The sequence below is a fragment of the Trichosurus vulpecula genome, chromosome 1, assembly GCF_011100635.1.
Source record: "Trichosurus vulpecula isolate mTriVul1 chromosome 1, mTriVul1.pri, whole genome shotgun sequence".
NCBI classification, from domain to species: Eukaryota; Metazoa; Chordata; class Mammalia; order Diprotodontia; family Phalangeridae; genus Trichosurus; species Trichosurus vulpecula.
In genome coordinates this window covers 78,638,504-78,758,828 of record NC_050573.1, presented here as the reverse complement: position 1 = coordinate 78,758,828, position 120,325 = coordinate 78,638,504, and the positions used below count along the sequence as shown (strand labels likewise).

Below are 120,325 nucleotides of genomic sequence, written 5' to 3'. Positions count from 1 at the left end.
GACTCAGAATCGACATATTATCTATTTTCAAATATCTGAAGGGCTGTCCTATAGGCTAATGGTAAGACCTGTTCTGCTTGGCACCAGAGGGAAGAACCAAGTGTGATGGGTAGAATTTGCAAAAGGGCAAATTTAGGTGTGAACATCCCAATGATGATCTGTCCAAAAGTGGAAAGGGCTGCCTCAAGTGGTGGGTTTCCCACTCCTGAGAGGTCTTCAAGCTAAGGCTAAGTAATCAACCCATCAAACAAAAATCATTTATTAAGCATTAACTATGTGCCAGTGTGTCAGTGCTAAGTGGATCAGAGACCAAGAAAGGTTAAAAAAAGTTACCCTCAAGGAGCTTACATTCTAATGAGAGACACATTTACATGTACCATGTAAATTGTCACATATACAATGTTAACAGTATAGATAGAATGTAATCTTAGGAAGATGTTAGCAACAACAGGACAGCCATCCTGTAGATGGGATTTGAGTTGAAACTTAAAAGGAGCCAGAACTTTTAAGGGGGAGAAATAAGGAAGGAGAGCATTCTAGACATAGAAGAGTGCAAAGACATTGAATGACCACTTCTCAGGGTATTATAGTGAGATTCTTTTTGATTATGGAATGGATTAGGCAGCCATTGACATCCTTTCCAGCTTTCAAATTATGTGATTCTCTGATCCTGACTAATTCTATAGTGTCCACTATTTCCACTGCACCACACTGCCTCTGAACAGTATGACAGCAGCTGTAAAAGCTAATACTGCCCTGGTTTGCATTAAGAGAAGCCTAATGTGCTAATAAAATGATTAAAATGTTCATAGTCAGTGACCCAGAGTTCTTGCTCCTAAACATATACCCCTAAAGATGTCAAAGACAGAAACAGAGGTTCCATATACAGCAAAATATTTGTAGTAGCACTTTTTGTTGTAGCAAAGAATGAGAAATGAGGAAGGTATGCATTAGTTAAGGCATGATTTAAAAAACTGTGGACCATAAATGTAATGAAATGATACTAGGGCATAAGAAGCAAAGAATATGAAGAATTAGAGAAGCTTGGGAAAATATGTATGAACTGATACAAAATGAGTTAAGCAAAACTAGGAAAACAGTATGCACAATGACTCCAACAGTGTAAAAAGAATAAGAAATAATGAAACTGAATACTGTAAGTCTGACTCTAAATAAGAGAAGAGTAAATGTGCCTTCCTCCCTTCTTTGCAGAGGTAGGAAACTGGCTTGGAACATTGCATATACTGTCAGACTTAGTTGATGTGTTGGTTAGTTTTACTGAACTGCCCCCCCTTTTAAAAAATTCTTTTCCTTGTGTTTGGGGAAGGGAAGGGGGTACACACACACACACACACACACACACACACACACACACACACTCATATACATATACACATTTGTGTGTATACATATATAAATTAAGGTGATATAAAAACAAAATATACCAATAATTTAAATGCAAATGGGAAGAACAAAATAAAAGATACTGAACACTGTGTAATTCCTTGGTCTGAGAAGAGTTGAAAAAAAAATGCACTTTCTCTCTTTATACCAAATTCAAAACAGCTTGGAACACAGGCTTATGCTGGCAGTGAGCACATTTCTCCACAGGTATGAGTAATAATGACTATATTAAGTGTTGTTTTAGTAACTGTTGGATTTCTGATTTCTGCCTTTTTTCCTTTCTATGACAGACAGAGAACTTTGTTTGGACTTTGCAACAATCAACTTTGTCTTATCACATCTTGCCAACTTAGGTCAGTTCTATATCTTCTTACATTTTTATAGGCTATTGGAACCCTAAAGACCATCAATTCAGCAAGATGAGAGGTTTTGGATGTGACATATTGCATATACTATCTAACACGGTTGATGTGCTGATTAGTTTTGCTAAACATTTTTCCCCCTCTTTAAATTTTGTCAAAAGGGTCAGCTTACTAGGTCAGAAGAGAGGGTAAGGATATATTTGGAAATGAATATGATATAAAAACAAATAGTGTCAATAAGAATGGGATAAGACTTTTTTTAAAAGAAGCATGGGTTTCAGAATGAGTAAGGTAGTAGTTTCACTCTACTCTTCCATAGAGTTGGGCAACATATGGAGTCCTGTATGAAGTTCTCAGTGCCATGTTTTAGGAAGGACGTTGACAAATTGGAGCATGTCCAGAAGAAAGTGACCAAGATGGTGAGAATACTGGAGATACAGGAAGTTTACCCTGAAGAAGAGAAGACTTAGGGGACTAAATGATAACTATTTCAAGTATCTGAAGTATTTGTCCCAGTTGACCTCATCATCCTCCTGAATACTCTCTCTTTCCTTTGGCTTTCATATCATTATGTCATTCTCCTATCTGTTGGACCTCTCCATTAAGATTAGGACTGTCCCAAGATTCCATCCTGGGCCCCTCTCTCTCTCTCCTCCCCCCCCGTGCTCCCCCCCTGTCTGTCTCTCTCTGTCTTCCCCTCTTTCCCTCTCCCCCTCTCCCCATCATCTCATCTCATCATCTCCTCTCATCACCCCCCCATGAGTTCAACTATCATCCCTATGCAGATGACAACTCCCAAATCTATATATCTATTGTTAAACACTCCCAGTTTCCAATCCCATATCTTCAACTGCTTGCTAGACATCTGCACCTGGATCAATGTCTCCAATTCAACATATCCAAAATAGAACTCTTATCATGCTTCCTATCTAAGCCTATCTTTCCTCCAAGCTTTCCTGTTTCTTTTGAGGGCATTGTCATGGATTCAGTCCCCCAGTTCACAACCTGATAGACATCTGTAATTTGTCTCTTCTCCTTTGTCCCCCAATCTACAATTCTACCTCCACAACATCTCTGTCTTGTGTCTCCTTTCACTTCACCTGGCCATTCTTACAGGCTATGCCCTTAGAACCTCTTGGCCTATTGCAATAATTTCCTAGTTAGGCTCCTCTCTTCCAGTTTCTCCCCTATTCAATCCATCCTCCATATAGGTGCCAAGGCACAGGTCTGACCATATCACATCCCTGGTCAAAAATCTTCATCGACTTCTCATTGCCTCTAGGATCAAATACAAATTCCCTAGTTTGGCATTTAATGTCTTCCACGATTTGGCTCCTGCCTTTCCAGACTTACTTTGTATTAATTCCCTTTCATATACTCTACATTCCTGCCAAATTGGCCAGCTAACTTATCCTGAACTTCACATTCCATCTCCCGCCTTTGCACAGGCTGTCCCTCATGCCTGGAATGTACTCCCTCGCCTGCTAAGGGAAATCTTTCCTTATCCTCCCTAGTTATTAGTGTTCCTTCCTTCTCCCAGATTTTCTTGCATATACTTGTAGCTGGTGTCTCCCTTAAAGCTGCCTCAGGTTCAAGGCATACTTTGGGTCAGCATTCACTAAAACATTCAGGAAGATGGAGCGGTCAACTGGGACGAAAACCACAATTTCTCCGCCAGAGATATTTCTCTTGCGTATTTCAAGACAGCTCAAATCTCAGCTTCTGAAGGAGGTTTTTCTTGGTCCCCACCTACCCGCCCACCCCCCACTGCCAATGCCTCCCCTCTGAGAGTGCCTTCCATTTACATGGTATATGTCTTGTACGTATGTGGTTGTTTGCATATTGTCTCCCTCATTAAAATATGAACACTTTAAAGGCAGGTACTATGTTTTTGCTTTGCTTTCTTTCCCCACATAGTAAATGTTTGACCGGCCAGCCAGAGAACACGTTAACTCAAAGCAAAAGGCATTATTTGAAATGAAAAGCAAGAGGAACAACAAAGGTCTATGGTCCTCGTGCCCAGTTCCAAACTGGCTCTCTCCTTCCTATATTCAAGTACAGGGGGAGGGGATTGGTGCTAGTCTGAACTGCTACCTCCACGTTATAGAAGGAAGGGATACAAGTCACTCCAGGCAGGTATGTTAGGTAAGTGTTTACAGCTGCAGCCATAGGTACACTGGGTCTGAGCTCCATTTTGGGCAATCTCATTTTGGTTTTTGTGTTTTGCTGCCCTTCCTCCTTTGATACAGGGAAATGGAAAACTAACTAATAAACTGCTGCTTATACAGCTCTGCCTAGTCTAGTCCTCTTCCACTCTTGACCTGACAGGGTGCAGCACTGATTCACTGGGTCTGAGTGTCCAAAATGCTTTCTTCTCTGCTGGCCCCACACCCCTGCCTCTTGTGTCAGGGTTCAGTTCACTTCCCAGTATTGCAGGCCAGGGCATGGTGGGCATACTTCCCTTGGCGTCCATGACTCTGTTTCTTTTTCTGTTGTCTTCTGTTGACTTGCAAAGTCTTAGGTTCTTTTTCATTGGAGGTCTTCAAGCAGAGGCTGGATGACCATTTTTTGAGCCCTTCCTGGGACCCAGCTGTCTTGACTGAGTGCAGATTAGCCTACTTAGCCCCCAGTATCTTGGTTACATCTTATCCAGGCCTTCTACTGTGCCATCTCACCATCTGCCTTCCAGTCCTCTGCTCATGCCATCTCACTATCAGCTTTCACTCCCCTACTTATCCCCTCCTGGGTGAGCACTGTCCCTCACGCAGGTCTCTGCAGTACTTAGCACAATTCAGGCACATAGTAAGTGCTTAACAAATGCTTTTTCATCCATTCATTAATGTTGTAAAAGTTATTCTTCAGATATAGATTTGACTAATTGGTCTCTGAGGTCCCTTCTAACTCTTAGAATCTGATTCTGTAACTCTTAGCCCAGCATTTAAGGGCTTTCACAGTAAGATTCCACCCTAACTTTCCAATCATATCTCACGATACCCCTTTGCAAGCTCTTTGGCTCAGCCCAACTGGACATCCATCCCCTTGCTAGCATATTATTACACACTTTGGCCTCCTTCTTTTGGTCATGACATTCCTCATGCCTAGAATACCCTTCATCTATATCAGATAAATTACAGATGCTGGTTTGAAATTAGGAGACCCAATTCAAATCATACTACTTATTACCAGTCTGATCATGTGCAAAGCCACTTAAACTCTGAGCTAGTTTCTTCCTCTGCATATCTCAGTTTGTTATTGCTATTATCCTTAAAAACCAACTGAATTTCCCAGATTTATTATACATGTAATGGGGGCTTATTTGGCTCCACTGGTCAGACCCCACTTTATATACATAACTTCCCTTCATACAATCTTTGGTCAAGCCAAACTGGCCTTTTGGTGTACCTCTCACACAAGATAAGACATCTCCTGCACTTGTGCCTCTACGCAGGCTGTCTTCTGAGCCTAGAGTGCACTTCTTTTTCCTCTCTTTGAATCCCTACTTTCCATCAGATCTCAGCTCACCGGCCACCCTCTACCTGAGGTCTTGCCCAATTCCCCCAGCTGCTAGTGCCTCCCCACCAAAATCATTCTGGATTTAGTTTGTGTATATTTTGTATATACTTATATATGTATATATTATCTCACCTGCTGGGTCAGCCAGTCATTAAACAAGCATTAAGCACCTACTATATGATAGGCACTAGGCTAAACTCTAGGAATACAAATTAAAGCAAAAAAAAAAAAAAACCCTGCCGTCAAGGAGCTTATGGTCTAATGGAGACAAATAACTAGGTACATACAAGATAACTCCCAAAGATGAATACTTTGAGAATGAAGGATAAAAACATCTGAAATAGGAGGTCATGGTAATATAAGCTCCTTAAGAACAGACTTTCATTTCCTTATGTCCCTAGCTCAGGGCACAGTGCCTGGCACAAACTGACTAAACCAGCTTATTAAGTGCCTATGGATTGATTAAAACGTGTCCTCCTGGAAGCCTTCTGGTTCCATTGCCCTTCTGACTTCACAAATTGATCATCCTGAACCGTCTCCTTCAAGAAACACTCAGGTTCTCTTCTCCTTCTGATCGTATCACTCTCTTATTCAATCAACTCCAGTGGCTCCTATCACCTTCAGGGTCAAAAATAAAACCTTCTGTTTGGCTTTCAATGCCCTTCATGACGTGTCTCTTCCGGCCTTTCCAGCCTTCTTACATTTTGCAGCACCTCAACACCTCCCGCGCCCCCCCCCAGCCCCCCCGCAGTCGATTCGGTGACACGAGCCAGGCTGCTCCTAAAGTGTCTTCACTGGCTCTCCCCCAAGCCTGGAATGCTTTCTCCCTCATCACCCGGGCTACCTGGCTTCCCTGGCCAAGAAGCCTTGCCCAGTCCTTAATCTTAGTATTTTCCCTCTGAAATTCCCGCTGCCGCCTCTCCTCCCTCCCCGCCCCCACGCTGTATTTTGTACAGTTGTTTCCATGTTCCCCCCCCCCCCATTAGATTGTGAGCTTAAGGAAAAGAATTTTGTATCTCCAGAGCTTAGCACAGTGCCTGGCACAAGGTAGGGGCACGCTTAATGAATGCTCGTTGGCTAACATAACTCAGCGGGGCATCTATCATGCAATACTGGGCATGATGGCACTCTAGAGTGATCATCTATGAGCTCTTGCAAGGCCGACCATGGCCCGTCTCCTAGTGCTCAGCGAAGAGCTCTGCACACACTAGGCACTTTAATGTTTCCCGGGTGAATAAACAATATTACCGAGGCTTTTAACTGTGGTCGCCAGAGCCCCTGGCCTCGGGCCCGCAGCTCAGGACCTGCCCCTCCTGTGGAGACGGCTCCAGATCCCGCTCGTCACGCTAGGTGTCGCTACGACCCTCTCCCGAGAAGGCGTTAAAAGCGCATAACTGCACTCACACCCCCACCTCTCCCCCACTCCCCACATAGCCACGTGTCGAAGCAAGGGCCCGCCCACCTCGCTCTGCGCAGGCCCGGCCAAGGACGGGCGGACGGACCACCGAGACTTGGAGTCCTCCCTACAGCCTATTGCGGCCCCAGGCGCATTCCGATCTAGGATTGGGCAGCTCCCCCAAGGGGGGCGGGAATCTGGGGCGACACTTCCGGTCCGGGAGCTCAGGCTCTCTCCGTGGGGGCGGTTCGGGGTCCAGTGGGGCCGGTCTGTGTCCACCGCCCCGGTCCCCGGCGCGGCCCCGGAGCGGAGGGTGAGTCCTGGCCGGCCCCAGACGTGGAGGGGTAAGGGGGAGAGTCGGGGAGGGCCTAGGGTCCCCTCCCCTGCATGCGCCGTCCCCCCTAGTCCTCATTTTTCCTCCTCCCCACTCTGGTGTCCCCGCTGCTCCCGGTCCCCCTCTCTCCCCTCTCTCCTCCCCGGGAACCCCACCTTGCCCCCGCCGGCCCCCTCCCCGGGGTCCCCCCTTTTCGCTCCCGCCGGCCTCCTCCCCTGCCTGCCGTCCCCCCTTCTCACCCCCAGAGGTCCCCCCCCTCACTGCTTCTATCCTGGTTCTCCTATTGCCCCCACCGGCTCCCTCTCTTCTCCCCCCTGCCTGCGGCCTCTCCTCGCCCCCATCGGCCCCCTCCACCGCCTGCAGTCCCCGCTTCTCACCCCTGCTAGCCCCCTCCCCTGCCCAGAACCTCCCTTCCTCTCTCCAGTCCGGGCTCTTCTTTCCTCCCGCCCGGCCCTCTCCCTTATCCGCGGCTGCTCTTCGCTCCCACTGGTCCTCTCCCCTGTTTAGGGTCCTCCCTTTTCTCCCCTGCCCAGGGTCCCCCCTCTCTCGTCCTCGGAGACTCCTCTCCTCCGCGTTGACCCCCTCCCCTGCTCCCTCCACCTGCGTGGGGGGGTCTCCCTTCTCGCCCCCTCCAGCCCCTCCCTACCCGCAACGCCCCCCGACCCGAGGCTCTGTTTCCTTCGCTGCTGGGGTTCCCCCCTTCTCGCTCCCGCTAGCCCCCTCCTTTGCCTAGGCTCCTCCCTTCTGGCCCCCACTGACTCTCCTGCTTTCCACTCCTCTTCTTACTCCCGACCCCTTCCTCTGCCTATAGGTCCCGCATCTTTTCCCCATCGGCTTCCTCTGCTCCCTTACCTGCCCAAGGTCCCCTCCAGCCTCTTCTCCCCGCCGGCCCCCTTCCCCTACTCGGGGTCCCCTCTTCTCGGCCCCTTCCCTGCAGGGCTCCCCTCCAGTCTCTCATTCACCCCTTTCTCCTCCTTTCCAGGCCCCCCTTCCCTCCGATGCCCCATAAGTTCCCTCCCCTTCAGAGGGTCTCCTCCCTTCCAGTCCTCTTCTCTACCTCACCCCTTCGTGGATACTCTCCCCTCCTAACTTCCTCTTCTCCTCCTTCACACACCTCCCTTCTGCATTGATCTCCCCTCTTGCCGTTGCCAGGCATCCCCTTTCTTCCCTATCCCCTTCACTAGTCTCCTTTTTACAGGGTTCCCTTCCAACCCCTTTTCTACCCCCTTGGCCCGCTAGTCCTCTCCTTTGCACAGGATCCTCTCCTCTCACTTCTCCAAACCCCCTCCCCGGAACTGGGTCCTCTTAATCTTCCCCTCTTTGCCCCACCCCTTCATGAATTCCCTCCTTTCCTTTCTAGCTTCCTTTTCCTTTCACAGGCTCACCTCCTCTCCTGCACCAAGGTTCCCCCTCCTTGCCCCTCCAGGTATCCCCTCTCTCTGAGGCACGACCAGTGCAGGGGATCCCCTCCTCAACCGTCCCCTTTTCTCCTCTCCTTCCTTCCCCCCAATTCCAGTTCTCCTCCCCATCACTGCACCAAGCATCCTCTCTCCCTAAACCCCCAAACCTCCACAGATCCACTCCCTTCTAGTCCTTTTCTTTCCTCTTCTTTTACCAGGCCAGGCATCTGCTCTGAGATCTGTCAGTTCCCTTCCCTGCACAGTCTTCTCCCAATTAGCCCCCTCCCCTGCATGAGGTCCCCTTGCCTCCCACACTCTTACAGCCCTTTCTTCCCCTGCCCTGAACTGGGTCTCCTATCCAGTCCCCTTTTCTTCCATGTGCCCCTGCTAGCATTCTCTGCTTCTCAGTTTTCTCCCTCTACCCCTGCCAGTTCTCTTCTTTGCATGGGATCCTCTCCCCTACAGTCCTCAGTCTTTTCCCAGCTTCCATAGCTTCTCCGTCTACCATGTCCCTTCCTTCCCCACTCTTCCTCTCCTAGACTCTACCTAACCCTCTTTTGCACTGCTTTGTTTTCCCTCCCCTCTTCAGGTGTCCTCAGCCTTTCCCTGTATAGGCTCCTCTCTCCTTCGATGAAGTTTCATCCCTCCGTGTCATCCCTCTTCCGTTCTTTCATCTCTCCTTCCCTAAGTGTTTCTACAAGACAGAATCCTTAGAAGGGTGGGTTGAGGCTTGAGGGTTTGGGGTGTTTTGGGCCCTGCTAAAAGGAGTTCCCAGACAAGATAGAAACTCTTGCATGGATAGATAGAGGATTGATTCATGGATATGTAGTTGTGTAGAGATACACATTTTGGGGCAGACCCAACTGCGTTCACATAGGCACTTACATTGCCACACTTACACAAACCCAGAGACAGAATCACTACACTAGGCACTTTCAAACCTGTCCAGTCACAGCTGCATACCCTCCATATACAGTTGCTCTATTTCCTAGTGTGTAGGTCAAATAAGTTTCTTGAGTTCTTAGCTATTTTTTAAGCATATGTTTTTGGGGTCAAACCTTTGTAGTGGTACTGTGTATATCTGCCTTGTGTTCACTGTGTGAAAGTTAGCCTATATTAGCTGACCTGTGGTTTAGCAAATGCTGCTTTTAGAGGTACAGGGATGTTACTCGATGTTTGCTTAGCTGGATCTGTTTCCTCATGTAAACTGAAGGGTTTATGCCAAATGATCTTCTTCCAATTTCAACCCTTAACATTTTGTTTGCTGTGTGTGTAGGGAGGGAGGGCCCTGTGCTAGGTACTTGGCCAGAAGAAGGGATCTGGACATTTCTGCCTTCTTGGCAGAACCCTACGATTTAGTTCCCTTCTCCCAGTCTTGAGCTTCAAGTGCCTTTATGTGTGAGAAATATGATTGTGCATATGTGAGAGTCATCCAAGCTTCATGTGAAATGATGGTGCAACAACTAAAGTAATTAGCCAGAACTAAAAATACAGGTTTTTCCATTAATGATAACATCTCATGTGTGTAAACTGCACTTTGTGACTTTCCATCCATTTTCTGTTGAGCTTTACAAAAGGTCTTTGAGGGAAGGGATGATTGGCTCCATTTAACAGATGAAGAAACTGAGGCTTAGAGAAAGTGTTGTGGCCACAGTCTCATAGAGAATTAGTGGAAGTCAGGAGTAGAGCCCAGGGTTCCTGATTCTTGGTGACGGGCTCTTTCCACTTCCCTCTCTTGTCTCTGTGGAAGGATTACTGTAAGAGCTTAAGGCCATCAAGTTTAGACTGAGGAGATAGAATTATAATTAAGTTCTCCCTTGGGTCCCATGTCATTTTTTTAAAAAACATTTCTCATCCTTCAGAACTTGGAAGTGCTACTTTTTGGATTGTTACAGTAGTGATCTGATTATGCAAAGTTCTGCAGAGGTGAATATTCCTTTTTCAGCTTAGATTCAGCCAGTTAAAATCTGAAAAGGGGAATTTGAAGACAAACTTTAATTGACAATTAACTTGTAAACTTGTGTCTCTGTTCTATTTGTCATCCATGTCCATGCATTTATGTTTTGTGTGTGTGCTAGGTCTCCATATGTTAGATTCCCATTGATACGATTTCTGTTCTCTGAGGAATTTAGATAATCTGTATCAGAAGTCCAGTGATGTGACTGATTTTCCCCACTCAATTTCGATACAGATTTTAAAACAGATATTCATGTTCCAAGGAATTTAGAAAACACATGAACTTTCTTCTCCCTGTGCCTCATAAAGTTGCTCTGAAAATGCAGATCCATTTTTGCCTGCCTTGCTAAACAAGTCTGCAGTTCACTTTTCTTTGGTGATTTTAATCCTTGATTTACAGACGTAAAGTTGAATAGATACTAAAGATTCATTGGGTATAAATTGGATGAGATGACCTCGGAGATCTCTCCCAACTCCATGAATTGCTCTTATTGCCTAGAATCAAAGTTGGAGCTAAAAGCCCCCTCCTACAGATGTTGACTGAGTTTTCTCTGTGTCCAGCTAGTACTTGGGCTTTATGGGAGGGCACAGAGGAAGTACATGTGGGCCATTCTTTCCAGGCATTGGAAGAATGGATTAGCGAGCAGGCTGTATGTGTGTGCGTGGGGGGGGGGGGGGCAGGGTTGTGTGGCCTGTGTATTTCAGTGGCTCCATGGTCTGCAGGTATTCCTTTTATTGGTTCAGATCCCAGCCTGTCCTGTGGCATGACTAAAGTCCTCCCTAGAACCAGTCAAGTGTGCTGAAGGCCTTCCTTGATGTTTTTAAATACTCTGTGGGTTTAAGCACAGTCCTCAGGCTGTTTTGTATAACTGCCCTCCCCCTTTTTGATCATGCATTTTATGGACAATGCCCTTTTTGCCACTTCTCACCAGGATATCACCCTTGGTAATATGCTACAGCCCACCTTATGTTCACCATTGTCCTTTGGGTCACCCACAATTTTGATTCCTCAGACTGTTAATGCATGGTGTGCAGCCTTACAGTGTCACTGAAAGATTTTAAATTGGCTCTGTGACATATAAATTGGCAGCTGCTCTGCAGTTGACAGGCTTAGAGAATTGCCCAGGGACACCAAGAGGTTAATTAACATATCCAGGGTCATACAGGATTCACAGAGGCAAGACCCAGGTCTTCTTGACTCTCTTTGGTCACTATGCCTGCCTTCAAAAGAATATTTTTTTAAAAAAAGGGGTTTTGTGCCACAAAACATCTTGAGATCATTGTGTGCTGCACAGTCTCCTAAGCATGTTGTCCTTCTGAAGTACCTGCCCTAGATGTATGTACTACTAGACCGTTTCAATAGCCTGTCCTTTTATCTGCATATCATAATCTGACCAATGTAGATTTTTCATCCATTTAGTTTTTCCTTTCTAGATTGTTCAGCTGATCTTTTCTCACTGCTGTGGATCTCACTGAGGAGGTCCAATAACCAACTAGGGCTTAGGTAATTAGTGTAATGTCATTTGCAAACAGAAACATTTGGAAGACCTTACCATGTACAAAGATTTCCCATTCTAAATGAATCATAGCTTATAATATACAACTTAACAGTGGTGAACACCAGAGCATAAATGTATCCCTGTTTGTTTCCTCAGTTGATAATGCTGATCAGAAAATCTTTGAGCAAGTTATCTTTTGTTACATCTAACAAGTAATCATGTAATTGTAACACAGTTGTTGGAGGAGTGGGCCTGAGCTTTGTTAGAACCAAACAATAAACATGTATCCCAAAGTGCATGCACAGTACTCAGGGAGCTGTCACTATGTGCCAGGTTGAGCCAGGGGAGTCTTCTTGAAGAAGCCAAGCCTCGAAAAGAGACAGGGACTGGAGTTACTGTTATGAACAATTAAGAAGGGATAAAGCTTGAAAGGTTAAAGGAGAAAGGGTTGGTTTGTCTCAAGTCTTTCAGAAGGGACATGTAAACCTTTTATATCTCTGTGATTAAGAGGTTGCTGAATATACTTAACCGTTAGAGCAGGGTTTGCTGGAAGGGATGAGACTTGAGTGGGGTTTCTGGTACCTTATGTACCTTATGTAACAGCAGCTAACAGCCCTTGATGGACGCATTCAGTGCTCATCATGATGACGGGGATAGGATCCAGGGGCTATTCTTGTGAGAACTGGGGAATCCCAGAGTGACATCGAGGGGGAACCACAAGCCAGGACTGGTCTTCCACATATGCCTTTCTCTTTTCCCAGCTCTGGCTACTCACCAGGTTCCTCCCTGACTTCCAGAGGGGAACCCAGGAGACCAGGCGATGGCAGCAGAGCTCCTACCAGTTGGGCCCCAGGTGAGCTATTTTTCCTGAGACCCCATCTCCAGAACTTCATTCTTTTTTTTTTAATCTACCCCTTTCCCCTAGCATGTAAAAAAGGGGGTCATTGTAAAGTATTAAGGGCAGTTAGATGGCACAGTAGATAAAATACTGGTCTTAGAGTCAAGAAGATGTGAGTTTGAATCCTGACTCAGTCACTTACTAGCTGGGTGATCCTGGGGAAATCACTTAACCACTGTCTGCTTCAGTTTCCCCAAATGTAAAATGGGGATAATAATAGCACCTACCTCTGAGGGCTATTGTCAGGGTCAAATGAGATGTTTGTAAAGCGCTTTGCAGACCTTAAAAGCCCTATGTAAACACTAGCTGTTATTAGTACTATTATTCTCTCTGCTTTTAAGTTCATGGTGTGTTTTCCCCACAACTATTTTGTGAACTGATGGCGGAAGTCTTACCCACATTTTTAACAGTGAGCAACCTGAGGCACACAGAAGTACACTGACTTGCCACAGTCGCATAGCTTGTAGATTTCATAGTTGGGATTTGTTCTCCCAATTCCCACAAAGACGCCTGGAAAGGCCCATAACTTCTCCGCTGCAGTCGCTAAATAAAAAGGTATGTTTGGAGAATTAAAAACCATCCATTGACTTCCTAATTGGCCTAGAGTTACCCTGCGTTCAGCAGGAATTAATTAATTTTGTCCAGATTACCTGGCTATCCCAAACCCATATTGGGAGGGAAATGGGGAGAAGAGCTTCTGGGAGGAAAGATACAATATCTTTTGGACCACTATGGTCCAAATTATAGGGATTATAGGGAATAATAGGGAAATGTTAACTAGTTAGGATAGTTTAATAATTTTTTGAGTCTTCTTGACTGAACTGAATAGAAATCTTTTTGATTAACTTGATTTTATTATTATTTTCTGTATGCTTCTCTTTCTGTGTAAATAAATGCCTAGGAAAAGCACATTCATGGTGTACAGTGAATTGCTTCCCATCCTTTAAAGCCCAGCTGAAATGTCATCTCTTCTAGGAAACTTTCCTTGATTTCCCGTAGTTGATAATAATCATCCCTTACAAACTTCATATAATATTTACTATGTAATATTATGTATTATAGTTACCTGCGTATATAGCTTATCTCCAGACTAGATTATAAGCCCATAAGAGGGCAAGGCCTTATCTCATCAGTGCCTAGCACAATTGTCTCTATGTAGGTGCTTAATAAATGTTTATTATATGAATGAATGAATGAATGAATGAATGAATGAAGTGGGGGTGGGGGGAGTGGTGGGAGTGGCAGAGAAGGTTAGAGACCACAGCATAAACAGTAGATGTGATAGTAATAGAAACCCTTTTGTAGGTGTAGCACCAAACTCATGCATAGTGCAGAATACTGAGCTTTATTAGACTCAACTGTGTTGAGTCAGCTCCTAACAAGGAAGACCTGGGTCATAGGTTTCCTAAGCAGGTGAATAAACAAGCAGTATGAACATGATGAGCTAGAAATCCCAGTAGAAGGAGAAAGATTGACCTCATAGGTATTACTAAGACTTGGCTGGATGAGACCCATGACTAGAATGTGAAGGGTATATCTCATTCAAATGAAACAGGACAAGTAAAAGGGAGGGTGAGTCAGTTTTGTATATTAAAATACCCCATTCAAGCATATTTAACCAACAAGCTGTTATTAGGTATCTACTCTTTGCTAGGCTTTGGGAGACATAAAAAAATGAGACAGTCAGGAGCCAGAATGGGGCAGCATAGAGGAGGGTATTTACATAAAGAAGCATGGAAACAGAAACAGGTGTCAGATTGTTTTTTTATTATATTACAAACCACCTGGACAGAAGGATGAAATAGATGAGTTCAGGAAATATCACAAACCTAGCCTATCATGACATAGTAGAGGTGGGGGAACTTCACTGATCAGGACGTCTGATGAAGCTCTCTGTGGAAAGCGCAGGTCATAAGTTTTTGACTTCCTTACTGATGGTACTCGTAAAACACAGGTATGGTCAGGTCATTAATCTACCAAAAATTTGTCAGTAGCTCCATATTTTCTATAGGATAAAATGTAAAATCCTTAAGCTAGTCCCCACCCACCTTTCCAGAATTATTTCATACTGCTTTGCTGTGTTACCTTAACTAGGTCCTCACAGGAAGAAAATCTTTTTACAATGCCCTAATTTAGTCTTTATCCTACTCCCCACAAAAATTTCCATACCACACCTACTCTCAGCTTATAAGGTCCTTACCTTATAATAAGGTAAAAATCTCACCTTATTCTTACTGAGAAGATAGAGACCATTTGTCCCTCTTTTCCCTTCATATATCTCAAAACCTCTTACCAATCTTCCCTCACTCTCTCCTTTAGTCTCTGATGAAGAGGTGACCCTTCTCCTCACCAATGCAAACCTCTCTACTTCTATTCTTGATCCTTTCCTCTCCTGTCTTCTACAGCGGATTATTCCCACCATCATCCCCTCTCTTCCAGGTTCTCCCTCTAATCTTTAGCCTCTTTCTTCTGGTTCCTTCCTTGCTGCCTACAAACATTCCCCATTCTCCCTGAAAAACCCTCATTACACCTATCCATCACCTCCCTCCGTCATTCCCTTTTCACAACCAAACTCCTAGAAAAAGTTGTCTCCATCCATTGTTTCCTCTCCTCTCATTCATTTCTCACCCCCTTTGCAATCTGGCTACTTACCTCAATCAAAGTTACCAAGACAAATCTGATGGGGTTTTTTTTCTCAGTTCTCTGCTTGACTTCACTGTTGCATTTCACATGGTTGACCACCCTCTCCTCTAAGATGCTCTCTCCTCTGAGTTTTCATGCTACTGTTCTCCTGGTTTTCCTCCTACCTATCTGACTCATCCTCATTCTACTTTGCTGGTTCATCCCTTTCATACCCCTTTACCAAGAGTAGAATGTTCCCCAGGGCTACGTCCTAGGCCCCTCTTCTGTTCTCTCTCTGTGCCTCCCCACTCAGTGACCTCTTTAGTTCCCTTGGGTTTAACTACCATCTCTATGCAGATGACTGTCAAGGCTATCCCATCCTAGTCTCTCCTGTGTACTGGTTTTGCATTTCTCACTGCCTATTGTATATTTCTAACTAGGTGGCCCTTGGTATCTCAACCATCATTCTCTTTCCTCTTCCAAGTTTCCTGTTTCTGTTGAGCGGCACCACCATCCTTCCCTTGCCTAGTTTCACAGCTTTGGCATTACTCTTGATTCCTTCTCTTCCTTTACATATTCAATCAAATGTCCAAACTTGCATTTCTACTTCCACTCCACCACATCTCTTACATCTGTTCTGTTCTCTCTGTTTATGGCCACCATCCAAGTTGAGGTGTTCAGCACCTCTCACCAGGACTATTGCTATAACATCCCAATTGATGTACTTGCCTTAAGCATCTCCTCTCTCCAATCCATCATCTACACAGCCATCAAAGTGATTATCATCAAATGCAAGTCTGACCGTGTCATTGTTCAGAAAAATCCACTTCAGAAAAATCCAATGTGAAGGGCTTCCAAGTCCTTCATAACCTGGCCCTAACCTACCATTCCAGTCTTATATATTGCTTCCCTTCTCACATTTAATTCAAATTGACAAGTATTTAGTAACATGCCACGTACTGTACTAAGTGATGGGAGTACCAATACAAGGAGAAAAAAAGTGATAGTCCCTGCCCTCAAGGAAGTGGGGAAGACAAGGGTCCATTGCAGAGAAAATCTGAAGATTTGGGATTGGAGCCTGAAGATGGCTGGCCTGGGCATTCTTCATAAAGTGGAGGTTCTGAGAGGAACCAGCCAGTAAGAGGGAGGTGCTTCTGATGGGAGAAATCCAGGGTTTGGAGTGAAGAAGTTTCTGGGGCACCATAGAGAAAGTCCAAGGAGTAAGGATGCAGCCTGGAGAGGAATGAAGATGTGGTTGGCTTGAGTGTCCTCCTTAAAATGGATATTCGGACAGTCTAGCAGATGACCTCATAGTTCCTTACAAATGGGACTCGATGTCCGGTCTCTGCCTTTAGGCTGGGCTGTCCCATCCTTGGAATTCACTCTCTTCACTTCTGCAACTTAGGCAGTTCTTTCAAAACTGCTTAGGTGCCACCTTCAACATGAACCCTTCCTGATTCCTGCAACTTCAATCATACCATATTGACCTTGTGTTAGTTTGTATATAGTTACATTGTCTCACCCCACAGAATGTAAACTCCTCATAGTAGTAACAGTTTTCACTTCTGTCATTGTATCCTCAGCACTTAATGCATACTTCCTAATTGGTTCATGCATGCTCACCTCCAGTCACACTGGCCTCCCAGTCTTTGTCCAAGTGTTTTCCTAGATTCATAACAAGCTCTCTCCTTGCCCCCTGCCACCTCTTAAAGAGTCCCCTCACAAGCACAAAGCACAGTTCAAGTGTCACCTCCAAACAAAACCTGATTCTCTCTTGGTTCCTCCATAGTCATTAGGGCTTTCTTCTTTTAAATTACTTTACAAATATGTTATATTTTCTTATCCATGTATCAACCATACCATGTATCAACCCCCAGTAGAATGAAGACTCCTTGTGGACAGGAATGATATCTTCCTCTCACATCCCTATTGCTCAACAAATGTTTATTGAAGTTTATCTAACTCAAAAGTTGGAAAAACTTAAGGGGAATTTTTACTATGAAACTGATTTTTATCCCCATAGAAAAATTGGCCACTGAGGTAGGAATGATGGGAAGTTCCAGGGGAAGTGACTCTTCTATCTTAGACTCTGTGGTAGAGCGAAGCTGGAAATGGGTTGACACATACCCTAGATTTGGAGAGAACAGATTTCAAAGTGTTCAGAGGAAGGATAAGGAGGATCCAAGTAGACTAAAGTTCTATAGAGGGTCCTAGAGGGACAGGAAGCACTCAAGCATAAAATCCTGAAAACACCCAAAGAAACAGTGCTGAAGAAGAGAAGACAGGAATTGACTGAAGTGGATACACAGAGAACTTTCCCATCCAACTTCCCTTTTTAAAAGATAGGGACAGAAGATCTCTTTCCCTTGACACTGCCCAGGTAGGAGGGCTATCCTGTCATTGTAACATGCCTGCTCTCAGATCCTCTGTGAATCCTAAAGTAGTCAAAAAGAGAAACAAAAAGTTAATCTGACACCAACTGAATTGATATGTCCAGCAAGACCAGGCGAAACTTCCATAAACCAAGAGGAGGTCAGAAAAGAGGCCAGCTCTTGGTGCCTTGTCTTGGTTAGGGAAGCAGTAAGAAGGCACAACACATGCTGGCCAGTTAATTCAGGAATTTTTGGTACAGGAGCAAGAAATGCTCCTGACGTGTAACAAATCTTTCTCTGTGTAATGATTGTTCACAGTGTTTCCTCTAAGAATCATAGAGTCACTGTGGAGAGAGAAGCTTGCCTAGACATCAGTCACTCACCCAAATGCTAGCCTGAGGAGGCAAGAAAAGGAGTATACTGCTTTGTGTGGTTTTTATTTATTAAATAAAATATCAAACCACACCACATACAAAAGATGGAAGCAGGAACAGGTTAGAGATGATGGGGGTGGAGGGTGGGGAAGACCGGGCAGCACAGAATCACAGGATTTTAAGGGTCAGAAGGGACTTCATTAGCCTTTAGTACAACCTGAATGCATCACCTTCCAAAAGTGCTCATCAGGCCTCTGCTTGAATGCTTGCCAGGAAAGGAAACTTGCCACCACCACTTCTCCAGGACACCAATTCTCCTTTTGGATGGTTCTAATTGTGAGGAAGTTTTTCCCGATATTGTGTCCAAATTGGCCTCTTTGCAACTTCTACTGTCACTTCTGGCTTGACCATCCATGAATCATGAACAACTAGCTATACTTTAGTCTGGTTGTCCAATAAGTCCTGAATCCAACTAATTGTATTCTAATTTAATCTACTCCCCAATAATAATATGAGATATATTGACCTCTGGGACTAAATAGAACAAGTCCAAACCCTCCTCTGTGTGATAGCCTTTCAGATACTTGAAGGCAGCTTTCATGTTCTTCCTGTATCTTCTCTTCTTTATGTTAAATATCCCCAGTTCTTTTTAAATCACAGCCCCCAGAAATAAACCCAATACTCCAGATAAGGTTTTATCCCCCTTAATTCTAGTACCTTCCCTTTGATGATCATATCAAACTTATCCTTTACATATTTTATTTGTACAAAGCTCTTTGCATATCATCTCCCTCTTTAAACTGGGAACTGCTTAAGAGCAGGAACTGTCTTTTACCTTTCTTTGTGTCCCTGATGCTTAGCACAGAGTCTAGCAAATGGTAGGAGCTTAATAAATGTTTATTGACTGACTAAATATACCTTCTCATACTTGTGAAGTTCATTTTTTTGCCCAAATATAGGACTTTACATTGATTTTTATTGAATTTCATCTTATTAGATTCAGCCCATTGCCCTAGCCTGACTGCCATCTTTTGTGGTAGTTATCCCTCCCATCTTTGTGTCATCTGCAAATTTGTTGATCATACAGTCTGTGCCTTAATCCAAGTCATTGATAAAACTCAGCTAAACCCAGATCACTGGGGTATTCCACTAGAGACCTCCTGCTATGTTGGCATTTAAACCTTAACAACTAGCTACACTTTGAGTCTGGTCATCCAGTCACTTCTAAATCCATCTAATTGTATCTACTTCTAATCCACTTTTCTCCATCTACTCCACAAAAAATAATATGAAATACTACACTTTTATAAAAAGGTTTGGGGAAATCTAGGTATACTATATCAATAGCAGGCCCTTCATCTCCTAGTTCAGTGATCTTGTCCAAAAAAAAAACCCCAAAAGGCAGGTTAGTCTGTTATGATCTGTTCTGTTGAAGCCATTATTGGCTCTTCGTAATCACTGCTTCCCTTTCCAAACGTTCCCCAAGATCTCTTTATAATCATCCATTCTGGAATTTTCCCATGAATGAGAGACAAGCTCACTGGCCTGTAGTTTACAGTTAGTCTCTTCTCTCTTATTTGGGAAGTGAAACAACATGTCTTCTTCATTCTTGTGTACATCTCCTACTTTCCATGATCTTTCAATAACACAATGGCTCACTAATCACATCTACCACAGGACCTGAAAATGTAATTCATCTGATCTCAGTAACTTGAATTCATTAAGAAAAAGCAGGAACTCTTGCTATAAGCTTTACCTATCTTGAGCACCAACTCCCTATGAGTCATTTTTGTTTTGTTGTTGGTAGTGCAAAGGTCATTCATTCTCCTTGGCAGAGAAAACAGAAGCAAATTAAGCATTGGACAGCTCTGCTTTCTCTCAGTTGTCAGTTATTATTGTCCCATCTACCCTGAGCAAAGGTTCTGTCCCTCCTTGGTCCCTCCTCAGCTGTGAATCTGAAAAAGATATAGGAGTTTTAGTCAGCTGTGATCTCAGTGGAATGGAATAGAAGGGCATTTATTAAGCACTTACATGCCATACACCATGCTAAGTGCTGGAGACACAAACTTGTGTTCTAATTTAAATTCACAATGTATAAAGGAGGGTTTGTGTTTCTGTTCACTTCATGGCATATGGAAATGCCAGGTACTCCTTAGGCTCTAGCAGAGAAAGTAGCAGGACACATGGCAAGACATAGAGGATCTTCGGGATCAGTGGCAGCCAAAGTCAACAAGCATTTATTCATGACCTTCTATGTGCCTGGCACTGTGCTAAGCACCATGGATACAAAGATAGACAAAAAAATAGTCTCTGATCACAAGAAGCTCTCAGTCTGATGGGGGAGACAACATGCAAACAACTGTGTAAAACCATATGAAAGATAAGTTGGAGATAATCATCAGAAGGAAGGCACTAGCAGAAATAGAGGATTGGGAAAGGCTTCTCGGAGATGGTGAGATTGTAGCTGGAACTTGCAGGAAGCCTGGAGGCAGATGGGGGAGAGCATTTCAGGAATGGAGGTAAGCCAGTGAAAATGCCTGAAAAAGAGTGTTTTGTTTAATGAATAGCAAGGGGACCAGTGTCACTGGATCAGATCATGGAGTGCAAGGATGGGAGGAGAAAACAGTAAGGTTAAGAAGACTGGAAAGGTAGGAAGGGCTTTGAATGTCAAGCCAAGAATTTTGCATTTGCTCCTGGAGATGATAATCACTAAGCTTTGTTGAACAGGGAGTAAATGCTCAGACGTGCATTTTAGGAAGATCACTTTGACAGGTGAGTGGTGGTTGACCTGGAATTGGGGAGACTTGCCTATTAGAATTGTCCAGGCACAAGGTGGTGAGGGCCTGCACCGTATATAAGAGATGTTACAAAGGTAGAATCAACAGGACTTGGCAACAAATCGGACATAGGGGATGACTGAGCAAGGAGTTGAGGATGATACTTAAGTTCTGAGGATGGTGGTGCTCTTGCTGTTGTTTGTTCTTCATTCTTGAATAAGACCATGACATCAGGGAGGTGGTGCCATGACTTACAAGTGGATTGGATTTAAGTGAAGGAGGGCTGTGCAGTCACCAGCCTCACTCTCTCCTCTGGAGCCATCTGGGTCCAATGGCAAGATATCTGTCAGGATGACTGGACATGGCCATCGGTGCTTTTGACGTTAATATGGAAGTTAGGAAGAGAGGAGAGCTTGGGGGGAAAGATAATGAGTCCAGTTTAGGACGTGTTGAATTTAATGTTTCTATGGGGCATCCAGTTGGAGATATCCAATGGACAGTTGAAGATGTGAGACTGGAGGTCAGAAGAAAGATGAGGGCTAGATAAATAGATCTGAGAATCATCAACTTAGAATTGATAGTTGAATCCATGGAGCTAATGAGATCATCAAGAGAAATAGTATAGAGGAAGAAGAGGGCCCAGGAAAGAGCCTGATGGGAATAACCACAGTGAGGATGCAGGATCAGGGTAAAAAGTTAATAAGATATTAGGTTGTATTGGGAAGAGTAGCTTTCAGAAATAAAGTGGTAATAATCCCACCGTACACGGACAACCTCTGAAATGTGAGGTGTAGACTTCACGGAACATCTCAGTTGTGTTTCAAAGGATGGGTAGGAATTCAGCAGATGCAGAAGGGGAAAGAGTGTACTCCAGCATGGCAAACAATGTGAGCAATGACTAAAGATGGGCACAGGGCAAGTCCATTCAGTCTTCTGGTTTGCCAGGGGTATAATGCATATGGAGAAGAGTAGTAGGTGATAAGCTTGGAAAGCAACCATAGTGCCAGATTGTAGCGCCCAAGTGACCAGGAAACTGGTTCTAATTCAGATCTCAATACTGATTGGCCCAGGGACTAGGCACTTTACTTCTCAATATCAGTTTCTTCATCTGTAAAATGGGAATAACGGACCCTGACTCACCTTGTGTTTATGAGAATCCAGTTAAATAGTAGAATTCGAAAACTTTGAAAACTGTGGATTTGTGCTCTTATTGTTGTTAAACAGTGATCAGCAATCTCCTTGGGGTGATATAGTGAGGTTCATGATGGAGGTGTGCAGCAGGATTGGCTTTCCTTATTTCAAGAATAAGGAATAGGGAGACCTGCCCTAAAGCCTACAGACTCTGAGCAGGATTCCAGGCCCAAGAAATATTAAAAGGCCCAGGCTCAAGTTTTAGCTCTGACACATAGTGGCTCTACCAGAAATCCCTTCTGTGAGAACATTTCCTTTTCTGTTTTTAGAGTAAATCAGTAAGGAAACATTAAGGGCCTGGAAGATTGTAGAAATATCTGCAGGCCCTGACCCTGCTTGCTCATCCCCCTTTTGGAATGACTGAAGGGCCGTGTAGAACAAGTATGGAGGTATGGTCAGGAGTTCTCCCCTTTAAATCCCAGCTCTGGCACTCAGCAGCTGTGCAGTTTTACCTCCTAGCCTCGCCTTCTTCATCCTTGTACATTATGGAGATGATGATAAGGAAAGCACTTTTTAAGCCTGTCCTTTAGAAATGTGAATGGTTATCTTTATTATTATCACCACCATCACAACTTTGCCATCCTCAGGAAGGCCTCTGGCTCTAAAAACATTGTTCTTGTTACCTGTACAAAAGCATGAAGGAACCCATCACAAAACGTGCCTTGGCCCGCCCAGACATACCTGCTGGATCAGCTGGCGGGTGTGTTGTGGGGCCTGTATCCAATAGGGGCTCCATTCATTCATCCTTCCTCCCCAGCCAGGACACTGTGAGAAATCTAAGGTGTCAGTGGTTCCTTCCAGCCTCAATTCCCAGGCCACCTCTTGGCGGGGTGCGGAAGGGGAGTTCTGATCTTTTAGTTGTCAGTGTTTTTCCCTCTTCTCCAAAAGGAAATGTATTTTGTATTTACTTATGTGTCCATGCTACTTTCCCCTCGCCTTCCCTTCCCCATTGCCTACTAGGAAAATATAAGGTCCTTGAGGCAGGGGCAGTTTTAATTTTCTCTTTGTGTCCTCAGTGTCTGACATGTAGTAGCTGCTTAAGAAATGTTTGACACCTGAGATAGACCTTGCTAGATCAAAAAGCTTCCCACCCACCCAGGTTGGGGGAGGGCAAGCAAAGCCTGAAGGCTTGCAGGTCGGAAAGGGTGGGGATAAGTTTGGGGAATGATAAGTGGTCCTGTTTGACTGGAATGCTGAGTCTAAAGGGAGGACTGTGAGATAAGGCCTGCTTGCCAGGCAGGTTGAAGCCAGATTGTTGAGGCCCTGGAATGCTGAGGAATTTGGGGCTTTACTGTTTTTAACCTGAGAGAGATGAGATCAGAGTTGTGACTTAGGAAGACATATCTGGCAGCTGTGTGTAGGATGGGTTGGATAGGGCAGCAGGATTCATTTGGCAGCAGTCTTCCTGGTGAGGGGTAATGAAGGTCTAAACTAGAGTAGTAGCAAAGTAATGAATGGATGGATGTGGAAGGGGCAAAATTGACCAGACTTGGCAAGGAATTGGATGTGGAGGGAGGTGATACAATTGGCAAGTCAGGACCTAGAGGCAAAGTATAAAAGGAAGAAGATGAGTCCCATTTGGAGAAAGTGTTGGGCCCAAAGTGCTGGTGGGATATGTAGGTTGATGCCAGATTTAGGATGATATGATTTAGAGCCAGAAGAGACCTTATGTATCCTCTAAGACAACCCTTCTCCCAGCCATTTTATAATTAGGAGACCTGAGGTCCATAGAGATTAGGATTTTTACCCACAGTCACTCAGATAGTGATTGGCATTTGAATTTATACCTAGGCCCCAACTCCAGGTCCAGGTTGTTTCCAGTATGCAGTGATCCCTTTAAAAGGGTTGGAGGTAGATAGCTCAGAAAAGACCAGGGTGTGATATACAGATTTAGGAATCACCTGCATAGAGGTGATAGTTGAAATCATAGTAATGAAAGAGATCACAAAGGAAGAGAGTATAGAGAGAGCAAAGGGCTGAAAACAGAGTCAGCATTTGATTTCTTTTGAAGCTGAATCATTCTTTAGAATGATTCAGTTTCCTAATCACGAAAGATTTTATTTGATTTCTTGTGGGAGCCTGCAGCACTGGCATAGACATAAAATGGTCAGCGTTCACCAGCATGTGGGCTAGTTACAGCTTCTGTGCCTCCCTGCCCCCACCCTATCTCAGCCCACAAGAAGCACTGCTTGTTCTTTCCAGAGCTGGCAGCCCACATCCAGTCGCCTCCCTGCTCAGGAGAGGCAGGAGCAGGCGTAGGCATACCTCCTCCCCTACTCCCTGAGGGAGAGATGGCAGTGAGTGCTCTTGTCCTTTCCTAGCCATCATCCTCCCCCAGGGTACCAGGAGGAAAAGGATCTCAGTTGCATTATGTCACTTTTGCCTCTTCCAAAGGTTTGCTCATCCCAAATTCCCTGGAGGGAGCGAATAATTTTTTTAATTTATTATTTTAAATATGCTTTTATTTTTAAATTTCGAGTTCCAAATTCATTCTCTCCCTCCCCCCCCACTGAGAAGGTAAGCACAATTATACCAGTTATGCCTGTGAAATCATGTAAAACATATTTCAGTATTAGCCATATCATCAAAAAACCCCACCAACAAAGCAAGAAATTGAAACTTCAGTTTACACTTAGAGTTTATCAGTTCTCTCTCTCTGGAGATGATAGCATTTTTTCCTCACAAGTTCTTTGGAGTTGTTTTGGATCATTGTATTGATTGAAATAGCCAAGTCTTACAGCGTTGTTCAGCATTACAGCATATGCACAGTGATCTCCTGGTTCGTCTCACTTCACTTTGCATCAGTTCATATGGATCTTGCCCTTCTTTTTTTTTTAAACCACTCCCCTTATCATTTCTTATAGCACAGTAGTACTCCATCATAATCACATGCCACAATTTGTTTGGCCATTCCCCAGCTGATGAGCATGAGGGGTAATATTTTATACCTTCACCCCCGGGGACAAGCGTATGCTATCCTTAAGGTTGAGTTGTTGTTGTCACCCAAAGGTGTTTCTCTGCAAAGGGGTTTAACCTACCCACCCCCACCCCCCACCCCCAAATTCATCTGAGCTCCAATTCTAGGCTTCTTATGGACCTCTTCCCATAGTTTTGGACAGGCTCCCTTCTGATCATTGTTCCCCTAACTGAGCAGAGAAGCATGTGTTCTCTTTAGGGTCTGGATTGAGGCAGAGCCTTCAGTAAGTCACATCTTAGTTGTCAGCAGCAAGTTATACCATATCAAGAGTAAAAAGGGCTTAACTACCTAGGAACCCAGGATAGCCCTTACTCTTGGAGAGGAAACAGATTTCTCCATCTTTAGAGTTGATGCCAGGACTCCATGAGCCCTGGACCTTGCTTGGCTAGGTTCCTTAGTAAAAAAACCATCTCAGTTTTTGACCCAGAAGTTTTAAGACTAACCTCAAAAATGCCGGAGCTTTATTTTGTCAGCATTTCTTAAAGACTACCAGAACTGTTTGACATTACAGGGTCACTCAACTTTATGCCTTGCAACATGTTGCCATTAACAAGATCTTAACTTGTCTTAATAAATTATGCAGATTGGTGGTTCCTTGGCAAGTTACATAAGTGAACTGTTCTACAGACCTCTACGTAAAACGATTTTTACATAATGCAAATTTGCCTGTGGACATGGGGAAAGAAGGGAGGGAGGTAGACAAGAAGGGGGCTGAGCACCTGCAGAGGGAGGGGCCTGGTACACAGTTCAAGGACATGTGGGAGGCTGAGGACAGAGAGGCAAGAACAGGAGGAGTATGTGAAGGCCAGGGCCAGCCATGTGGAGGCCTGGCTGGAACTGAGAGGAAGAACATGCAGGGGGTGGACATGTAGGGTCCCAACACAGATGGGAGAGAACAGGAGACACACGGGGTCAGGAACAGGTATGTGGTACTGGAGCAGGAGTGGACAGAAGACAGATACGGGGAGGGGCGGGGGTGGACATGTGGGCAGGAGGGAGGAACAAGGTGAAGGTTCCCTCTCTGGCAGTGGTGGTGGTCTCTCCAAGAATCTATTCTTCTGTTTTAACTGGGATGAGTTTTGGGTTTTGGGGTTTTTTTTTGGAGGGTGGGGGGAGGCTGTGGAGCACTGAGCCAAGGGGCAGGTTTGGAAAAAGAGTCGAGAGAGAGTGCAGTACTGTACAATAAAGTTAACATGGGTTTGGGGGGGGGGTGGAATATGGATTTCTTTCAGAATTCTTTATGAATTCATGTAAAGGTAGAACTGTCTGTGTTTACAAATAAAAACTGTGAATGACATCTACTTTGGTAAGGTTTTCCACTTGTAGCTAAGCCTGTATACTGTGTGTAAAGACAGTGGCATCTACCTTTCCTTGAAAGCCTTGTCCCACTAGGCTTGGGCTGCCCTGGGGGTGGGGTGGGGGTCATAATTTACTTTCTCTAGATTCCCTTACTTGGATACTTTTTAAAAAATCCACAACTTGGGTACTTTCTCTGGTGAGGAGTCTCAGAACTTAGCTAGGGTGTTCCTTGGATGATGGACATGTGGCATGTTGCCAGGTCTATATATTCAAGGCTTTCCAGTTCTATAAGATCTACCAGTGCTGGTGCACCATTGGCATGGCCCTCTAGAGATCAGAGTCAGCTCCATGGCACAGTGTTCTTTAGTGGAAACAGATCCCCTCCCCTTTGTATAAAACCTTGGTGGCAAATCTGTGGCCTCTGAAGGGGGTTGGGAATCATGCTGTGGAAGTTGAGCTAAGCCATTTGTCTATGTCCCCAGTCCTCCCTTTGTGCACAGATACACTTCCCAAGTATGGCATCCCATCTTCTCTATCAGTTCAAGTGCCACTCTCCTAGGAATTTTTCTCTTCCAGGGAGTTAGACCAGTAGTCTTCTCCTGTCCCTACCCTGCCAACTCCTGCAGCCCCCTCCCTTCCTTCTACTTCTCTCCTGGAACTGCCCAACCTTCTTACCTTCAGAGATGGACAGTGTCACCTGCACCCCTTCAGCCTGCCAACTTATCAGTAACACTCAGAGGGCAGCACATTTCCACTTGTTTCATTCTTTCATGGCCTTTCTGTAGAGCTTGTTTCTCCTTTGGGGCATGCAATGCAGGTTGATTTCTGAAGAGGAGTTGCAGAGAAACTGAAATCATAGTTAGAGAATCTTGGAATTTGAAAGGTCAGATGTCAGAGGTGAGTGAGTCCAACTTGTGATGGACAGGAACCCTTTCTACAGAATCCTCCATAGGAGTGATTTGATCTCTGCCTGAAGACCTCCAAAGATGGAGATCCCACATCCTCTGAGGGCTGCCAATTTTACTTTTGGATGACTTGAATCATTAAGAGAGTTTTTTCCCTATATCAGGCTCAATTCTCCCTCTATGCTGCCATTTTTTCCTTATTTTTTATTGATATCTTTTCCCCAATTACACATAAAAACAATTTTTAACTTTCATTTTTTAATTTAATTTAATTTTTTTTATTTTCAGTTTACAACACTTGGTTCTACATAATTTTGAGTTCCAGATTTTCTTCCCTCCCTCCCCCCCTCCCTCCCCAAGATGGCATGGAATCCCATATAACTTCCACGTATAACTTCGCATTGAATTAATTTACACACTAGTCGAAGTTATGGAGAAGAATTATGACCAATGGAATGAATCATGAGAAAGAAGAAACAGAACCAAAAAAAAAAAACCAACCCAAAAACAAAAACAAAAGAGAGAAAAAGAAGAAAAAAGGGGGAAAAATGGCTAGCATGAAGTGTGCCTCAATCTGCATTCATACTTCATAATTCTTTCTCTGGATGTAGATAGCATTCTCCATCGTGAGTCCTTTGGAGTTGTCTTTGTACCTTGTGTTGCTGAGACGAGAAAAGTCTGTCAGGGTTAGTCCTCACAGAATCCATATATCTATGGTTGTGTATAATGTTCTGGCTCTGCTCCACTCACTCAGCATTATGTCGTGTAGGTTTTTCCAGGTTGATATGAAGTCCGTATCATCCCCATTTCTTATAGCACAGTAGTATTCCATTACCTTCATATACCACAGCTTGTTCAGCCATTCCCCAATTGATGGGCATCCCTTTGATTTCCAATTCTTAGCTACCACAAAAAGAGCTTCTATAAATATTTTTGTACATATGGGTCCTTTTCCCACTTGTGTGATCTCTTTGGGATACAACCCTAGAAGTGATATTGCTGAGTCAAAGGGTATAAACATTTTTATAGCCTTTTGGGCATAGTTCCAAATTACTCTCCAAAATGGCTGGATCAGTTCACAACTCCACCAGCAATGTAACAATGTTCCGATTTTCCCACATCCTCTCCAGCATTTATCATTTTTCTGTTTTGTTATTTTAGCCAATCTGACAGGAGAGATGTGGTATCTAAGAGTTGTTTTGATTTGCATTTCTCTAATCAGTAGTGATTTCGAGCATTTTTTCATATGCCTATAGATATCTTTAATTTCTTCCTCTGAAAACTGCCTGTTCATATCCTTTGACCATTTCTCAATTGGGGAATGACTTGTATTCCTATATATTTGGCTCAGTTCCCTGTATATTTTAGAAATGAGGCCTTTATCAGTGACTTAAAGTTCATTTTTTAAAATTTTTAGAGTTCCAAATTTTCTCCTTCCCTCTCTCCCCTCCCCCTTATTAAGAAGGCAAATAATTTGATGCAGATTGTACATGTGCAGTCATTATGCTGCCATCTTTACATTATCCTAGTTCTGCCCAATCGGACCAACCAGAAGGCTAACCCCTCATCTCCCACCTCCAGGTGTTTGAAGACAGCAATGATGCTCTCCCTGAGACTTTTCTTCTTCAGGTTCTAACCCCAGTTCACCAAAATCTCCGTAGTTGAAAGGGATCTCAGAGGTCATTTGGCATCCCTGCACAAGAGGTCTTCTTTTAGCATTTCTGCCCAGTGCTCACCCAGCTTCTGCTCCAAGACTGCTAGCTCCCAAAGCAACCCAGTCCACTCTTTTCAATGCACTGTGCATTTTCCTGTTGAGGACTGACAGTATTAATGGTCATCCTACATCCTTGGAGCCAGGCTTGATTGGCCCTGACATCCCTATTACCAAAGCTCAGTCTGTCTGTACCTTATTGCCAGAGGAATCCCATTCAAGCTGAAAGTGCTTTGTAAATCCTATAGAAATGTGCAGCAGCATTATTGATAGTCTGTCCTGGGCAGTGCCATTGCTTCTTGCCTTGAAGTGACAAGGAATTTACAATATTACCATTCCCGTCGGTTGCACACTCAGAGATCTGACTGGGGGCGCCCAGCCATGTTATCTCTTCAGAGATTCTTCACAGCAGGATCTGCATTTTATTCTCTGTTCTCTTCTGGTCTCCCTCTGTGTTCCGGGTTATAAGGAATCCCTGCTATTTTTTTCTTTGTCACTGTGTTTTGTTCACAGCTGGGGACAGATGAGCAAGTATGTCTGTAGTATGGTCAGGCCAGGCAGCCAGCTCCATCGGGGCTCTTCCATACAGAGCCAGCCAGCCAGAGGGGGTGTTTTCCATGTTTGCCCAGAATCTCCTATTAGGTAGCATGCTTTTTTGAGGGATGGGAAATTCTTATAACTAAAGGCATAGACCCTGCCTGCTATTATTACCATGACCTAGGTACAGTCAAGGGCAGATCTGCCTCACATTCCCCCCCCACCAGTTATTGGGCTTGGTACAGAAAGCAACAACAGTTTTCCTACCTCCTTGCTCTCTCTGTCTTCTAATTGGTCTCCCTACCTACCTATCTCTCTTTCGTCTCCCATCTTACACAAAGCTGCTCAAGTGATTTTCCTGAAGTGCCGATACGATCCTGTCACTCCCTTGCTCAATAAAGTCCAATGCCTCCCTGTTGCCTCGAGGCTAGAGTAGAAGTTCCTGTTTGGTTTTGAAAGTCCTTCATAAGCCAGGCCCAGCCTCCCTCTCCAGCCTTCTTCTCATTACTGCCCTTTGTGCAGGATGCTCACAATGACTCTCCAGCCGGCGTCTGTGTGCCGTTGTAATGCCTTTTCTCTCAGGCCTGGAATGTCCTGCCTCTTCACCTGTGCCACCATCTCTTGTTCCTTTCACAGCAGCTCAAGCGGCACCGCTTACTTGGAATCTTTCCTGATCTTCCCAGCTGATGGTGCCCTTCTTGCAAAAATGTTAAATGTTAATTAAATTCGGGTATACATTTGTGTCTGCTTACTCTTGAACGGGTTGTTTCTTCTGAGAGACTTTGAGCTCTTGTAAGATAGGGACTGTTCCATTTTTGCCCAGCACAGTGTAGCAGATTAATAATTGCTTGTTGATTGATTGAGGGTAAGCAGACCTCAGAGAGGTGCTGGCTTTCCCTATTACTAGTCATTTTCTACCCACTACAGTTCATCAGGGGGCCCATTTCATTTTAGGAATACCATTAGGACCTAGATACTGCCCTTGTCATGTGCATTTGGGACTTGCAAATCTCTTTCATGGTCGGCACTCCTGCCATGAAGCTTATAAACTGGCCATTTAAGGGTCTGTTTAAGATAATAGCTGTTCCTCCTCATCTAGCCTTCTCGGCCACTGGTGAATAGTTAATTTGGTTAGACTGTGAGTTGTCAGGCAGACATGAACTGACTACCAGGTACAAAGGTAGTGAGCTCTGGTGGAAGAAGCATTGGCACACCTGGGTCCTTGCCCTGATCCTACATCTCCTGCTGCTTGGCTGGGTGTATTTGGCCAAGCTTAATTCCTTTGCAGAATGTGAAAGTGGCACCAGCGGATTTCAGAGAGCCCTTCTTGTTTTAACAGTCTGTGACCCTCTGAGAGGCAAGGTGAGATGCCTGAGGTGCTGGACTTGGAATTGGGAAGACCTGGGTTCAGCATTTGCAGATGTCTGACCCAGGGCAAGTCACTTCATATCTAAGAGCCTTGGTTTAATCATCTGTGAAATGGGGATAATAATGCCTGTTGTACCTATTTCATAGTTATTGTGAGATTCAAGTGAAGTTACATGTGAGATAAAGCTAACTTTAAGCATGATGAAAAAGTCAAATAGTACCATCAGTGAGAGTCATTATGGTGTAATGAAGAGGTATCAAACATGCAGGCCACCTGCCTGCAACACCCCTGAATAAGATTAAACCAGAAGAAAATGTATTTGGGAAATACTGAACAAAGCAAATAAAAATACAGTGGAACATAGACGATGTTAATATGGGTTTTCTAAAGCAATATGGTCTGCAAGGACCCTCCATAGAGCCTAGTGGCCCCTTTTCTATTTGACATCCCTGGTGTGGTAGAGAGAGAATGAGAGAGCCTCAGTACTAGCAAAACCTAGGTACAAGAACCCAACTTTACTGGCTGTGTGACCCTGAGCAGGTCCTTAGCTTCTCAGTGCTCTAGGCAGCTGTCTCAGGCTGTATTGCAGCTATGTTATAGAGAGGGTGCTGACCTGCATTGGGATGGGGAGTTTCCTCATCTAGGAGTTCCCTACTCCAATGGAATGACAGTCCATATCCCTCTAGTTGTTAAATAACCAGTACACCTGCTGTAGCCTGACACATCTTATTTCTCATGCTTATATTTAAACATAGTGATGAAAACAACTCATGTTTTTATGATACTTTAGCATCTATTAACTCATTTGATCCTAACAATATCCCATGGAGAGAAGTCATGGAAATATTAGCACTCCTGTTTTACAGATAAGGAAACTGGGACTGAGAAGTGATTTGGCCATTTTCATACCTCTAGTCTGAGCTGGGCCTCAAACCTGCTTTTCACATGGAAGCCATAGTAAGTGCTTGAGAAATGTTTATTGATTGGGTGACTGGTGCTGACCTTTCTACTGATCTCTCTGCCTGATTTTACTGTTTGCTATAGGATTCACTTCCTTATTTAGTTCTTCTGTGTCACACTGGCCATCCTAAAAGTCCTGTGATTGCAACCTGGTGGGGAAGCTGTGTTCTGAGTGCCAGGGAATGCATCCCGACCGAGTTAGAACAGCTTTGAGTAGAGACCCAGTACAAATCTGCCATCAGAGTGTTATTCTGGCTCATTGTAGAGAAGGGAGAAAGAGAGGAGTAAGGTCACTGGAATCAGGGGAGGCTTTATGGAAGAAGTAGTACCTTATGTAAGCCTCTGAGGAGAGGCTACATTTCAGCCAGCGGAGGGCATACCAAGTGGAAGCAGCTTTGTAATTAAAAACATGGAGGTAAGAAAGAACAGGGCTCTGGTGGGCAACAGTGCACTGTTCATTTTAACTGGGGCTTAAAGTTATCTGAAGAAGTGAGAAATGATACTGGAAAGTTGTGCAAGTTATATTTTTGAATGCCAAGCTGAGGAGTTTGGACTGTTTTGAAGGTTTTTATGTAATATGATCACAGCTGTGAATTAGGAAAATTATGATGGCATTTGCTGGGAACTTCTCCCCTCTCCTGCCCTCCAGAAGACCTCAATATTCTCTCTTTAGAGGTGGCTCTTCCTGTCTCCGCAAATTTGTCACTTCAGTCATCCTCCCCTTTCTCAATCTTTACTCTCTTTCAAACTACTAATTCCTTCCTTCCTGCCTACAGATAAGTCCAGGTTCCCACCATCCTTAACTATTTTCCCCTCAAGCTTTTATCCTATTCCTCTCCATAGCCAAATTCCTAGAAAATGTTGTCCATGCTTATTGATTCTCCTTCCTCTGTTCCCACTCCTCAGCCCTTGGTAATCTGGTTTCTGACCTCTGTTCCACTGAAACTGCTCTCTCTAAAGTTGCCAACAGTCTCAATTGCTAAGGTCAGTCAGTGGCTTCTTCTTACTCTTCATCCTTCTTGGCCTCTCGATAGCTCCTTACACTGGTGACTGCCTTTTTCTCCTCCCTGGGTTTTCCTCCCAAATCTTTCTGATCTCTCTTTCTTGGTCCCTTTGGCTAGATCATCATCCATATTCCATATCCTAATTATACGTATTCCTCCAGATTGTCCTAAGAACTCTTCTCTCTTCTTTCCAACCTTCCTTCCTTGGTAAGCTTATCAGCTTATATGAGTTCAGTTATCATCTCTGTCCAGACATCTCCCAAATCTTATGTCCAGCTTTAGTCTCTCTCCTGCATTCCGTTCTTATAGCACTAACTGCCTGCTGGATGTCTTGTAGGTACCTCAAATTTAATATATCCAAGATGGAATTCATTATCTTACCTACTGAAATTTCCCCCTCCTTTAGATCTCCCTATTTCTTTTGCTGGAACTGCCATTTTCCCAGATATCCACATTCATATCTTCAGTGTCGTTATCCTCAACTCTTCCCCCTTTCTCACCTCTCTTTCCAGTCAGTTGCAAAGTCTTGTCGATTCTATCTCCACCACATCTCCTTTGTTAGTCCTTCTTTCTACTCATGTGACCACTATCTGGCTCAGCAGCTTCCTAAATGGACCCTGCCATCCACACAGCTCCCCAAAATAACCTTCCTAAAGTACTGCTGAGAACTCTGCTCGTAAGAAACTTCAGTGACTCCCTATTGCCTTGGAAATGGAATTCACCAAACATTTCTTATAAAATACACACTTCTCAGCTTGGCAGTTAAAGCCCTTTACAGTTTGGCTCTATCATCCTTTTTCTAGGCTCATTTCCCATTATTCTCCTTCACACTCTTTCTGCTGCAGCCAAGCTTGCTGTTCTCCAAACTCAGCCTCCCATCTGCTGCCTCACTGCCTCTGCACAGGCTGTCTCCCAGCCTGCGGTGCCCTCCCTCCTCGCCTCAGCTTCTTCGAATCCCAAACTTTCTTCACAGCTCAGCTCCTGTGCCACTTCCAATGGCATGCCTTTCCTGATCCTGCCTAGCAGTTTGTGCTCTCTACTTATCTCTTTATATGTTGTACCACCCCCACCCCCAGTAGAATGTAAGCGCCTTGAGGTCAGGGACTATTTTTCATTTTGCCTTTGTATCCTCTGTGCCTAGCATAGTACCTTGCCACATAGTAGGGATTTAATAAATGCCAGTTGTTTTGGATTGGTGACCAGGGCAAAAGGTGGATGGGAGGTGTGGGAATCTAAAGGCAAAGACTAGCTAGGAGGCTGTTAAAATGTGCAGGTCAAATGTAATGAGGAGCGGGGTCATGACTGTGGGAAGAGAAAGGAGGAAAGCAAAAAAATAAAATCTTCATTACATGGGATGATCCCCTGGAAATGGGGATGAGGAAGGGTATGATGGCTGGGGAGGAGTGTAGATTTAGGCAATGTAAAAACAAAAGATAGCAATTAAAAACAATTTTTTAAATGTTCTGCCCAGTACAACAGCTGAGGGTGGTAGAACTTGAATTCTAAGCCTACAGTGTTTTTTTCACCATCTTGTGCCAATTTGGGATTCATCTGCATGGAGGTGTTAGGTGAAGCTGTAGCAGTGGAGGAAGGCTGAAGACAGACTTAGGCTTGAGGAACGCCCACATTTCAGGGGCCGGAGGAGAAAGATGAGTCACAAAAGAAGCAATCAGCAAGGCAGGAGGAGAACTAGGAAAGAACAGTGTCAAGGGAAGAAGCCAAGGGAGAAGGGAGTATGGAGAGGTGAAGGGATGCTCATCCATGTTAAATGTGTTAGCATGGTAACTACAGGAACCCGGGGAGCTGCCAGCCAGAAGGGAGCTGCTGAAAAGCCCAGTGAGTAATATTCTTTGCACCGGCATGTAGGGGCAAGGGTTTGCTGGGGTTCATGAGGAAAAGGGAGAATAGTTTCTATTGCCCCTCTAATGCTTACTGCCCTTGGGAAGAAGGGTCTTGGTAGCAGAAAGGAGCTGACTTAAGTCAGTGTTGTGGCCCTATGAACAACCTGGGCTTGGGGGCTTCCCTTTTTTGTGGGGAAGCCGGGGAAGCAGCTAAGAATGGGGAGGACGACACTTGCCAGGTGTCTGGGTGTCTCCCCCACACAGGGTCTCCCAGCTCATACTGTGCTTGGTGTCTGCTCCAGAAAAGGGGTGTTTGTGCCAGAAAGGAAAGTCTCATGATGAAGCTTAGGCTGTACATCTGCAGAAATGATCTGAGACTCCAGCCTGTCTGTCCTTCACAGGTGTGTTTGAGAAACCTAGACGTTGCACTGTGCTACAGAGAGGTCGAGGAGGAGAACTGACAAAGCACCATTAGCTTTGACCAGAAAGAAGTAACCACAGAGTGTGTAAGTTCAAAGTTAGCTCACATCTTGTAAATTGATGGCTGAGTGAATAGAAGGGAAATGGAAACAGATGCCTTTCTAGAAATGTAGCAGTGAAAGAAGGCAAGAACTGAGATAGTCCCTTATTTAGGTAGCAGAGTGTGGAGCATGTTCAAATGAAGAGAGGGAGTCAGTGTAGAGGAAAAGACCAAAAATGAAAGAGATTGGGAAGTATGACTGAAGGAACAGAGTCTTGCATTAGGAGACAGGATCAAGTCCTCCTGAAAAGGAGGATTATCTCGTCACCTGAGACAGGAGGGGTGCAGATACAGAGAAGTTTTCAGGTAGGGACAACTTAAGTCTGATGGTCTCAATTATCTTCATAAAGTAGGAGATGAGGTGATTTTCTTGGATAGAAAGTAGTGATGCAGGGATACAGTCTTCTTGGGAAGGATCATAGAATTGTAAATTTAGGGTGGAAAAGGACCTTAGAAGTCACCAAGTCTAGCCCTCCTAACTTTATAGATGGTGAAATCAAAAAACAGAGAAATGAAGTGATTTGTCCAAGGTCATGAAGCTAGGAAGTGACTTTGAACCCGGGATCTCTATCCCTCCATGCCCAACACCCCCTCCATTATATTAGTCGCTATGGAGAAAGCATGGGGTGTCAATAGGGGTAAATAAAGGAATTGTCATTGGTAGTGAGGTCAGGCAGCAGATGGATTAGATAGCAAAGTATGTGACATTCTTGATAGCTTGGGAAGGGGACAATGGATGTTAGAGGTTATACGCTTGGCAAGGTGAGTATATCAGGAGATCAGAGGATGGGGGATTCTTAGATAATCACAAGAGTGTCTTTAAATCACTAACTATGACTCCAGTCTAGGTTAGGAAGGGAAGTGAATAGGTCTAAATATGGGCTGGTGGATTAAGAAAATAAAAGACTCCAGGGAGGCACAGCGAGAACAGAGATGAGGCTCAGAAGGAGTGAAAGGTAGAAGGATAAATCTATGGCTTGGGATACTATGAAGGATATGATGGTACTGTACGAGGTCCAGCTGATTCTGGGGGGGGGGGGTGGGCCTGGCGCAAGGATTACAGACCTTTTCTCCCTCTACCTTCATGACAAAACTGTAAGGTGTTTCTCTGAGATGGTGCAAGGATTACAGACCTTTTCTCCCTCTACCTTCATAACAAAACTGTAAGGTGTTGCTCTGAGATGGTATAAATATTATCATCCCCATTTTGTAAGAAGAACCTTAGGCTCAGAGATATTAAATGAACTGGGATTCAAACCTAAGACTCCAAACTCTGAATCTGATGCTGTTTGCACTACTCCAACTTTGGTGCTTGTCTGCCAAGGGCCCAAACATACTCATTGTGTGAGGATATTTGGCACTCATTCCAGAAGTGTCCTGGGGCAGACAGCATGCCCTAATGCTTTGTTCTAGTTAGCAAACTGACCACTGCACTAACAGTATTTGAGAAGTCTTTTGTGGGTGTGCAAAGGGTTCAGCTAATGACCTCCACCAGCTTTGAGTCTTCTGTACACGGTGGGTTGATTTGGGCAATTAGGATGGAGACAGCTCCCTCCCCTGTTGGCCAGGCTAGTGGCCTCAGATCCAAGCTGGCTGCATCTTTTTTAGGGTTTTTCCTTGGTGACAAACTGAAACCATTGTTTTTAGACTGGCTGGCATGTTTGCAGACTGGTTGATAGCTACCCCTTCATCTCCATCCTTAAAGAGAAAATTTATCTGTTTAAATTAAAAAAAAGGAAAGCTCTATTGACAGATTTTTTCTTCTTTTAACATTTTATTGTCTTAATGATGGCTCATTGGAGGGAAAGTATGAATGTTTTTAATTTAAAATGTGGTCATTTATCTGTGACTAACATTAATAGAGGTGATTTTTTTAATTTTTAAAAATTTAATCTCATTTCTTAATTAACAGAAATAGACTTTCCCTCCCCCGCAGTGGAAAAAAAAAGAAAAAGAAACCAAAAAACCCCTGTAATCAACACACATATTTAACCAAAACATTCCTGTGTTAGTCATGTCCAAAAATCAAATTTCTCAGTCTGCACCCTGAGTCCATTACCTCTGTCAGGAGGCAAGGGGCATGTTCCATCTTGGGTCCTCTGGAATCATAACAGTGATGAATGTTAATGCATATAATACCAGGTGAAAACAATCTGACTCCAAAGCCGTTCTGATGATGAAAGTGCTGGAGTTGGAGTCAGAGGACCTGGGCTTAGATCCTGGGTCTGCTTTTTACTACATGGTATTGGCCAAATCACTTCACTCCATGGGCCTCAGTTTCCTTCTTCTTAAAATCAAAGGGTCAGACAAAATTGATGGATGAATCCCTTGGGGTTGTGGGCCAAAGTTTTCTCCATAAGATCAGTAGAGAAGGAGGTTTTATTTTACTGAGGGAGAGAATCAATTTATAAGCATGTGCCCATGATATGCCAGGCACTCTGCTAGGCACTGGGTACCAACAGTAACATCTCCCTGTGGTGTCTCAGGGCTTTCCTGTCACTTTCTCCATTACAGCCCTGAGGCAGGCAGCACACAAGTTGCCCAGATGTTACAATTAAGAAGACTGAGGCTCATTCAGGAAGTGCAGTGATATATCCGCAGTCACACAGCTAGTAAGTGACACTGCCTGTTTTGTTCTCATCCCTCTGTGTGGCTTCTCTAGAGTGAGCAAGAACAGGCCAATCTGTGTTTTCTGCATTTAACCATTACACATACAGTGTGTAAAATGAGCCAGTGTCCAAACTATGCCCACTCAGCATCAGGAGGCAGCTTTCCACTAGTATTCCCTGGTGAGTTCCCAAGTGGGGAGTCCAGGGGTGTCCACCAGAGATCAGGCACATGTGTCTACCCATCTTTTCCCCACCTCCTGTCCTTTAATAAAGGCTGTCGACTAAGAGATGAAATTGTTAGTTGTGCCAGGGAAATGACTCCCAAACTGGGTTGGCATCAATTGAAGAGAATTGGGGGTGGGATGCAGTAGACAGCTGTGATTAGACTTGTCCCTCTTGGCCCCTGGGGGCAGAAGTTACAGGGAGGCAGATTTTAGCCTCTTATGAAGAGAAACTTCCCAGCACTCAGAGCTGTCTCTAAGTGGAATGGGCTAGTGAAAAAGTAATGAGTCCCCCGTCACCAGAGCTCTGCAAGCAGAAGGTGCATGAACCTTTCTGTAGAAAGGACTCCTGTCCAGGGTGGACTCAATGACCTCTTAGGTCTCTTCTGGTTTTAAAATATTGGGATTCTTGCTTGATTTTCTTCATCTTAAATGTCCCTTGCTTCTTTCCCTGCCCTTCTCACCCCAAAGGGAGAAAAAAGGGAGAGAAAGAGTGAGTTTTCTTTCAATGGGGAAGTGGGTTTTTGTTGTTGTTTGTTTTGTTTTGTCTTTGGTTTTTTTCAAGTATACCTTTGTGGGCTGTGTCAGGACTTGAAGGTCCTTATCCATGTCAAGAGCCTCACAATAAAAAGATCTCTGGACCTGATCAGAAGCCCAGAGGCTGAGTGCTGCCATGGTGTGCTCTGGGGTCCATAGGTGCCGGCCCTTAGGTCAGTCTCAGGGGACAGCAGTATCCTGATCACTTTCCTTTCCTTTCAGTGCTTAGACTTTCTGGGTTCTGGGTCCTGGTTATCTTTTAATCCTGAAGAGAATATGGAAAGCAAATGGAGCTTATTCAAAGTGCTGAATCTATACTGTCAGGGAAGACTCATGCCCCAAATAAGTTTGTAACAGGAAATTTTAAGTCCTTTGGATAAAACTATCCATACATGAGGGAACCCAGCTCCTGCAGCCTCTATCCCCCAACAGTCTGTTAATGCTCGGCTAGCACAGAGACAGGGTCACTACTGGTCAGTCACTTTTCTAATTTGCCACCAATTTCTGGAGGCAGGCTTTTTTTATTCAGTGAATTACTGTCTAATAAACAGGATGGTACAATGGAAAGAGCATCGGACTAGAAGTCAGGATGTCCCGGTTCAAATCCTGCCTCTGATTCTAACTCTGAAGAAAGAGTCCCTGAACTGGAGCTGCAGCACCAGCATCTTACATTTCAATGGAATTGAAGTTCCTGGAGAATAGGAGTTGTTTCATTCTTGACATGTGTATCTTCAGCATTCAGCACAGTGCCTGGCACAAAGTTGGTGCTTAATAAAGTGCTTGGCGATGGATTGATCGATCTGTAAAATGAGGATGATAATACTTGCATTACTTAGCTCACAGGGTTCCTTTGTGACCCTTAAAACTTGATGGAGAGGTTAGCTATGAGGGGGAGGGTGCTCTCTTCATGGCTCTCACTCCCCTCCAGCCCTACAGCCAGCTTAAAATTTCCCAAGTCTGAGGAGTCTTTAGGTCAGAGGTTGTTTCTCTGGCTACCAGTTTTACCACACAGTTCAATGTACCCTTCAGGGGACTAGACCTTTGAGAAGCTAGGAAGAGATTATAGATGGCAGCCTTGTCAGGCTTTGGAAAATAGACAATCTATGTGTAAAGGTTTGTTTTTGTTTCCAGTAATGAGCATGGTTTAGGTGTGTTGGCACCAGAAAAGCTTGTTAGTGGGGAGGTGGACCACTTGTCACCAAAGCTAATTCCAGCTTGATGGGGGAGGGTAGGGAAGCCTAGTGGGGTAGTCTGGGGTCAGGAGTAGAACGAGCTTTCCTGTGGGGTCCCAAATGCCCCCATTCTTAGCATTCTTTAGCAATCTTCTTATCACCATCAATCAATGTCTTCATTCATCCACATGCTGAGCTCTGTGTAGGCTCTGGTCTGGTAAAGGTTTCTAATCAGAGATGCCATACTTTGGGGATTAGGCCAGGTAAGCACATGGACACCCACATATAATACAAACAAAAACAGAAGACCATGAGAGAGTCCATGTGGCTCATGGGTAAGAGAGGTGAGTGTCCTTGGGCTGGGATCAGGAGGAGGGGCAGCACAACTGGCACAGCACACCCTTTCATAGGATCATAGCATAATGGATTTAGAACCAGAAGGGCCCTCAGAGGCCATCTAACCCAGCTTTACAGATGAGAAAACTGAAGCGCAGAGAGGTTGAGCAGGTTGCCTGAGGTCTCATAGGTAGTAAATAGCAGAGTCAAGATTCAAACGCAAATCTCCTGAATCCAAATGTAGCCCCTTTTCCACAATTCCCAGGTAGTTTAGGCTTGACACTGGAATTAAATGACACGCATGAAGCATTTTTAGCAATTAACAAAAGGAGATTTACTAAACTAGAGTAAGGGGAAGATCTCTAACAAGGACATTCAGCAAAGCCCACCCCCCCCACTGATTCATCTGAGTGCATCCCCTGCCTCTGGTTTCTCATGGCTATCCCTCCCAGGACCCAGCTAGGACTCCTCATAGATTTCTGTGTTCAGGACCAGAAAGCCACATCAACAGCCTGAGCCTTAGCCCCCTGAGCCAATTAATTAAATCTTGGGCTACTTTCACTGCTTTTAAGTAAAAACTAACCTAACCTCAATGAGCCCAGGTGTTAGGTTATTGCTCCCACTACAAATACTGAACAGAGGAGTTGAACTTTATTCAGTACTCCATAGAGTACAATGGAAGGGTTTTGGCTGGGGTCCCTCCTAGAGAGTGTAAGCTTCTTGAGGTCAGGGACCATACTAAATTTTGTCTCTCCTCCAGCTCTGAGCCTTATGCTTTGTACTGCTTGGAGTATATGCCTAATACTTATTGATGGTGGTTGTTACATCTCAACATGACCAAGCCTATGTGCATATTCTTGAAGCTCATTAAGGATGAAATAGAGGGGTAGCGGGTGTGGGCATGAAGATCTGTTAAGAGATTCTGAGTAAAACATGATTCCTAGGACTGAGAGAGCACCGTGGGCCGTGCTTTGCTTATCAGCCAGAAAGACCTCCATGGAGCAGCTAGGCTTGTGCTAGGGAAGAAGGGAAAGGACTGGCTAATCCTGGACCTCGAGCTCTGCTGAATCTCTGGGCTCTTGCCTCTGTAGTCTGTCTTAGTACTGCTCAGCAGTGAGCTTGGGAAGGATCTAAGTTGTTACAGAAATGGCTGTTTGGCTCTGGGAGTTCCCATGTACTAGATAGATAGACAGACAGACAGCCAGACAGACAGATACATGAATGGATGGATGGATGGATGCACTTCTCTTTTATGACCTAAATGGTTTATCACTTTGCTCAGTGCAGCATCTTAGAATCAGTCAGCTAACACCTACATTGTCCCAGCATTATTAGCCTGTGTCCTGGCAAAGCATGACTGCCTGGTGTCTTGTGTATAGGCAGATATCCTTCACCTTTGGCCCTTGTTCTATGGAAATTCAAGGGCCCTCCACTCTTCAACACCCAATTATAACAGAATTTGGCAAGGTTTAGCAGAGGACAAACACCAGTTTATTTCATTAGCCAATTACCACACATTTTTTCACCATCTTTTGGGATCCATTTTTTTCTCTTCAGGTCCCAGAACTTCTTTAGTAGGTGACTAGTGTAATGAATGGACCAACTGGTTAGAAGATCTAAGTTTGAATTCTGTTATTCACTATGTAACCCCAGGCAAGCGAAAAAGTGTCCAGTTGTTTTTCCCACTAGGCTTGTTTCTGCATTAGACTAGCCCACCACCACTTAGAGAGCTCCTAAAAGATCTGCTTTACTAAATAAATAAATCAGACTGATTTGTAATTAACATATTGACTTCATTGTACTAGAAGATACTTGAAAACAGTGCTCTCTTAATCACATCTTTAATTATAATTTAATTATCTTCCCTGAAATATCATTTACATTGCTAATTTGTTTACCAGTCCCTTTCTGCATAGACCTGCGAGGAGGAGTCAAGTCCAGTGCAGCCCCTGTCCAAATTCTAAACTATTGGAATCCTTACTGTCTTTAAAGGATATATTATTTCATATTCATTATACATAAAAGACATGTTATTTCATATTTATATACATAAAAATAACTCCTAAGAATGTGGCAGATGGAAACGAAGGTGATGTTTAAAAGTAGCAATAAAAATTAAGAAAAAAGAACATAGCCAATTCCAGAAGTTCTCAAAGAAAAATACGTTTTAAAATAAATTAGTGATAGTACACTACAGCAATGCAAAATAGTGATTTTTGTTTGACACAGTGGTCTAAAAGTATACAGGTAAACCATCCATGTCATCATCACCGAGGAAAAGAAAAGTCTTTGCAATTGAATCACTACTGCTCTCTTTCCAAGCTCTCAAATGTTATACAGCAGGGAATAGACAAGTTGCTCAGACCTTGTATTGCCAGCTTCCTGGGAAAGAAGCTTGCTTTTAGAAAGGAACAGGTTGGTCTGTGCTGAAAGAGAAAACAGATACAGCAGAGGAAATATACTGAAGTGCTAAATAATTAAGGAATAAATTGAAGAACACGTGATTGAAAAATCTCATACAGCAAGTGTTCAGATATCACATACAGTCAGTTACTTATTTAATGAGAGGTTTGGGCTACTATTAAGACATAGACTTTGAAACTGGATTGGGGGCAGGGGGAGGCCGCTGTGGTGACAGGAAAAGAAGATGGGACAAAAGTCAAGGAAGGAAGAGGAAATGGAACAGCTAACAGGAGAGGGGATTGAGCCTGAGGAACAGAGTTAAAATTGTGATAGGTGTCAGGTGGTAAGTTAAAGGTCAGAGCAATGAGAGAGTGAGTGTGAGTGTGTGTGTGTGTGTGTGTGTGTGTGTGAAAATATGAATATATACATACATATACTTCTTTGATTTCATTTTCATTTCAATGACTATTTTAAAGTGCCTACTAGATGCTGAGGCTACAATGATGAAAAATTATATAGTTCTTGCTCTCTGGGATGCCCAGCAGCCTTACAGAGAAGGGCTGAGGGAATATGACACAGATACAAGTAAATTTGAGGGAACAAGGGGCTGAAGAGAATTAGATAAAAAGATGAAAAGTTTAAGGAGAAAGAAGTCACCTTTACCTGGAGTTGGAGGGGGCTGGATAAGAAATTAAAGAAAAAAAAGCTTCGTGGAGACGGTACCATTGTGCCTTGAAGGATAGAATGAATGGGGTTTTCTAGTAGATATCAAGTACAAGAACAGAAGTGAATACAAATGTCAAACGCACCAGTCCAGACATGAAATCCAGTTCAGACATTTATTGAGCACCTACTAGATGCGAGATACTGTGAGATTTAAAGAATGAATAATGTGCGGTTCCTATTCTAATGGAGAGGGAGGGAAGATGTCCACAACTAATTATGACATATAAGAAGAGTGGACAAGGACTGTTTCTTTTTGTCTCCATATCTATATTACCTGGCACATTGTAGGTAGGAAGGAGGGAATAGGCCGGGGTGGGGAACCTGTGACCTTGGGGCCACATGTTGGCCCTCTAGGTCCTCAAGTGTGACCTTTTGACTGAATCCAAACTTCACGGAACAAATCGGGGATTTTGTCCCCCACCCCTGGAATAGGCATCTACATAGCACTTACCACATGCCAGGTACTTATATTAAGTACTTTACAAATATTAATTTATTTGATCCTTACAACTCTGGGAGATACATGCTATTATTGTCCCCATTTTACTGTTGAGGAAACTGAGAGTCACACAGTTAATAAAAGTGTCTGATTCTAGATTTGAACTCAGATCTTCCCAACAACAGGCCTGGAGGTGCTTGCTTACATGACAGGTGACCTTCCTCTCTCCGCCTTCTAAGATGTCAGTGCCAGCAATAAAAATAGAAGTAAAGGAAGGGAGGGGTCTCAGATTTTGGGGAGAAACCTAATCAGATCAGCTTTGAACACATTGATTTTGAGACGGCTGGATATCCATGCTTGGATGTCCAGGAAGCAATTGAAAATATGATACTAGAGGTGTAGGTTTAGAAATCATCCACCCATGAGATCACTGTAGGATATAGTATAGTATGTAGGATAATGATATACTCTTCTATATAGATAAAAGGTCCTATATAGATATAGGTCACGGACAGAGGCTAAAGGGACACCCCCATGTGGGCAGTTGGGGGTAGGGGAGAGGAAAAGGAACCAGCAAACAAGACAAGGAGTTATCTGAGATGTAGGAAAAAAAGAAAAAAAAACCAGGAGAATGTGATGTTACAGAATCCAGAAGAGAGACTAATGAGAAGCAGGGATTTGTTTGCAAAGTCAAAACGAACTTTAAAGAAAAGAAAAACACTGACGAGAGAGATCGAGAGATCCAGGTTGCTGAGAATTGAGTAAGTAGATGAAGACAGAGTAGAGACACTTAATATAGATAACTTTGTAGAAATTTGGCAATGAAAGGAGAGGTATGGGGCAGTCTCTAGATGGGTTCAAAAGGTCATGGGAAAGCATCATTTAGAACTAAGGAGATTTGAAGATACTAGAGAAGGGGAATAACTGCCAAAGCAAGACCCTGAAGGAAGCAGGAAAGAGGGGATGGGGCAGAGGTGTGAGCTTCTACTGAACCATCGTCTAAGATTTGTCAGTTTGTATTCTACTGCAATGCCTCCCAGAAGTCCCAAGAAGAAAGGAGGAGGAGGCGGCTGGGAAGGGGAAAGGAGAAAGGGTGGGGCAGAGATAGAACCTTAGGGCAGGAATGCACTGTATAAATGTCATTTATTGTTGTTTGTTAGCCTGAAGTTAGAGATGGAGTTATCACTGTGAGTGTGGGAAGTAGAGATGAGATTTCATTTGGAGGAGTAAAGAAAAGGTGTGGAATGTTCCCTGTAGAGAATTCTTTAGAGTGGAATAAAAGGATTGCTCAGTAGTTATGAGGGCTGCCAGCTTGTGTTAAATAATCCCCAAGTTGTTAATTTAGAAGTAATTTTTTTCTAATTTCAATAAAAGCCTCATAAAATTTAAATATACTTAGATTTGGAAAATCTAGCAACATTTAGATCCACAGGGGACTGATCCATTATGAAGTAAAAATGGAGAATTTAATCTCTGAGCCTTCTTTTGTTGCTCTAAAAAGGTTTCTTTGGAATGTTCTATTTTTTCCTGAGCCAGTCTGATTTATTTTCAGACCAATATTAACCCCTGGGTCTTGACATCCTCACAAGGATGCAGGTGGATCTACTGCCATCCCACTCTCTTCCTCTTCCTGCATTGGTTTCTGACTATTAGAACTTGCCTCCTCAAAGCTGTCACAACAGGATAGTCTCCTCCCTCTTCTTAAGTTGGGCTTGGCTCCACCTTCAGAATTCTTGGGCAAAGCACACTTATAATGTTTGCTTCATTCCAACGGGATAGTTGGTCTGTCCCCAGGACAGGCAATGGATCTAGCCCCACCTTGCATTCTCTGTTTCCGCTTGGCTTTTCACACTGCCATGTCTGTTCTCCATTTCTGCTGATGAGAGGCTCCTGAACTGAGTTATGTTCACTGTGATTATTAGGCTTTCCTAGGCATTCCATGGGGTCCTGAGCCAGGGCTACTATGTGACTTTAGAGGGAACTTTCTCTCCCCCACCCATCCCGTTAGTATCAGAAAATTAACTGCTACAGATGGAGGTAACTGGTCTATTGTCCTGCTTCTAACAGCTTTGTCTATGGGTCAGTGTCTTAATCCTTTTTTGCAGTACCACTTATGTAGTATTTTAAGGTTTCTGTACCACTTTCCTCCTAATAGTCCTTTGAGTATATATATTTGACTCCATTTTACAGGTGAAGACATTGCTGTGGAGAGTTCAATTACTTGCTTAAAAAATCCCACTGTAGTAGGTGTGCAAGCTAGAACTTGAACCAATATCTCCTAAGTCCAGTTTTCCTTCTACTGTACCATAATGTCTCTTCAAAGGCTTTTGCCTAATTCTTTTTCTGGGACTCTAGATCATGGCAACAAACCCTTACCTTCTTGGCTTTCCACAGTGTTGGCCATGCCAAATTCTATCCCTAAATCATTTCATCCATCTGCTTTCTCAGTTTCTGCTTCTGGCTGTAGAGCATTTCTGGAGAATGTCCCAGAATTGTACAGACCCAGAACACGACAAATCTGAGCCATCTAACCCCAGCTGGGCCCACATTGTTGCTTGGCAGCTTTCTTATTAATCTCTTGTTAACTGCCCAGCTCATTACTCACTGAGGTTGTTCCAGACCTTGTTTTTAAATACCCGACTTCCATCTTCCCTTTGGAAACTCTCAGCAGATGCCCTTGCCTTCTATAGAACAAGACCATAAGACGGTATCAGATATAAACTTTCTCAACCTTAAAATCTCTCTCCCTGTACCTTCTATCTTGTCATCCTTTTCCTTTATCTTAGAAAATTGGAGGCTTAGGGACAAAAATAGGCCTTGGGGATTAGAATGCAGGACTAAGACTAGAGTGTCCCACTGGAGCAGGCTGGCTCCTGTCCCTGTGTTCACTCACTCCCTTTCCTCCAGGACTTTGCTCCCATCTCCATTCTCCCCAACCCTACTTGTAGAATGTCCAGTCTCTTCTTGTTAGCCTATAAACATGCACAAAGTTTTCTCCTCTTGAAAACAATTGTAGTTTGATTAATTCTACAGCCTCTTCAAATTGCCATCATATTCTACTTTGCTCCTATTGCTAGTTTTTAATAAATATAGTAATAATGATAATAATAGACACTTATCTGATACTTTAAAGTTTGCAGATATTGGAGCGAGGCTCAGTGAGGTTAAGGGATCTGCCCTGGTCACACATCTCATCGGTATCAGAGGCAAGCTTTGAACCCTGATCTGCCCCACTCAAGGACTAAATAGTTATTCCCTGGAGACATCCTTGATGACTGCCTCCTGCAGACCCTGCCTCCTCACTGTAGGCATCCCCTGAGCCAGAGTCCTTGACTCCCTGTGCTCTGCTACAGAGAATTTCTTTTCTCAAGAATTCAAACCCAACCTTTATGTAAACGACTAAAATCTACACCTCCAGTCCTCTAAACCAAGCTGTGTTAACCTTTTGTATGTCCCTGTGGAAGCCCAGTGAAGCTTATGGACCCCTTCTCAGAATCATGTTTTGAAATAATTGAAGGAAATGCTAAATCGCAACTAGAAAATAATTATTTTCTTAGCCAAGTTCACAGATTCCCTGAAATCTGTAGACAGGCCCCTTATGGATCTGTGGGGCCCGTGTTAAGAACTACTGTGCTGGACCTATATTTCTGACTGCCTGCTTGATGTCTCCACCTGGAAACCCTGCCTGTGCTTCAAACTCAACATGTCCAAACAAAAACTCGTCATCTGTATAGTTAACAAAGCACTGCCAAATCATTGGCTGGGATCATCTTGTGTGCCCACAATTATGTCATAAGCTTCTTAAGATACTAAAATTCTTTTGCATTCAGCAACTTATACTTTCATTTATTCCAAAAATAAAAGAATTTAAAATTAAATCCAATTAATAAATACACAATGTTTGAGTCAGTGACAGTCCTAGATTTAGTATGCAAGGTGAGATAATTTTAGGACCAAACTAAATACTATATATGATAATTTTATGTTTCTAAATTAAGCAAACCATAAAAGAGCACAGAAAAATAAATATTCCAGGAACTTTAATCTTCTCTAAAAGTCTCTCCACCCTCCCGCAACTATTTTTTTTGTGACAGAGAAACATTTTCTTTGTGGCATCAATCTTTCTTTTTTGTTTTGTGTCTCTACCTTTTCACGTACTCGCAAGCATGCGCGCGCGCACACACACACACAGAGTCAGTAAGCATTTATTAAGCACCTATGTGCTAACCTCTTGCTAAACATTGGAAATGTAAAGAAAGACATAAGACAGTCTCTGCCCTTGAGAAGTCTAACTGGGTAAACAACATGCAAACAGCTATATACAGGATAAATTGAAGATAATCAACAGAGGAAAAGGCATTAGCATTAAGGGGGAACCAGGAAAAGCTTCGTGTAGATGAGATTTTAGCTAGGACTTGAAGGAGACCAGGTGGTGGAGATGAGAAGGAAGAAGATTATAGTCATGGAATCACTGAAAATGCCTGGGTTCTGGAGATGGAGTATCTTCCTTGAGGAACTATAAAGAGACCAGCATCACTGGATGATGGAGAGAAGAGGTGGAGCAAAGTGCGAGTAGAGTGGGAAAGTGTGAGGTGATAAAGGCCTGCACCAGGGTGATGGCAGTGTCAGAGAGAGAAGGGGCCATGTACGAGAGGTGCTACAAAGGTAAACTCAATAAGAATTAGCAGCACATGGAGGGGATGAGAGAGTGAGGAGTTGAGGAAGACACTTTTGACTAAATTTGAATTTTACAGAACAAATCCTTGTTCCACTTCCTTGTTGTGTAAAATTTGGATTCAGTCAAAAGGCCGTACTTAAGGATCTAGAAAACCACATGTGGCCTCAAAGCCACAGGTTCACCACCCCTGGACTAGGATGATGGTGGTGCCTTCAACAATAGTAGTGTGGTTCAGAAGGGAGGGGTGTTTGGGGGTAAAAATAGTAAGTTCAGTTTTGATTGTGTTGAGTTTAAGATGTCTAAAGGACATCCACTCAGATGATATCTCATAAGCAGTTGGAAATGTGAGACTGAAGGTTAGGAGAAGGGTTGGGGCTGGATGACCAGATCTGAGAATTATCAGCATAGAGATGATCGATGAGTTCACCAAGTGAATGTATATATAGGGAGAAGGGAAGAGGACCCAGGACAGAGCCCTGGGGGAAACTCACCTTAACTGGGCATTACCTGGATAATGATCCAGCAAAGAAGGCTTGAGATGGAAGAGTCAGACGGGTAGAAGGAGAATCAGGATAGTGTAGTATCATGGAAACTGAGAAAGAAGATATCAAGGAGAAAAGGGTGATCAACAGTGTCATAGGCTGCAGAGAGGACAAGAAAGATGAGGACTAAAAAACCATCAGATTTGGCAATTGAAATTAGTAGACATTTTGGAGAGAGCAGTTTCAGTTGAGTGATGATGTCTGAATATAGATTGTAGAGTTAAAAAGAGTCAGAGGAAAGGAAGTGGAGAAAGCTGGTGCCACAGTGGATAGAGAGTTGGGCTTGGAATCAGGAAGTCTAAGTTCAAATCCTGCTTCAGTGACTTACTAGCTAGGTGACCTTGGGCAAGTCACTCAACCTCTGTCTGCCTCGGTTTTCCCAACTGTAAAATGTGGATAATAATAGCACATACCTCCCAGGGTTCTTTTGAGGATCAAATAAGTTAATGTTTGTAAGAAGCACTTCGAACAGTCCCTGACACAGAGTAGGTGTTCTAGAAATGCTCATTCCCTTTCATCTCTTCCCCCACTTCTCCTGAAGGCAGCAATTATATAGATACCCTTCTCAAGGAGATTAGTGGGAAAAGGGAGAAGAGGCTGTGGAATGATAGCTAGCAGGGATGAGCAGACCAAGTGAGGATTTTTTTGAGGATGGGGGAGATGTCAGCATGTTTGTAGGCTATAGGGAAGCAGCCAGAGGGAGATTGAAGATAAGCAAGAGGGTGGGGATGATGGATGGGGCAATCTGCTGGAGTAGCTGGTATAAAATGGAATTGCTTGTGCAGGCAGAGGGGTTTGCCATGGCAAGGAGAAGGGCTGCCTTATTGTATGAGATAGAGGTGGAGTTGGAGATAGTCGCAGAAGGCTTCTGAGTGATGTGAGCTGAAGAAGGAGCTTATGGTGACATCCTTGTTCCCTGCTTTCCATTTCCAGGGCATTTCTCCTAGTTTGGGCTCTCATCACCTTATGACTAGTATAATGGCCCCTAAAACCCTAATGGGTGTCCTAACCTGAGGCCAACCTCCCCCCCCCTCCCCCGCCATCCCCATTCATCTTGTCTTGGCTTTCAAATTAGTCTTTCTAATACACAATTCTGAGCATATGTTTTTTCTAATCTGAAAGATTTGTCAACTCTTCAATCCCTGTAATATAAAGTCTAAACTCATCCTGGTGTGCACAGACTTTCACAGTCTTGTTTTAGTCTCCTGGGCCGAACTTGGTCATTTTTATTTCCCACGCACACACTCTGTGCAGTTCTGCCTCCACACTCTTGTTCACTGTTTTTGAACAGGGGAGTGATGTAATCAGAGCCGTGCTTTAGGAAGATTAATCCTACTGGGTGGATTGGAAGGGAGACAGCAGAGGCAGAAAGACCGGTTAGGTCAGTCATCTGGGAAAGAACTAAGGACAGACTGAATTAAGGTGGTTGTATTGAGGTGGTAGACTCAATAGGTGACTAAAGGAGGCAAATGGGAGATGAGTATGGTCAAAGATAACTCCAGGATTTCTATCCTGGGTGACTTGGAGGATAGCAGTGCTACGAAGAGGAATCATGTGGCCAACAAGATAGTAGATAGAGTTGGAAATTGTGGGCATGCCCATCAATTGGGAAATGGCTGACCAAGTTGTGGTATATGAATATAATGAAATACTTTTGTTCCATAAGAAATGTTGAGCAGGGAGACTTCAGAACAACCTGGAAAGATTTACATGAACTGATACAGAGTGAAGTGAGCAGAACCAGGAGATCATTTTACACAGTAACAGCAACATTATGCGATGACCAGCATTCTCAGCAATACAACGATCCAAGACAGTTCCAAAAGACTTGTGATGGAAAATGCCATCCATACCCAGAGAAGGAACTGTGGAGTCTGAATGCAGATCAAAGCATTCCATTTTTACTTTTTTTGTTTTTTGTTTCTCATGGTTTTCCCTTTTGTTTTGATTCTTTCACAACATGACTAATGTGGAAATATGTTTAACATGATTGTACATGTATAACTTACATCAAATTGTTTGCTGTCTTGGGGAAGGGGGAGAGAAGGGAGGGACAGAGAAAAATTTGGAACTCAAAATGTTGAAAACTATCTTTACATGTAATTGGAAAAAATAAAAGATCTGCAAAGCACTTTGCAAATATCTCATTTGATCCTCTAAACAACCTGGGAAAATAGGTGTTGTTATTATCTTCATTTTATATTTGAGGAAACTGCAGCTCAGATGGGTTGAGTGACTTGCCTATGCTTATACAACTAGTAAGTACAAGCGGTGCCATTTGTACCAACTTTGATCCTCCTTCCACTGAACCCCCATACTTCTTGATCCAAATGACTGTTCTGGAATTTCACCAGCTGAATAGATAATACAATAGAATAGATAACATAATAACTGAAGCAAAGGAAGTTGTGATTAACCAGAAACAAGAGGAGAGAAGAGGACCAAGGGTAGAGCCTGACAGAATAGCTGCACTAGAAGGGTAGGACATGGACCCTATAGAGGAAAACTCCGGAAATCAATCCTGCAGAGTGGAGGTGGGGTGAGGGTGGCAGAAAGTGGGAGGTGTTAGGGGGTGGAGTTGGGGAAGGTTTACCAGTGTTAGATGCTTCCAAGAGCTGAATCAGAATCGAGTCAAGACCTTTGGATTTGGTGGTGGTAGAGGACATAGGTAACTTTTCAGAAAACAATTTCAGTGAAAGGGCGGAGGTGGAAGCCAGATTGTAAGAGGTTGAGAAGGCAGTGGGTGGTAAGGCAGGAAGCCTAGATTTTTAGGCACTTTGTCAATTAAAAGGAGGAGGGGCAATAGACCAAAGGAATAGTAGGATAAAGGGAAGGCTCAGTTTAGATTGGAGAAATGTAAGCACGTTTGTAGACAGGAGGGAAGGAGCTAGGGGAGGAGAAAATACTGAAGAAACATGAAAGGATGATTTTGGACACGCTTTAACCCTGCACCTTGTTCATCTCCCCACATCCTGCTATACCTTCCTAAAAACCAACACCTCTCCTCCCTGGACCTATTTTATCATTCAGCTATCCTTCCCTCTTTTCCTTGTGGTGCACCACCTGGAACCTAGTCCTGGGTATGATGGAGCTGGGGCCAAAGCCACAAATAAATTTCTGGTCCCAGTGCTATATCCTGCCCTCTCTATGCCTCATGGCTGCAGCCCTCTGGGAATAAAGGAAAGGCCAGGTCCTGTTTCCCCTTTACTATGTCCTGGAGGATGGATCCTGTGGTCTCTGTCTAAAGCTGGGAGCTTCATCCTCACCTGCCATGTTCCTGCTGTCTCCAGGTCCCAGATTGTGCACAGCAACAGAGAGCCCTCACTGAAGAAACAAAGATGGAGATGACATCCCTGGGCACGGGCCTGGAGTCACCACCTGCTCTGCCCTGCAGCAGCGACTCCTCACTGGGGACCCAGCCTGGATCTCTGCACCCTGAGGCCCTGCTTCCTTTCCATGATCTCCAACCAGGTACTCAGTTCCTCTGCCTCCCCACTCCCCTGAGCTCCTGTGACCAAATGAGGCTTCCATTTTCCCCTATTTCTCTTCCCTCAGCCTCTTATTGTTAGTTGTTACTGTCTTCAGTGACTCACTGTATATAAAAACACCACTGGGTTCTGTAAGCTATTTGCCTACTGAAGTCCTAGCCTTCCAGGACTGACCTTCAGGGCCCTTCACCCACCTCACGGCCCTCAATTCTGGTTCTCCTGAACCCACCCACAAGCCCAGCCAACTCCCCTGCTCCCCTGCTTACAAAGCTTCAGTGGTTCCCCATGACATCTGGGATAAAAGGCAAACTCCTCTGTTTTGACATCTAAAGCCTTTACGATCTGACTCTGACCCATCTTTCTGGATTGATTTACAATGAATCTCTCTTGCCCCTGTCTCCTGGCACTGGCACTCACTGTGCATTCCAGCCAAGTCTGCATCCTTGCTCTCCCTTCCATATCTTTGTCTCCCCTGTCTCTGGGCCTTTGTCCTCTGCTGAAGCTGAGAAGGCTTTCCCTCCTCCCCATTGCTCCCAGAATTCCTTGCTTCCTGCCATGGCTCCCCTCCTTTGTCATCTTTTATAAGTCACCTTTCCCAACAGTTGTTGGTGCTTTCCCTGACCATTCCAAAATCACATTGTATTTACTTTGAATGTCCCCTGTATTTACTTCCATGTACCCATTGCTTTTTCTCAGGAGAATGTTAGCTCCTTGAGGACAGAGATTGTTTAACTTTTTTCTTTCTACCACCGGTGCCTGTCCCATAGTGGGCACTTCACAAATGTTTTGTGACCTACCTGTATTGCTCCTTTCTGACCCCTGTGCTTGCCCCTCCCTGAGCACTTTTGTTGCCATAGGCATCCCTCTGCCTACTCACCAATTCACAACCCTCTCCTTCAATGAACAAGTGAATGAAAAAGCATGTATTAAGTGCTTACAATGTGTAAAGCACTGTGCTGAGTATCACAGATGCAGACAGAAAAGCCAGACAGGCCCTGTTCTCCAGGAGCTCCCATTCTGATGGGGAGACACCAAAGTGGCAGGTCAGCTGGGAAGACTCAGTAGTTCTTAGGGTACTTTTCTTCAGAGTCTTCTCCAAAAGTCCTCTCCTCCAAGGAATATTGCTTGATTCTACCTCTCTAACCCCAAACACTCTTTAACCAACACAAAACTCATTTGTACCACATTGGTTTGATTTCACGTCTGTATGTGTTTCTCAAATCTCCCAGCAGGTGGTTTGTTGGGAGAGTGCTTCCAAAAAACTGAATTCAGTTGGGCCTCTTCAGCAGCAGGTGTTGGTGAAGCACCCAAGTAGAAGTGAGTCATTATCACAGCTGAGCCAGTTGTGCAGAAAGGGGAAGGTCAAGGCAGGAGATACATACACAGAATTTTCTGTGCAGTTGAAAACAAGAGTGGGTGAGTTTTATAAAGGACACGACATAAAGGGAAAAGAACAAAGGGCCAGATCAGAGATGTAGGTGGCCCTCACTCTGAAAGGGAGGAAGAGAAGCCACCAAAGGAGATGAAGAAATAGGAAGGGAACTAGGAAAGTCACATTGTAAAGGCATAATCTGAGAACCTCAGCTACAAGGGATCTCAGATACCCAACAGCCCTGTCAAAATAGTCATCCAGCCTCTGCTTAAAATCCTCTAGTGACAGAGAACCTCTTACCTCCTGGCAGACCCCATTACAGTTTTTCAGGACTCAGCTGTTCCTTCAGCTGAACCAAGCTGCTTCTATACACCATATGTCCCTCTACGAGTTTTTCTGCCTGGGTAGAACAAGTAAAACAAACCTTTTCCCTAGGACCACCCTTCAGATACTTGAAGACAAGTGAGAAAACTGAAAAACAAGCCATACAAGCATCTATTGACGGGACTAAGAACTAGAAAAGACTTAATAGAAACATGGTACTATCTTCAAATATTTTCAGAAGATGTGGAAGAATGGCTAGTCTTTTAATTATGTTTAATTTTTTTTCAATTAACGAAAATCTATTTTCCCTTCCTCCTATCATTTCTCCCACCTCCACCCCACTTTGGAAAAAAAAAGAAAAACATAAGCAAAACCTATGTAACAAATATGTATAATCAAGCATAACAAATATGCGTAGTCAAGCAAAACAACTTCCCACATTGGCCATGTCCAGTATACATGTCTGCATCTTACAACCATCGCCACTCTCAATGACTGGTCCTATTTTGCTTGGCCTTAGAGGGCAGAACTAGAAGCAGTAAGTGGAAGTAATGGAGATGCTAATTTCAGCTCAATGTAAAAGGAAATACTTCACAACAACTAGAACCAGCCAAAAGTGAGCTAGGCTGTGTGAAGAGGTTATGTGTCCTCCTTTGGGGGAAGGCTTTTCAGTAGAGGCAGGATGATCATTTGTGAATAGTATAGGAAGAGTTCTTAGTCCAGTAACGATTGGACTAAATGGCTTCCAAGATCCCTTTATCTTTTTAGATTTTGTGCTCTTCATAACTGTAGAATCAGAACTGTAGATGATCAGTTAAAGACAAAATCCAAGAAGAAGGACAGTAATAACACCCCTGGCCTTGGCACGTGAATATGCCAAATAAAATATAAACTAGACTTGTTGGCCCAAGATGACAAATACTGTCTTGTAAGTATCCCTGAGGCTTAATTTGATATAATTCTTATTGGAATCTGGCAGTAGAATTGTATCCATTCTTTTAAAGAAAATGATTAAATGGATCCTACTCCACTGAGTAGCATTGTGTATCACAAAGGTATGTTCATGGGAAGAAATCTTTATACCATGGAATAGAAGCATGATGGTGAATATTTGGGTAAGTATCAGTGGAGGCAGAAACAAAACAAATGTGAAAGAGTATCCTGCAGACCACCTGGCTGCAAGGAGGGAATGGACAATGAGTTCCAGAAGTATTTCACAGAGCTGATGGGAGATGAAAGTAATGGTGGGGGGGACTTCAACTATCTACTGGAACACTGTTAGAAGAGGAGCTACCTCTAAATTCTTGACTTGCTATAATGAGAATTTCATTCTTCAGAAGGTAGAAGAAGTGGTGAGGGGAAGCGGATCTACTTCTGAACAATAAGGAAAGAATGGGTTACCAAAGTAGACCCATGATGGTGCCTTCTGGTGAAAGTGACCGCTCCATCGGAGATTTTATGATAGAGAAGGAAAAGAAAGATAAATGTAACCTACTCAGACCTAAGATTTGGTGGAAGGAGAGTAGATTGCAAAAATTCCAGTGAGAGTATAGTTAGGATCCCATAGCTCAAAATTCTACTGGGAGAACTGGTTTAAGAAACTGCCAAGGTCTAAAGAAACAAATCCTGGTATACAAACTGTTCTTATGGGGAAGAAGAAAAGGAGCCTTCAAATGAGACCAATACGGATACACAGGGAACTTGTCGACCAACTTAGATTTTTTTTTTAACTAGCATAAATTTTAAAAATACCCATATAGAAGTTGGAAGCAGTAGCTGAAAATGAACCCCAAAGAGTAATGCAGTCCTGTAAGAACTGTGTCAGGAGCACTGATGCTTAGAATAAACTGAAGTTGGCAGAGAATGCTAACTTCAAGCAGTGCTCCTTTAGTCACATTGGGGGACAGAGAACGATCAAGGGGAGGTCCATGTTACTTGGGAAAGATGATGCAAAAAGAAAAGGCCAAAAAGGAAACTTCTCAATTCTTCCCTTTCTTGTTTTCTCTGTTAAGAAGAATAATCTTCAAACAGGATTATGAGATAGGGAATGGACCTGTGGTTTTATCAGTATGGAGACCTTCCAGGTGAAGAAGCTCCTTGTACCAATGTAGGTTGACCCTTTCTCTGCAACTTGCAGTCTTAGAAAGTTGCCTAAAACACTGAGAAGCTCAGTGACTTGCCCAGGGTCATGCATTCAATATGTGTCAAGGTAGGACTTGAACTCAAGTCTTGGCTCCAAGACAAGCTCTCTACAAGAATATGCTGCCTAGAATAAAGCTGGTTAACAAGGAATTGAAACCAAAGATAAGTGAGGAGATGGTAAGAAAACACCTAGGTACCTGGAGTCCTTGATTTGCATATGATTGCTGTGTATTTTCAGTGATCTTTGAATCTTGGACAGCCAGGCATGGTTGTACATACCTACAATCTCAGCTGCTGTGGCTGGAGGATCTCTTGAGCTCAGGAATTCTGAGCTGCAGTGAGTTAATCCAAATGAGTGTCCATTACTAAGTTTGGCATTAATGTGGGGAGCCACTGGGATTCTTTTTTTTTCTTTTGAAAAAGATTCTTTGTTATAAGGGACAACTCTCTGGGAGAAATGAATGATACAGAGGAAAATTTAAGCACTGTGAAAACAAAAATAACAATAAAAAATTTTAAAGCTAAACAGACGAGTTTATATTTTACCCTAGAGGCAACAGTAAACCGGTGGAGTTGATTGAGTAGGAGGGTGGTATGGTCAAATCTACTTAGCCAAAATTAATTTGGCAGAAATATGTGGGGTGGACCAGAATAGGGAGAGACTTGAGACGGAGACCAGTTGTGAGGCTGTTGCAGTAATCTAGGCAAGAGGTGATGATGGCCCGAATGAAGGTGGTAGGTGTATGAAAAAAGAGAAGGGGTCAGAACATGAGATGTGATGTGTGAGCAGAGAGGAATTGGCACATGTGATGTGGTGGAGGTAGAAATGGAAAGATTCAGCAATTGATTGGTTATGTGGGATGAGGGAATGGGAAGAATCTAGGATAATGCTAAGATTACAAACCTAGGAAGGATTATGTCTTTGACAGAAATAGGGAAATTTTGGAAAAGGGGACAGATCAGGAGCAGGATGGAGTAATGATTTCGGTTTTGAACATGTGGAGTTTGAAATGTCTCTGGGATACCCATTTTGAAATGTCTAATAGGCTAAAGCTTAGGAGAAAGACTGGAGCTGTATATGTGAATCTTAAAGTCACCTGCATAGAGATCATAGTTAAACCCTCAGACAGTAATGATGTTATGAAGAGAGACTATATAGAGAACCTTGGAGTTTGAGAAGGTGTGGTCAGACAGGTAAGATGAGAGTTAGGAGAGAGTATGTTGCAAAAACCCGGAAGGGAGAGAGTATGCAGGAGAAGTGGGTGCTCAGCAGTGTCAGATGCAGAAGACAGGGTGAAAAGGATGACTGAGAAAGGCGAAAGTGCAGTTAAGGGAAGGATTTGTCAAGTTTGGGGACATAGGAGCACACGAAGAAGAATGAAAGAAACTAGTGAAGGGAGGGACACGGCGTGAGTGTAGGACATTGTAGGGTTAGGGACATTGACCATTTGGAAAAGGATAATAATTCTTCTGCATTGAAATCTCACTCCAGTGCCCCACTCACTATGGAGTGGACATGACTCTGGGTTTCTGAAGGCGATGCTATTGGAGAGCAAGCCCTGCATGTCCTGTCCTACCAAAGAGCAGCAGTTACAAGGCCAGCATGATATTATGACTGGAGTGCTAGAGTCAATCAAGTAGACCTGGGTTCAAATCCTGCCTCAGATACTTCTTAGCTATATGACTTAGTAACAACCTATCTGAGCCTCAGTTTTCTCATCCATAAAGATGGGAATAATAATAACAGCGTCTAGTTCACAGTGTTGTCATGAGGTGCTACAGTGGATGGAATGCTGGGCCTAGAGTCAGGAAGACCTGAGTTCAAATCTGGCCTCGGACACTTAGAAGCCATGTGACCCTGGCAAGTCACCCTCTCAGCCTCAGTTTCCTCATCTGTAAAATAAGGATAATAATAGCACCTGCCTCCCAGAGTTATTGTAAGGATCAAATGAGGAAATATTTGCAAACCTTAAAGTACTATATAAATGCTAGCCATTATTATTATGAAATAATGTATGAACCATACTTTGAAAGTTTAAGTACTATATAAATATCAGCTGTTATTATTATCAATAAAGGATTTGGGTTCAGGCCTATCTGTTGTCTGAGGACCAGCCCATCTAACTTCAGAAAGGATCACCTATCAAAATTTAGCCGCAGCAGCTCATCAAATTGTCCCCAAGGCATACTGTCTACATTGGTGGTAGGAGTATTCTCATTTGTGAAATCACAGATCTTTGAAGTACCGAAGCACCAATAATTCCTTGTGAGCATATGGTTTTGTGGTTAAACGTGTTTACCTGCATTATTTCTTATCATTCTCACACCAGCCCCATAAAATAGGTACAACTGAGATGTCTCCATTTTACAGATGGGGAAATTGAGGGTTACAAGTTTAAGCGATTTGCCCATGGTCGTATTGGAAGTTGGTAAGTTGGTGGACATGATTCTAGAACCTGGGCCTTCTGACTTCAAAGTCAGCTCCTTTACACTGAGCATTCATTCACACATGTGCACTGGTTAGCTACTGGTAGATAATAGAGCCGTGGAAGATGTGAGACAGTATTCGTGTTGAGTGTCTCATAAAGGAGTTATTAGTAAGGAAATGTAGGAGTAGGGAGCCTTTGAAGATTTAATAATGAGAGTTTAGACATAATTTGAACCCACCTCCGTGGGTCACCAGAGTCTAACTGAGCCCTCCTTCTTGAGCTCTCCTCTGCCTTCTCTGTATACAACCCCTTCCCTCACTCAGGTCTTTTATTTACTCCTCTTTGCTACCACCCTGATCCTCCCTTCCCTCACCCCTGCCAAATTCTCTTCTGAAACGGTAAATCAGTATTGTCTTAGCACAGCCAGAATAGGTAGGGCTACAAGTTAAGTCCATGAATCTAAAGTAATCCAGGTCTGCTCATTGCAGGGACTTCCTCCAGTAGCCCATTTGGGCATAGGAGCCAAAGGATACATGGTGAAGCTGAGCCAGAGTGGGCCAGGATGGGGAACAAGGAAGTTTGGGGCACTGGATAAGCATTTTTTTAAGTGTATTCAGAGTATTGAAGGGAGTTTCATCTTCTAGGTAACATTTCCATTTTGTCACCTTTACTCCGACCTCTTGTCATATCCTCTGAAGCCCTTCCCACCCACATCCCAGTCACTCCCTACTCCCATTGTCCTCACATTTTCCAAGAATTCATTTCCCCCATTCCCACACCCACACATCTGTTACTCCTTTTCTTTTCATCTCCTCCTCTGCACTTCTCATGTTCTTCAGATCACCCACGTTCCCATCCTATGTATTATGTATTCTCCTCTGGGATCTCTCTATCCTCTGTGACCACCACCCTTTCTGTTCTCTACTCTCCATTTCCCACATTCTTCCCTAACCACAAGGGTGGCATTTAGACCTTTTAATACATTGATTTCCCATGGGATCGTCCTTTTCCTTTCCCACCAGTTTCCTTTCTTGCATGATAAATAGGAGGTAATATTTCTGTTTTCATTCATTGTTTCAGATTGTGAGACCAGCACTGAGTTCAAGTTGTTGACAGTTAAAGAAGAAATTTTTGAAGAGGAGGACTCACAGGTGGTGATATTAGAAAGACTCATAGGGGATGTTCCCCAAGGACCTGAATTTGGAGAAGGGTGTGAACATGAGGAAGGGTTGGAGCAACACTGGGGAATTCCAGAAGGAGATGGGCTAATAAAATCACTTTCTCAGGAGAGGAATTTCAAACCAGTGACAATGGTCCACAAGAGTTCTCCGGGGGAGATGGGCCAAGAATGTTATGAGTTTGGCAGAAGCTTTAGTCTGAATTCAGACCCTGTTATGTATCAAAGAATTTCATCAGGGGAGTGGTCTCATCAGCTTGATAACTGTGACCAAAGCTTTAAACAGAATTCAGATTTAATTAACTATCCATCCATCCATGCACCTGAAACACCATGTCAGTTTAATGAATATGGGAAAATCTTCAGTCAGAGCCCAACCCTTAATGAACATCTGGGAGTGCAGGCTGAGGAGAAACCCTATGAGTGCAACGAGTGTGGGAAGTCCTTCCGGGGAAGCTCAGATCTTATTCGACATCAAAGCGTTCATACTGGAGAGAAGCCGTATATATGTAATGAGTGTGGGAAAGCTTTCAGCCAGAATGCAATCCTGAAAAAGCATCAGCGATCTCATCTTAGTGAGAAACCCTACGAATGTAACGAATGTGGAAAAACCTTCAGTGTACGCTCCAACCTCACTCGACATCAGATAAATCACACTGGAGAGAAGCCCTACATATGTAATGAATGTGGAAAAGCTTTCAACCAGAACTCAAGCCTTAAGAAACATCAAAGAATTCACAACAGTGAAAAACCTTATATATGTAATGAATGCGGGAAGGCCTTTAGGCGGAGTTCAAACCTTATTCAACATGAGAGAATTCATTCTGGAGAGAAGCCCTATGGATGTCATGAATGTGGGAAAGCCTTTAGGCGAAGCTCAAACCTAATCAAACATCATCGAATTCACACAGGAGAGAAGCCTTTTGAGTGTCATGAATGTGGCAAAGCCTTCAGTCAGAGTGCACACCTGAGGAAACATCAGAGAGTTCACACTGGAGAGAAGCCCTATCAGTGTAATGAATGTGGGAAACCTTTCAGTCGAATCTCCAACCTCATAAAACATCATAGAGTTCATACTGGAGAGAAACCATATAAGTGTAATGATTGTGGAAAAGCTTTCAGTCAGAGTTCAAGCCTCATCCAGCATCGGAGGATTCATACTGGAGAAAAACCACATAAATGCAATGAATGCGGCAAAGCCTTTAGTTACAGCTCAGTCCTTAGGAAACATCAGATAATCCACACAGGAGAGAAACCCTATGAATGTAATGTGTGTGGCAAAGCCTTCAGCCATAGCTCAGCTCTGATTCAGCATCAGGGAATCCATACTGGAGATAAGCCCTACGAATGCAATGAATGCGGCAAAACCTTTGGTCGGAGCTCCAACCTCATTCTTCATCAACGAGTTCATACAGGTGAGAAACCCTATGAATGTAATGAATGTGGTAAGACCTTCAGCCAGAGTTCAACCCTAATTCAGCATCAAAGGATTCATAATGGATTAAAGCCCCACGAATGTAACGAATGTGGCAAAGCCTTCAATCGAAGCTCCAATCTCATCCACCATCAGAAGATCCACACTGGAGAGAAACCTTATACATGTACCGAATGTGGCAAAGCCTTCAGCCAAAGCTCACACCTTATTCAGCATCAGATTATCCACACTGGAGAGAGACCCTATAAATGTAACGAATGTGGGAAATCCTTCAGTCAGCGCTCAGTCCTGATCCAACACCAGAGAATTCACACTGGAGTAAAACCCTATGAATGCAGCGACTGTGGGAAAGCCTTCAGTCAGCGCTCAAAACTCCTTAAGCATCAGATAATTCACACCAGGGTGTGATCTTTTGAGTATAATGGGCATGCAAAATACTTAATAACCAGGAAATCCAGAGTGGTTCTCTTTTCTGACTTTCCTATCTTTTTCTCTGTCAGTGGCACCACCGTTCTCCCCATCATCCAGGCTCAAAACCCTGGAATTATTATTAACTTGACCCCTTCCTTTATCCTTCTAGAGCTAATTAGTCATTAAGTCCTGTTGATTCTTTCTTTGACGTGTCTCATGTCTATACCTTTATTTCTATTCTACCACCAACCAAGCCCTTCTCTGGTGCCCAGTATTACCTCTAATGTTTTTTATGTTGTGAGCAGACAACCATGCTATATGGGCAACAAATGATGAAATGGAATATATAAAGAGCTTACTGTTGTAATGAAATAAAACCTACCAAAATTTAATCGGACATATTTAATGATATACATTATTATTATTGTTATTATTATTCTGCATGGTAACTAGACATAAGCATTTATACATGGATGTAATTAGTATTACTTTTACTCAACTAAACCAAGTTTTTACAGTTTTCCTCTTGTTTTGTTCATTCTTTAGCATTCTTTAACATCATCAAGTTTTCCTTATGACACATACTGCTTAATCATCATCTCACATACGTTAAAAGAAAAAAATTCACTTTTCAGTGGTGTTCATAACCAGCAGGTGATCTCTTAACTTCCCTCTCCCCAAGGCCTGAAACTATGACCTCTTGAGCTTGTCCATAGGCATCATGTTTAAATTCTCCCATCCTTCCATGGTCATGTTAATTCCAAACGAGAAGTCATTTTAAGGCAGCAAAGGCCCTGGAATGCCAGGTTGTAGTTGGGGAACCTGAGTCAGGTGCCACCCTAGAACCTCCCTTCTCTGCCTGTGTGACCGCTAATGAAGACACAGGGCATAGTGAAAATCACCTATATCCTTAAGATCCTGGGTACAAGGGAGGAAGAAGGTAGACCTGGGTTCAGGCAAGATAGAAGTTCTTTCTCCCTCCCACCCCCACTTGATAACTTCCAGGAGTCACTGCTGAGCCACACTCTAGTTCATCCTGTGACTCAAGTGGAGAGTAAGGTTCATCCCTTATGACTATCATCCCTTCCCCTTTTCCACCTAAGACATCTTAATCAGAACCATAACTAGGAATTTTTTTCCCCTAAGGCAAAAAACACAGCACTGACCTCAGGTGGAGTCACACCAAGAGCTTCATTTCCTTCCCTTTCATCCAAGAGTTGAGAGGAAGACATAGAGGCCAAGGGATGGTTCACTGGTGGAGAAGCAAAGAAGCATGCTCAGGCTTCTGTCCTCTTTGTGGCCTCCCTAGGTCGAATCAGTCCTTGCCTGTGGTCATTACGGCTCTGACCCTAAAAGTGCTTTAGGAGGTACATTCATTCTCAAGCCCAGTGGTTGATCCTTTAAAGGAGACAGAATTTGCACTATTTCACGACTGAGAGATTTGGATATCCTTGAGTGAGGGAGCATCTTGATATTCATAGTCTATGTTGGGGGTGGGGAGAAGAGGGTGTAAAATCAGTGGCTATGGGCAATGGGGTTAGGTTTAACAGTAGTACCCAATCTCTGCTTCACTTCCACCAGCACACACCCACATCAATTTTGCCCTCTGGTGACAGGAAAGGCTTTGGTTTAGAAATGAGAAGTTATCAAGAGTTACATATATTGCCTAATACTGGAGCCAGATAGCTGCCTTGTGAGGTAGTGAGTTCCCTTTCACTGGGAGTGTTCAAAGAGACTGGGCCTGGAGTACTATTACACTGGAGTATTCCTACCCTGGTACCTTGGGCCCTGTGCCTTGATTGGCCTTAGTTTCTTCATCTACAAAAATATGTTTGGGCCAGGTAGTCGCCAAGGTTTCATCCAGTTCTGTCATTCTATATTCTGAATTGTGGCAGTTGCAAGAGGATCATATAATGTTTAGCATCCCCAGCCCCTGGGTATTGATGAGCTGATTTTTCATGTCCCTCAAAGTCTGGCATCCCTGATACGTTGTGTCTGGAGGCAAATCCCTGAGGGGAGCATTCTGGCGAACTGCTGAGAATAGAGTGGGGTGGAAAGAGCTTAAAAAATCACAGTACAGCAAAACAGGAAGTGGTCCCAGAGGGCGGCTGGTGCAAAGGAATCGTTCCCACAGGCAAAAACTGAAGCCTTCGCCTACCCTCCAGGTCACACCACTAGTGAATAGGAGAGCACAAGGTCAAACCCAGGCCTTCTGACTCTAGGTCCAAGGCAGTTTTCATTGCATCACACCAAGCAAAACCTTCATTTAATATGCCTCCAAGAGCCCTCATCGGTAAGGGCTATCTCCTTCGTCCTTGTTCCAACCATCAGTTTAGCCGTTTGGGGTCAGGATTGGGAAATAATGAGGTATCAGATGAGGAAAGGGCCCTAAACTGCATCCCATTTATGGACATTAGTGCACATGAGTGGACAACTATCTTATTGAATGAATAAGCTATTCAGTAGTTTGCCAAGAAATGCCTTTGCTGTTTATGGCAAGGGCCGCTGTTTCGATATTTAACCATCCATCACTGGGATCCATATTGACCTCATATAGCTTGCTTATTTCTGTCCATTTGGTGTAAAAAAATTAATTCAGGTTGCTGTGCAGATGTAAGCAATGGACATGTTTTTCACATTACTGCAAATTCTCAGAAGGGACCTCAGAGGCCATCTGGTTCTGACAGCACCTTTTGCATGCACCCATCTTTAGAACACAGAGAACATAACATTGAAGAAATTCAGGTGGGGGAAAAGATAATTCTTGTCAGGCTAAGAACAAACAGCTTTTTCTCTTACTTTGGAATTGACTTGAGGTTGGATCTGGTAGAATTCCTATGCACTTAGGAAAAAGAGAGAGATTGCTTCAGAATAGAGCAGTATCAGTGAAATTTGACGGAAATGATTTTAAATACTAAATAGTGTAATGACAAATAAATAGAATTGCAATTTTAAAAGTAGAGATTATTGTTTCTGGGCCTTTTCCAGCTCCAATCAAATGAACAAGCACAGAATGGATTTTTTTAAAATAGGATTACTCAGTCTGAATTGGGTGGACCCTAGATCCCCAGCCAGACCCAGAGAGGAATGGGTGTGAAGCTGGGAGTGTCAAAGGTTCTTAGAACTTGAGCACATCTAGAAAGCCAAGTCAGCCCCTGGAGAGAATAGAAGTGTTTGAAGGGCTGACTAGTGGAAGGCGAATTAGATTTGTTCTTCTTGGTTGTAGAGGGCAGACCTAGCAATTAGGGATTGTTGTAGAGAGGCAGATTTCAGCTTGATTTATGGGAAAAAACCTCCTCCAACTTAAAGCTCTAGGAAAGTGAGTAAGCTGCTTCTGGGAGAATTGGGACTGCTTACCAGATAACTTGAGGCAGAGGCTAGAATACCCCTTAGGGATGCTAGAGATGAGGAGGGCATGCAATTCTTACTCAGATACAGGTTGGACTAAAAGACCTTGGAGGTTACTCAACACTGATTCTAAAACTTGTGAAGTTTTGTTTCTTCAAACTGCGGTAACAGTGGAAATTCTGGGGTTTCTGGGGGGCTACTGGTTGGCTGATCTCAGGAGTCTCTTCCTTTGTAGTCAGACCCATCGCTCTTCCAAAGCCTCACCTCTTGATGCGTGCCTTCACAGTGAAGAGCCTCCTATGGCCTCCTCCCACAACAAGATATGGTGAGGAACTGCTAGTAAAACCCAGACTCAATACTTCTATGGTCATCAGCGACCACAAGCCCTGACACCAGTTTTGTCCCCTTCTTGAAGGATTGGGGGACTGAAGTAGCTTCACCTCACACAAGCCTTCAATAAAGGCTTTTGAGGTCTCCCCCCACATCTTCAGTTCACTGAATTAGACCCCCTGAGACCAGAAACCAAAGAAGAAACAGGGATACAATCTAAAACTTGGGCCCCCTGCCCCCAACTCCTCTTTGGTCTTGGCACTGGTTGACTCCATGCAGGAGCTGTCTGGATTCCAGGTATTCTTTGGTGGGTACCAAAGAGGGTACATAGACCTATCAGCTCTACATAAGTCACCCCATCTTCTGATGTCATTGAGACCTAAACGGGGTGTTATCCCATTGGTCAGAACATTATCTGAAATTCTGATCTAGTGTAAGAAGGCACCATGCTTCCTTCCATTTAACTAACACTAATTACTATATACAGGATACACAGGGCCCTGTGATTGGTAATGGGGTTGCAAAGATGAAAGCAAATGTCTTCTGCCCCCTAAGAGTTTACAATATAATGGGGGGGTGGACAGAAGAAGGGTGGAGTATGACACATAACACAAGTCTCAGACACATTAAATGAATCCAGAACTGGTTAAACAAGACAGAACTGATTAAATAGACCCCAAAGTAGTCATTGTCTCAATGTCGGCTTGAAGGGAGATCTTTAGGACAACGTCCCAGGCATCTATCCTTGACCCTTCACTGTTAAAGATTTTTATCCATGACTCGGATAAACACATAGATATTCTTATCAAGTTTGCAGATGGTAAAAAACAGAAGGGCAGCTAATGTGTCAGGATAGATTATAATGATGGGGCAAATCTAAAAAGATAAAATTTAGTAGAAATAAATAGGTTGGAAAAATTCAATGGTGTATGCATGAAGCATCACTAGACAATACTTTGTCTGAAAAAGATCTTGGAATTTTAGTGAAATGAATTAATAGGAACAACTCCCCAGACTAAAACCAGCAGTCTGAGGCTACATTCAGAGAGGCATAGCTTTTGGAAGCAGTGAGATGACAGGCCCATTAGTCTGCCACATCTGGTCTACTGATGTTGTGCCACATTTTAGTGCATCATTCTGTTAAAATAATTAGCTCATTTCAAGCCTAGAGGACAATATAATGGCCATGAAATGAATGAATGAAAACTTATTTATTAAGTGCTTACTATTTACTGTGCTAAGGCCTGGGAATACAAACAGAAACACAAGACAGCCCTTGCTCTCAAGGAGTTCACCTTTTAATAGAAGAGAGAGCACGTATTTAAAGGTTTTAGCTGCAAATCATACAGAAGGATCCTGTGGTCTTTAGGTTGCAGCAGGAAAGCAGATGTTGATGCATCATCCTTAACATCATTTTCCATGGATTAAATCATATCCATGGATACGATTGGATAAAAATCCATCCAGTGGGTAAAATCACATTATCATGAACCATTTGACAATGCCAAGGACTTCGTTGGCAAGCATTTGCTTTTCTGAGTCTTCAGTAACTGTGGTTACAGGACCTGCAAGAGTGGTTTCCAGGCCACATCTCCAAGGGCATTGCTTCCCAGGATGATGGCTGCGGGAGCTGGTCTGGAAGCAGGACCAGTGGTCTAGAAGGTGCAGAGGTCTCAAGGCTCTGTGGCTTTCCTGCCCATCAGTGACAATTGGTCAGCAGTTGGTGGTGGCAGTCATGAGGAAAACAGTCCCCTTTTTCACAATGATGTCTCCTCCCCTCCTTGCCAATGCTGGCTGTGGGGCCAGGACCAGTGGTCTGGAGTGTGCTGCTATTCCCAAAGCTCTTCAGTTAGGGGTCCTGGGCTCTCTCCATCAGGATCTCATGGAGAGTAATGGTTATGATCTGACTTGCCTGGCACAAACTTCCCTCTACATCTGCCTCAGGGTCCTCTGCTGGTTCCCGGTTTCTTGTTCAGCTTTAGAGAGTTGATTTTAGACAAAAGTTATAAGTTTAGTCACAATCACTCTGAGCTCCCAGTAAGCAATATTCCTAACATCTAGGCAGAGGTTGAGTTCTCTGTCTAACTTTACATTTATCTATTTCTACATTAACTCTAGAAGTAGGATTGTGTAGTTGAAGCAAAAAATCAATATGCTAGAAATATTTGAGTTAAAGAATGGTGGATTATGGTATTAGGGGATAGATAGGTATCGGAGGTTGGCAAACGAGCTGATCTTTTCTCAGGACTTCCCTCAGCCTGGGTCTTCTGCTCTGAGATACTTAGAGAACCATATCTCCCTTTCCTGCCATAGCTCAGTACCACCTTTGCTTCTCAGGATTGTGCTGCAATGCATTGTTTGCTCCAACTCATCAAATTAATCTCTTCTCAACTGCTTTATAAGGTATAGACAACCTCTTGAGCATGGCCATGTTTCCTCAGTCTGTCAAAACCCAATTCTTGTGCAATATCATTCCAGTTTGAAGAACTTTTCACTTAAGGCCTGTAATTGAAATAGATAAATTGATTGATTATAATTTAATTTAAATAGGGTGGAGTTGAGCAAATCAATTACCCTATCCTTACATTATCAAGGATATTGACAAGCTGAATAGTGCAGAAGATGAAGAAGTTGGTGAGAGGTGTCCAAATCCAATTTCATAGGAGGATTAAATATTGGGGGATGTTTCACCTGGTGAAGAGAAACTTTGTGGAGGTAAGGAATGAGGATGAGTATTTGAAGGGCTATGATATGGAAAAGGGATTGATCATATCTCCATTGATTATGTCGATTATACTGCTTGGATTCAGGTGAGAACGAGGACCAATGATGAACAAGTATAGTAGAGGATGACAGGGGAACTCCTGATCTGCCAGACAGGGGCATCTCATGAAGCTAAGGGACATGTACTTTGGGTTTAATTTTTAAAAATTAATTATTTATTATAAATCCATAAACAGAGAATTTTAAACAGAATTTCACATTTGAGACAAATTTTTAAGAATTGGTTTGCTTGGAGTAGGTAGGTGGCATAGTGGATAGAACACTGGCTCTAGAGTTGGGAGGATCTGAGTTCAAATGTGACCTCAGACACTTACTAGCTGTGTGACCCTGGGAAAGTCATTTAATCCTGATTGCCTCAAAAAAAAAAAAAGGAAAGAAGTAAGAGAAGAAAGAGATATCTGGATGAGAAAACCCCTTTACTAATGCAGGTCAGCACCTTCTCAGCAATTTATATAGAAGAATAAGAGATTAAATGACTTGAACAGTCACCCAGCATATATGTGGCAGAGGTGGGTCTTGAACCCAGGTCTTCCTTGCTTTGGGGCTGATTCTTATCCACTATGCCATGCTTCCTTTCAAGGACATTCCCTTTGTTGGTATGACACAGTAATTCCTGCATGGACCTTATGAGTCTCCGTAACTGAAGGCTTGTACTGAAGGTAACTGACCAGTGAGTGTCATGGGTAATGGAATCTCCCCACTGCACATGCGGAAACAGACCTGGGTTCTTTTGGGGGCATTTCTCTTTCTGACCTCCTCACCAGTCTTTCTTCTCCTTGAGACTTCAGGGAGGTGAGGGAAGGAGGTATCTTTCTCCTCCCTGCAAGGGCAATGGTAGTTATAAGCCAGTAGCAGTGGAACACGTATTTGCCTAGGTGAGCCTAAGAGGCGAGCTGTCTTCTGTCTTTCTGTTTCCTTTCCTGAGTGTAGATCAGGAAACATCAACTTCAAGAAATGGGCATTTCCAGGGGTCAGCTGCCCAGTACTGCTTCTTGGAGATGAGCAGCACTGCCAGGGGGATACTGAACTTCCAAATAAAACCAAGCCCTGGCTAGCCAGGAGATCGGGACCTTTTGAGTTTCCCAGCACATCTGCCAAAGTGAACGTGAAATAGCTGTTCAGCAATCCCACAAGCCTTAGCCTTACAGACTGATGGGGGAGGCAGGGTTCTGTATGTGTTGATACACATCTTTTGATACCATTTAATTCTTTAGCATTTTTGAGGGGGGGAAATAAATTACTTTCCTATACCTATAAAGCACATGATTTCTTTCCTACCTTCCTTGTTACAGGTAGAAAAATACTAGGAATTGGCCCCAGGAATCAAACAAGGAAAGCAAGCATGGGGTATGGAAGTATCCTACAAAGGTGAGAAAAAGAGGTGTATCTAACATAGGGGTGGCTTGCCCACCACAATTGAACCTTATTGAGAGACTCAGAGAGGCCCAAAAAAACAGAGGCCAATATGTGGCAGTGAGAACATGTGCTTGCCAGGTGAGCCTGTGTCCCTGGCTGTCTTCTCCTGACTTTCTCCTTCCTTCGCTAAGCACAGGTTCCTGAGAACAGTGATCCTGAGTAACAAGAGAGGCTATCATGTTAGCTAGTAATTTTTCTGAGGCAGTCTGGAAAATTGGGAAATAATTGGATTTGGGAGGAATTTCAAAATTCCAGAGGAGCTTTAAAAATTGACTTAAAGGAAAAACAAGGTCAGGAGATAGATTAGAGTGATCTTTTTTTTTTTAGTGGAAAGGGGGATTTACTATTATGCTACTTTTTTCTCATTCCCTGCCCTTCTGGTATTTCTAGTGCCTTCTTGAGGTTTATTGAGGCTTAAAGGCAATTTTCACAGCCTAAGCATTAATTTTTTGGGAACATGACAGGAACTGAAAGGAGCAAATGAAAGGGGAATTCGGGGATTATCCTCAGCCTCAGAAAGACTCAGGAGAGATGTTTGTGAATTGGGAGGGGGGCGGTGCTGGGTGGAAATAATTCACTTGCCCTTGCCCAACTGGGAGTAAGGGCTGGAGACTCCCTTGATGGGAGTGAGTCAACCAGGTCTTGACCTACCCTTTTGATGGGTCAGCAGAAAATAAAATGACAAAGTATAATCAAAGGAGCTAAAGATGAGTTGACCATCCAAAGGCAGGTGGCCTAGTACTTTCACTTCCCTAAGAGAGAAAAACACAAATGGTAACAGAAGCAGAAGTAAAATGGACTTGTAAAGCTCCGGGTTTATGGTTAAAAGCTAATTTTGTCTACGTGAACAGGAAAGCATTATGGAAAGAGACATACATCAGAGTGAGTGATGAGCTGTCCCCACAAGGGGCGTTAAATGGAAGGGGATAATGGGTAGTGTTACCTGAGAGAGAGATAACCTCTTTCCAAGTTCCCAGAACTCCTGGAAAATGCCGGCTTGGCAGCAGTGTGGATGGCGGGCTTTGAGAGTGGAACTAGGAATAGAAGAGAGAATTTTTGACTGCAAATGGTAGGATACTAGAGGCAGAGATCCAGGAACAGCTGGTCCCCTGCTTTGGCTGAAACTTGTGAGTAAAGGAGAGCACTGGAGTGTGAACTGACACTAGAAAGGGAAATTGGAGCTAGATTGTGGAAGGCCTTAAGTGCCAAATTAAGGAGTTTGCACTTTATCCTTCATCAAGAGGGAACTGATATAGTTTTCTGAGAAGGGAGTGATAAGATCAGACCTAAAGTATTGGGAATTCCATTCAGATCAGTTCAACTCAATAAGTATTTATGGAGTATTTGCCATCTATGTGTCAAGCACTATGTCGGGTGCTGGGGATACAAAGACAAACTATTCCCAGCCTTCAAGGAGCTGGTATTCTCTTGGGAATTCCATAGGGAGCACAGTGGTTAGGGTCCTGGGCTAGGAGTCAGGACTGTCTGAGTATCTGCCACTCTCATCTACTAGCTGTGTAAAACTGGACAAATCACTTCATCTTGCTCAGACTCAGTTTCCTCAACCCCATTCCACCTTGTTCCACTGTTTCCTTATATGTAAAATGGATTGTTGTGAGGATCACATGAGAGTAATATGTAAAATTAATGTACTTTGTAAACCTTAAAGTGCTATACAAATGTTTGCTCTTTGTGACCCCATTTGGGGTTTTCTTGGCAGAGGTGCTGCAGTGGTTGGCCATTTCCTTCTCCAGCTCATTTTACAGATGAGGAAACTGAGGCAAACAGGGTTAAGTGACTTGCCCAGGGCCACACAACTAGTACGTGTCTGAAGTCAGATTTGAACTCAGGAAACTGAGTCCTCCTGACTCCAGGCCTGGCACTCTATCCATTGCACCACCTAGCTGGGAATACAAAAAGAGGCAAAAAAGAGTCCTGACCCACAGGAGTCTATTGAGATTATAATAACAGTCCAGAGGAGAGGAGATTCACTGAAATTCAATAGGCATTTATTAAGCACTTGCTATGTGCAAAGCATCATGGGAGGGAGGCACCTTCAAGGATCTTACACCTACTGTTCTCCTTGTGATAACAGAGCTCTGGTATTCAGAATAAGGGAAGCAATCGCTCCCCTGCCTTGATACCAACAAGCTGTAGGACACCCCAAGATCTTGAGGGGGTTTGAAACCAGAGGAAGTATAGAGTCAAGGAAGGAGACCTGGGTTGGAATCCCAACTCAGAGATTTACTTGCTGTGTGACCATGAGTAAGTCACTTAACTTCTCTGATGCTCAATTTTCTCAACTATAAAATGGAGATTAATAACAGCCTGAATCTCAAAAGACTGTTGCAAAGAGTATATGAAGAGGCAAATGGATGAAAAGTGTTTCAAGTATATATGTAATGGATGTAAACTTTAAAGTGCTGTATGAACATCAGTTATAATTATTAATTATAATTATTATTATGTGCTGATTGCCTCAGGCAGTGCATGGTATGCTTGGCCAAACTGCAGAGAGCTGGGTTATTTGCTGTATTTCTGCCATTGCCACAGAAAGGGGCTCCAAAGACCACAGAACTATAATAACAGTTAGCTGAGAGCTTGGAAAAAGTAGTCATGCTACAGATGAGTGCTTTGGTCACTGAAAACTGAAAATTCCTGCCTGAGGCAGCACTTAGGGACAACGTCCTGATCCCCAGACTTTTGTGCTGGGCGGGTTGGGGACTTCCTTGGGTTTCTGGCCCACTATAAATTGTCTACGTGATGGAGGACTAGCCAATAAAGGCCCAGTTGGCTGCTGGGAGCTGCTCGGGAAGAGGAGGACTCCCCCACCCAATTAGGAGATGGAATAGACCAACCGGATTGAGACTATTTGAACTTTGAAGGGTTGGGAGAGCCCCTTTGGGTCCAGCACCTGGAGTTGTCAAAACAGCTGATGCTGGTAAGGAACTGATACCGAGGAGAGACTTGCTTGATCTAACCCAGCACTTAATCAGCCCCGCAGCCAAGATACCGTGTCCTGTAAGCAAGGGAGCAACTTGTCTGTTGGCCATACCACCCCCAAAGTGAACATGGAGGTGGGGAATGATGGTAGGCTTTATGTTTGAGTCTCCTCTCTCCAGGACCTGAGACACTAGAGGAGAGAAGGCTCCTAGTTTCAGAGGTTTTATGCTTCTGTTTTAGCTATATCTTTTCAGTAAATATCCCTCCGTAAAAACTAATGGATGTTAACTGATTAACTGATACTGAGTAGAGATCAACTACTGGGCAGCTGGGTGGTACAGTGGATAGAACACTAGGTCTGGAGTCAGGAACACCTGAATTCAAATCTGGCCTCAGAGACTTATTAGCTGTGTGACCCTGGGCAAGTCACTTAACCTTTTGTACCTCAGTTTCCTCACCTGTAGAAATTAGCTGGACAAGGAAATGGCAAACCACTCCAGCATCTTTGCCAAGAAAACCCCAATGAGGTCATGAAGAATCAGACACCGGTGAAAGCACTGAACAACAACAAAGATCCACTGGTCAAAATGGGGAGACAGTAACTGGTTGATTGCTATTAGAGGGAATGTACTGGCTGGGGGCTCATGAATGATAATACTAGAGAAACCTAACCCTTCAGGGTTATCACTAGAACTCCGTGGGGAGTAGTTGCATTCTGAGAAGCCAATCAGATAATCTGAATATGGATTGGGAGCATGAGCCTGGAGTGTGAGCCCTTGAGCGTATATGCTACATTTATGAACTTCTACCCATAGATGGTTCCCATAGATTGAGCAAAGAAGGCCTTTGCACTGTATTGCCCTGCAAGGCAAGCTGCCCGCTGGATCGCTTCCTGCCTTATAGATACCCAGTGAACAATGCGGAGAAATTTCCCAGGGACCTCTGGGAAACTTTTGACATTCCCTTAAAGTAAGTTGGTTAAGCAGAAGAATTGCTGGCTCCAACTAGGGAAAGACTCCACAGTTAAAAATGTTATTTCCAGATCCTGAGTCAGGATTGGCCATGGAATAACCCTACTCTAGTAAAGCAATCTGTGGAGGGTTTAGCTACATCTATCTGGAATGAATTAGCCCAGGCAGACAAAGCCACCTGTCTGTCTGAATTTATCTGGCAATGTGTGTACTTCAATCCCATCTCTGGTCATGACCAGCCTTGTAATAGCCTGGCACTAGCCTAACCTACGTGCTATGAGCCATTGACACAATAGAATCAAATCCAATGTAACTCAGAGGGCACCCTACCTAGCTTCCCTTCTCTATCAAATCATGGATTTCCATTGAGGCAGGGAAAAAACCATGAATTACCTGCTGCCACCACAAGCTAGAAGCTAGCCCTCCACTCACCTGCCATCCCCAAGCCAATGTTTACTCACTAGTCATCTCATTGCCCATCGCTTTCAGACTCTAAGGACTGAACTGCCAGATGTCGTGGGTCCCACCTATGGGGGATTTAGCAGCCGCTGAAAACTCTTTGAGCTAGTGCTAGCCCATGAGATGGTGAGTGTCTCAGAAATCCCGTGCCATCCCAGTGTTTGGCATCATTGGTGCTGAGCGGTGACATCAAACTCAAATAGAAATGGGGCCACTAATTCACACAAAAGGATTCACGTGGGCTGCATATTGACTTAGTTTGTAAAACATAATGTTATCTATGTTGTATTATAGTCTTATTTAATTTGTTAAATGTTTCCCAATTACATTTTTATCGGCTTCAATGCACTGGGAGTGTTGCTGCATGAGGCCCACAGGCCATGTTTGACACTTACAGGGGTTCTGGAGTTTTGGCAACTGTTCTACAGCTTATAGTCTTAGAACTGGGGCACTGATAAGTTAGGTGACTTCCTCAGTGTCTCCCAACCAATACATTTCATGGGCAGGACTTGAACGCAGGTCCTCCTAACTTCAAGGCGGGCTCTCTATCCACTATATAATGAAGTGGCATGCCTTTTACCCCATTGGCAGTTGCAGCAATTGACAGGTATAAATTCTAGTCTGAACCAGTGATGCAACAGACTAAGCCTCTATGGGTTTTATGAGGAGAACACTGAGATATAGCCTTAATGTAACAAATTCCCCATTCTTTCATGTAGTCCTGGGGATGGGTGGACTTATATACCAAAACTCCAGCTATTGTATGGTCTCTGAGAGGGTTATCGTTTTCCACTCCCAACATTTCCAAACTGTGTGCTGTTTCCAGACACAATTTCCAGCCTCCTCCTGTTCCTCCTCAGGACCAAGACTACCAGGTTACATTTGTCATGGTCAAGATTATAAGTCCCATAAGGCCTTTGATTTCACAATTACGTTAATCCTGGGGCAGTTGGATGTACTCACTGACCAGGCTAGAGAGGGTGGACCTAGGAGAATTCATGGAGAACTTGAACAACGGATTTGGCCTCCCCTTCCCCATCAGAGCTCTGGTGCCATTCACAAAAAAGAAAACTGGAAAGCGAAGGTTCTGCTGTAATGAGTATTGCAAACAGGATTAACATTTGAAACCGGTATCCTCAATTCTTAATACCTAATGTCATCAATTAGATCTGGCAGAGAGGGTGATAGTCTACATGGCTCAGTGGTTAGAGTGCTGGGCCTAGAGTTAGGAAGATCTGAGATCACATTTGGCCTTGGACACTTAATGAGCTCTTGGACCTTGGACAAATCACTTGACCTCTATTGGCTACAGTTCTCTCAGTTGTAAAATAGGAATAACTATAGCACTTACCTCCCAGGGTTGTTGTAAGGATCCAATGGGATAACGTTTATAAAGTGCTTAGCACAGAGCAAGAGTTATATAAATACTAGCTATGATCTTCACCATACTGGACTTCTAGGGGCAAGGAAACCGATCTGTTTGGCACTGAAAAGGAGATGTGGAAGATGGCCCCTCGGAAGCCAGTATGGCATATATGCATACTCTGCCACGCTACTTGGGTTGTACCGTACCCTGGCCATTTTTCAGAGGTTCATAAATCTGGTTTTTCCATTCCTGGTGATTTATTTCATATAGCACCTTCCTCTGTGCTCACTCTCCCAACTCCTACTGGCACTGGCAGGTTGGGTCTTCATAAAGGCAAAGGCCACCTAGGGTTCTAGGGGTAATCCTGGAGTGACTGTTCCTAACATTGTAGCTCATGAGCCCAAGCTATGTACTTCCTATCCCATCAGCTAGTTAGACTCAGTTCTTAGCAAAGACATTTACTCATTTACTCATTTTTCCTTTCTTTTTAAAATTTTTTTTTATTTTTAGTTTGCAACACTCAGTTCCACAAGTTTTTGAGTTCCAAATTTCCCCCCTCCTCTCTCCCCTCCCCTTCCAAGACAGCATGCAATTCGATATAGGTGCTACATATACCTTCACATTAAACTTATTTACACAATAGTCAAGTTGTAAAGAAGAGTTATGACCAATGGAATGAATCATGAGAAAGCAGAAACAAAATCAAAAAAGAAGAGGAAAAAAAAAGAGAGATCAAATAGTTTGCCTCAATCTGCATTCAGACTCTGTAATTCTTTCTCTGGATATAGATAGCTCTTTCCATCATGAGTCCTTTGGAGCTGAAAGACATTTATTCAAATAGTAATAGTATGGATGATAGTTATAATACATCTCCCTCCCAAAACCTGGGGTGAACTCTCCCACAAATACATAGAGTCCATTGGGGGAAAAGTGGGCAGAAGCAGTACAATGGTGGTAAGGCAAATGTGTGGGGAACACCCATGGACAAGGCAACCCAGGAACAGGAAGGTTTCCATATCCTTTCTTTATTCAGAGAGTTCTTACTAAGTTCTTTTTCAGCGTGAGCATTTACACCTCAGAAACTGGCAAACACTACAAAATCAGGACTGGATTTATTGTTCTGTGGGTTAGCTGGTCTTAAGAAAATTATGGAGAGAGAACATGTTAATAATGCAGATTAAACTTAAAAGGGTAGAGGGAATACATTTTTTGGAGCATGTCCATAGTTAAGCATTTACCTGCACACCCTTGAATAGGTTACACCCTACCTCAATGAAGCATCTAATTGTGCCCCCTACATTCTCCATCCTGAAAACCCCTCTTACTAACTAGAATGGGCTGCCTCTGAGAACACTGGCCCTTGAGATCTTCAAAGTCTGGATGGAAGTCAGGAAGGTTGTAGAAGGAGTCATGCTTTGGGAGGGGTATGACTAGATGAACCATGTTCATAAATTTGTAATTATATGTTTATAGACCATCTATAAACTGTAATTCTTTGTACCATCTGCACTTTTTTTTTCCCTGCCACTATCAATGTGGAAGGGGTAGCCCAGGATTCAGGGCATTTCCCCCCCTTGTTTCATGGATTGCCATGGCCAAAGAATTCATCACCAAGTAGCCAGCCTAGGGGTGATGAGCTTCTCCATGCTTAGCTATGCCAGACTTTGGGAAGTAGACTGTCATCCAGACCAAATTTGAAGCCTATTCAATATAATAGAACCTTCCAGAGCTTGTGCTCATAGCCTTTAATATGTTCTTGAGTTGGGTCTGACTCTTCATGACCCTCAATGGAGTTTTCTTGGCAAAGGTGACAGAGTGCTTTGCCACTTCCTTCTCCAGTAGATTAAGGCAAACAGAGGCGAAGGGACTTGCCCAAAGTCACACAGCTAGTGAGTTTCTAAGTGCATATTTGAACCCAGGTCTCCCTGACTCTAGGTCCAGGGATCTATGTACAGAAACACTTAGCTACCTCTGAGGCAAACAGAGGTTAAATGACTTGGCCAAGTTTACACAACTAGTAGGTATCTGAGGCCAGATTTGAACTCAGAAAGATTCATCTTCCTGACTCCAGGCCTAGCTATTCTATCCACTGAACCATCTAGGCATTAGTTATCCAAAGTCAAAGGCTGCCACAACAAGGCATCAGAGAAGCACTTGGTAAAAATACCTAAATCTGAAGTTTAGTTAAATTCCACGATCTTTTATTAAGTGCCAGGTAATTGGCCGGTTGCTTGGGATACAAAACAAAAACTATTCCGCGTCTTCAAGGAAATTAGGTTCTTTTGTGGGGAACAACATGAACCCAAATCAATACAAAATCATTTCCAAGACTGAGGGGAACACTAAGAAGAAGGCCTCTTGAAGGAGGTGACACTCAAGCCAAGCCATTCAGGGAGCTAGGATTTCCAAGGGAGGGGGCAGAGTGAGGACCGACAACATTCCAGGGACAGGGGACGTTGCAGAGAGAGACAGAATGTCCCCAATGGACAAAGCAAGGAGGCCAGTATGGCTAGAAATTAGAAGAGTACGTGAGAGGAGTAATGTGTAATCAGTCTGGAAAGATAGGTTGGAGCCAGATTAAATGCCAAAGGAGTCTAAAAATCTCCCTGCAGAGCCAGAGATTCCAGAAGGGAAACTACTAAACACCTGGAGGCCAAGTTAAAGAGGAAGCACCAGCCCCACTGCTAGAAAGAATGAGAGCCGCTCCCCTTCCCTCGGCCTCTTTCAAGTTACCGCCAATATAAAGCTCAATAAACACTTAAAATCACTGAAACTCCGAGAGGGGAAGGGCCCCAAGCGGGCGGCATGGGCAGAAACCGGATCATAAAGGGCCTGGTGTGCCAAGGAAGGGTTTTGTATCCCTACCTACTGAATGCTGGGACTGAAGGTGGGGCTGGGGCTAGGTTGAGGCAGAGCTGGGGCGGGGATGGGGGGAAGGGCAGCAGGCTGGGGCTTGGGGCTGAGGGGTGGGGCTGGGGCTGAGGCTGGGCCTGGGACTTAGGGGTGGGGCTGGGGCTGGGGCTGGGTGAAGGGAGGTTCAGAGCTCTTGGCACCTATCTAGATCATTATGATGCCAGCCTTGGTGTCTAGCGACATTTGGGGCTTGAATATCTGTGTGTCCTGTCCACTTCATGTTCCAGCTTTCTTTGGAGCAATCAGGGTTCTAGATAAAGTCCTGGAGAGCTAGGCTTGCAGGATTCGCAGCAATCCTGATCTGTAGACCTTTCCTGGGACACGATCTCTGGCAATCCAAGGCTCCAACTTGGGGATCAGTTCTGGCCTGTACTCAATTTGCCAGTTTCCCAACCCAGTGTGGCCCTTGGAGCCATGCCTGTCCTCGGAGAAGTGCTGTCCACCTTTAGGGACGCAGGTGCACATGGGGTCTAGGTCTGTTGGAGGATTTGCTATCTCAGTGGCGAGGCACCAATCCTTCTTCAGAGGTTGGAAAATCAATTCAATAAACATTTATTAGGTGCCTACTACGTGCCAGGCACTGTGCTAAGTGCTGGATACAAATATGAAAAAGACAATCCCTTCCCTCAAGGAGCTTACAGTCTAATGGGGTAAGATGACATACAAAAGAAAGCTGAAAAATAGTGTGTGTATTTGGGGATGAGCGTGGGTGGGGGAAAGAACAGGGGGGTAAAAGCACCAGGGCATGATGTTGTGTGGAGTTGAAACCAAGCTGAGCTGCTGGTAGAAATGAAAAATTACCCGGAAAGTTCTGAGCCCTTAATCAATTAATAAACATTTATTGAACTCCTACCGGGGATAGCAAAAAAAAAAAAAATGGCAAAAGACAGTCATTGCCTTTAAGAAGATTATACTCTAATAGGGGAGACAACATCCAACAAATGTGTTTGTGTGTGTAAAAACAAGTTATACACAGGATAAATAGGAAGTAATGAACAACGAGAAGGCACTGGAATTAAGAGGGGTTGGGGAAGGCTTCCTGTGGGAGGTAAGATTTTAGTTGAAACTTGAAGCCAGGGAGGTCTCAGTTGGAGTGGGGGAGCGGGAGTTTTCCAGACATGGGGCTCCGCCAGAGAAAATGGCCAGAGCCAAGAGATGGAATATTCTTGTCTTGTTCATGGAATAACTAGGAAGTTAATATTACTATTGTATGTGTTGGGGGAGTAAGAAGGAGGCTGGGTTATGAAGGGCTTTGAGCACCAAGCAGAGCACTGCATATTTAATCCTGGAGGTGATAGGGAGCCTCCCTGGAGTTTATTGAGGGAGTGACATAGTCAGATCTGAGCTTCAAGAAAATCATTTCGGTGGCTAAATGGAGGATGGATTGGAGTGGGGAGAGACTTAAGGCAGGCGGACTATTGCAATAGTACAGGTGTGCAGTGAGTAGTAGCCGTGTCAAAGTAGAGACGGGGGAGTATTAGAGACGCTGCCAAGGTGAAATCGACAAGCCTAGGCAACGGATTGGGTATGGAGGAGGAGCGGCGAGGTGGTGAGAGAGAGTGCAGAGAGGAGATTAAATTCAAGGAGGCGAGCCTGAAGTACCGGCAGATCCGTGTTGCCCTCTACTGTAATAGAGAAGGTTGCAAAGGCTCAGTGTTTAAAGCAGGCTTTGGGAGGAGTTTACTGCTCCACCCTCCAGACCTCCAATGAGAGGGGGGTGGCACCTGAACGCACTCAGAAGGTGTTGAGTATCTGAAATCGAGTCCGGGCGCTAGATGGCGAGATTTCTGGTGATCTACTTATCTGCAGGATAAGCTTTAGAGTGGAAACCAAGCTAAGCTGCTGCTCAATCAACCAGAATTTATTGAGCGCACAATCAACAAGCCTTAAGCTAATAAGCCACAAGCATTTATTAAGAGCATACTGTATACCAGTCACTGTGGGAATATAGAGGGAAACCAAACGTGTCTCCCTCCCCCATGCTCCCCACTAAGTTTCCATATATTTATTTTGTCTGTACTCATTAGAATATAAGCACCTTGAGGACACGAACTGAGGACACGAACTGAGGACACGAACTGTCCTGCTTTTGTATTTAATACTGCGCCGGGTGGGAGGAGCTTAACAAATGCATGTTCACTGAGCCCATATAAAATAAATACACAATGAAGGCTGTTTCGAGGGGAAACCGGGACCAGCGGCAGGTGGGGAAGTTGAGCAAAGCCTACGAAAGGATATGGCCGAAGGGCGCTCTGGCTTCCAAAAAAACCCGAAGCTACTGAGTCTTCCTCGTAGCCTAGAGCGGCCGGAGAAAAGCTTCGGACTTGGCTGGGGCGACTTCCGGGGGGAGCTGGAGTCCGGCTACACTTCCGTCCGTGACCGGCTCCCTCCTTTTGTGAGGGCAGCCTGGTTCGGCCACTTGATCCCGCGTCCCGGAGCTAAGGGTGAGTCCGGGTACATAAATGACAGCGGCTGTCATCGTCATCAGCATTATTAACAATAATAATATTATCCTAGAGGTAATAGGGAGCAACTGAAGGTTTTTGAGCAAGAGAGGAGTACTATGCTCAGTAATCCAGGCAAGAAGTGATGAGGGCATGAATTTGGGTTGTAGTCATTTTAAGTGGAGAGAAGGGGACAGACGGTATGTGAGAGCCCTTATGGAGGTAGTTGGCAAGACTTCACAACTGACCATTTGGGGTTTTTGGAGATACAACATTTACACAGTTAAATAAATACAGTATAATTTGAGGTAGCAGGACAGGCTTCCAATAGGAGGAAGCATCAGAGATGAGCCTTGGAGATGCTAAGGGTTCCAAGAGGAGCTCAAGTCAATGAGCATCATCTTCTTTGCTGCGGTGCAATCCAGGGCTATTTTTTTTCCCGCCCTGGCTCATAGTCGCTGCAGCAGCTGGATGGGGGGAGAGGTGAATTTTCCATCAGCCAACCAGAGACAGGAGTAACTGCCAGGATCTCAGAGCCATGACTTGACTCAAAGAACCGGGCACCGCCTGGCCCGAAAGAAACCATTTGTTTTTCAGTAAGTGAGCTCCCTGGGTACTGCTTTGAGGTGGAATAAATGATAATCGGGGTAAGGGGAGGGACTGAAGGAGTTGATGAGTTCAGTGTTCCTCTTCGTGACCCCGTGGGGTTTTCTTGGCAAAGATGCTGGAGATACCCCGGGTCATTTTACAGATGAGGAAACTGAGGCAAACAAGGTTAAATGATTTGCCCAGGGTCACACAGCTAGTAAGTGTTCGAGGCCAGATTAGAACTCAGGAAGATTAGCCTTCCTGTCTCCAGGCCCTAAACTCCAGCCACTTTGCCACCCAACTGCTCCAGTTGATAAGCAGTGATAAGCAAATGAAGGGGAACAGAGAAAAGAGCATCAATAAAACACTAAAAATATAGCAAAGAGAGCTGAAGCAAGCAGGTAGTCTTGTTACTACAGTGTTCAATTCAATATGCATTAAGAAAACAAATACATGAAATTTTACAGTTTTGTATACAAACTTCTTTTGTATATTGAAACTTTCACTTTTGTTGATGTTAAGTTAATGATAAAAAAACAAAATTTAATGAAAAAAAGGCTCCAGCACCTAAGCTACAATTTAACTCCACTGTGTGCCTCTTGAGAGCCTAAGGACTCCAGAAGTATTGCCTGGCTTTGTGCCTTTTGGAAATTTGATAAGATAGTTGATGTCTTTTAGGCCTTTATCAAAGTCCCTAATAAAATGTGTAGCAAGCAGCACAGCACAGGTCCCTGCGGCACTCAGATCACAGATCGTAGAATTTCAGAGTTGGAAGAGACCTCAGCATCTATTTAAACCAACCCTTAACCTGGAGGCAAAAAGTCAAATCATTAAGCATTTTATTAAGCAGGCACTTTTAAGTCCTGAGAATACATAGAAAGGCAAAGAGAGACCCTGCTGGTCAGGGAGCTCACAGTCCAATGGAGGAGACAGTGCAAATAACTATGTACAAATGTGATACATACAGGATGAGTTAGAGATGTCAGAGGAAAGGAGGACTGGGCAAGGTATCTTGCAGGAGGCAGGCTTTTAGTTGAGACTTGAAGGAAGCTAGAAGGTTGAGATGAGGATCAAGAGCCCTCATTACCTCACCTGGATTATTACAATAACCTGCTTGCTAGTCCCCTGCTTCAAGTCTCTCTCCACTCTTGTCCATCCTATATTCAACTAGATCTATCTATGGATATGGTGGAATTTTCGTGGGCTATGAGGAATTCCAGGAAGACTTGTGTGAATTGATGCTGAGTGGAAGTACCTGAATCAGGAGAAAAATATACACAAAGAACACGAGTGTGCAAATAAAAACAACACTTGAAGGCAGCTGAACTCAGATGAATTGCAGTGGCCAACACTGGCCCCCCAGAGAACAAATGGACTCTTGGTTGAGAGGTCTTGAATGCCCAATATGCCTTCAGATGAGGTAGTTTTGCTTAACCCTTTCCTTTGTTACAAGGGAGGGTTCGATGGGAAGTAACCAGTGTAAAAACTAAAGAACATCTTTAAGGCTTTCTTTAAAAAAATTAAAGGACTAGACCTGTGATGTACAATTGTGAGAAAGCTCCTTGCATCAATCTTTGGATTTGACTGGGTTTCTGGTGTACATAACCTAGGTTCTTGGGTAGGGGTCTCTAAGCTGCAGGGAGAGGTGGTCCAGTTTCCCAGCCACAAATGGCAAGGTTCCAACAATGCGATGAAGTTTTCTCATAAGACAGAATTTGGACTAGACCCATAATCGAATAGAAACTAAGGTAGCTTCAGAGTTGGATCACAAGATGGAGTCAGTGTGGTTCACTTAATTCCCACAATTAAACACTTACTGTGCTAATCCCCACATTTCCCTCAGACTTCAGAAGCCATCTGGTCTAACTTCCTCATTTTATAGATAAGGAAAGGAAGATCGGCCGAGGTGGGGTGACCTGCCCAAGGTCACACAGGTAATAAGAGGGGGTCGGGGGAAGATTTGAACCTAGATCCTCCACCCTGAGAGGTTGTTGCCAGGTCCAGTGCTCTTTCCACTGTTCTACAGGGCCTCCCTTACCACAGTTCATTACAAATTGTTCTTGGGGGAAAGACAGGTGAGAGATGAGGTCGACGACAGTATAAATTCCAAGCTGATTGAATGGCCAGACTTTTCATTAATAGGTCCTTGCCAGCCTATAAGGCTTCTAGTGTAAAGCAGTGGTAATGCCCTGGTACTCTGTCCATCAAACCACATCTGGAATATACCGTGTTCAATTCAGAGGATGTTTAGCCTGGAAAAGAGAAGACTCGGTGGGGATATGCTAGCCTTCTTCATATAGATCTCAAGGATTCTTATGTGGAAGAGGAACTATATTTGTTCCGTTTGGCTCCAGAAAGCAGGATTAGGAGTGATGAGCGGAAATTGCGAAGAGGCAGATTTAGGCTTGGTGTCAGGAAAAACATTCAGACAGTTTGATTTTTCTTAAAGTGGGAATGGGGCGCTTTGAGAGGCGGTGGATTGCCTTCATTGGGGGTCTGCAGGTAAAGGCTGGATAGACTTGTTTGATATCATGTAGTGGGGATTCTACTTCTGTAACATCTCTCCTATATTCCCCCCTTCTCTCCTCTGACACTTCCACCACCCTGGTCATGCTCACAGTTATGCTCTTAGTCTGAGGGATTGTTACAATCATCTTTTTTATTGTATGGTGTTATGGAAATGCTTGTTTTGTTCTACGAATTGAAAATAAAATGAATTTTTAATAAATGAACCCATGACAGGGGCAACTGGGGAGTCCCAGTGTGTGATTCTGGGGTGGCTGAAAACATGGCTAGTTTCACTCACAGCTTGTATTTTCTTCCTTCAGTTCTGTGTGTTCTCCAGGGTTTTGACTGCCCTACTAAGGGAAACCCAAGAGACAGGGGGATGGAAACCAAACTCCTACCATCTGAGCTCTAGGTGAGCTTTCCTTTCAGAGATCCTTTTGGGGCTCTAGCCTTAGTGCAGCCTCAGATCCTTTTTCTTCTCTGTCTGGTACCCTTTTTTCCCTTAAGGCAAACATCTAAAAACCCAATTCCCAAGCATTAAGAGAGTGGCTTATTTTGGGGAAGAGGGCTCCTATTTGGACAGTTCCTTGATAGGCTATGCACCCTCTTCCCAAACACATCTGTGCAGTTTGAGGGCTTAGGTGCTATGGTTTTCTCTGAGTGACTATGTCCAAGATGGGGGATTTCCAGCTGTTTTTGAACCCCACCCCCCATTTCAGGTTTGGAAGTATGTTCTTGTCATTTCATGTAGTGTAATAATACTCCATTGCATTGATATGCCACAATTCATTCAGCCATTCCCTAAGCATTGGCTTTATATGTTGTTGCCAAGGTTCTTTCCCACTCTAAAATTTTGTCATTCTGTGGAAATAAATGACCGCTGAGCTGTACAGCTGCTGTCTATTAGCTCTCCATTGAATTGCAGGGGAAGGGTTTGTTAGCTGCTTCGGTTTCTTGTAAAAGGGGGCTATTTCAACTCCTTTGTAAGTCAGGCTCACAGTATCCAGCCAGAAGCTCTTAAATATGATTTTTAAACTGTTTTATTTCTCTACTACCTCTTTTTGAATTCAGTTCACTCTTTGAATTGTTATGAAAGTTCCTTTCAATTCCCATCATGCCCAGGGTCACTATCTGGGTGGGAGCTTAATCCAGTTGGATGGTGAAACTAGCAACTTTTTCCCTTGCCTGCAAAAGAACTGTTGCTCTCCCTACATTACTAATTTTTGCCAATTTGACAGATACGTGGTGGGTTTCAGGAAAGGGATCCCTTTGTGATCCCTACCAGGTAGTTGTAGGGAACAGGAAAACCTTCATGTAGAAGGTAATGTATGAACTGGATCTTGAAGGAGGAGAGAGATTTTGGGAGACTGAGGGGAAGACAGAACAATTATGTTCCAGGTGTAGGGGATGGCTCTGCCCATAGGCAAGAGATGGGGTGTTGTAGGTGGGGCCAGTTTGGCTGGATTGCAGAGTGTGGGAGGGAAAATAATAATGTCCAGTGAGGCTGGAGAGATAGTTTGGGGCCAGGTTGTGAAGGCTTTTGAAAAGGAGATAGAAGAGTTTATATTTTATCCCAGAGGGAATGGGAAGCCATTGGAGTTGATTAAGTGTAAGAGTGACGGAGTCAAATCTTCTCTTAAAGAAGATCAGTTTGGTAGCAGTGTGTAGAATGGATCAGAGAGGGGAGAGACTTGAGACAAGGAGACTGTTAACAATAATCTAAGCAAGTGGTGATTAGAGCCTAAGCTACCATGGCAGGTGTATGAGAGAAGGGGTAGGAACTGAGAGAGGTTGTGGAGATAGAAATGGAAAGATTTGGCAGTTGATGATGAGGGAGAGTGAAGGATCAAGGATAATGTCAAGGTTACAAATCTGGGAGCCCAGAAAGGTGAATGGTGGTGCCTTTGACAGAAATAGAGACGTCTAGAAGATGGGAGGTATTAGGAGAAAATAATTAGTTCTGTTGTGCACATTTTGAATTTGAGATATCTTTGAGACATCAAGTTTGAAACATCTAGTAGGCAATTAGTGAAATAGCACTGAAGCTCAAGAGAGACGCCAGTGAGGGATCCGTGAGTCATCTTCATAGAGATAATAGTTAAACCAATTGGAGCTGATGAGGTTGCCAAAACAGAAAGAGCAGAGCGAGAGAAGAGAAAAGGGGCTAGAACAGAGCCTGGGGGAATACCCATAGTTAGAAAGAGTGTTATGGATGATGAGTCAGCAGAGGAGCCTGAGAAAGAGCAGTCAGATGGGTAAGAGGAGAACCAGGGGAGAGGAATGTCACAAAAACACAGAGAAGAGCGAGTACTCAGAAAATGAACAAGAGAATCAATATGAAGGGAAGAGATTCATTGGTAACTTTGGAAAGAGCAGTTTCATTTGGGGGATAAGGTTTGAGGACAGATTCCAGAGGGTTGATGCAGTGAGTAATAGGAGAGGAAGTATAGGAAGCAAGTGTAGACAGCTTTTTCTAGGAGTTTGGTTTATAAAGGGAGAAGGTATACAGAATGATGGCTTAAGGTAATGGTAGAGTCTAATGAAGGTTTTTTTTTTAGAGGGGAGGGCAGGGCAATTGGGGTTAAGTGACATGTCCAAGATCACACAGCTAGTAAGTGTGTCAAGTATCTGAAGTCAAATTTGAACTCAGGTCCTCCTGACTCCAAGGCCGGTGTTTTACTCACTGTGGCACCTAGCTGCCCCTAATGAAGGTTTTTTTAAAGGATGGGGAGAATTGGGTATGGTTGAAAACAGTAGGGAAGGCACCAGTAAACAGGAAGAGTTTGAAGATGAGAGAGAGAGAGAGAGAGAGAGAGAGAGAGAGAGAGAGAGAGAGAGAGAGAGAGAAAGGTTGCAATTTGCTGAAAAAAAATGGAGAGTATGAGGTCAAGTGTATATGTAGAGGGGTTGGTGGTTGGTTTCGAGAGGAGAAGGGCTGCCTCATTGTTGGATATTAGGGGAAAAGAGTCAAGAATGGAGCTAATGTCATGGGATTTTGAAATGAAGAGAATGGGAGAAGAAGGAGCTCACATCTAATAGCCTCAGTTTTCTCAGTAAAGTTAGAAGTCAGATTTTAGCTCAGGAAAGGGGAAGAGAGAGGAAGGTGTAGGTTTGAGGAGGGAAGGGAAGGTTTCAAATAGCTTCTATGAAGAGTGAGATAAGGAATACGTTAGAGATAAAAACTTTTCCTTGCTGCAGTGAAGGCCCGGTGAATTTAAAAAGTACCCAGTCATCTCAGTTATGTGACCTCCTCCAAGTTCTTTCAGCAGCCCATGAGTGTGGACAGAGGAGGTAGGTGGTGGAAATAATCCAGGTTGAGATTTGGCAAAACGATGGACTATGATAGGACAAGGGGTGAGGGATTTGAAAGCAGAGAACAGTGTAGAGGTAACCACCTCTAATTCATATAGTTGACTAACTATAGAGTCAGGATTGGAAAGGGAGGAAAGTAAAATTGGAGCAGGGCTAGTGGCCCAAAAATCTGCTGGAGGGTGGAGAGACTGGAGGTCTTAATGATGATAAAGAATAGGTTTAGTAGGGGTGAAGCATAGGGAGAGAAGGAACATTAGGAAGTGATGGTAAGATAGAGGAATTAGGAGAGGTACTACCCACTTGTGGGAACCTGGGCCTCCCTGTGTTCATTTATCTTTATTAGCATTAGACTTGGTCAGCTTTATATTTAAATTAGCTTTAGATTTAAAATGTATTAGTTTCTCACATCTCTCAAGCACTATTTCCTATTTGAATATGTTTCTCTCTTGGCCCCCTTTTAAAATACTGCTCTCCCTGTGGCCTGTTGGGCCTGTTTCTCCTCACCCATTTTGAAATTCTGGGCTTCCCTTGAGTCCAGGCTCTCTGAAAACCTACCAGTGAGCTCTGGTGCTTTCAAAGCAGTCTGAGCCTCCCCGTCCGTTACTGGCTGCTGATTCTCTCAGATGAGAAGTGAATGAGGGAGCTTGGTGACCTTTACATTCTGGGCTCAGTCCCGACTCTTCCTCCTTAGGCTGTCTGGCACATTTTTGTTTGCCAAGTCTGTAGTTTCACGGAAGCTCCAGAGTTTTTTCCAGAAGTATTCGTGGATAAATCTGAACTTTTGTTTGCTTTCAGGAACTTGTAAAAGGCTCTTCCTTTTTTTGGAAGGAACTCCTGAACTCTAGCTAACTCCTTGGACAAAGAGATTGTTAGAAACTTTTGTGTGCTGTTCTTTGGAGCTTTTCCACAACCCTCTTGTGAGCCCTGATGAGGATAATGGAGATTTGTGTCCTGTAAGTTTGGGGGAGATATTCTTTGGTGTAATTCCTCCAAGTTTTTGCACTATAAACTCCATTTTGTCTAGCTTCTCCGTCCCTTCAGAGGACTTTCTATCTTAGTCATAATTTCCTTTGTTTGAACATGAGGTCTTTTTTTGAACAGGATAAATATCTGAGAACAACCTCCTGACCATTAGTGCTGTCCCAAAGTAGAAAAGGGGGTTGGTTCCCCTTCATTGGAGAGCTCCAAGCAGAGGTCTGCAAGGCTGCCTCTTCTACCTCCAACCCCAGGGCCAAGGATGGTAAGTCCCTGGAACTCCAGCAGTAACATGTTTTTTCAGGAATCAGTGGTGTTTGAAGATGTGGCTGTGTACCTCACCCAGGAGGAGTGGGAATGTCTGGACCCCGCTCAGAGGCGTCTCTACAGAAATGTGATGCTGGAGAATTATGAGAACATGGCCTCCCTAGGTAAGGCCTTTCCCTAGGACTCAGGCCTGAGCTTCTTAGCTGTCTATTCTGTAGTAATTGTGGGGTCCAAAGGATTTGGGTGACTTGGGCTTAGTATTCAGGGATTAAAGATTCCTGATCTTATATTGGCACAGAAAGGGTCTCCTTTCTCCTTTCTGTTCCTTGACTGTTCTATACAGAGCTAGAAATGGGTTACTTCCTTGACTTCTCCATGAACCTGCACATTTCCCATCCTCTGAATTCCCTCGAGGAGGCCTAGCCTCACTGTCTTTGGCCCAGAACTGTCACCAAGATCCAATTTGGACATACCAGAGATGAGAGTTTCCTACACTTCTCATAAGTTGAAGACATGAGCTAATCATTTCCAGGGCCCAGGTCACTTTGACCTCCCTACCTCCTTGACCTCCCTCATCCTGTGGGCAGCACAGTCCTGGAATTCTTGCAGAGGGTGCATAGGCCTTTCTAGGCCTTGCTGTTGAAGTCTCTCTGGACAGTTCTTTCCTCCTCCCACCTGGTACCTATAGATCCAAGGGCTGGGCCTGAGCTTGGGTTAACCCTATTAACCCAGGACAAACCACCAGGCCCTATTTCCTTTCTCACAAGTAGGATTCCCTGTGTCCAAACCTGATGTGATCTTCTGGCTGGAGCAAGGAGAAGAGCTGTGGATCCTGGACAGGCAAAGAGCTGCCAGGAGAGGGACCTTAAAAGACAGCTGCTCAGGTGAGTAAGTAAATGGAGAACCTTTCCTTTCTTTAGTCATTTGTCATCATTTTACAGATGAGGAAACTGAGGCAAATAGGGTTAAGTGACTTGCCCAGGGTCACACAGCTAGTGAGAGTCTGAGGCCAGATTTGAACTAAGGAAGGTGGGTCTTCCTGATTCCAGGCCTGGCACTAATTTGCAAAGCTCTTGTTCTATGTTCCTTAGTGTACTAGGTGGTTTTAGAACCAAAGGAAATAAAAGGCATAATCTTGGCCTTGGGAGAGTTCATTCTTAGGTTTGGGTAAATGGAAACAGAAAAAAATGAAACAATAAGGAAACAATTTTTGGCACCATATGGAGCAATGGTAGAGCAAGACCCTACTAATACACGTAAGTGCCAAGGTGATGCAGGGCTAATCAGGGCAGGCTTATCGGAGGAGGTGACAATTGAGTTTTGTCTCCTAGGAATCATTGGACATGGATTGACAGCAGAGGAGGAAAAAGTATTTTAGTTGGAAAGAACAAGGAAGAGGAATGGTTTAGAAACAGAAAGGAGGAACGTTGGTGTGGGGGAAAGAGATTGACTTAATTGGAGTAGAGTGTACAAGGTGGAAGTAACCCAACATAAATCAGTAACCAAGCATTGAGGACTAGGTCGAGGAATTTAGGTTGGATAGTAAAATGCATCAGGAAATCCCCTCTGTACTTTCCCCCTCTGTAGCAAAGGGAGCAGTTGGCTAAAACTATGTTTTATTAGTTAATTGCATAAAGTTTAGTTTAATTTAGGAGTCAATAAGTGTTTTAACTATCTATAATGTGCCAGGTACTGTACTAAGCAGGGGGGATACAGAAGGAGGTAAGTCCCTGCCCTCGAGGATCTCACAATCTAAAGGGAGAGACAACAAGGTAAAAAAAAATAGAAACCAACAGGCTTAGTCTGGCAGCTCTGATTGGTCATCTGCCAGTGTCTGTACGAAGGAAGGACTTAATTCTGTGTGATGCTGTGACACAAAGGATTTGAAAACATCAGTACCAGGGCAGCTAGGTGGCACTGTGGATAGAGCACTGTGCCTGATGTCAGGAGAACCTGAGTTCAGGTCTGGCCTGAGACACTTACAACCTGTGTGACCTTGAGGAAGTCACTTGACCTTGATTGCCTCAAAAAAACAAAAACAAAAACAAAAGAAATCATCTGTGCCACATGTAAGTAGACTCATTGTTTATCCACCCCAGGATCCTGGCTTTTATAGTGGTCTCTAGGGTTAAGTTGTGGGAGGTCTTAGTTCTACTGATTGTTATTGTCAGCATTTTAAGTACCTCTTCCTATAACATTCTAAATTTGCCTGATAACCTCTTTTGGATTTTTTCTCCCTTTATATCTTTCTTACGGTAACATTGGTCAATCAGCTTAGTAAATTCTGGGTGGTAGACTTTGGCCAGTCAGGTAGGGGCAAAAGGGTGTAGCTACCTGGGTAGAGTTTCCCATTTGGCCAAATTTAATATTTGACTCTTACAAACACCTGAGTTAGGAATGTATGTGGCAAGTGTTGAGTTCTGTATCACAGACCCAATTAGTTCATCAACCCAATAATACACCTTCTAAAAGAGTTCTCGGAGATTCATTAGACTTGAATTCCTCTTCTCCCAAACATGTGGCTCTTATCCTGGTAGGCTTTGTGTTCATAAATTTTCAATGATCTTACTCTTTCTTATAGATGCTTCTACTTGCCTGATACAGAAATAAGATTCACTGGTTTGTAATTCCCCAGATTCCCTTCTGGATGGATCAAAGTGTTAGCAGTTCTTTACTCTTGCATACAGTGGTAATTTGTAAGGAGAGATTCATATTTTGGCCAGTGACTCTATAGTTCTGCCTTCAAAACTTCCTATTGCCTGGCATTTGATTATATTGAGTTGTCTAGTCCTTGTCCACATTAGATCTGGAACATTCTGTGTATTTGTATTTACCATTGTTTGTTTAGAACCCTAAACTGTTTATTCCAAAAGTCTGTGAGTAAGAATCTTTCTGGTGTCTCCCCTGCAAAATACCAAAGCAAATAGTTACATGTTTTCATTCCTCTGTCCTCTTTTCATCCCTGATCACATGTATTGCACCATGACCACCAGGTGGCCGTATGTATACTCTTTGTCTTATGATGATGGGTTTAAAGGGCCTGTTATGGGTTTTTGAGCCCTTTGCAAAGTATCTCTTGAATTCTTTTACTTAGTTCATGCCTTGTTTACCCATGGTCTGCCGTATTCTGCTGCTTCCCCATTCTCCTTGCTTGGGTAGCCATCCCAACTTAAAAAAGTTTTTCTCCTTGGATGGATTCTTTCCCATTACCAATTAACCATACCTGGCTTCTGTTAAACCCTAGTGATCTTCAGAATTTAATGATAACCACTACATTTATGTAGGCTTTAAAGGCTGCAGTTACTTGTTTAAATAGTTCAGGGTGAATTTGTTTTAATTGTATGCTGTATCTTTTTCTCAGACTTCTTGATTTTTACTAATTCCCATCTTAGTTCTGCTGATGTCTTCCTGACACAGACAGCCTTTTAGGGAGACATTCACATCAGTAACACACCTTCTCCCGTCTGCTAAGATATGGTGTTATGGGTGCTTGCTATGCCCAGCACCTAATGATTTTTTTTTCCTCACAGTAAGTGTTCATGCTATAAAGCATGAGGTTTCTGTGAGTTCTACTAGCTTCCCTCATTCCTTCTTCCCAAAGCATGCTGTCCTGTAGCAGAATGTATATTAGCTTAATTTGGAGAGTCATGATACATTTTTTTTGTAGAATTTCTCAATGACTTCATCCTCAGTAACTGATGTTGGTGCTTAAGTTGGTGGCCTTTTTGCAAATACTTGTCATTAGTGCCATTATATTTGCTGACCTATGAAATATTGTTTCTTATTGCTTCCAGCATCATGATAAAACCTGCTCTGCCAGCTCCTTTATTAGCCTCTCCAAGGAATGCCTGTGAGCCATCCTCCCATTGCTGCAACTTCCTTTTTTTCTTTTGGTTTCATTTATAGTGAGAATATCACGATTAATGTGACTCACCTCTCTAACGATATGCCCACTCGCTGGCCACTGGCCAAGAACGTCACATTTAGAGAACCAACAGTCAAACCGCGTGCTTCTTGGCATCCTTTCTCCTGGTCATGCCAGTGTCACTGCAGAAACAGAACTCCACATTTCACATTTTTCTTTGTTTCATGAGTTGCTGTGGCCAGAAAAATTCATTAGCTGGTAGCCAGTTACTGGCAGTGGGCCTCTCCATAACAAATGAGATTGAACCTTGGAAGATAGAGTCGGTCTGTTGCCAGGGCTAGCCATTCTAGAATTTCTAGCATGGTAAAGACTTTGAGAGTTTATATACAGCTTTCATAGCCTTCAGGAATCCAGAGTCATGTCCATGACACAGTGATTCATCAAAATAAGACTGGAGGAGCTGAACAACTTAGTTCTAAACTATTTAAATATGTAACTGAAATTTCTATTGGGAATGGGGAACAGAAATTGCATTGATACTATAATATTTTTATTCAGAAGATTAAGTAATATAAAGTAATTGGGAAGGGAAAAAGGAGCAAGCATTTGTTAAATGCCTACTAAGTGCCAGGCATTGTTGTAAGCACTTTATATAAATATTATCTTATTTGACCAATTACCACAAAAGGTAATTGGTCAAACCCTGCAAGAACCCGGGAATCCCCTTAGTCATCAAACATCTGACTGACTTAGCAGAGAGAGATGGCTGCCAAAGGAAACCCTGGGTTAGAAGATAAACTCACTTGGGACTTGAACACATATTCTCTAAAAACCTTAACTCACTTCTACTATCCTTACTCGCTGCCTTCCCCAAACGCCTTTGCTTCACAAATGAATTCCCTGAAGAAGCTATTTATACTTGATGCCTTTATGTCTCTCCTCACTCTTTTCTAAACCCTCTGCAGATTGGCTCCTGGTTTCATCATTCAACTGAAGCAGCTCTTGTCAGAGTTACCAGTGCTCCCTTAATTGCCAAATCAAATGGCCTCCTTTGCTCAGTCCTTAGTGTTCTTGGTCTTTCTACAGTATTTGACCCTGCTGACTACTTTCTCTTCCTGGATACTTTCTCTCTGGATTTTCATGACTCTGCTTTCTCTTAATTCTCTTCTTAACCTGTCTGACTTTTTCAGTCTCTTTTGTAGGATTTCATCAATATCACACCCACCAACTGGGGGGTAATTCTCCCAAAGTGCTGTCCTAGGCCCTCTTTTGTATTCTCCTATCCCATCCTCCCATGCATTCAGTTATCATTTCTATAAAGCTGACAACCAGATCTATTTATTCAGTCTTTGTCTCCTAAGCTATAGTCCTGTATCACCAATCGTTTATTAGACATTTCAAACTAAATGGCCCATAGACATACATGTTAGATGCATGTCCAAAACAGAACTCATTATCTTTTCCCCCAAGTTTATACCTCTTCTGTACTTCCCAATCACTATTAATTCCCAATCCTTCCAGTCACTCAGGTTCACAACCTTGGCATCATCCCCACCCCACATACCCAGTCATTTGCCAAATCTCCTAATTTCTTTCCGCATAATATGTCTCTCATTTGTCTTCTTTTCTCTATTCACACAGCTACCCGCCTAGTTCAGTTCCTCTATCTTGGACTATTTCAGTATCCAATTGGCCTCCATGCCTCACCTCTCTCCACTCTAACCACCTCCATAGAGCTCTCAGAGTCTTTTCAGAAAAAGGTCTGATCATGTTATCCACCTCTCCTCACACGTTTGAATTCCAGTAGCTCTCTATTACCTCTAGGATGAGATTTAAATTCTCCTTATGGGCCTTTAAAGCTCCTAACAACATGGCCCTTTCTGTGTTTCTATATACTGTTCCTCTCTATATCCTATAGGATTGGCAGCTCACAGGCCAGACAAAAACAGGTGGTGGGCCAGATTTGACCCTTGGGCCATAGTTTGCTGACCCCTGCTCTATAGTCTAACCATACTAGTCTCCTTGCTCTTCTTTATATGCAACACACTGTCTCCTATTTCTGTGTCTTCTCCCTGGCTGGAATGATTTCCCTTCTAACTTCTAATTCTTAGAATCTATGACTTCCTTCCAGATCCAAGTCAAGGGCCACCTTCTGCAGGAGGCCTTTCCTAGTCCCCTTTAGCTACCAGTGTCTTTACCTCTAAGGTTACCTTCTGTCTATTCAGTATGTATCTATTTATATGATGTATTATGCAGGTTGATTGGGGTATCTACCCATAACTTTATAGAACCTCACCACTCTCACCTGTGTGTGTGAATACCTACTTACTCTCTGGGATAGCATATTCACTGCAACCTGCTATCGCCTTGGCAGTTCAAAGCTAATTTTCTTTGGGATGTACCCATTGCATTCTAGCAACTTCCTTTCTGCCAGAATCAAAATTAGGTGAAACTTCATATTTTGTACTTATTTTTTTCAGATTGTGATAGTAGAAATGAGAACAAGGTGTTGAATCCAAAGGAAGAAATTCCTGAAGAGGTGAAATCACAGTGGATGGTGTCAGAAAGACTTGCCCAGGATGTTTCCCAAGGCTCTGAATTTAGCAAATCCAATGGGTGTGTAGGAAGTTTAGTGAGACAACTGGAAAAGACCACAGTGAAAAGTCTAAAGAATTCTCTTTCCCTGGAGAATTGTTTCAAGCCAGTGGCAATGAGAACCCCCATTGGGGAGAAAAGTCATGAATATACTGAATTTGGGAGAAACTTCAGCCTAAGTTCAAATCAGAGAGTTCCTGCAGGAGAGAAATCCTATCAACATGATACATGTAGCCAGTGCTTTAAATGGAATTCACAGCTTAGCAACCATCAGAGTACCAACATATCCAAGATTACTTGTGAATATAATAAATCTGAGAAAGGTTTCAGTCACAGCTCAGTCCTTAATGAGGATCAAGTAATTTCCATTGGAGAAAAATCCTATGAATGTAGTGATTGTGGGAAAACCTCTGATCACAACTCCAATCCCATTCAACATCATATGATTCATGCTGAAGAAAACCCCTATAAGCAAAGTGAATGCAGGAAAGATTTCAGTCAGATCTCTAACCTTATTGGGGGTCAGAGAAACAATCAAAGAGAGAAGTCTGATGAATGTGAGGATTGTGGGAAACATCTTATCCTACATCAGAGAATTCATAGTGGAGAGAAGCCATATAAATGTAGTGAATGTGGGAAAACCTTCGATCAGAGTTCAAGTCTTATTCACTATCAAATAACACATAATGTAAAGAAGCCCTTTACCTGTAATGAATGTGGGAAAACTTTTAGTGCTAGTTCCTCCCTTATTCAACATCACAGAGTTCATAATGGAGAGAAACCTTATGGATGTAATAAATGTGGAAAAGCCTTCAATCAGGTCTCACGCCTTATCTGCCATCAAAGAATTCACACTGGAGAAAAGCCCCATGAGTGCAATATATGTGGGAAAGCCTTTAGTGACCGCCCAGTCCTTATTCAACACCGAAGAGTTCACACTGGAGAAAAACCCTATGAGTGTAAGGAATGTGGGAAAACTTTCAGCCAGATGTCAACCCTTATTAAACATCAGAGAATACATAGTGGAGAAAAACCCTATGAATGCAATGAATGTGGGAAAGCCTTCAGTCAGAGTACATGCCTTATTTATCATCAACGAATTCATACTGGAGAGAAACCTTATCGTTGCAGTGAATGTGGGAAAGCATTTAGTGCACGCTCATCCCTTACTCAACATCATAGAATTCACACTGGAGAGAGACCCTATGAATGCAATGAATGTGAAAAAACGTTCAGTAATCGTTCATGCCTTATTAAACATCACAGAATTCACACAGGAGAAAAGCCTTATGAGTGTAACAAATGTGGGAAAGGTTTTACCCAGAGTTCTAACCTTATTCAACATCAAAGAATTCACACAAGAGAAAAAATCCCATGAATGTAGTATATAAGGTAAAGCTTTTAGTGAGCATTCAGTCCTTATTCAACACCAAAGAGTTCACACTGGAGAAAAACCTTATGAGTGTATGGAATGTGGGAAAACTTTCAGCCAGATGTCAGCCCTTATTAAACATCAGAAAACACATAGTGGAGAGAGACCCTGTTAATGCAGTGTATGTGGAAAAACCTTCAGTGATCATTCAGACCTTATTAAACATCATAGAATTCACCTGAGAAAATCCTAGTGAATGTGACAAATGTGGCAAAAACTTTAGGTTATTCAATACCAAAGAATTCACACTGGAGAGAAACCTTAGGAAGGTAATTAGTGTTAGTATTAGCCTTTAGCCAGAGATGGGGGAAAGTTGTACTGGAGTGAAAGCCTATGAATGTAATGAATGTAACTAGAGTTTTTAATTAGAAAGCACACCTTATACAACATCAAAGAATTCATGCTGGAGAAAAACTATATACATGTAATGAATATCTAAAAGCCCTTAGAGTTCTAATCTTATTTTTCATCAAAGAGTACATAATGGTAAGAAACCCTGTGAGTGCAGTAAAATGTGGGAAAGCCTTTAGTGTACACTCACACTTCATTCAATGTCAGAAGATTCATCCTGCAGAGAAACCTTATGAAAATAATGATCTTCAGCAGAACACAACTATGCATCCCAAGAGTCATAGGAGAGAGAAGCCCTATAAATTCATTGAATATGGAAAAGTTTAGCTTTCCCCTTTTTCAGCTTCATAGATTTCACATCAGATAATAGCTTTGTTGATGAATCAATCAACAAGCATGGGAAAAACATGGCAAAGTATAGACAAAGCCATTTGACTTCACCCTATAGATGATTGCAAACTCCTTCAGGGTGTGGCTTACTTTCCCATTGATTTGTATTTTGTTGCTCTCTTTAGCTCAGTGCTATGTAAAAATGTTTTTGGCATGTTTGAAAAGACTGTTATGTGTGGGAAAGGCTTCTCATAGGATTCCCCTATTGCACCACTGGAGATCAGGAAATCAATACCAAAGAAAAATAAAATAAATGAATTGTAAGAGCTGAATTAAGATTATCATCAGAGAATGGGGTGAATTGGGTAGAGAAACTTTACTTCTGGTAAAACCTCTCACATGGTATATTTCAGCCACAATGAGCAGTGTATCTCATGTGTCAAGAAAAGGTATACCCTCACATCCTTGGGAAAAAAATCCATTTAGAGCAGAGGGCTCATAGGTGCCCAAGGGGGTCTGCAGATAGATTTCAGGATATCTCTAAACTTGGATGGGAAAAAAAATCATTATTTGTATTAGCTGAAATTTAGCATTTCTTTATGAATTTTTAAAAATTATTCTGAGAAAGTATCCATAGGATTTACCAGACTTCCAGGGGGCTCTATGACACAAAAAAGTTAAGAACCTCTGATTTAGGATAAGGACAAAGGAAAGACTTCTGGATCTAGTTTCCTCATTTCTAAAATGAAGGGACTGAACTAGATAGCTTCCAAAGTTCTACCTCTTGGTCTGTAATCCTATGATCTTGGTATGGATTTTTTTGTTGGTACATTTGGCACTGGGATAGGTACAGCAACTTATCTTTGTTTTGCTAATTGTTACTGCTCTTCCCATGATTGTAGCAAGGTTTATATCTTTAGTTATAGGCTTTTTTCTGAGGAAATACCAAAAACCTTTACTTCTACTAGAGTTTATTGTTTTTTAGAGCCACAGAACTTCAAAACTTTTATTTCTAGGTCATTTAGAAGGGAAGGGAGCCAGTACCATACAATCTCTCTACATTTTGGATTTGACCACATGGGACCATCGTCTTCCTGAAAATCTTTAGACTCACACTACAACTCATTCCTGCTCTTTGCTTCAGAGGCCACCTTAGCACCTCAGCTAAATTTTCTCATTCCTAAGTTCACTGGCTCTCTTTGTAGCCCACGTCCTGCCATTAGCTTAGGAACGCAGATACTTATATTGATAATTCTTTTACATTGGTCTCACTGTTCATTGCTGCTCGGATTGCAATACCTCCCATCTCAACCCCTAAGATCTCTGTCTCCAATCTACCTTGATTACCCTTGGTCATTTTGGAGTGGACATATTGTCCCTCACCATAGGAAATAATGTTACCACAGTCTCCTTTGCTCTCACTCTTACCAGACCTTTATTATGACTTTCCGTCCAACTCCACCCCCCTCCAATCCCAAAGTTCCTTGGCCATAAGCAAGTAATTTTCCCTCTTTGGGGCTCAGTTTCGATTTTTACCTCCTTAATGTGAATATTCCCCAAGAATTTTTCCTTGGCCCCCTTTTTCTCTTGATTCTCACTTGGCAATGTCATCTTTTCCCATAGATGCAATCTCTGTACAGATTTATTCCCCATCTTTATGCCCATATCCTGACCATTTTCTAAATTCTAGATGCACATCTCCTTTTACAGATGAGGGAATGGAGGCCCAGGAAAGTTTAGGAGCTTAACCAAGATCATTTCATTAGGCAGTGGCAGAGCTGGATGTGAATCTAGTTTCTCTTGAAACCAAATCCAGAACTCTTTCCAGTATCAATCAATTGGCCAGGTGGCACAGAGAATAGAGTGCTAGACTTGGAATCAGAAAGACCTCAATTACAGTTCTACATCAGATGCTAGCTATATAACCCTGAGGTCACTTAATCTTTCTCAGCCTGCAGTTTCTGCATCTGTAAAAGGGGGATAATAATAGCACCTACCTTCTGGGATTGTTGTAAAGATCAAATGAGATAACATAAAGTGCTTTGCAAACCTTTAAGCACTATATAAATGCTGGCTATTAATATTATTAAGTACCTAATACGTACCAGGTACCATACCGGTAGAAGAGGATAGAATGACAAAAAGCATGCTGCCTCTCCACATAGCACCTGTTACTTTCAAAGCACTGGGGATGGTCCTAGGTGCTAGGGCTGCAAAGCAACAACAAAATACTCCTTGGCCTGGGGAGCTTCTATATCCCTGTAGGGATCCATCAGGTACATAGAAAAGTAAAATCCAAAGTAATTTTAATAGAGAGGGAGCACCACTTACTGAGAATCTCAGGAAATAATCTATATAAGGAGGCATCCAAGATAGATGTGGAAGGGAAGGATTTCAAGGGGGAGGTAAGGAGGTATTCCCATACATCTCTCCCTGAATTTGTTACCAACATGTCAAACTCAGTGTGCCCAGTCCTTAGCCTAGTGCTTGGCATGTAGTAGGTGCTTAATAAATGGTTGTTGACTTGGACTCATTTGCTTCCCTCCTCCTGATGTTCCTTCAGTGGCACCACAGTCTTTCCATATTTGAAACTCTGAAGTCATCTTTGCTTCTTCCTTCTTCATTTTTTCATCCAAGGCCTGTCCCAGTTACTTCAGATGAAACTTATCTTTCCTCTGACAGGATTTACCTCTTCTTTCTTTCACCTTATTGCATTCCTTGGTGACTTCACCATTGGCACCGATGATCCTTGTAACATCTTGGCTTCCCAGTTCCTCATTGTCTTTGGGATGGAATGGTTCATTTTTGTGTACTTGCAGAGTAATGGTGCATTATGTTTTTGAGTCAATAGGAGTACTCTCCTTAACTGTTCATACTTTCTTATTTTTCCTACAGCTAAGTACAGAAGGAAGTTAATTAGCTTGTTAGTGATTAGTAAGAACCTGTTTTGAAAGACTTACTCTGACCAACCTGGGTAGGTCCAGACTATGGATTAGCTTTGAATTCAAGTAAAGAGAGAGGATCCTCTATATAGCTTGTTTCTACTTAGTCATTTGCATGTTGTTCCTGTTATTAGACTGAGATTCTTGAGAGCAGGGACTGCCGTTTGTCTTTCTTCGTATCCCCAGTGCCTGGCACGTGGTAGCCACTTAATAAATATTTACTGACTGGCCAACCTTATTGATCAACTGTCTGATTCTGAGGCAGAGAAGATAGTCAATAGATATGACAATCATTTTCCAGGGGATGTGGGAGGAGGGAGGATCACCTATATTGAAAAGTTGTTTTCACAAACAAAACTTGACATATATAAATAAAACATGGGCATTTATTTTCAGTGTGGAAGCCAGAATGAAGCTGAATGACAAAGTTTTAGCTGTGGGGACTGGGAGAAAATTGATAGCCATGGATTGGCCAGGGTAATAAGAATTCCTCAGATCAACTAGGAAAATTTGAGTATTATCCAGGTTTTATTGGATACACATATTTTAAATTATCTTGGATCTCAGGTATTCTTTCTGAATTTATGTCCTCTTTTTCATTATTCTGTAAATATTTCAGCTTAAACCCAAGATGGTTTGGCTGTGGTCAGAGAAAGAAATGGGATGCTAAAGGCTGGTGGCAGCATGTGGATACAGAAATCCCCCATCCCTAGAGAATGAGGCTCAGGCCTCCACAGAAAGGAGGGATCATCTCAATCAGTAAATTGGTTTAGGAATTTAGCAAGCAAGCTGAAGTTCTTGCTCTTGACTGGGATCAGGAGACTTTATACTATTTAATTTCCATTAGCCTCTATTTGCACTCCATTTCAGCCACTTAGCAGCTCAGTCACAACCATCAGTTCATTCCTTCATCAGCACAACTTACTCCTTGGACTTCATCATCACTTGGAACCACTGGGTTCAGTTCAGCGAATATTTATTGCTTACAGCTATGTCTGAGGTCTTGCAATGTGTTCTAAAAATTCAAAGATTAAGTAAGACACTGTCTCTGCCCTTAAGGAGCTCAGAGTATAATGGGAGAGGGTAGGGAAAGAAAGGTAGGTAAACTCTAGGTAACTCTTGGTAAACTCTAGACTCTGGTTCCCAATAGGTTTGGTTATGGACCCCTTGGGTCTTCAGAGTTGTAAGGGGTCCACAAATCCAGAAGCATATTAAGTATTGTTATTTTGATCTTTAGCTCTAAGGAACTGTGTAGCATAACAGTACAATAAAAAAGCAAAAAACTTTCTGTAGATAAAATCAATGTCTTAAATATAAGTATTACTATTTTTAATAATTGTGTGAAGAAATACAATTAATGACAATCCTTATAGAAATTAATAGAACCCAAAGTCTTACTAAATTCAATGCAGTTTTTTTGTTGTCATGTTTTTTTAATCAATGATTGTAATTTTAACACAATAAATAAAAATTCAGTACAACATAAATAATGTTAATTTGTGGTTTTCTAAGTCAATATGCCTGGCAGGAATCCATTTCTATTTGAGTTTGACACCACTGCCCTAGATGAAATGTGATAATGTCATGAATTAGAATGATGATGGAGGAATGGAGAGGAGAGGAAAGATGGGAGAAATATTGTAGAGATAAAATCACTAAGTGATAAAATCACTTATTACCCTGGCCAATCAGCTGTGATATGGAAATAGCCATGTATTCCTTGATAGGTACTGCTGTCAACTGAAATTATTAACACAGAGAGATCTAGGAGGTAAAATCCAGGTTTATTATATACTTCAGCATAGGCGCAGAGTTCTTAATTAACTCTGATCCATGAAAAGAGATTTACTAAAGCTTGTATAGTCTCCAATTACATCAGAGAAAGAGAAAGAAAAAGAGAATTTTGGATTTATAGCTGCTGGAAGGAGAAAGGAATTTGCAACTGCCAAAAAGAGAAAATGAAGATTTATTGTTCACGGATACACTTATAAAATTTACATTTCAAAGATTATTTGTAAGATTTATATTTCAAAGATATGCTTGTGGGAGTTACATTTCAAAGATAACCAAAGAAGAAAAATCATATTAGATGTAGTTTATCAAAAAACACTAAGGCGTAGTCAGGGAAAATTCTTTTACCCCATCCAGTTTCTAATCTCAGTTATAAGAACTGGGAGTCTCAGCTAAATTAGCACACCCTAAGGAAAGCCTTTGTCAGTTATATGACTTTTCTCATGATTAAAGTGGCCACATTGGACTTAAATAATAAAAGAAAGAAAAAAAAAGAATAAAAAAAAACTCTTACAACAACTTGTTGGATTTTAAGGAGAGGGTGAAAGAAAGGATAAGGAGGAAATTAAAGATAGTTCCAAGGGTTTAACTGGTGGTATCAATAGAAACAGGAAAGTTGGGAGAAGGACAGGTTTTGAGGGGTGGGGGATGATGATGAATTCAGTTCTAATTTCTAGTTTATTAGGTTGTGAACTCCATAAACACAGAAAATGTGGTGTCTTATTTAGTCTTGTTATCTTCTCAAGCACATAGCACACAATAGGTGCTTAATAAATGTTCGTAAGAATTTGAGATGCCAGCCAGATATGCAAGGGGTGAAGCCTTGTAGACTAATAGTGTCAAAATTAATAAGGATCCCTGCTAGTTGCATATTGACTTAGGAAACAACATATTTATCATTACCTGTGTCCTTCGTTTTGTTAAATATTTCCCAATTATATTTAAATGAGCACTTTGGGTCTGTGTTTGACATCTCTGCTATAGGCAATAGGCAATAGGGAATGTGAGATTGGGGCTGGGTAGAGGAGGAGTTTGGAGGTAGAGATGCATTTGGTAGTCATCTGCATTGATATCATCCAAGTAGATTAAGGTGGAGAGAAGAGAATGCAGGAAAGTGTTCAGGGAACCACATTTAGGGAGGAAGAAGTGTAAGAAGCCAGTGAATAAAGCAGAAAAGGGTAATTAAAAAGGTAGGAAGAGAGTCATGAGCAAATAGTGTCACAAAAGTCAAGGGAGAAGAATGTCCAAAAGGAAGGGGTGGTCAACATTGTCAATGTTTAGCATGGAGAAGAAAAGAATGGTGGGGTGGGGGCGGGGATGGAGCATGATAGTTATCTTTAGTATTTGAAGGACTATCCTATGGAAGAGGAATTAGTTTTCAAGTATAGAATACATGGAAAATTTTATAGTGACCTACAGAGAGCATACCATATTTTTTTTTCCACTAGTGCCAGATAACAAACATATATACATGAAGTGCCAGTTGGTTTTGATGAAAGAGCTGGAAGAATACCTCTGCACTCTCCATCAGGGAGGATGAAATGTTCTTTGCAAATGTAATGGGTGGATTGGGGAAGGAGGAGGTGATAAAGTACCCCATGTGGAAGAGGCTGGGAAGCCTGCTTCCTGAAAGGCATGATGATGTGTGATGGAAGTTCCTTGGAGAGATTTGGAGCATACACAAATGTCTCACAACTGCTTCCAATCTGCTAGCCAAAAAGGAGCCTCTTTGATGGTGGAGCTGGAACTGAAGTGCATTTAAAAAGGTGCTAGTGTCTTTGTGAGGGCTTTCTAGACTTGTTGGCATTGGAGAAGGAGGATGAACTGCTATGGCCTTCCTAGTGGTGGAGGGGCCTTGGGCCCTCTGGAGTTAGCATGAAGCTGAAAGACCCCACTGTTGCTTCTGTCTCTGCTGTGTCCATTCGTTTCTGTTTCTAGCTGAAGGAGATGGCTACCACCTTGTGAGTTTCCAAATGGCAGGAAAGCAAGATACCAGAAGGTCTGGGAGTGAAGTCTATGCTGAATTTTCAAGCCAGCCAGTCTACAATTGAGACGTCAAGGAGCAAGAGTGGTAGTAGCAAGGTAGTCTAGTGCTAGCCGAGACAGGATTTGATAAAATGGATTTTTGTGTGTGTGTGTGTGTGTGTGTGTGTTTTTTAAGTATTTTTTTTTTGCAAGGGGGAAAGTAGGGCAATTGGGTTAAGTGACTTGCCCAAGGTCACACAGCTAGCATGTATGTCATGTCCCCGGGGCTGGATTTGAACTCAGGTCCTCCTGACTCCAGGGCCTATGCTCTACTCACTGCACCACCTAGCTGCCCCTGAAAAAATGGATTTTTAAGAGGTAAGAATGAGTTTTTAAGAGTTAACAGAATTGGGGCAGCTAGGTGGTGCAGTGAGTAGAAGACTGGTCCTGGAGTCAGGAGGACCTGAGTTCAAATTCGACCTCAGACACTTGACACACTTATTGTCTATGTGACCTTGGGCAAGTTATTTAACCCCAATTACCCTGCCTTCCTCCCTCCTCCCCCCCAAAAAAGAGTTGACAGAATTTGCTCCATTGTGTTCCATATTCAACATTTTACCATGTAATGCCTCAGCATATACTGAAGGATTGGTTTACAACAATCTGGCTTCCTCTAATATCCCTTTTCATCTCTAATTACTAGAAAAGTTTTTATTGTTATGAAGGAATATTGCAAAATCTCCCCCAAAACAAAAAGAGGGCCTAAGGAGTCCTCTCCTTTTCTTTAATTATCTCCCAAGGGATATTTGGTCCCCTTCATCTAGTGTGAAAGGTTATGCTAACAAGAACACCTTCCTTCTTTTGTAACAAGAGATAAGCTTCCTTTTTTATTGTAAAAAGTGCACATTTCTTCTCTACTCTGACCTAGCTGCTTTGTAACAAGCACCCTTTTGCTTCACAAACCCTAACAAATGGCATAAATATTACTACTTGGATTGTGAGACACACATGTCCATCCACTTGCTGGTGGAGTGTAGTGTCTCACTCTGAGAGACAGTGATCCCATCTCTCTTGTGCTAGCCTATTGATAATCAACAAATCCAAGAAAAACTCATGCAACCGACTCATCCAGGGGCTACACTGAATTTGGATGTGAATTTGGTGGGACTTATGCTATGTAGAAACTACATTGTCTACACTCCCCCCAGGGACCAATGTGGTATAGTGGAAAGTATACTCTCCAGATGTTGGGGGGAAATATTTAGACTTTTGTTCTTGCTATATCTTTGAAGTAAATAGTCATTGGTAAAAACTAATTGATAAACCAAGAAAATAATTTAGAATAACAGTAATATTGTGAAGATTGTCAACTTTGAAAGACTTTGTAACTCTGATCAATACAACGACCAATCACAAATCCAGAAGATTCATCATGAAACATGCCACCCACCTCCTGATAGAGAGCAGAGTGATTCAGAGTACATATTAAAGCACATTTCCTTATCTTTCTTTCTTTCACTTTTCTCTTGATACAGCTAATGCAAGAATTTGTTTTGCACAACTATACATAATTGTAATGGTTTTGTTATTCTTGCTTTCTCAGTGGATGGCAGGGGGGAGATGGAACGAGGAAGAGAATTTGGAAGTGAAAATGAAATTGAATTTAAAAAGCCTCTCCAATGTTTGTGTCAGGCGCCAGGCTGAGTCATAGGATACAAAGAGACAGTCTTTGTATCAGTCCCTGATTTCAAGGAGCTCACAGTCTAATGGAGGAGACAACATGCAAAAAACTACGGGCAAACAAGCTGTGTGCAGGATCAAGTGAAAATAAATTACAGAAGGAAGGCACTAAAATTAAGGGGAATCAGGCAAGGCCAGGGAAATGAGGAGCTGGATGCCTCCTTCAAGAGGGTGTATACAAAAGATGTTATGAAGATAAAATCGACAGGCCTTGAGATCAGGCTGGGTATGAGGAAGTGAGGAGTCAAGGAGAGTCGAGGGTGTCACCGAGGTTTCCAGCTGGGTGACTGGAAGAATGGTGATGCCCTTGGCACTACTAGTGAAGTTTAGAAAGGAGGAGAGTTGAGGGGGAAAGATAATGAGTTCAGTTTTGAATATGCTGAGTTTAAGATGTCCAGTAGGCAGCTGGAGATTGAAACTGGAAGTCTTGAGAAAGTTTAGGGCTGGATAAGTAGATTTGAGAATGATCAGCATAGGAATCATTATTGAATACATAGGAGCTGATAAGATCAACAGTGCCGTAATAAAAGCCTATTGATTTATGCATTTTTTATGCAATCAGGCTTAAGTGACTTGCCCAGGGTCACACAGCTAGTAAATGTTTGAGAACAGATTTGAACTCAGGTCCTCCTGACTCCAGGGCTGGTGCTCTATCCACTGCACCACCTGGTTGCCCTGATTTATGCATTTTTAAAGAAGCTAATTGATATTAAATGGTTACATGGCATTGGAGTGTTACTCACAAATGAGACTAGAGTTTTTGTGAGAGAATATGACAGAAACAACGTGGAGGTATTGAAGGGGATTGAGCAAGGAAGCTGTTTCAACAATCTGGCTAGTAGCAGTTGTGGGGGTGAAAGACCAATACAAGCCCAACAACAAGCATGCTACCAGCACGCTGCAAAAGCCCAGGTCCTTTTGATCTGCTTTAGTAAGGAAAGAAACGTTAAGGGGTTGACAAGCTTACTTTAATTCAGCATACAAATATCACTCCCTTAGTTCAGGGGAAAAAGCCAGCACCCTGAACTTCAGAGCAAATACAAACAAATTACAAATATCAGACAGACAGACCAAATACAATTCATAGCTACCAACATCTAGGTTCAGCCTGGGAGCTCATAACAAGGGTTGGCCCAGAGTCATGCATGCCACCACAGCTGTGGGTAAGAGCTCCAAAAAAAAGCAAGCCAACCCCTGGTTTTATATCTTTTTAAGGGTCAAGGGTGAGTCACACATGTGACTCACTCATGTGACGTAGAATCGTCACAGCCACTCACCCATGTGACCTAGAATTGTCACAAAGAGGCGACTTAAACCCGCGCGACCTAAAAGCCTCTGATGTCCCAAACATTTCACTCAAACTCATGTGTAAACTAGGCCCTCCCCTGAGGCAAAGAGGTCACCAAGGTCTCCCAATATAATCAAGGAAACAAAGGCCAAACTCTTCAAGGGCACTTGATTGAACTGAGTGCTAAGAGCCCATTTCGTTTACCAACGCAGAAGCCATGTGGTCACATCAGTGCTTTAGTAATGGCAGCTTGGCAGCCAGATTGAAGGACAGGCTGGAGAGGGGCACGGCTTGCGGTGGGCATGCATTAATTGAGGACATTACAACAGTACAGGCGAGAGAAGATTTGGGATTGAATAGAGAGGTTGGTGGTCCTGTTAGTGGACAGGAGACAGCTGAGGGTTACTCTAAGGTTATGGATCTGAGTGGCTTGAATGAATGAATGAAAGAAAGAATGAATGAAAAAACATTTATTAAGTGTTTGCTGTGAGCCAAACATCATGGCAAGCTCTGGGGATACAAATAGAAAATCTAGAGTGTCCTAGCTCTCAAAGAATTCACAATGTAATTGGAAGTAATAACAGATATATACAGATGTATAATCATATAAATACATTATATATTATACCTGATTATATGTGTACTGGTGTATATAATACATAACAATATATTAGAAATTATTATATAAGTATATGTTTGTATATATATATGTTTATATATGTATAAATGTAAATACATATGCACATATATACATGTGCATACATACACACATACACACACACACACACACACACACACACACAGGAATACAGCTACAGGGTAAATGAAAAGGCCCAGAAGTCCTAAGGGTACCACAGTGGGGTGGAAATGTATATTGGCAGGTCAGATGGCAATGCCCAGGGAGCTGGAGGGTGGAGTAGTAGGGTAGACAGTTAGACTCAGAGAAACTTAGGCGCTGGTAGCGGGGCAAATGCTAAGACCTGATAGTCTTAGTCACAGTCATAGAAGGGTGGTGGTAGTTACGGACTCCCAGCTCATTTATTTGGCGTGAGCAGTCCTGCTGCTCTTCTCACCTGGCTGCCCCATTGGATTGGGGAAGGAAATGGGGGATGGGTGCCCCTGCTGGTGGTTCTTCCCACTTCATTGCCCATGGGGTTGGGGCAGGAAAGAAAACAGGGGAGCATGGGAGAAGCCACTCTGAAAGACTTAAGAGCTCTGATTACTGTGGTGACCATCCACAATTCCAGAGGATCAATGATTGTCGATAACAATAATAACTAGCATTTATATAACACTTTAAGATTTACAAAGCACCTTGCAGACATTTCATTTTATCCTTGCAACAACCCTGGGAGACAGGTGCTGTTATTGTTCCCATTTTATAGATGAGAAAATTGAGGCAGACAGAGATTGAGTGACCTGCTCAGGGTCACACAGGTATAGCAAGTATTTGAGGCCAAATCTGAACTCAGGTCTTCCTGACCCCAGGTCCAGTGCTCTGTCCATTGCACCACCTAGCTGCCTCCTAATGAAGTATGCTACCTGTCTCCTGGACATGGTCATGATGGGTATTTGTTTTCCTTAACTATGCATATTTGTTACAAGGGTTTGATGTTTGGTTTTCTTTTTTTCCCTATGTGCTGGAGGAAGTGAGACTAGAGAGCAAATAGATTTGGGGTAATTAAAACAACTAAATAATTGGAAAAAGTAAACAGGTCCATATTTTCAAAAAATAAAGAGAAGAATGGTAGAGCCCTAATAGAAATAGGGAAATTTGGAGGAAGGAGTGGGTGAGGGCGTGGGTTAGGGCATGGGAGGAGGAAAGAGAGTTCCATTTTGTATAGATTTGGGAGCCATCTATATAGATATGATAATGGAACCCATTGGAACTGTGATATTATCAAGAAAGAGGGTAGAGGGAGAAGAAAAGAGAGCCCAAGCCAGAGCTTTGGAAGAGACCCAAATTTATCAAGTGGGATAGAGGCAATGACCCAGAAGGGTCAAATTAAGGATATTTATAAATGGAGGAGACTTGAGCTTGTTTATAGCCAACAGATGGAGAACTTAGATGAGCAATGGGGAATGATCAAAGACACAAAGCCCCAAAGATTGTATGGGATCAAAGACACAAGTAGAAAGGTTAGCTTTGGTGAGGAGAAGAGCTATATCTTTTCCAGAGACCAGTGCAAAGCAGGAAATATGTGAAGGAGATATGTATAAGGGTTTGAGGTATGATGTAGATATGAATGAACTTGTGATGCATGGTTTCAATTTTCTCAGTTGAGCAGAAGGTTAAGTCATCTGTTGAGACATGGGGTGGGGTAAATCAGTGTACGCTAGGAAAAAGGAGAATGTTTGGAATAGCTACATCGTAGAAATGATATTAGTAAGTATAAAAGGATTTTTTTGTAGTAGTGAGGGCCCAGCTGAGATCAGTAACATGAATTTGTAGAGAATCCAGGCAGTATATTTATGTGACTTCCAATGACATTTGTTTGGCTGGATATAGGATAATAATAATAGCTAAAATTTATGTAGCTTAATTATGTAACTTTATTGCAAAGTACTTTGCATATGTTCATCTTATCTGACAGTCACAACAACTCTTGGAGGTAAGTGCTATTACTATCTCCATTTTACAGATGAGAAAACTGAGACTGAGAGAGGTTAAGTGTCTTGCTCAGGGTTACACAGCTAGTAAGTGCCTAAGGCAGGATTTGAACTGCCACAGTAGATAGAGCGCTGGGTCTGGAGTTGGGAAGACTGAGCTCAAATCTGGCCTTAGACACTTACTAGCTGTGTGACCTTGGCTGGGTCCCTTAACCCAGTTTGCTTCAGTTTCCTCATTTGTAAAATGAGGTGGAGAAGGAAATGACAAACCATTCTATCTTTGCCAAGAAAAACCCAAATGTGGTCATAAAGACTTGAACATGACTGCAAAACAACCGAGCAACAACTTCCTGACTCCTCATCCAATACTCTTTCCATTTTGCTATAGCTAAACAGCTAGCCTACACCTCTTGTTTTTTCTTCTTTAGTTGGAATACTTTTAAACTTCAACTGATGCTCATAAGAACCTGATAGGTATCAGGTCTATACCTGATATCAGGTATACCTGTCTAGGGACTGAGAAGGTGGAGGACAGGGGTGACCCATAGTTGAGGATTGGCAAAATATGAATACTAGAAGGACAAGGAACAAGTAGTGACAGATATTGCATAGTTTATTTGGCTAACTGTAGGAGCAAGACTGAATGGAAGCCAGTGGAGCCAGAATAAGGATGATAGGGTGGGAGAACAGGGAAGAACTGAGGACTAGCGGTCAAGGTGTGGGAAGAGTTTAGAACAGCAAGGTATAGAAAGAATGAGGTGGAGGGGAAAGTGGAAGAAGAGATTTCAAGAGGGGAATTTTGCAGTTCAGGATCAGAGGTTTGGTGTGGTAAGTCCAGTGTGTGATTATCCCTGGGGTTGGTGATGAGGGAATTGTGGGAATTGGATGAACCACACTGACTCTATCTTGTGACTCGATTTTGGAGCTAGCTCAGTTTCCTTCAATTATAGGCTCAATTATGGGGTCTAGTCCAATTTCCGTCTTGTGAGAAAACTTTATTCAATTATGGGAACTGTCAGAAAATGTTATTGCATTGTTTGAACCTAGGTCTGTGTAGCTGGGAAGGTGGACCACCTCCACCTGTTGCTTAGAGACTTTTAACTAAGGACCTAGGTTATGTTGACCAAGAAACCTGTTCAGATCCAAAGACTGATGTAAGGAATTTTCTCACAATTCTACATCTCAAGCAAATCATATGTCTTGTCTGAAAACTGATCCCATATTGGCCAATCAGTTAGTCTTTCCATGTTCCTTTGATTGAATGCAGACACTTGGGAGGAGTGTGACACCTCTTTTTCTGATTTCAGGGAATTACACCTTTTTGCTCATCACCCCCTCCCCAACTTGGAAAGCCCCTAATCTTTCCTCCAATTAGAAATCAGATTACCTAATTTTGTATCCTGCTAATTGTTTTCTTTTAATTAATTGGTCTTATTTGATTGTTTTTAGTACATAAAAATCTCACTCTGTCTTCAGGGTCTTTGGACTGGCAGTCCACTGACCCACTTATTATGCCTGTTTTGCTTATAAATCATATAGTTCAGATTGTTTCCTCAATTATTACTAATTGTCCACAACAGTTTTGGTATATTGGAAGTTGATGAACAGGTAAGCCAACTACTTGTTCAAAGAAACATTAATGTGAATGTTGAAGAATGAGGGCAGGCACTCAGCTGAGTCAGATACTGGATTCTGAGAAAAGAGGGAGAGACATCTGAGGGCCAGTAGACTATAGGAACAAAGAGCTGGACAGAGTGATAAATGTGGACAAAGAGAAGCTCAAAGGAGGATAGGTTGCTGATAGTGGCAGAGGGATTGTCTGGAAGTTACAGTGGGGAATAAGTAATATACCAACTCTTCTTCCTAACCGGGTGTGCCCGGGGAGGTGGTGATGATGAGGGAAAGAGCAGTCAGCACTGGAAGTGGTCTGAGAACGGAGTATCACCCAGTACCTGTGATGAAAATTAAATGGATGGTTTGCAAGCATTTAGAAAGGAAAGTAACAACAATTGAGTCAGTATGGCATCATAAGAACAGGTTGTGCCAGGTTAAGCTTATCTTTGGAGTAGGAAGTACCATGCCAGTACTGAACCCTGAAGGGTAGAAACCCCAATCAACTGGCCCTTCCCCAGTCCCATGGCTAGCAAATTACCACCTTATTTCCCTAATGTCCATGATTCAGATGAAAATCCCTTTCTGTTATTTATCCCATTTTCTTGTTCCCATCCACTACAACTCTATTTTCCCCCAGTCTCTTTAATTTTCTGCCTTCCACTGTCCTGATTTCCATTACTATTTCTCTCCATTCTAGATCTTTTCTTCTTCACATTTCCATCTTCTTGTACTCACAGAAATCTGAGTGTCTTTTGAAGACACTGCAATCCTGACCACCCTGTCTCCCCATCCAGGGCTAGTTACTTTTTTTCACATTGGGCCAAGAGGAATCAGCATATTCCTTACTCCCCATTACTTCTTTCAGATTATACCTTTGCTAGAATCACTCAGCAGCCTGAGATTCATCTCATTTGTTTTGATCATCCTATCCCAATCCTTGTTGCCGTCATCAACTGATCCTCAGGTCACTTTTTCTCTTTTTTTGTGGTATCTTCTTTATCACTAAAACCTAATCTAGTACTGACACCCCATCCCTTTATTCCAGATAACTTCTCTGCTCGGACTTCACTTTTCTACCTTAATAGTTTTGGCTCTATAGCCAATTTGACTGTATACTATACACTTCTACTGACTACCTTGCCCCCTTTTGCCCCACCCATTCTTTGGGACATCTCTATGTTCTCTATTCCTAGAGGCAATATGAAGCTGATGAAGATTTTGGCAGTTGTGTGGATGTGGGTTTGATGGGGGAGGCTGTAAGCAGAGAGACCAACTAGGAGGCTAATACATTAGATGAGAGGTAATGAGGCCTGAACTAGGGATTCAACTTGTTCTGTCTGTCCTGAGGGCAGAACTATAAGCAGTAGGTAGAAGTTGTAGATTAGATTGCCTCTGAGGTCCCTTCCAGTTCATACCTGAGCAAGAATTCTCTCCGATATTCTCAACAAGTGATCTTTCAGAGATCTCTAGTGGGGAGAGCTCTACTACTTGAAGCTTCCCATTCAAGTTTTGGATCTCTCGAATTAGTAGGATTTTATTTTTAGGCAACTAGCCTCTATGTATCTTGTATCCATTTCTCGTAGTTCTGCCCTCTGGGCCCAAGAAGGACAAGAACAATCCCTTTTTTACATGACAGCCCTTCAGGCATTGGACAGCTATAATGCTTCTCTCTCTTTTTTCTTCTCTAACTTTCAACTGATGCTGATATAAGATGATCTCAAGGTCCTTCATCCTCTTGGTTGCTCTCCCCTGAACACTCTCCATGCTCCCTTTAAAATGTGATGCCTATAACTAGACATAGTATCCCAGATGTGATTTCCACCAGGACAGAACAGTGAAATTATTACCACCTTTGTTCTATTTGAAATCATTATGGGTAGCATACTACATGAAGGGAAGAAATGTCCCTTCCTGTACCAAATAGTAACGAAATATTAACCATTAGTTACCATTTCTATTTTGTCATCCTTCCAAATGGACTTAAGGTGTGTTACTGTTCTGGAAGATAGGTGATATTTAATTAGTAAACACTTTTGAGCAGTTATACAGAATGAATAATATTAAAATCTTCATACCATAAAGAAGAGAACACAGTACTTACAGGATGTACAATATTTTAAAAGTGTGCCCAGTATTGATTTATTCAATTCTTCCTTCATGGGAGTGGAGGAGCAGGCTGAGAATTGTGTTAGTTTTGAGATGGGATAGTAGTAAGATGAGCTTCAAGAGATTCCCACTAAAACAATAGCTGAAATTTTCCCAGTCATTACTAAGCAGTCTAATATCTGATTGATCAATAGGGCTATAATTCTCTTTATCTACAAAGATCTATATTATAATAGCCCAATTTTGGATAGCGCTGATTGTTATGTAGCCACTTGTGTCTCAGTGGAGAAAGCAGCATAAGGATCATTTCTCAGACCAACCCAGGTATCCTACGATCTATCCAAGATGGCAGGACTTCTCAGAATTTCCTGGAAGGCCTTTCTTTGGTTCTTTTAATATTATGGAGATGCCAGTATAACATTTGGACTGTCGTTGCTCTCTAATCTGCTTAAAGGCCACTGGATCCCTTCCAGCTCCATTACTGTTGCTCATGGAAACTGTTCCACTTGGCTCTAATTCAGACATAGAATGAATGATTTCCTAACTTTGGAAATGTAATGCCTAACGTTTTTACAACCCTATTCTGTAACATCACCAAAGCCTTTAAGAAACAGATGCTAATTTCCTCTTTTCCTAACTGCCTCAGGCTTCAGCAGGGAAATCTCCACTTATGGGATCTTGGAGCATAAACAGTAGAAGGTTAACCTCATTGTCTCCTTCACTGTCCATAACAGGGGTCTGTAAATATAGACTCAGACTGTCCCTTGATCACTCTTTGGATATTCTCCCCAAAGTAGTTCCTCTGGTTGGAATGATCCTCCAGGGCTCTCAGTTTTCTCTACAATTTTGGAGCCAGAGAAACGATCCCTTCTTTCTCCCCTAAGGCCCTTATGGCTGTGAGCAATGAAAGGACTATAGATTATCCTTATCCTGAAACCCTGGGCGTGTGAAGCTCTTGCTGATGCTTTCTTTGATCATTTTTGCTGGCCTTCTTCTGCCTATTCCTAGACTGAACACAGCTTCAAATCAGGCTAGTGCAACCAAGAAGCTCACCACCCACAGAAGTCTCCAGCTTTCCAGTCCCTGAAATTGCAGGAATTGCAATTAGGTGATAACAATGAAGCCTGCCATTGAAATTAAGCAACGTAATAAAGATGGAAATCAGAAAAGTTCCACTCCTTATCAATTTTCTAACCATTAAGAACAATATAATGACAAATCTAGCTTTCAAGAGGGAATGAAAAAGAGGTTCCAGTCACACAATACAAAGAGGAGGAGGGGCATTGCAAAGCTACAAAATTGACATTAGGCTGTCCTCAACTAAGTAAATTCAGCCTTGTATGTATATGAAGCCAGAGCTAAGAAGAGCAGATGGGGAGAGAAGGAGAATGATCTTAAAATAAAATATTAAAAATAGCTCCTACTGATTGGGTAGCTATCTCCAACATTCTTATGCTCCACGTACCAGCTCTCGCTATTCCTTTTTTTTTCCCCTATAGAGGAATGGGGAAATGGAATCTTGGAACAGAGAACTAGAGAAAAAGGACATAGAGACCCTGAGTATTCCCTTTCTTCTCAGCAGTTCTTCTAATAGCTGAGGGTAAGCCTAACAAGATACTTGTGACAGTGAAACTCCTGGGGCTTTTACTTTGAATAAAGCCTGATTAAGCTGGTTAGGCTTTTGGCCACGTTAAATAATGGCTGCTTCTGTCCTTTAGATATACTGCTACCAGCTATCTGCAACATATCATGGCCATCCAGTCCAAGCAGCAGAGCAGAAACCATAGGGATGGTTGAAATTAGAATGCTTCCCTAGCCCACCGTCTTTTTTTAAAATAAGGAATGATCTTTTGAAGAAACATTTAAATTGGAACAGCTCTTGCGATATTCTGCTTGGCCCTGAGGTACAGAACTAGAAGCAATATGTGGAAGCTATAGCAGGGCATTGTATCAACACAAGGGTTCCCTGATAGAGTACAGTAGAGCTCTCTACCACTTGAAGGATTCCGGCTCAAGAACAGGTTGGAGATGACTAAGTTATAACTAGCATTTTTGTGCCTGTGACACGAGCTCACCGAGCTGGGGGATAGGGTGATGGTGCAAAAGCATCAGAGAACTCACTGGGAATGTGGTCACCTGCCCGCTATTGGGCAGTTTCCTATTTTAATTATTTTTGCTAACCAATTGCTAAGCTCAGTTTTTTCTACATTGCTCAAGGACTGTGAGTCAATTTTTGTGCTTGAATTTAGCACTTTGCAAATCTTTGGAACTCTGAGATTTTATAAGTTTAACCAGTAAAGCAAATGCTCTAGAGCAGCATTTTGTCAGCTTGGTGAAGCATATGGACCCCTTTTTGGAATGTTTTTAAATACACAAAATAAAATGTATAGGATAATAAAGGAAACCAATTATACTGCTATCTAAAAAAATTCACAAAACTCTGGTTAAGAACCCCTGCTTTAGAGTAACTTCCTAAAGTGATTGCCTGAGATACATGGGGTATATCTTAGGCATATATAGGCAGGATATAGAAGTGGAATGAACCTCAGAAATCATGTACTCCAACCCACTCCTTTTGCAAATGAGAAAACTAAGGCTGAGTTAAGTGACTTGCCCAAGGCCATCAGTACTGTAGTGAAAAGTGTGCAGGATTTAGTCAGAAAGTCCTGGATTCAAATCCTGTCTAGTTGGGTGTCCTGAAGCAAATCATTTTTTTAAGGGCAATTTGGGTTGTGACTTGTCCAAGGTCACACAGTTAGTAAGTGTGTCAAGTGTATGAGACTGGACTTGAACTCAGGTCCTCCTGACTTCAGGGCCAGTGCTCTACTCACTGCGCCACCTAGCTGCCCCAAAGCAAATCATTTAACAAACCTCAATGGCAATGAGGTGCCATAGTAAATACAGTGCTGGGGCTGGAGTCAGGAAGACCTGATTTCAAACCCAGCTTTAGATATTTACTAGTTGCGTGACTCTGGGCAGGTCACTTAACCTTTCTGCCTCGGTTTTTTCATCTGTAAAGTAGGGATAATAAAAGTACCTACCTCCCAGGGTGGTTGTGAGGATTGAATATTTGTAAAATGTTTTGCACACCTTAAGGTGCTATTTCATTATTGTTAATGCCTATAATACTTAGCTCACATGGCTGTTTTGAGGCTTAAATGAGAACTAGAGTATGTTAAACATGGCGCAAACTTAAAAGTGCTACAAGCCAGTTACTATACTAGGTAGCAGAACTGGAATCTGAACCTGGATATTTTGACTCCAAATCCAGTGCTGTTTTGACCATACTTCCTTGATTAATCTTTTAATTTCTCTTTTCAACTTAATCTAACCTGAATTTTACACACAACTCATGTTCTTTGATATTCCCCCTTAATCTCAGCAGTGTCGTCTGCCTCCTGGGTTCTAGGGCTTCTCAGACTTTTGGCATCAAAACCCCTGGAGCTGCTTTCTGATGCAGGTAATGACCTCAGGATTATTTAGGACTTCCTTATTGCACAACTTGCTTCCTAAGTACTACTTTCAGATTCTACCTCCTTTCATCCACTTTTTTCCTTCCAAAGGTATGTGACAGCAATGTAGTAAGAAAACGGAACTGAGGCTAGATATGCCAAGTTAACGGTTAACCAGGGGTGGGGAACTTGCAGCCTCAAGGCCACATGTGGCCCTCTAGGTCTGCAAATGCTGTTGTTTGACTGAAACTCTAAGTTTGGATTCAGCCAAAGGGCCGCACTTGAGGACATAGAGGGCCACATGTGGCCTCAAGGCTGTAGGTTCCCCACCTCTAGTTAAGACCCTCAGAATATTGAAACCTATAGCTTCAGAAGAGAAACCAGAAAATTATGAAAACAGATGAAAATTAATCTGTTGAGCAAACCTTTATCAGCAAAATAATGGCTTACATTTATGTAGCCCTTTAAGGTTTGCAAAACATATTACATGCATCATGTCATTGGATGCTCACCCACAAAACTGCAGCAACATACAGGGTTTAAGACCACATATACCTGGGGAGATAGCAGAGTGGAGGAAGCTAAGGGAGTGTCATGCTAAATCACCAGAACCCTACCTTCATGGTGGAAGCCTCAACAAGAACTTGCACCCTGTTCAACAAGGGAAACTGTGGTATTGGCCACTCTTTGCTCTATAAATAAGATGCATGTATGTTTAATTCATAATTCTCATAGTCCTTTGGGTTCATGAAGCACTTTGCTTAAAACCCTGCTATATAAATGGCACATTATCACCTATATATTACATGAGTAAACATCTGAGAGGGTGAAGTGACTTTCCCTTGGCCACAGAGGGGTAAGAAGTGTTAGAGTCAAGTCTTGAATTCAGATCTGCTGATTCTAAGTCCAGTGCTCATTCTACCACACCATGCCATTGCATGCATGTGTAGACAGTTGTTACAATTACTTCTTTCTTCCACTTGTTACTCAAAACATACTGGCCCAGCTTCCAGTACCAAAACTATGTAGCAAATGCCAGTTTGTGCAACACGCTGTCTTTGTGTCAGGTATATAAAAGTTCCCATGTCTCTTCCCATCCACACATATGAAATATTTTCTCACTTAACTTTTTAGATTGCTCACAGAATCAGTTGGAAAAGACCTCTGAGGTTATCAATCAATATTCAAAAAGAAATTTACTCTAGAACATCCCCGCCAAGTGGCTATCCAGCTTTCATGTGGAGAACCCGCTACTTCCTGGGGCAGAATATTCTACTTTGAGAAAGCTCTAATTGGAAGGAAATTAATCCTTGTGCTAATATCTGTTCTATACATCCAACTACTGATAATCAGTTCTGCTTTCCAGGGCCAAGAAGAATAAATTTAATTTCCTCCACATGACAGCCCTTCAAATATTTCAAGACAGTGATAATGTCTTCTCATATCCTCAAGTCTTTTCCTGAGGCTAAATATTCTCTGCTTACAGGTGGAAGCTGTATAGAGGAAAGAACACTGAATCTGGATATGGAGGACTTGGGTTCAAATACCAGCCTTGTCCTGTGTGTCCCTGAACAAGTCACTACCCATCTTTAGGCCTGTTGCTTCATACATAAAATAGGCTGAACTATGTGACCTCTGAAGTAACTTTCAGCTCTAAATCTGAATTCTTTATTCCTCACACAACATGGTTTTGTCACCCTGGTTACCCTCTTCTTAATAGACTACAGTTTGTCAATATCTCCTCTAAAATAGTCTAAGAACACAATATTCTACTGTTGTCTGATGATGAGCAGAGAAAAGAAGCCCAACCACCCCCTTTTTTTCAGAACATTATGCCACCATAAATACAGTCTGAGATCATATTTACTTTTTCTGGATACTATAACACAACAGTGATTCATCATGAATTTATAATACACTAAGAGACACAGGTATTTTTACATGAACTCACCCTGTGCTTGTACGGTTGATTTTTAGAACCTATGTGCAGGATTTTCTATTAATCTCTATTTAATCTCATCTTTGGAGTTAGCCCATAGTTTTGGCCTATTGAGATCTTTCCAGATCCTGATTCTTTCACCCAATGTTACCTTGCAGATTTGAGAAGCATACCAACTGCTATGACATTCTCAGGTTCTACAGAATTATTTAAGCAGACTGAATTAACAAAAAAGAGTAAGCTGATTTCAGCATACATTTGAGTGAAAGGAGTCCAGTATTTTTTTAAAAAGGTTGGTTCAATGGAAAAAGCAGGGGAAACTAGGTATAACAAATAATGGAATATATTTATATTAAAGAATGTTCTAAAATTTGCTGTAAAGTATTATCTTTAAATACTATGTTTAAAGTTGACTAATTTTAAGTTTCAATGAGACTTTATTTTTTTATAAGTGATGCATTAATTTATGGTTAAATCTGTGAGGCCTTGAGCAGAAAGCCACTTTTTGAATCTCAGAGAAGGCACATACCTTGGAGTTTAGAACATACAATTTAGACACTCCATTGGCACCAGGTGGCAGTGTACAAAAGTTCTATGATTAACTTTTTGAAGGGTACAAAAAAAATCTGAGTGCTAAATTTGTAGGAGTCATGAAGTGACAGTTTTCTCACAATATTTCTCTTCACTGTAAACTTTATAATGTAAAATTTTGCGTGAGTGCAAAGAGAACTTTCTCAAATTACATTAACAATGTAACTTTCTCCCTAGTGTGAATTTTGTGATGCTGAATTTAAAATGAGTGTATACTAAATATTTCTTCATGTGTACTATATTCAAAAGATTACTCTCTGGTGTGAATCTTTTCATGACTAATTAGAGTTATTCTCTGGCTGAAGGTTTTTCCACATTCATCACACGTAAAGGGTCGCTCTCCACTATGAATCCTCTGATGTCGAATGAGATGAGAGCTTTGCCGGAATGATTTGCCACATTCACTGCATTCGTAGGGTTTTTCTCCAGTGTGAATTCTCTTATGTTGGATAAGTGATAAGCGTGCACTAAAGGATTTATCACAGTCATTACAAACATAAGGTTTCTCCCCAGTGTGAATTCTCTGGTGCTGAATAAACTGTGAGTGCTGACTGAAGGCTTTTCCACATTCATTACACTCATAAGGTTTCTCTCCAGTGTGTATTCTCTGGTGCTGAATAAGTGATGAGCGTACATTGAAGGCCTTCCCACAGTCACTGCACTCATAAGGATTTTCTCCAGTGTGAATTCTCCTATGCCGAATAAGGTGTGCACTTTGGCTGAAGGCTTTTCCACATTCATTACACTCATAGGGTTTTTCACCATTATGTGTTCTCTCATGTTTAATAAGAGTTGAAATCTGGCCAAAGGTTTTCCCACATTCATTGCACTCATAGGGTTTCTCTCCAGTGTGACTTCTCTGATGTTGAATAAGGTGTGAACCTTGGCTAAAGGCTTTCCCACATTTATTACATTCATAGGGTTTCTCTCCATTATGTACTCTCTGATGTTGAACAAGGGAAGAAAGTACACTGAATGCTTTATCACATTCATTACATTCATAGGGTTTCTCTCCATTATGTGTTCTCTGATGATGAATAAGATTAAAGCTCTGACTAAAGGCTTTTCCACATTCATTACACTCATAGGGTTTCTCTCCTGTGTGAATTCTCTGATGCTGAATAAGGTGACCTTTCTGGCTAAAGGTTTTGCCACATTCATTACACTCATATGGTTTCTCTCCAGTATGAATTCTTTGATGTTGAATAAGAGATAGACGTGCACTAAAGGATTTTCCACATTCATTACACTCATAGGGTTTCTCTCCTGTGTGAATTCTTTTGTGTTGGATAACTTGTGAGCGTTGGCTGAAGGATTTCCCACATTCACTACACTCATAGGGTTTCTCTCCTGTGTGAATCCTTTGGTGCACAATAAGAGTTCGGTTTAAGCTGAACATTTTGCCACATTCATTACACTCATATGGTT

At 42.8% G+C, this 120,325-nt stretch overlaps 3 protein-coding genes across 6 annotated transcripts in view; 2 read left to right on the top strand and 1 right to left on the bottom strand.

The window, feature by feature from the left end:
* Window positions 1-5,944: 5,944 nt before the first annotated feature.
* Window positions 5,945-62,183, top strand: LOC118833508 (zinc finger protein 16-like). Its single transcript, XM_036740873.1, has 4 exons — window positions 5,945-6,038; window positions 6,714-6,988; window positions 52,175-52,355; window positions 59,720-62,183. The coding sequence occupies exons 1-4, from the start codon at window positions 5,945-5,947 to the stop codon at window positions 61,657-61,659; spliced, it is 2,490 nt and encodes an 829-aa protein (XP_036596768.1). The 3' UTR covers window positions 61,660-62,183.
* A 21,884-nt stretch (window positions 62,184-84,067) lies between these two features.
* On the top strand, window positions 84,068-97,186 carry LOC118830328 (zinc finger protein OZF-like). 2 transcript variants are annotated; one of them, XM_036737279.1, is made up of 4 exons: window positions 84,068-84,144; window positions 88,324-88,450; window positions 89,057-89,170; window positions 94,632-97,186. In XM_036737279.1, exons 2-4 carry the CDS (start codon window positions 88,417-88,419, stop codon window positions 96,122-96,124), a joined length of 1,641 nt encoding a protein of 546 aa, XP_036593174.1. In that variant the 5' UTR covers window positions 84,068-84,144; window positions 88,324-88,416; the 3' UTR covers window positions 96,125-97,186. The 2 variants fall into 2 exon arrangements, with proteins under 2 accessions (XP_036593174.1, XP_036593166.1); XM_036737271.1 differs by lacking the exon at window positions 84,068-84,144 and adding an exon at window positions 87,911-87,997.
* A 21,066-nt stretch (window positions 97,187-118,252) lies between these two features.
* The window catches only part of LOC118830292 (zinc finger protein 252-like), a 17,135-nt gene continuing 15,062 nt past the window's right edge, over window positions 118,253-120,325 (bottom strand). For all 3 annotated transcript variants that reach the window (XM_036737229.1, XM_036737235.1, XM_036737241.1), the window contains one exon: window positions 118,253-120,325. This exon is cut by the window's right edge and continues 1,083 nt beyond it. In XM_036737229.1, the coding sequence (XP_036593124.1) occupies window positions 119,148-120,325 (1,178 nt within the window). In that variant the 3' untranslated portion in view covers window positions 118,253-119,147.

Coding starts and splice junctions, on each gene's coding strand:
- LOC118833508 (XM_036740873.1), top strand. CDS start 5,945: ATGACGTGTCTCTTCCGGCCTTTCCAGCCTTCTTACATTTTGCAGCAC. Junction 6,039..6,713: donor GCCCCCCCGCAGTCGATTCG/GTGACACGAGCC, acceptor CTCCCCACATAG/CCACGTGTCGAAGCAAGGGC. Junction 52,356..59,719: donor TTTCCATGATCTCCAACCAG/GTACTCAGTTCC, acceptor TCATTGTTTCAG/ATTGTGAGACCAGCACTGAG.
- LOC118830328 (XM_036737279.1), top strand. CDS start 88,417: ATGCTGGAGAATTATGAGAACATGGCCTCCCTAG. Junction 88,451..89,056: donor TGAGAACATGGCCTCCCTAG/GTAAGGCCTTTC, acceptor TCTCACAAGTAG/GATTCCCTGTGTCCAAACCT. Junction 89,171..94,631: donor CTTAAAAGACAGCTGCTCAG/GTGAGTAAGTAA, acceptor TATTTTTTTCAG/ATTGTGATAGTAGAAATGAG.